Source organism: Zingiber officinale, chromosome 8A (assembly GCF_018446385.1).
Source record: "Zingiber officinale cultivar Zhangliang chromosome 8A, Zo_v1.1, whole genome shotgun sequence".
In the NCBI taxonomy this organism is placed as follows: domain Eukaryota; kingdom Viridiplantae; phylum Streptophyta; class Magnoliopsida; order Zingiberales; family Zingiberaceae; genus Zingiber; species Zingiber officinale.
Window position 1 is genome coordinate 37,714,287 of NC_056000.1, and position 144,179 is coordinate 37,858,465.

At 36.5% G+C, this 144,179-nt stretch overlaps 8 protein-coding genes across 10 annotated transcripts in view; 3 read left to right on the forward strand and 5 right to left on the reverse strand.

The window, feature by feature from the left end:
- Positions 1–9,781: 9,781 nt before the first annotated feature.
- LOC122008521 lies at positions 9,782–11,096 on the reverse strand. The gene is made up of 2 exons (XM_042564273.1): positions 10,565–11,096; positions 9,782–10,463 (listed from the first exon to the last, which is right to left on the reverse strand). Exons 1-2 carry the CDS (start codon positions 11,027–11,029, stop codon positions 10,101–10,103), a joined length of 828 nt encoding a protein of 275 aa, XP_042420207.1. The 5' UTR covers positions 11,030–11,096; the 3' UTR covers positions 9,782–10,100.
- A 28,757-nt stretch (positions 11,097–39,853) lies between these two features.
- On the forward strand, positions 39,854–48,498 carry LOC122008522 (pyruvate kinase 1, cytosolic-like). Its single transcript, XM_042564274.1, has 16 exons — positions 39,854–40,079; positions 42,523–42,619; positions 42,731–42,828; positions 44,096–44,251; positions 44,980–45,057; positions 45,148–45,279; positions 45,813–45,893; positions 46,202–46,270; positions 46,349–46,438; positions 47,144–47,288; positions 47,370–47,458; positions 47,562–47,657; positions 47,753–47,820; positions 47,899–47,998; positions 48,072–48,128; positions 48,217–48,498. Exons 1-16 carry the CDS (start codon positions 40,011–40,013, stop codon positions 48,367–48,369), a joined length of 1,578 nt encoding a protein of 525 aa, XP_042420208.1. The 5' UTR covers positions 39,854–40,010; the 3' UTR covers positions 48,370–48,498.
- Positions 48,436–49,357, reverse strand: LOC122008523 (NAD(P)H-quinone oxidoreductase subunit T, chloroplastic-like). Its single transcript, XM_042564275.1, has 2 exons — positions 49,031–49,357; positions 48,436–48,933 (listed from the first exon to the last, which is right to left on the reverse strand). Exons 1-2 carry the CDS (start codon positions 49,330–49,332, stop codon positions 48,513–48,515), a joined length of 723 nt encoding a protein of 240 aa, XP_042420209.1. The 5' UTR covers positions 49,333–49,357; the 3' UTR covers positions 48,436–48,512.
- Positions 49,358–49,980: 623 nt separating this feature from the next.
- Positions 49,981–86,518, reverse strand: LOC122008524 (ran-binding protein M homolog). Of its 2 annotated transcripts, XM_042564276.1 has the most exons (10): positions 85,895–86,518; positions 84,095–84,241; positions 83,694–83,780; positions 81,066–81,111; positions 79,102–79,178; positions 64,069–64,228; positions 63,161–63,229; positions 62,145–62,204; positions 51,023–51,109; positions 49,981–50,511 (listed from the first exon to the last, which is right to left on the reverse strand). In XM_042564276.1, exons 1-10 carry the CDS (start codon positions 86,257–86,259, stop codon positions 50,227–50,229), a joined length of 1,383 nt encoding a protein of 460 aa, XP_042420210.1. In that variant the 5' UTR covers positions 86,260–86,518; the 3' UTR covers positions 49,981–50,226. The 2 variants fall into 2 exon arrangements, with proteins under 2 accessions (XP_042420210.1, XP_042420211.1); XM_042564277.1 differs by lacking the exon at positions 64,069–64,228 and having other exon boundaries at positions 63,161–63,272.
- Positions 86,519–110,620: 24,102 nt separating this feature from the next.
- On the forward strand, positions 110,621–112,265 carry LOC122011638 (auxin-responsive protein IAA25-like). Of its 2 annotated transcripts, XM_042568016.1 has the most exons (5): positions 110,621–111,125; positions 111,364–111,653; positions 111,753–111,867; positions 111,952–112,016; positions 112,086–112,265. In XM_042568016.1, exons 1-5 carry the CDS (start codon positions 110,752–110,754, stop codon positions 112,106–112,108), a joined length of 867 nt encoding a protein of 288 aa, XP_042423950.1. In that variant the 5' UTR covers positions 110,621–110,751; the 3' UTR covers positions 112,109–112,265. The 2 variants fall into 2 exon arrangements, with proteins under 2 accessions (XP_042423950.1, XP_042423949.1); XM_042568015.1 differs by having other exon boundaries at positions 111,952–112,265.
- Positions 112,266–112,501: 236 nt separating this feature from the next.
- On the reverse strand, positions 112,502–119,713 carry LOC122008526 (far upstream element-binding protein 1-like). Its single transcript, XM_042564278.1, has 8 exons — positions 119,340–119,713; positions 119,118–119,231; positions 118,635–118,792; positions 117,354–117,539; positions 117,137–117,232; positions 116,995–117,066; positions 116,770–116,886; positions 112,502–113,867 (listed from the first exon to the last, which is right to left on the reverse strand). The coding sequence occupies exons 1-8, from the start codon at positions 119,602–119,604 to the stop codon at positions 112,776–112,778; spliced, it is 2,100 nt and encodes a 699-aa protein (XP_042420212.1). The 5' UTR covers positions 119,605–119,713; the 3' UTR covers positions 112,502–112,775.
- A 3,032-nt stretch (positions 119,714–122,745) lies between these two features.
- On the reverse strand, positions 122,746–123,804 carry LOC122010695. The gene has a single exon (XM_042567198.1). It carries the CDS (start codon positions 123,802–123,804, stop codon positions 122,746–122,748), a length of 1,059 nt encoding a protein of 352 aa, XP_042423132.1.
- A 19,112-nt stretch (positions 123,805–142,916) lies between these two features.
- LOC122008527 (zinc-finger homeodomain protein 3-like) overlaps positions 142,917–144,179 on the forward strand; it is a 1,395-nt gene continuing 132 nt past the window's right edge. The window contains exons 1-2 of the mRNA XM_042564279.1: positions 142,917–143,160; positions 143,232–144,179. The exon at positions 143,232–144,179 is cut by the window's right edge and continues 132 nt beyond it. Coding sequence (XP_042420213.1) covers positions 143,124–143,160; positions 143,232–144,079 — 885 coding nt within the window. The 5' untranslated portion in view covers positions 142,917–143,123 and the 3' untranslated portion in view covers positions 144,080–144,179. The remainder of the gene's footprint in view (positions 143,161–143,231) is intronic.

Here is a 144,179-nt window from a genome sequence, read left to right on the forward strand (position 1 = left end):
CTTCGTGTGAGCTTCCCTCGGCTGGTTTGCTGATCAGTTGCTGCTGGCATCGTGAAGTTGTTGCTTCATCGAACTCCAGTCGACAAGAAGGCAAGCAAAGTGTTGTTACATTCATATTCTTCTTGTTTTCTTGCTCTATCTTGTACTCCTTTATTGCTGTTGCAAAAGAGTTTGTGGCGAGGTTTCTCCACCCAGAAGGAGTTGTTGTTAGCCGGATTTCCGGGGTCTCATCCACCGACGGATTGATAGGCTTCGTCCACCTTACGGACACGCCGAGGAGTAGGAGTATCATCTCTGAACCTCGTTACATCATCGTGTTTGAGGTTTGATCTTCTCCACTTTCGTTTCTACATTGTATTTCCGCTGCGCTAACCTAAATTGTAGGAAGAAACGATAATTTGAGGTCGGCTATTCACACCCCCCTCTCTAGCCGCTATCCGAAGGTCCTAACAAGTGGTATCAGAGCAAGGTTGCTCTTCGTCGGATTAACACCCGGGGGAGCACAAGCTAGAGAATGGATCTACTTGGAGAAGACATCACGATTCCACCCTTCTACGATCGCGACGACTTCGCGTATTAGAAGGTAAGAATGAAGTATTTTCTTATGACTAACCTAGTGAATTGGAATTATGTACGAGTAGATTTTATTCCTCCGGTGGATAAAGAAGGAGAACCTCTCGAGAAGAAGAAGTGGACGAAGGAACAAATCCACCAATCCACAATCAACGACGAGGTAACGAAAATCCTTGAATTTTCATTACCTAATGATATCTTGTGTAAGATAGGTGGATACAACGATGCCAAGGAGTTGTGGAACAACTTGGCTAAGTTCCATGAGGAGAGCTCCAATTCAAGTCATGAAGAGGAGTCAAGTGAGCCAAGTAGCTCACATCATGGAGGTATGGAATTAGAAGTTGAGGGCTACTCAACATCTAAGGAAGAAGAGGAGGAGAGTTCTTCATCAAGATTGGTGCAAGAAGAAGCCTCGACCTCCGGAAGGGATGAAGAAGAGAGCGTATATCCATCCTCAACCCTAGGTAACTCAAGCAACTTAATTTCAAATAAATTACATATAATGTGCTTTGAGTGTAGGGAATATGGGCATTACAAGAGTAAATGTCCAAAGAGGATTAGGAAGACTCCACCGGCGCCAAAGGTCAAGGAAGCCGGAGTCCCGATAAGCAAGGGCAAGGAGCACGTGGTGTGCTTCCAATGCAAGCAAAGGGGACATTATAGGAGCCAATGTCCGAGGGGGAGGCAACCTCACAAGGACAAGAGACCAAGCACATCTATAGGGGGAGCTAAGGCAAACCCTAAGGTACCCTTTAAGACACATTATTGCAATTCTAATAAGAAACATGCTAGTAGCTTTATTGCAATTGCCAATGATGATAAGCATGATAACCATAGAAACCGATACATGTGCTTAGGTGCCAAACATGTTAGCCTAGGTAAGGACAATTCTAGAAATGCTAACCCTAGAATTAACTCATCTAAGGCTAAGAAGAACCTAGGTAGAAATCTCAAAACAACTAGACATATGCCTAGGAATACCTCAAAGATAAATGACAAATTAAAACTTGAGGTATTAGAAAAGGAAAATCAAGTCTTGAGGTCAAGACTTGACAATTTAGAAAAGGCCCTTAAGAATTTAGAGAAGTCAACTCTAGAGTCTAAGGGTCAAAAACCAAAGCCCAAGGACATGAGAGGTTTGTGTCACAAACCTAAGTCTCAAGTAGTCAAGCCCACTTATCATGATGTTTCATTCGATTATGGAACAAGACCTAGGGCTAGGAAGACCATCACCAAGGTCACAAGGGGAGTCACCCCTAGAGTTGATCTTGATGAGTCTCAAATGACCAAGGCTTTAAAGCCTAGGAGGGTCATTAGGAGGGTTGCTAGGAAAGTCATCCCTAGTGAATATTTAATGAACCCAATAAGCTCAAATAGATATTGGGTTCCTAGGAGCGTGATTCCATCACGCTAGATGAATTAGAGTGTGTCAACCTTAATTGAATAGGTAGTTAACCTAATCATGGAAAAAGGTGGCACTTTAGGAATATTCAAGGTGTAATCAAGCCTTGAAAATGAAATTTAAAATTTTACTCATTCCTAAGGTGATTAGGATGTGCCAACCACACTTGAGGAACTTTCTAGGGTCAATCTAATTGGCACATAGTGATCTAAAAATCTTTAGTATATGATTTTAGATCTATTACACTTAGGAATATAGAATTTATGGTAAAATGATCAAAATTATCAAAAATGACAACTAAAGCTAGAATTAGGTATTTTCTATATCTTTATATGTTATTTGCCATATATTGTTTGTCATATGCCATGTCATGACATCATATCTAATTTACTATCATTTGAAATGTCATGATAATGCTTAGGTTTGTTATATGTCATGCCTTATTTAAGTTTCATACTTTATGCCATGACATCATGACATTGGCACATGTTTCCACTTATGATATTATTTTATGTCATGTCATCATCTCTTGCATGTATGATTAATTAAATTGATTTAAGGATAAAAACACAATTTGATATGGAGATCAAATTGTTGTTTAGAAAATGCATGAGAACTTAGCTTAAGATGACCTAAACCCATATCTCACATCAAAATTGACTTGGATGTGTTTGATATACCTTAGATGTGTGAGAGATATTAGGATTATGAGTTAGGATCAAGGTGCATAGTTCTTGTACCTAGATGAGCCTAATTCGAAATTGAGGATCATAGGGAAAGCTTGCGTACAAGTCATGTACACTTAGCCCTAAGATTGTGATCCTAAACTAAATGGTTTAAAATCATTTCAAAATTGATTTGAAAAACCTTGATGAAGCTTTTCTAGTGATAGCATTCATCATTGAGCAAGTTGATACAAAGATGGATTAACCTTGAACTATTTCAAAGTCTTTCGAACTTTGTATCAAGATTTAAAAATGGAAGTTATTTTTATAGAAAACTATTTTTCCATGATAATATATGTTATGAGGAATGTATCCTCAAAATTTTATAATTTTTGGAATTTTCGGTGATTTTTTAGGGGTTTCTGAATTTCGGGAGAAAAATCAGAAATCCCTATCAGAGATTTGTGGACCGATCAGAGGGGATGTTGATCGGTCCAGGGAGGTCTGGATCGGTCACTGGACCGATCCAGGGAAGTGATGATCGGTCTGGTGACCGATCCAGTAAAGGGCTGAGCATGCCAAAATGCTGATTTTTGACTGATTGTCTGAAATTTCAGCTGGAAGTTGGTATTTTAGATTTCTAAAGGATTGAAACTCTCCAAGACATTGTTGGTGCAATGGTCAAAGGGGAGTTTTTACTCGATTTCTGAGGATGAGTGATATGGGATTATCATTATGTTGATTATTGTCTTTAGTATCAAGGGGGAAATTAAGGGTTTCAATGAAAGGTATGGGACTTTCATTAGGAAGAAACTCTTAACCTTGATTCACTCTTTTTGATGTGTGTCAAAAAGGGGGAGAAATGTCTAGAGAATGTTCAAGGAAGAACATTGGAGTTTGGGGAGAATGTTCAAGGAAGAACATTGATTGGAGAACTATTGGAAAACCTAAGTTAGGTTATCGGGTTAACCTAACTTGATTATGGTTTTTGTCAAACATCAAAAAGAGGGAGATTGTTGGTGCAACCTTAGGTCAAGGTTGACATGACTCGAGTTGTATTTTGATGTTTGACGAGAATAGAAAAGTTCTATTCTGATGTTTGACGAGAGTAGAAAAGTTGTATTCTGATGTTTGACAGAATACAAACTTGGGAGATTGTGGGTGCAATCTTTGGTCAAGGTTGACCTGGTTGACCCGAGGTGAGTCGACCTGATTCGAGAAATTCTGGTGAGTGAAGCCAGGTGAAAATCCTGGTGAGTGAAGCCAGGTGAAAGTCCTGGTGAGTGAAGCCAGTCAGTTGGAAAGTCCTGGTGAGTGATGCCAGACAAGGGAAATCCAGATAGGTCAAGATTGACCAGACATCTGGTGAAAAGTCCAAGCAGGGAGCTTGGCACGGGAAAAATCCAAGTATGGAGACTTGGCACGGAAAAGTCCAAGTATGGAAACTTGGCATGGGAAGTCGGAGAGGGCTTGGGAGCTCGTTCTCCGAACTGTGGTCAGAGAAGGCTCGGTAGCTCGTTCTCTGGACCGGATGGAGTCGGAGAGGACTCGGTAGCTCGTTCTCCGGACTAGGTCAGAGAGGGCTCGGTAGCTCGTTCTCTGGACCGGACGAAGTCGAAGAGGGCTCGGTAGCTTGTTCTCCGGACTAGGTCAGAGAGGGCTCGGTAGCTCGTTCTCTAAACCAGACGAAGTCGGAGAGGGCTCGGTAGCTCGTTCTCCGGACTAGGTCAGAGAGGGCTCGGTAGCTCGTTCTCTGGACCGGATGAAGTCGGAGAGGGCTCGGTAGCTCGTTCTCCAGACTAGGTCAAAGAGGGCTCGGTAGCTCGTTCTCTGGACCGGACATGGGAAGTCGGAGAGGGCTCGGTAGCTCGTTCTCCGGACTAGGTCTAAGAGGGCTCGGTAGCTCGTTCTCAGGACCAGGTAGGGTTTAGGGCTGGGAGCTCTAAACCTGGATAGGTCTGGTGACCGATCCAGTGATACGCTGGTTGACTGATCGGTCTGGTGACCGATCAGTAACCAAACAGTGTGTTTCTGTGAATTACCTGATCGGTCTGGTGACCGATCAGTAATCATACAGAAGCGAAGAAGATCGGGAGAAGAAAGAGGGGGATCGGTCTGTGGACCGATCCACCTGAGTCCTGATCGGTCCACAGACCGATCAAAGAGTTCGGCAACTCTCTGTGAAGCATGCTGATCGGTCTGGGGATCGATCAGCATAGGTCTTGATCGGTCCCCAAGACCGATCAGGGAAGGTCTGGACCGATCAGGGTGGAGCCTGATCGGTCCAGCTCTAGCCGTTGAGTCACAATGGCTAGATTTCTGTGCTGCTCTGTCTTCTTCACAGGTGCAGCAGGTGCAGGATATATATCGAGATCGAGGGCCTCTACAGTAACGCTTCTTCTTGTTCCTCACTCTTGCGATCTGAGCTTTGCTGAGCTCTGTATTTCTGAAGCTTCGTGTGAGCTTCCCTCGGCTGGTTTGCTGATCAGTTGCTGCTGGCATCGTGAAGTTGTTGCTTCATCGAACTCCAGTCGACAAGAAGGCAAGCAAAGTGTTGTTACATTCATATTCTTCTTGTTTTCTTGCTCTATCTTGTACTCCTTTATTGCTGTTGCAAAAGAGTTTGTGGCGAGGTTTCTCCACCCAGAAGGAGTTGTTGTTAGCCGGATTTCCGGGGTCTCATCCACTGACGGATTGATAGGCTTCGTCCACCTTACGGACATGCCGAGGAGTAGGAGTATCATCTCCGAACCTCGTTACATCATCGTGTTTGAGGTTTGATCTTCTCCACTTTCGTTTCTACATTGTATTTCCGCTTCGCTAACCTAAATTGTAGGAAGAAACGATAATTTGAGGTCAGCTATTCACACCCCCCCTCTCTAGCCGCTATCCGAAGGTCCTAACACAAGTAACATATAGAACAAAATATATATACTTTGTGGAACTAAAAGTTCGTTATTTCTTGATAAAGCATCTGTCAAAACATTTGAATCATGGATAGATCTCTCCCACCCATTGAGCACATATATGAATTCTAAATCAAAGTTATAAGCTGTCAAAATATTTTGAAAAATCATTCCATGACAATTACAATAGCTATTAGGACCATGTCCAAGCACCATTGCTGGAAAATGACTATCATCAATAGCTCAAATGCAATCCTACAACAATGGCCAAATAATAACAATAATAATAGTAGCAATAATATTAATAAAAATAATAGAAGATTTTCGTTACTTACTTTAAAGTAAGGAAAAAAATCTTATACTCTCTCTTATTCTCTTAGACACTACAGATCCAAGTTTGACCATCATATCTATTGCAATGGTATTTAAGGCTTGCAACACATTGTTGAAGTTTTAGCTAGTATTGTAGTGTGATCAATCAAATATTTTACGAATCAAAGAGTGTCGAGTATTGTGACCAATAACGAGTAAAAATATGACAACTATTTCTTCAATACAAATGTATCTTGTATCTTACAGTGATGTTTTTTCTCTAAGGATGTTGCACAATTTTAAAAATATACTAGGGTGCATTCTATAAATTTTTGAAAGTGTGTTGGATCCTCTTTTAATATTCTATGAATATAATCGTGTCCTTTGGAAGTTATTAGTCGTCTACTTAAGGGACGATGGACAAGTTCACTATACATATAAGCTATATGCTCAATCAACACACATAGGATCCTATAAAATTCCACCAACAACTACCCAAGTGTTTCGTTTTATTCTTCTTCTAATACCTCTTCTTCCATTTGTTCTTCTACTTCCTGCATGTTGATGTTTGACATTTAAATGAACCATCTGATATCAAACAAGAAATTAAAATAAAAAAAACTCTAATAATTTATAAAAATCATTCCACTTATAACCAAACAAGATATAAATGATAATCAACTTGAAACTTATAAATTTATAAATAATCTAAACCAAGAAATTGTTGCTAGTTCAATCACTAACATGCCCTCAAAAATCATCACTAACCATGCCCTCAAAAATTTCTTCATTCATTCAATTTATAGTCTATCTATCCTAAACGCTCTTCAATGGTCATTTTCAAGAAATCAATCTTTTTTGATTGGGTATTATTAAGCAAATCAAGTAATTTGTATCGAGTACGATTATCTAAATTTGGGATCTCCTTGATAGCATCCCAACAACCTTCACCTACATTCCCTATTGATTCTATTTTAGAAGCCACCTTCTCAAGAGTTTCAGAGATTCTATACATAACATCTGCTATTCTTAAATGTACTTGATTTTTCTTCAAGCTTGATCCTATCTCGTTTTCTAGTGGTTGGAGGAACTTCCAAACTTATGGGTTGAGATGGTAGTGGTGGAGCAGACTCCTTGAAAAATGAAGGCTCATATAAAGATTCTTGTCTATTACTTTGTACGAATTCACTAGTATTGTGATCAAACACATAATCATCTAACAAAGTAGTATATTGATTTCCTTCCATCTCTAATGTTCTTACATCAGTGTCATATCATAGTCTCATCGAGTATTTTCCTATAGCAGTTCCATTTCCAACTACAATTCTTAGATATTCATAATTCTCAGAACGTTAGGGATCCTTTCTCTGTTTAAGGATAAACACACGGTCACGAAAGGGTAAAACAGTCGACATCGCAATGGATAAAAATGGCAAGAATGATTCAAAGATTTTCATTAAAAACATACCTTTGAAATTTAACGGCGAGAACCCTCGATTGTGTAATTTTCTAGAGAGGAAGGAATGTCTCATCTTGTGAGAGAAAAAAAAGAGAGACGTGTAGGGTTAAGGAGGTGTATTCAATCTTAGAAAGCGTAAATGATCATGGTCTCGCGCGATATTTATCTTGGAACAAAACCTAAAATATCTAATTAAATTATTTATTTTTAATAAAATAATAAATAGCATACTTATTCATAAATTTTTTTTTATACTTTTGGCTTATTTTTTGGGCTAAAAAAGAGAGGATAATGCCTCACTTTGTAATTTAAAAAGAACTTTAATAAAATAATTTTAAATCTAACTATATTATAATAATTTTAAATGTTTTTATTTATAAATTTGATCCAAATTATTATAAAATGTAGGTCAACCCTTTAATTTAGTGAAACTTTTAATAAAGTGTTGAATTGAAAGAGTAAAAAAATATAGTAATTGTTAGAGATCGGTGGCAAACTAGAATGGAGGATTGAATAGACAGTGTCCCCAATCCGTGGTTCTCTCTTTCTATGCTTGTTAGTTGCGCAGCTGTATAATACAAAACAAGCTAAACACTAAAGAGAAAAAAACAAACCACTAACACATTGTTTAACGTAGTTTAGAGATAAAGCTCCTACTCCATAGCTGTCCGTAGGGTGGATTATCCTGATCCGTCGATGGATGACTCCTCGGTAAATTTCGGCGTGCTCACGTAGCTCTTTGTGGGTGGAGAAACTTCACCACAACTCTCACAAGAACTCTTGAGAAAGTAGGGCACTAGTAGACTACTAATAAGGGTTAACCGCCTCTATTTCGTTAACCTTAACTAAACTCTCAAGCCTTAGTTATATAGATCATGAGTTGGAAAACTCCACCTACCAGTCGACTGGTGAAATATCAGTCGATTGTCCTCTGTGGAATTTCGACCTTTACAACCTAATGGCTCGATACCGGTCAACTGGTAAAAGTACCAGTTGCTCCACACTGGTTGAACAAACAGAGGTATTCTGCTCGCTCCCAGTTGATTGCTCAGTCGACTGATGAAAGTATTAGTCGACTGGTACCCCGAATACAATCTCTCAACACTCGGACCCTCACCCTTATGACTCACTTGACTCTTCTTCGCAACCTTGACATATTGCCTTCAAGCCTACTTCTTTTGGCTCTAGTCCCTCGGATGTATCCAAACCCGCGGCTCGTCCCAATGCCATCCTTCACATATGTCTTGAAGTTACTTCCCTTGATCCTTGTCCATGTTGTCTTGCCCACGGTCCCTCAGATGCTCCATCTCTCACTGAACTCGAAGTCATCAAGCTGAATCATATGTGTATCCGACAAACTTGCACAACTCAAATATATATATCAAATACAATGATAAACCTAACTTAAACTGTTTACTCAAATATCAAAACACATGGTCATACAAGTCCTCAAGATTGCATCCAATAGTAATTTGAGAAAAAAAATAGAATATGTTATGATTTTTAATATATCGTGAATTGGATATAAAGACACGAGAAAATAAAAAATAACATAGGATAAAGGGTTTGCTAAAGGAGAGGATACGAGGGGAAAAGATAAAAAGAAGAAATTTAAGATGAAAGAAATAATTTAAGTCGAGGAGCGAGAAAAGAAATGATTTATTCATAAAAAATTAAGACGATTTGAAATTTATAGAAATCTCAAAGACGAAGAGAAGAATTTTTATTTTATTTTTAAAAATATACCAAGTGTTTTTATTTTATTTTTAAAATTATACCAAGTGTTTTGAAGAGCTCTTATTGGTTAAAATTTATATTCAAAAAATTTTAAAAGAATTCATGAAAATCTATTAAAACTTTGGATACTGAACATAAAATTTTAAAAAATCAAGTTTAAATATACTTTTTAAAACTTTATAAAAATCTAATTTGAACACTACTAGATTTCTATAGAGTATATAAACTTTTAAAATCCATAAAATCATTCAAAATAATTGAAAGTCTAACATTAAATACACCACTTAAATTGAAACCATGATAATATCTAAAAATAAAATTTTTATTTTATTTTATTTTCTTCCTCACAGAAAGATAAAAATGTAAGAGATAGGCTAAGATAAAAAAATGTAACAGTTAGGCTGATCCAAATTCAAATGGTATTTATGACTAAGGGTAAGGACATAAGAATGCGGGTTTATGGCTAAGGGTAAGAATCAACATAATATGCCTCATTAGAATTGAAAAAAATTTTTGTAGCTATCGTCACAAACATTCGAGGAAATTAAGAAATAGGTTTAGCTTTTCGAATCAAAGAAAAAACAGAACTTAACATATATTTAATTTTCTTTTTAATTTAGAATAAGAATAATGCATATAAATTAAAGTCGATTCTGATAGGATCTGAAGTAAATAAAATAATTTTAGAGAAAGTTTAAATTACAAAAAAATATCAAACTTAAGTAACTATTTCAATGATTAACTTAATTCCTTTGTCAAATAAACAATATATTTTACAATCTTATATACTACGATAATATCCATGAAGAACGAAACAAGGCTGTCCCCGGACACAATGCAGCGGTGAGACAATAATCTATGGGTGTCAATCGATTCGAACAAGCTGTCCATCCAGGGAAAGCCTAAAATAATAATAATAATAATAATAATAATAATAATAATAATAATAATAATAAATCAAGGATAAATCAGGGGAAGAAGAAGGGGAACGATGATTCATGGAAGAACGGAATGTTCGAGGAGATCCTTTGTGGAGCAGTGATCGATCAGATGGCGTCTGGGATCTGCAATTGCTGGATGCCGAAGGTGTGGAGCGAGCCGTTCTGGACGAAGACGAGGAGGCCGCAGTTGGCGGCGTCGAAGCCCTCCCAGAGGGCGAAACGGACGGACCCCGACACTTTCTTCTTCGGCGACATGTTCTTGACGTGGCTCAGCTTCTCCAGCCGCCGGACCACGAAATCGTTCGTGAGGACGCGGCCTCTGTTCTCACCCTGCGCGCACTCCGTCACCAGCCCGCTCTCGTATAGCGCCACCATCACGTCCGCGCCGCCGCCGTCGACCCTGGTGCCCAAGGCGCCGCTAAGGGACACTTGCAGCGCTGTCCCGTCCGCCGTCCTGTTCAATTTCATCTGCGCGGGTACAGGCCGCGCCGGTGGTGCGGCGATGGTTAGTTGTTTCTGTAATTGGGGATTTTTTTTTTTTTACCAGTTTGGGATGAGAATGTTGAAACCTGCATCGTAGGGGAAGGGAATCGGGGGGCGGATTGGATGGCGGCGCAGATGGCGTCGACGTCGGTGCCGACACACTGGGCGCGGCCGTTCACCACCACCTGCGGCGTGTACAGAGTATCCAGCCGGAGCGTCTCCACGTAGGCCTTCTGTCGCACCGTCCAGAGGCTGGAGCCGAAAGGGTCCCGCCACCCCCGGTAGTCCCAATACTCCACGTGGAACTCCAGCAGAGCCACCGGCGGCAGGTCCCCGCGCCGGAGCTCCCCGCTGCAGATCCGCGACACCACCTCCTCCGCGTCCGGAGAGGTGGCGCAGCCCTGCGACGAGAACAGCTCCACCAGCACCGGACCCATCCTGCGCTGCTCCTCCGCCGTCAGGTCCGCCGTCGCTTTTGCCTCAGGAGGCGAACTCGACGACGAAGCCACCTCCCTCCCGCCGGCGAAGCATGCGAACAGACGCGGTGCCATTGGTGGCCGTCAGATCGATCTCGCTGGAGAAGAGAATGGATTGGGGACTCGCTCGCCGCCTTGTCTCGGCCCATTAAAAAAGATCAAGTTTTCTCTTTTTATTAAAACCCCAAGATTTAGTAATATTTAAAAATACCATTTAAAAGTTCACAAACGAAATAAATATGACTAATATCAATAAAATTTTAAGACTGTTTTTCAAAATAGTAAACTTTGAGGCTCATGCTGAAGAGGTGGTGCCTGGACTTGGGAGAGACAGACAGGTGAACAACACTGCCACTTGGCGGGTAAGAAAGAGAGCAGTTGTTTGTGGGGCCCGTTAGGTAGCTAATGGGTAGCAAGTCGATCGGCTTCGAGCTGTGACACAGCTGTTCGAAGACGTGCCAACCCATCCGCCACCGACGACGGCACGACGGCGACGACGGCGGCGTTCAAGCTTCCTCATTTGAACAACTTAAAGAATAAGACAATTTATTTTCCAATTTTAGCCCTTTTTTCTATTTCCAATTTTCCAACTTTTTTACTTACTCCGACAATAGGTGATATGCACAGCAAAGAATTTATTCAGCAGAGACATATAAATTTATAGTTTATCATTTTCAATTTTTATAGGCCTATTTCTAAGTATTTCTCAGATTCTTTCTCTTTGCATATCCTTCTGATAATAATGATTATAATTTTTAGAAAAATAATATGTAGAGGTAAAAAAATTTTAAGGAAAAATTTAGGTATAAAGTGATGGGGTCCAAAAAATAAAAATGATGGATCATGAAGCTACAAACAAAAAATCTAAGATAATAAGTTTCACGCCCCGGGTCTGGTGCAAGAAGCTTAATTAATTTTTCAAGTATTCATGACTTGAATTTTAATTATGGTAGAAAATTTTTTCTATGAGATAAAAAAATTTAGGACCTGGCTATTAGTTGAGAAATCGCTCGATTTCCCGGATTTACTTGATGACTGATCTGTAGGGTTAAAGTAGTTAGATGAAGGCCCAGATAAGTAAATGATGATAATGATAACAGTGGATTATTTTCTATTTTTGTCTCCTCATTGCCTTTACCTTTTCTTTCAACTCTGTCTTTTTTTTTAGCTTCACTTTTTCTTTTCTTTTCTATTTTTTCAGCATTTTTTTTTCCTTTTTAATCTTGTTACGGTTGTTACAGTTACAGTAGAAGTAACAAATTTTTGTAGGATGACCAGGTATTTAAGCTAACCAAATGAAAAAGATAATAATCTAATCCAAAGAATGATATTTCATATAGAAAAAATTAAATTAAAATTTATATTAATTTAAAGATATTAAATTATATGATTTTGGACTTAATTTATAGACTTTGTAGAAATATTAAAATAATATATTTTAAATAAAAATATCAGCTTTTAATAGAAATTATAACCATTCCTCATTTGCTAGAAAGTTATTATCCATATATCAATTTTATTTTTTAAAAATATTTTTTATGTTTTCTACATTTTGCGTTTTTCATCGTATTATTTTTTTTTAAAAAAAATAATCTCATCAAAGGATGAAAGGTTGGCAACATTCTCTACCATTTAAAATAAAATTGGTCGCCTGTCGCATTTCCCAATTTATCTTAACAATGGGTGAAAAATTTTTATGGTCAAGTAGGTTGTTCCAAGTTAAACGTTAACTGAGTTAATCATTTTAGAAATTAAAACACTCCCGAGGAAGAGTGGAGTTGATTAGTGCAGGACATAATTACTATTATGGAGCAAGCGTTCAAATATCGATAAAGCAATAGAAAAAAGTTTTCTCCGTATTAGTCAATTATAATTTCTCAATTTATCTTTTTATAGATGATCGTGAGACAGATCATGTGAGACCACTAGGTGATGGATTTCACCTTTAGCTACCATAAAATAAATAAGTTTTGACAAAGACATGTTGTTATAGTGAAGTCCTTCCTTAATAAATTAGAGATTTAGAATTCAAGATTTAACTATGACGTATTATTAAAAAAAAATCTTCTTAATATATAACGGACTTGAGAATCATATTAGTCTCTCTAGATTGATGTTACCTATTTTTTTAAAATAAATAAAATTTTACTATCATTTGATTCTAGTAAATTCAAATACAAAATTCCAAAATGAATGTACTAAGATTGCATTGGCAAACTGATTTCTTATTCAATTAATTTGAATTAAATTAGAAATAATTTATTTTTACCTTGTATTGATGGTAAAAACAAATGATTCATTCAGCTCATAGCCTCTATCAGTCCGTTTCTAAATTAATATAAAAAAAAATGATAGATGACTATTAAATTTATCCGTCCTAGTCTTAGTCAATCTATCCCAGACTAATATGAACTTGACAACTAAATAACATATGGAAAAATAAAGAATTAAAACGTGATGGAGTGAAAGGGTCTTTCTATGCGTATAAAGAGATTATTTCCATACGTATAACTATAAGAGTAGTATTATAAAGGAGAAAAGCAGTCAAGTTCACCAATCCATCATCGAGAATAAAATCATGATTTAAAAGATTTGTTTTTAAACATAGGTTCAGATATACTGCTTATATAACAGTCCGATTAATACGTTGTTTAATCGATTTAATTAATTTTTGAATTTTAAAATTAACACCGAATTAAATAAATTGAAACAATCATTTTTTTTTAAAAAAAAAATTGAAATTCTGAATCAATTCTATTGATTTAATTGGTTTTGTCGATTTAATTAATATTTTTTCACTCTGAGTCATATTTAATTAGGATTTTTAAGTCATCGATCCAACATTTATAAAGACAGAAGATTTTTATCGGCATCTATCAGATCAAGAAATTCTTTTATTTCTACCGAGATTTGTTGAACTTTTACTTTAAGTTTTGACCCACTCGAGTAGTATACCCTTTTCAATTCGTACCTATAATTCCTGTTAAATTCTTACATTCACACACTTGCTAAGAGCACATGATGCGATGATAAACAATGGAGCGGTGTATCATACAACGAGGATATTATTTTTTGTTCTACATAAATTATTTGTGATACTGGACTGTCCGTTAGAACCATCTAAATTTTCTGAATTTATCTAGCGGTTGATGTGTAAAGGTCGGGCCATCTATCACTGGGACTAATTGGAGCTGGATAGGGTTAAAATATCAAAAAAAAAAAAACTACATTAAAATTAAAACCATCGATGTCTTGAGGATAATTATAATCATCATTGGTTTCTGGATCATTCATCATACGCGCTTCTCAATTTATTTTGATAGTTAATAAAAAATGTTAGAATACAAATAATTTATTATCGTAGATTTTTAGAGGACTTAGTTGAATTTAAAAATTATACAGAATTTAAATTCAACTTACAGTTAAGCTGACCTTGAACAGATGATCTCAGGCTGCCAGCAGGAGCTGGTATTTATCCAAATGTCAACCTCAGAGTGACTGAGTGAGTACAGCGTCCGAGCAAAAAGATCGGTCGACGAGGCAGACATGCCTAACAGAAGAGGCCGATCGGACGAGACAGACAGGTCGAACAAGAGAGGTCGGTCGGGTCGAGCAGATAGACCGACCGACTGCAGACAGGTCGGGCTGTCAGAGGGTTGGTCGGGTCGAACAGACAGACCGGTCAGCAGACAAGCCGGTCGAAGCAGACAGGTCGGGCTGTCAGAGAGGTCGTTCGGATCAAGCAGACAGATCAGGCTGTCAAAGAGATTGGTCAACCGAGCGAGCTGACAGGCCGGGCGAAGATCCCGAGTGGATAGAGAAGTCTATCGATCTGACAAAGAGACCGACCGGACGAGCTAACCGAGGCCTACGAGTAGTAGTTTTTATGAAACAGATTCACCCACATTCGGTTGTGCTTCGAGACTTACAAGAGTCGTCTGTTTCCCAAGATACAACGGTCGACCGTTAATCCAACCAAGCATTGATGGTCACGGCGAGTTGAGTGGTACCTGAATGCTACTGCCGAGCAGGAGATGCACAACAGATGAGGAGGAAGAAAAATGGAGAGCCTTTGCTTTACTTGCTTTGTGTTCTCTGTCTATGATCGGAGTCTCCTTATATAGGAGCTCGGATCAATAGCCAGAGTTAATGATCTTAATGGTCATTATTAATCGAGCAGTGAAACGACCACTATTTCACTCATTATTACTCGATCGGTTTTATTCTGCATTAATCTCAAATTTAATGCATCCGTTTCACAGCAGCAAAAGATCTACGTGGCAAAATGTTGGTTGTTCCACTTGGGTAAAATTTGCCCCGACCAGTCCGACATTCGTGTGCGCAGGTCGCGCTCGCACACGAGTAAACTTGGTTGAGTGCAATCCGAACCCTAGATTTGCACCCCCCGTTGCACACCCACGTGTGAGATAAAATCTCTTTCCATGTATTTGTTCACGTCCTCAATACATGTGAATCAATATAAACCAACAAAAATGTCTTGAAACTTTCGATGTGAATGGAACATCTTTACTCTTCTATTTCTTCTCCGTTCACTTATTCAACATAAAATTTCCATAGAACTGGGCCGATCACACCAAATTGGACATTTCCTAGTTTGGTTAATTATTTTTTTATTAACAACTTCACCATGGGACTATAATACATCATAAGGGATCCCACAGGTCATCCGAGTTGGTATGTGGTGGGATGCTTGCCACATGAGGTTGCATGGTCGAAACTCAGGGTAGTCGGGGCGTAAATCCCCGGCCCCTGTGTAACTCACCCCACCTACCACATGCTTGCTCAGGATGCTGTGATTTACCTCCCTCGTGATGGCCTTGGGTCGAGTGCGGCGGGGGCGCTGTGGGCGAGCGATTTCGCCTTTTTTACCACATATAATACATCATAAGGGAGTTAAATTGTCACTTAGATATTTGTAGTTTTATCTCCAATTACAATTTATTTGTAAGGATTTTTTTTCTCTAAACGCGATATGTAATCATGAAATGTTAAATTTTTTGGAGACGCTGAGGACGAGTGAATCATCTTTTTACCATAATAAAATGTTAAACTTTTAGACTATCTACCACGAACATTTCTCAAAACTTTTATAAAGTCAGATCCGTCATCTCAAATTCTGTATTATATAGTTCGTCAAATTTTTTTTCTTATGCTACAACTGCACCAGTCTGAATGTCGTGGGCACGAGGAGTTAGCAAGAGGCACGACAGATATACTCAACGTCAAAGATTTAATTTTCCAACAACGCACTAACAGACACCTGCAATGCTTAAAAACTTGGTGTGCTGAACCATTGAATATATATATAAACTGCACTAATCTAAATCAATAGATTTTAATTTAATATCAATGTTAAGTTCAATATGTGATTCGTCCAATTGAGTTAGTCTATATGCAATTTGATTTTCAATTTAATTTCCTTACATATTTTTTTACTTTATTAAAATGAACGATGTGGTAACCATTTGTTCATTTTTTTTAATTACAAAAAATCAAAAGTAAGAAAATTTTACAAGCCAGAACCCAAAGATTTCTATTTTGTAAAATCGATAAAGATAATTAAGGAAATCCGTCTCCAAATACTTAAGAGTGATTACGACATCCTAATGGGAACTAAATTATTAGATTTAAAAAATAAAATCTATTAAAAAAATAAATCCACTATCCTATCGATTTTTCTAGTGCTAACCTTAGGGATACAAAGAGCGATATATATAAATATAAGTATTAAACGTATGATGTGATAAATTTCAGGTTCTTAATTCTTAAGAATCAATCTTTGACGATTACCTCAAAAATATTATACACTCATCTGTCTGTGATATATCTAGAGGATGATATTTATTTTTAAACTCGTTATCATTGGATGACTTAGATTTTTAATTTAAATAAAAAATTTGATTTGAAAATGAGAAGTTTTTACCAAATATGGACCCTATTAATTTAATTTTCCTGTTTGACTCGGTATTTGAAATGTTGTTGCTTAGAGCATCTCCAATGCAAGCTTTATTAGAGGTTTGTAAAATTGAAAAATCTCACTAAAAAGAGTTTTTATAATTGTGTATATAAGGTTTGAGGTTTTTAATTTAAGAACAGATTTGAGTTTTCAAATATATTTTTTTCTCTTAAACATAGAGCTAATAATTAATGTCAATGATTGTCATAATGTTTTATAATGTTTCATTTTATAAATAATTAATAATAAGTCCACTTATGGAGAGAATTAACATGCATGAGCCATGCAATTACATGTGGAGAGAATTACAAAAAAGTTCACTTAGAGCTTTAACTATTAGGAATATTTCAATGAGTTTTTATAATGTTGATGTGGCATATTGAAACCTTCAAAAAAGCTCATTCAAAACTTTAACTATTGAAGATGCCCTTAGATGTTGAGATACCTCGATCAATTTGTTTTATTTAGTTTTTTAAAACTTCATGTTAGATTTTACTTTTAGAATTTAAAAATTGAGTTATAATACTAAATAAAAAAATTAAATCCGTGCACGAAGTGTATATATATATATATATATATATATATATAAAAGATATTTATATATTTCTATAATGATATAATATCGTTCACTTTAGGTCTAGATCCTCATGACTTTGCTCTTGGATTTTACCTAAAATATCTCATACCAATGGAGATATTATAGATCATTTTAAACCCATGATCTTTTCCAAATGTTTTCAATGAGAGACTTTGATTAAATTCAATAATCCTCATCTCAAACGAAGAACCACAATTACTCTCATGGTCTAGGCCTCCCTACTAGTGTCAAGTCACTCTTAACCTGCTCCGGGCCTTCCGCAAACATCCGGTCACCTTGACCTGCCTTCTCGTGAGCATCCTGTCAGGTCACTCTTGACCTGCTCCGGGCCTCCTCATGAGCATCCGGTCACCTTGACTTGCTCTGAGCCCCCCGCGAGTATTCTATCATTTTACCTACTCTAGGCCTCCTCGCAAGCATCCGGTCAATTTGACCTGCTCCAGACCTCCCAGTGAGTATTCGGTGACCTTCACCTGCTTTGGGTCTCCCCGCAAGTATTCGGTCAACTTGACCTGCTCCGAGCCTACTCTCAACTTCGTTTAAGTCCACCCCACATGACATCTGGTCTGGATCATAACTCTGATACTATTTGTTATGACCGAAGGATGTTTACATATCTCTACAATGTTATGATATTGTCCACTTTGAGTCTAAACCCTCATGACTTTGTTATGAAAAATCGCAACAGAATTCTATTATGAAAACTTGTAATATAATTATGTTTTATAAAATCGTAATAGAATTTTATTACGAAAAATCTTAACATATTTTTCTTCCATAATATCCATCGCATTAGCTTTCGTCCAAATATGAGCTACCTATCAACAATCTCCACCTTGGCTAATATTCATACCTTTGAAGAATACAAGTATCTGAACAAAACTCCACCTAGATCTTTGAATCTGAGCTTCCTTCCTTTAGCATCTAGAGATATGGATTAAGTTCAAACAATGCTTGAACTTTTCTGTGGTCACTGATTTTGTTAGCATGTCTGCATTGTGAACCTTCTCGAGTTGAATTTCTACGGAAGCAATCAACTCTCTAATCTTGTAAAACCTCACATCAATATGATTGGTTCTCACATGATATACCTGATTCTTTGTCAAATAGATAACACTATGACTATCACATAACAATTTGATTCCACCTTACTGAATGCCCAGTTCTCTAGCCAACCCTGAAAGCCATAAAGCTTTCTTCACTACTTCAGCTACTGTCATGTACTCCACTCTATAGTAGACAATGCAACAATAGATTATATAATAGATTTCCAACAAATATGTCCTCCTACCACAATCAACATATATCTTATAGTAGACCTCCTGTCATCTAAATCTCTTGTATAATCTGCATCTACGTACTGAGCAATTAAAAGATCTCCCAGTTGTCTACTGAATATGATGTCATAATCAGCTATATTTTTCAAGTATCTGAAAATCCACTTCACTGCATCCCAATGTGGTCAGCCAGGATTTGAGAGAAACTTACTCACTATACTAACTGCTTGGGCCAAATATAGTCTCGTGCAAACCATGACATACATCAGACAACCAACTACACTGGTATAAGGAACCTTTGACATCTCTTGGATCTCATCATTCGTCTTTGGACACTGTGTACTGGATAACTTGAAGTGATGCGCCAGGAGTTGCTTACCAACTTTGCATTCTTCATGTTGAATCTATCCAACACCTTCTCAACATAGCTATGTTGAGACAACTCTGTGAATCTCCATCCCAAGAATCTTCTTGGTCTCTCCCAAATTTTTCATGTCAAATTCTTTACTCAGTAGTCTCTTCAATTTGTTGACATATTTTATCTTATTCGTAACAATGAGCATGCCATCTACGTATAGTAGTAAGAAAATTAGTGATTCATCTTCAATACTCTTCACATATATGCAGTAATCATACTCACATCTGCTATATCCATTTGAATTATATATAAATTAAAATGTTTGTACCATTGCTTAGGAGATTGTTTCAATCCATAGAGTGATTTCTTTAACTTACAAACCACCACTCTTGTCCAGACTAACTAAATCTCTTAGGTTGTGATATAAAAATTGGCTCCTCTAAATTTTCATGAAGAAATGTCGTTTTCACATCTATTTGCTCCAGCTGCAAATTGTGATGTGCTACCAAATCCAACACCATTTTAATTGACGTATTTCTTACTACTGGAGAGAAAATTTCTTCATAGTCAATTTCCTTTCTCTGTGAATACCCCTTTGCTACCAATCGAGCTTTGAACTTCACTTCTCTCTCTAACATTGCTTCTTTATTGTTGAATATCCACTTGCACCCTATAGTTTTCTTTCCTTCAGGAAGTTCCACTAGATCCCATGTTTGATTTTTATGCAACAAGTCCATCTCCTCTGTCATAGTAGTTGTCCACTTATCCTTCTAAGAGTTGTGTATCACCTCTTAAAAAGACATAGGGTCTCTGTTATTAGTGATAAGTGCATAAAATACTAAGTCTTCGAATCTGTATATGGTGGGTGGTTTTACGACTCGTCTCGTTCGACTACTAGCTATAGTGCAATGCTCCGTGTACTTTGAGTTAGAATCATTGGAATCAATAGTCTCTAGCTCCACCTGCACAATATTTTTCTCCATGCTACTCTGTAGTGTTTCCTTTCATTCTTCCTGAGTACGTTGTAGCATAGCCTTCTTATCAAACATCACATCTCTACTGATTACCACCTTTTTTGCCTTATGATCACAAAGTTTAAAGTCTTTAACTCCTTTCTAATACCCTATAAAAATGCACTGCTTTGACTTCACATCCATCTTTGATCTTTATTCACTAGATATGCGCATATAAGCTGGACATCTAAAAACTCGAATATGAGAGTAATCTACTTGATTTCCTATCCATACTTCCTATGATACTTTACCTTCTTATGCTATCCTTGGTGATCTATTAATAAGATAACATGTCATGTTAACTGCTTCCATCCAAAAATTCTTTGCTACCTCTGCATTCAGTCTGAGACATCTTACCTTATCAATGATTGTCTTGTTCAACCTTTTTGCTACCCCATTCTGCTAAAGGTGTCCTACATGTTGTTCCCAAAAGAATGTCCAAATATCTCCATAATGGCATGATATTATCCACTTTGGGCCTATGCTCTCATGGCTTTGCTTTTGGACTCTCCCTAAAAGACATCATGTCAATGAAGATATCCTACATCCTTTTAACCCTATAATCTTTCCTAAATCTTTCTAATATGGGACTTTGATTGAACCCCAACAATCTTCCCCTCAAACAAAGTACCATATAGAGTACCCAACAGTCCTCCCCTCAAATAAAGGACCATAATTACTCTCATGGTCCAGGCCTTCCCGTGAGCATTCAGTTATCTTGACATGTTCCAGGCCTCCTCGCAAGCAGTTGGATCTGGTTAATCTTGACCTGCTTCGGGCCTCCTTGCGAGCATCCAGTAACCCTGACTTACTTGCCTCTCCGCAAGTATCTGATCACCCTGACCTGCTCCAGGCCTCCCCGCAAGCATCTGGTCACCTTGACCTACTATAGGTTCCCCGCGAACATCCGATCACCTTGACCTACTTCGAGCCTCCTCGCGAGCATTTAGTCACCCTGACCTGCTTCGGACCTCCTCGCAAGCATCTAATCACCCTGACCTACTCCGGGCCCATTCTCAACTTCGTTCAAGGTCACCCTACATTGCATCTGGTATGGGCCATGACTATGATACCATTTATTGTGCCCAAAAGGATGTCAACATATCTCCACAATGATATGATATTATCTACTTTGGGCCTAGGCCCTCATAGCTTTACTCTTGGGTTCTCCCCAAAAGGCCTCATCCCAATGGAGATATCCTACATCCTTTTAACTATTGGTGCGGTTAGCACTAACGATTTAACCTAGGTTTTTGATGAATGACAAATCAGGTTAAGTTAGTCTGTTGTTGTCTAACACTCTGGTCGAGTGTACAGGAGAAGCCCAGCTAGGTCGACGGGCTGACCGGATAGCTGGCACGAAGTCCAAGCGGGTCGATGGGCTGACCGAACGCTTAGGAAAGAAGTCCAGCTAGGTCGACGGGCTGACCGGATAGCTGGCATGAAATCCAGACGGGTCGACGGGCTGACCGGACGTCTGGCAGGTAAGTGAGGTAAGTCACTGGAGGGGAGTAACTGTGAGGACGCGTTCCCGGGAAGGGAACATTAGGCGTCGATCCGGCTTAGATCCATTTCGGATATCTAAGTCGAGATCGTGACTAGATTCCGATCTCGGAAAGACAGAATCTAAGTCATACTCTTTGCTATTACTTTGTTGAACTTTAATTGTGCTAACAATATGTTTTACAGGATATATATTTGCCTCGGACTAACTCTATTTTGCAGGAGAAGGAGTTCCTGGAAATAGGAGGTTCGGGCGCCCGGAAGGCATCCGGGCGCCCGGAGGTCCAAGTGCCCGGAAGGGATCCGGGCGCCCGGAGGGGATTCGGGCGCCCGGAGGTAAGTTTTATCCAAACTCGCGCATCGCCACGTGGAGCTTGCTGGTTGGACCTGCCACGTTCCACCAGGGCACCCGGAAGGGATCCAGGGCGCCCCGAGCCTCATATAAAAGAAGGGTCAGAGGGGAGCTTAAGTACATCATCAGAAAGAAAGTCTTCTATTGCTTGCTCTACTGCTCTGCGCTCCAACGACGCTAACAAAGATCCGACAATACGCTCCTTCCCTTTCTTTTATTCTTGTCGGTACTTGTCTTTATTTTTCTAGCATTTCTGTACTATTAAATTGTAATCATTTTCGAACTGCTAGTGATTGCCCAACGAAAGTACTCACGGAGTACGAGCCTTCGAGTATGAGTCGTCACAGGCTCCGAATGAAGTAAAAAAACACCGTGTTCAGTTTGTCTCAGTCTTTATTATTCCACTGCACTTAACTCTTATTAACGCTGGTTTTTCGAATCGATATTCACCCCCCCCCTCTATCGACGTTTCACGATCCAACAAGTGGTATCAGAGCGAGGTTACGCTCTGATTTGGTGCAACCACCAATCAGACAGGGGGTGAAAATTTTTTTTCTTTTTGTGCTTTACGCTTAATTCTAAGTTGATATTATTATTAATTTAGAATTTTTTTTTTCTCGTTGCAATTAAGTCTAAATTGGTGCAATACCAATTTAGATACAACTATTATTTTTTCCCGCACTACTAATCTAAGACCAAGTCTTGGAATATTTTTTCCTTGTTTACTTGTGTGCAGGATGTCTCAACTAGAAGACTTTAGCACAGTACGTCCTCCCTTATTCAACGGGGATGACTTCTCGTACTGGAAGAAAAGAATGGAGGTGTACCTAAAGACAGACTACGATCAATGGTTCAGCGTTATAAAGGCGTACCGAACTCCAGTCGACAACTCCGGAAATCTATTAGACCCGGAACAGTGGACTCCAGACATGAGGAAAAAAGCATCAACAGAAAACAAGGCAATCAACACGCTACATTGCGGCCTAACACGAGAAGAGCTGAATCGCGTCGGATCACATCAGAATGCTAAAGAATTATGGGACAAACTGATCGGCCTAACACGAGAAGATTATTTTTCATAATAGTAAACTTTGAGGCTCATTCTGAAAATTTTTCGAGGTGGTGCCTGGACTGAGAGAGACAGACAGGCGAACAACACTGACACTTGGCGGGTAAGAAAGAGGGCAGTTGTTTGTGGGGCCCGTTAGGTAGATAGTGGGTAGCAAGTCGATCGGCTTCGAGCTGTGACACAGCTGTTCGAAGACGTGCCAACCCATCCGCCACCGACGACGGCGGCGGATGAAAATCATACTCGGTCTGGCCCTGATTATACAGAAGTTTCCGTCAATCAATCATTAGGATAATAAATTAGAAAATAATGAATTAAAAATATTTTTAGAAGAAAAACTTCTATAATTATATCATAATAATACCTGAATCATCGGGCTACACCTGCAAACTTGGTGTGCTGAATCACGGGGCTACGGGTCGAATTGTTTACTTCAGCACAGGGCTACGAGTCGAATTGTTTCACGGGGCTACGGGTCGAATTGTTTACTTCAGCACAGGGCTACGAGTTGAATTGTTTGCCAAATTTATTTAGTGGGTGAAATATGGAACCGAGCCTAGCAAGAATTAATCAGATTGTAAGTTGGGATATTATATATAAAAAAACTGCACTAATCTAAATCAATAGATTTTAATTTAATATCAATGTTAAGTTCAATATGTGATTCGTCCAATTGAATTAGTATATATGCAATTTGATTTTCAATTTAATTTTCTTACATATATTTTTAATTTACTAAAATGAACGATGTGGTAACCATTTGTTCTTTTTTTTAATTAAAAAAAAATCAAATGTAAGAAAATTTTACAAGCCAAAACCCAAAGATTTCTATTTTGTAAAATCGATAAATATAATTAAGGAAATCCGTCGCCAAATACTTAAGAGTGATTACGACATCCTAATGGGAACTAAATTAGTAGATTTAAAAAATAAAACTCTATTAAAAAAATAAATCCACTGTCGTAATGATTTTTTTTAGTGCTAACCTTACATATATGAAAAAAGATATATACATATACACATATATTAAATGTATAGTAGGATAAATTTTAGATCTTTAGTTCTTAATAATCGATCTCTGACGATTATATCAAAAATATTATATATCCATCAACTGTGTTACTTCTCGAGGTCCATATTTATTTTTAAACCTATTGTTATTGGATGGCTTAGATTTTTAATTTAAATAACAAATTTGATTTGAAAATGACAATCAAGTTTTTACCAAATATGGACCCTATTAATATTTAATCATCCTGTTTGACTCTATATATGAAATTGAACATCTAAACCGATCATCTATCCTAGGTGATATTCTAGGCCTCAAGTATTGAATTTGAAATGTATAGATTTATCATGTACCTTTGAAAAATAAATTTTATATATATATAAAATTAATGATAGCCTCTAAATCCATCGCAGGCTTCCCTTACATGTTGAGTTGAGATATCTAGATCAATTTTTTTATTTATTTATTTTTTAACTTCTAGTAGGTTAAATTTTACTTTTTTAGGATTTAGAAATTGAATTATAATATTATATATATATATATATTTATTGTGCTTAAAGGATATTCACATATCTCCACAATGACATGATATTATCCATTTTGGACTTAGACCCTCCTGACTTTAATTTGCTCTTGGTTTTTACCCAAAATGTCTCATACCAATGGAGATATTATAGATCCTTTTAAACCCATGATCTTTTTCAAATATTTTCAATGCGGGACTTTGATTAAATTCCAACAATCTTCCTCTCAAATGAAGGATCACAATTACTCTCATGGTCAAGGTCTTCCCGCTAGTGTCCAGTCACTCTTAACCTGCTCCGGGCCTCCCCGCGAATATCCGGTAACCTTGACCTGTCTTCCAGTGAGCATCCCGTCAGGTCACTATTGACTTGCTCCGGGTCTCCCCGTGAACATCCGGTCACCTTGATATGCTCTGGGCCCCCCGCGAGTATTCTGTCATTCTAACCTGCTCTGGGCCTCCTCGCAAGCATCCAGTCAACTTTACCTGCTTCAGGCCTCCCCATGAGTATTCGGTCACCTTCACCTGTTACGAGTCTCCCCGTAAGTATCCGATCAACTTGACCTACCCCGAACTTACCCTCAACTTCGTTTAACTCCACCCTACATGACATCTGGTTTGGATCATAACTTTGATACCATTTGTTATGACCGAAAGATGTTTACATATCTCCACAATAGTATGATATTATGCGCTTTGGGCTAAGCCCTCATGACTTTGTTATGAAAAGTTGTAACAGAATTTTGTTATGAAAAATCGTAATATAATTCTGTTATATAAAATTGTAATAGAAGTTTATTATGAAAAATCTTAACATATTTTTCTTCCATAATATCCATTGCATTAGCCTTCGTCCAAATATGAGCTACCCATCAACAATCTCCATCTTGGCTAATATTCATACCTTTGAAGAACACAAGTATCTGAACAAAACTCCACCTGGATCTCTGAGTCTGAGCTTCCTTCCTCTAGCATCTAGAGATATGGATCAAGTTCAAGCAATGCTTGAACTTTTCTGTGGTCACTGACTTTGTTAGCATGTCTACATTGTGAACCTTCTCAAGTTGAATTCCCACAGAAGCAATCAACTCTCTAATCTTGTGAAACCTCACATCAATATGCTTGATTCTCACATGATACACCTGATTATTTGTCAAATAGATAACACTCTGACTATCGCATAATAACTTGACTCCACCTTATTGAACGCTCAGTTCTCTGGCCAACCCTATAAGTCATAAAGCTTCCTTCGCTGCTTCAGCTACTGCCATGTATTCTGACTCCGTAGTAGACAATGCAACAATAGATTGTATCATAGATTTTCAACAGATATGTCCTCCTGCCACAATCAATATGTATCCTATAGTTGATCTCCTGTCATCTAAATCTCCTGTATAATCTACATCTACGCACTGAGCAACTAAAGGATCTTCTGGTTATCTACTGAATATGATATCATAATCAGCTATATTTTTCAAGTATCTAAAAATCCACTTCACTGCATCCCAATGTGATCAGCCAGGATTTGAGAGAAACTTGCTCACCATACTAACTGCTTGGGCCAAATATGATCTCGTGCAAACCATGACATACATCAAACAACCAATTACACTGGCATAAGGAACCTTTGATATCTCTTGGATTTCATCATCCATCTTTGGATACTGTGTACTGGATAACTTGAAGTGATGTGCCAAGGGTTACTTACCGACTTTGCATTCTTCATGTTGAATCTATCCAACACCTTCTCAACATAACTATGTTGATACAACTATAATCTCCCTGCAGCTCTATCCCTGTGAATCTTCATTCCAAAAATCTTCTTAGTCTCTCTCAAATCTTTCATGTCAAATTCCTTACTCAGTAGCCTCTTCAATTTGTTGACTTCTTTCATCTTATTCGTAACAATGAGCATGTCATCTACGTATAGTAGTAAGAAAATCAGTGATTCATCTTAAAGACTCTTCACATATATGCAGCAATCATACTCACATCTGCTATATCCATTTTGAATTATGTATGAATTAAAATATTTGTACCATTGCTTAAGAGATTGTTTCAATCCATAGAGTGATTTCTTTAACTTACAAACCAACCGCTCTTCTTCGTGCTGACTAAATCCCTCAAGTTGTGATATAAAAATTGGCTCCTACAAATTTCCATGAAGAAATGTCATTTTCACATCCATTTGCTCCAGCTGCAAATTGTGATGTGCTACCAAAGCCAACATCGTTTTAATTGACGTATTTCTTACTACTGGAGAGAAAATTTCTTCATAATCAATCTCCTTTCTTTGTGAATACCCCTTGCTACCAATCGAGCTTTGAACTTCACTTCTCTCTCTGACATTGCTTCTTTCTTCTTGAACATCCACTTGCACTCTATAACTTTCTTTCCTTCAGGAAGTTCCACTAGATCCCATGTTTGGTTTTTATGCAACAACTCCATCTTCTCTGTCATAACAGTCATCCACTTGTCCTTCTAACAGTTGTGTATCGTCTCTTAAAAAGATGTAAGGTCTCTGCTACTAGTGATAAGTGCATAAGATACCAAGTCTTCGAATCTGTATCTGGTGGGTGGTTTTACGACTCGTCTCGTTCTGTCACTAGCTATAATACGATGCTCCGTGTACTCTAAGCTAGAATCATCGGAATCAATAGTCTCTAGCTCCACCTGCACAACATTTTTCTCCATGCTTCTCTGTAGTGTTTCCTTTCCTTCTTCCTAAGTACGTTGTAGCATAGCCTTCTTATCAAACACCACATCTCTACTGATCACCACCTTTTTTGCCTTAAGATCCCGAAGCTTGAAATCTTTAACTCCTTTCTAATACCCATAAAAATGCAATACTTTGACATTACATCCAACTTTGATCTTTCTTCACTAGATATATGCATATAAGCTAGACATCCAAAAACTCGAACATGATAGTAATCTACTTGATTTTTTGTCCATACTTCCTCTGATACTTTGCCTTCTTGTGCTGCCCTTGGTGATTTATTAATAAAATAACATGCCATGTTAATTGCTGTTGGTGCAGTTAGCACTAACGGTCTAACTCAGGTTTTGATGAATGATAAAATAGGTTAAGTTAGTTTTGTTGTTAATCTAACACTCTGACCGAGTGTGCAAGAGAAGCCCAGACAGGTCGACGGGCTGACCGGATGTCTGGCACGAAGCCCAGCTAGGTCAACGGGTCGACCGGATAGCTGGCACGAAGTCCAAACGGGTCGACGGGCTGACCGAACGTTTGGCACGAAGTCCATCTAGGTCGACGGGTTGACCGGATAGTTAGCGCGAAGTACAGACGGGTCGAAGAGCTGACCGGATGTCTGGCAGGTAAGTGAAGGTAAGTCACTGGAGGGGAGTGACTGTGAGGACGCATTCCCGGTAAGGGAACTTAGGCGCCGATCCGACTTAGAACCATTTCGGAACTCTAAGTCAAGATTGTGACTAAACTCCGGTGTCGGAAAGACGGAATCTAAGTCATACTCTTTCTATTTTGAATTATGAATTGTGCTAATAATTTGTCTTGCAGGAGATATGAGTGCCTCAGACTAACGTTTTTCTTGCAGGAAGGAATTTGTTGGAAAACAGGGTCCAGACGCACGGGAGGTACCCGGGCGCCCTAAGGCGAAATTTTATCCCTAACGTAGCTATGCCACGTGGAGTTCACTGGTTGGCTCGGCTACGTCATGGTCGAGATGCCCTGAAGGTTCTAGGTACCCCGAACCTCCTATATAAGGAGGGTTAAGGCTGAAGCTCCAACAACAACTCAGAACTCAAGATCTGCTCTTCTGTGCTCCTGCGACGCTGTGAAAGCTCTCCGACGACGCGCTTTTCCTTTCAGTTCTTGTATTTTGTCGGTATATTTTTTGTTTATTAGCACTCCTGTACTTAGTTTGTAATACTTATCGAATTGTTAGTAAATTGTCCATCGAAAGCACTCTTGTGTGCGGGCCTTGGAGTAGGAGTCGCCAAAGGCTCCGAACCAAGTAAATCGACGTGTCTTTTTTGGCTTGCTTTTTATTTTCCGCTTTGCCTACTCGCTTTCGATTTTTTTCACTATTCACCTCCCCCCTCTAGCGAAATGAACGATCCAACAAGTGGTATCAGAGCAGGTACCGCTCTGATATGGTGCAACCACCAATCAGGCAAAGGAGATGTTTTTTTAAAGAAAATTAGACATCGTTTGTCTTTAAAATAAAACGTATGCCTTTCGTTTTTCTCTCCAAAACTGTTTTTGAAAAATACATTGTCATCTTTTCACCATTGTTTAGCATTGACAAAATATTTTAAAATTTTTGAAATAATATTTTTTTAATATTTTTTTCAAAAATAGTGAAACACTATATTTTTTTTCTCCAACACTGCTAATCCAAGACCAAGTCTTTAGACTTTTTCTTATTTCCTTGTGTGCAAGACCAATGTCTCTTCAAGAAGGACGGAACCCCCACGAACCACCACCATACGATCAAGATTTCAACTACTAGAGGCGATTAATGGAATGCTTCTTAGGAAGTTTAGATTTCGATAATGTGCTAATATTGAGAAAACCTTCTCAGGACTCGGAACTGAACAAAAATGTAAGTAAAATTATTTGTGATGTTTTACCTAACAATGTTTTATGCAGACTATAAAAGTACAAGAATGCATATCAGCTTTGGACCCAATTGATCAAACTTCATGAGGAGCTGTTGGAGTTAGACGATCAAGTCGAAATCGAATCCAAACTTGAGTCAAATCCAACAGAAAAGCCTACTGAATTAGGAGTTGTGCTCAAGGTTTGTAATTACCAAAATACCCCTGTTAATAGTAGTTTAAAGAATATGCATGTTAATTTGGATATTTCTGAAAATATCTGTGCAAATAGTGTAGCTGACAATACTTGCAAAAATACTCCTAGGATATTTTCTGATAAAACAAATCTAATTAATTTAGAAAATTCAGAAAATCTGAAAATAATTAATAACCCTAAAAATTCAAATTTAAACCTAAACAAATCTGAAAATTCAAATAACAATGATGATAAAGTCAATATTGATCTGGATAAAATTAATAAATTGTTTAATAATCTAGACAATATCAATCTGAAAAATCTTATCCAAACCTAAGATAATTTAATTAATAAAAAATTAAGTTTTAAAGATAAGACTTATCTAATAAATTCAACCAATCATATCAACTTAAAAGACAAAGAAAATATAAGGATAAAATTAAACATTATGATAAAATCAAAGCTAAATTTAACAGACTTAAAACTAAATGTTAAAGATAACATATTAAACAAAGATAATCTAGAAAATTTAAAATTAACAACTAATGAAAGGATAAAAGATAAACCTTTAAGAAAATATAATTCAAATAATTTAATTAATTCAAATTTAAAAATTAATAAAAACTTAAACATTAACAATAATCTATTAAAGAAAGATAATTCAATTAACTTAATAAAATTAAAATTGAAATAAAATTTAAATATTAAATATACTCTTTAAATAAAAATAATTTGATCAATTTAATTAATTCAAAATTAAAAACTTAAATTTAAATTATAAATTAAACATTAAATCTTAACTGAAACTAACTTCAATTATACAAAAATCTTAAAAGGAAAGTCAATAATTCAGGGGGAGGCTCCAGAATAGCTGACACCTCCAAAACTAACCTACCCGACAGGGTAATCCAAACAAACCTACCCGACAGGGTAATTAGGACTAGTTAAAAAGGGACCGAGTTTAACTTGACCTACGGTACTGGTGAAGTTTTGGATGATAGTACGTTAGAGAAGCTTAATCTATCCATGTCTAGGAAGATATGGTTTCGACCTGGTGCATTTGGCTAAGTGGAACTAGCCGAAGCTATCCCTTACGGATCCTAACTAGTTAGACCAAGGTTTTGTACTAAGTTCCGTGGATAAGACTATTTGGAAAACCTCGAAGGCATGATTACTCTAATGATGTCTAGGTGACTACCATAACCCAGAAGTTGATCCGAAAATGCCTATTTGTTGAGCTCAAAGCTAAACCTGAATCTAACACAAAGTTAAACCAAAAACAATAATTGAATCTAATTCATCTCACAAAATCATAGGATTCCCTGATTGAGAATTTAGATCGGGTGAGATGATTAAAGGATGAAATTAAAAATTTAAATCAAGTTAAATTAAACTAAATTTTGAATTAAATTAGATTTAAAAATTTATTTTTTTAACTAAATTTATATCATTTTTTTATCTTAAAAAATTAACTTTAAAAATTAGTTTTAAACTTAAAAATAATGTTAAAAATTAAAGTTAAAAAAAAATTCATTTTTAACTTAAAAAAAATTAACTTTTAAAATTAATTTTAAACTTATAAATTATGTTAAAAATTAACGTTAAAAAAAATCATTTTTAACTTAAAAATTTAACTTTAAATAAATCATTTTTAACTTAAAAAAATAATTTTAAACTTAAAAATTAAAGTTAAAAAAATCATTTTTAACTTAAAAATTAACTTTAAAAATTAGTTTAAAAATTATTTTAAAATTTTTAAAAATTATTTTAAATTTTTTTTAAAAATCATTTTAAAAACATTAAAAATTATTTCAAAAATTCTTTTAAAAAATTATTTTAAAAACTTCTAAAAATCATTTTAAAAATCATTTTAAAAAATTCTTTTAAAAAATTCTTTTAAAAACTTTTAAAAATCATTTTAAAAATCCTTTTAAATATTCTTTTAAAATTATAATCATTTTGAAAATCCTTTTAAATATTCTTTTAAAATCATAATCATTTTAAAAAATCTTTTAAAAATCATTTTAAAAACTTTAAAAATTATTTTAAAAATTGGTTTAAATTCATTTTAAAAACTTTAAAAATTATTTTAAAAATTATTTTAAAAATCATTTTAAAAACTTTAAAAATTATTTTAAAAAATCTTTCAAAAATCATTTAAAAAATTCTTTTAAAAAATTATTTTAAAAAATCATTTAAAAATCATTTTAAAAATTATTTTTAAAACTTTTAAAAATCATTTTAAAAATTATTTTTTTAAAAAACTTTTAAAAATCATTTTAAAAATTCTTTTAAAAAATTATTTTTAAAAAAACTATTAAAAATCATTTTAAAAATTCTTTTAAAAACTTTTTAAAATCATTTATAAAAAAATATTTTAATTTGAAAAACATTTCAAGTAAACTTAAAGTTAAATAAAATAAAATTAAATAATTAAATTCAAATTACATTAAAATATGTTTAACTAAACCTTAATGATGTGATTAACAAATAATTAAAATTTGATTAACTTAAGATTATAAACTTATTTAAATACTTAATAAGTGAATAATTGAAGTAAGAATTTCAAAAATTAACTTTAACTTACACTAAACAGTTAATTAATTCTTAACCTTAATTTAATTCAATAAATCTTAATTTTAACGTTAATCAAAATTTTAATTTCACTACAATTAAATCATAATTTATCATTATTAACGATTGATTCAAATTGAACCTTAACTATGTTTAATAACTTTAATAAATTTAACTTCGAATTAATGTTAACTTTAAACTAAGTTAATCTTACTTTAAAGGAAGTAAATGAATAGTTAAAATTATATCTAGCACTTTCATTACTTTCATTAAATCAACTCAATCAATTAATACGAAATTTAAATTATTTTAATAAGTATTAAATTATTGAATCAAGTAAAATTTAATCGATAAATCATTGATAATGATTAATTATTATTGAATTAATAACAAGTTATCTTATTTAACCTTAAACTAAAATTTAAGGACCTGAATCTAAAATTAATTAATTTTAGAATAATTGATTAATTAAACTTAAATAAACAATTATATCAAGTATATAGAGATACTTATATAAATAAAAAGGTGTTAAGACTTTGAACATTAATATACCCAAACATTAGTGTTAACTTAAGGGAGAGTATCAAATTCAGGGGGAGAAATTAATTAAATATATATTTTTCCTTTATTAAAAATAACTTAATTTGTTTTTGAAAAATGTTGAAGAAGTGCTTCAAGTTCAAACCTAGTTTGAAAATTAAATACAAATTAATTTTGAAATTTGACTTGAAAATTTTACGTTTGCCTTTATAAAACTTATAATATTTTAAACTTGCAAAAAACTTCTTTTTGAAAATTTGATCAATTCTACAAAGCTTATATTTAAATTTTTTATACAAAACTATTTTTCAAAATTATCTTACTAAAGTTGGATTTACTTAAAAAATTATGTCAGGTTCAGGGGGAGAATTAATTGATTTCATACTTATTTTTCCTTTATTCTAAAATTAGTTTTGTGAAAATATTTTCTTAAAAATATTTTCAATGTGTTTGAAAAATCTAACTTATTTTTACAAATCTAATTTGGTAAACATATATTTGAAAACTAACTCTTATAAAAACTAGTTATTTTTAAAAGACTTAGATCTTAAAAAAAAAAAAATTTAACTTAGTTTAAAAAAAATTGAATTTGAAAATCAAATTTTACAAACTTAGTCTTGAAAATTGGATCTAACTTAGTCTTGAAAATTAGATCTAACTTAGTTTTAAAAATTGACTTTGAAAATTAGATCTTACTTAGTTTTGAAAAGTTAATTTGAAAGTTGAACTCTACCAACTCAATTTTTAAAGAGTTATCTCTAAAAAACTATCTTTTATAAAACTAAGTTTTTACAAGATTTGGATCTTAAAAACTTTTTACTTAGTTTTAAAAGTTAAACTTGAACAGTGGGTCTAACTTAGAGTTAAAAATTGATCATTAGATTCAAAACTTAATTTGATAATTAGATTTTTACTTAAACTTTGAAAAGTTAAAAGCTAAATTTTCTAAAATCAATTTTGAAAATTGGATTCAGCTTAAAGTTTTACTTAACTTTACTATCAATCTGGATTTTTGCAAAATGAGTTTTATAAATTACTATTAACCTGGTTTCGAAAATCTTACTTTTATAAAATTATCTTTGTAACACTTGTTTGAAAAGTATGTTTCAAAACTTAGCTATTTTACAAAATTAGCTATAACTCTTTCTAACTTAGTCATTTTTCAAAAACTTAGCTATTTTGGAAAAGTTAAAAATTACTATTTCTAAGTTATCTTTCTTAGCTATTTTGAAAAAGATAAGAGATACTCTTTAAAGCAAAATTTCTAACTCCCCTGAGTCGATCTGATTTGTGTTTGCATTCTTTTTGCAATGTTTTTGTATTTATGTTTATTTGATCTATGTTTACATTTGATGAATGCCAAAGGGAGAGGGTTAGGTTGTTAAGTTAGCTAAAACAAATTAAAAATAAAAACTAACTTAAAAACTTGTTAATGCTTGTTTTACTTGCATTTTACATTAACTTAACCAAATTATCATTCCATCAAAAAAGGGGCGATTGTTGGTGCGGTTAGCACTAACGGTATAACCCAGGTCTTGATGAATGACAAAATAGGTTAAGTTAGTTTTGTTGTTGATCTAACACTCTGACCGAGTGTGCAGGAGAAGTCTAGACAGGTCGACGGGCTGACCGGATGTCTGGCACGAAGCCCAGCTAGGTCAACGGGTCGACTGGATAGCTGGCACGAAGTCCAAACGGGTAGATGGACTGACCGGACGTTTGGCACGAAGTCCAGCTAGGTCGACGGGCTGATCGGATAGCTGGCGCGAAGTCCAGACGGGTCGAAGGGCTGACCGGACGTCTGGCAGGTAAGTGAAGGTAAGTCACTGGAGGGGAGTGACTGTGAGGATGCGTTCCCGGGAAGGGAACTTAGACACCGATCCAACTTAGAACCATTTCGGAACTCTAAGTCGAGATCGTGACTAGACTCCAGTCTCGGAAAGACAGAATCTAAGTCATACTCTTTCTATTTTGAATTATGAATTGTGCTAATAATCTGTCTTGCAGGAGATATGAGTGCCTCGGACTAACGTTTTTCTTGCAGGAAGGAATCTGTTCGAAAACAAGGTCCGGGCGCCCGGGAGGTACCCAGGCGCCCGGGAGGTACCCGGGCGCCCTGAGGCGGAATTTTATCCCCAACGTCGTTGTGCCACGTGGAGTTCATTGGTTAGCTCGGCTACATCATGGTCGAGGCGCCCTGAAGGTTCCAGGCGCCCCGAACCTCCTATATAAGGAGGATCAAGGCTGAAGCTCCAACAACAACTCAGAACTCAAGATCTTCTTTTCTGTGCTCCTACGATGCTGCGAAAGCTCTCCAACGACGCACTTTTCCTTTCAGTTCTTGTATTTTGTCAATATATTTTTCATTTATTAGCACTCCTGTACTTAGTTTGTAATACTTATCGAATTGTTAGTAAATTTCCCATCGAAAGCACTCTTGTGTGCGGGCCTTGGAATAGGAGTTGCCAAAGACTCCGAACTAAGTAAATCGACATGTCTTCTTTGGTTTGCTTTTTATTTTCCATTGTGTGTACTCGCTTTCGATTTTTTTTCGCTATTCCCCCCCCCCCCCCCCCCTCTAGCGAAATGAACGATCCAACAATTGCTTCCGTCCAGAAATTTTTTGCTAGCCCTGCATTCAGTCTGAGACATCTTACCTTATCAATGATTGTCCTGTTCAACCTTTTTGCTACCCCATTCTATTAAGGTGTCCTACGTGTTGTGCCCAAAAGGGTGCCCACATATCTCCACAATGACATGATATTATCCACTTTGGGCTTAGGCCCTCATGGCTTTGCTCTTGGGTTTTCTCCAAAAGGTCTAATATCAATGGAGATATCTTACATCCTTTTTACCCCATGATCTTTTCCAAATTTTTCCAATGTAGGACTTTGATTGAACCCCAACAATCCTCCACTCAAACGAAGGACCACAATTACTCTAATAGTTCGAACCTTCCTGTGAGCATTCAGTCACCTTGACCTGTTCCGAGCCTCCCCGCAAGCAGCTAGATCCAGTCAATTTTGACCTGCTTCAGGCCTATCCACGAGCATCCGGTCATCCTGACCTAATTTGGGCCTCCCTGTGAGCATCCGGTAACCCTGACCTACTTGCCTCCCCGCAAGTATTTAACCACCCTGACCTACTCCAGGCCTCCCCGCAAACATCTAGTCACCTTGACCTATTCCGGGTTCCCCGCAAACATTCGGTTACCTTGACCTACTTTGAGTCTCTTCGCGAGCATTCAGTCACCCTAACCTGCTATGGGCCTCCTCGCAAGCATCCAATCACCCTGACCTACTTCGGACCCATCCTCAACTTCATTCAAGGTCACCCCACATTGCATCTGGTCTAGACCATAACTCTGATACCATTTGTTGTGCCCAAAAGGATATCCACACATCTCCACAATGGCATGATATTATTCACTTTGGGCCTATGCCCTCATGGTTTTGCTCTTGAGTTCTCTCCAAAAGGTCTCATGCTAATGGAGATATCATACATCCTTTTAACTCCATGATCTTTCCTAAATCTTTCCAATGTGGACTTTGATTGACCCCCAACACTACGAACCAAGAAATGCCTCATTATCCCATGTTGTTTATAAAATTCCTAAAAGTTTGAATCTATGTACTTAGTCCCATTGTCTGACTTAAGGCATTTGATCTTCCTTCCGGTTTGGTTCTCCACTTTAGTTTTTCATAATTTAAGTTTTGTAAAAGTTTCTGACTTGTGACGTATAAAATATACCCAGACCATTTGTGAGTAATTATCAGTAAAAGTCACAAAATATAAGTGTCCTCCAAGTGATGCTACATTGGCTAGTCCCTAGAGATCCATATGTACGTAGTCCAGAATCTCCTCCGTCTTGTTTGTTGCCATCTTGAATTGCACTTTCCTCTGTTTCCCAAGAACATAAAATTTGCAGAATTCAAGCTTGCACGTATTGATACCCTTCAACAAATCTTTTATTTGAAGTTCTAGCATTCCATGTTTACCCATGTGCCTAGTGAGATCAATTTCTTCCTTAGCTTTGGTATATGTCTAATATCATATAGGGTTCTGATCACACCATCAAACATTTTGATTTTGACGTTCCCTATGCCGATAATTATACATGATGCATCATTTCCCATTAACACTGAACCAGAATCCACTACCCTATGGTGTCAAACCACTCCTTGTTTGTAGTTATGTTATATGAATATATAGAGTCTAAGATCCATGCATCCGTCAGCTGCTCTGAACTCAAGATAACTGATAACATATCTCTATCACCTTTCTCTAAATTTTATTTTTTAACTATATTTGCAGACTTTGTCGAACTAGCTTTGTTCTCTGTTTCTTTATCTCTGGATAATCTCTCTTCATATGACCTTTGCCTCCACATTTATAGCATGTGATCACCGTCTTCCTTCTTGACTTAGAACGAGTCTTGTTGTCGTTACCTGATTCATGTCGAGATTTGCTCCTACCACGCTCTTGGTTACTATTTACCACAAGTTCTTCTCCGTGAGAAACTTCATCGCTTGTTTTATTTCTTTAGTGAAAACCTAACAATGTGTAGGTCCCTTGGCGGCCAGCTAAAAGGGGATCAATAACCTGAAATAAAAATAAAACCTTTCTCATCTTTTCAAGCTAAATTAAGAAACACTTGAAAAAAAAGAAACTAATTAAAGAAAGAAAAAGATAGATCATTACTTGGTTACAACCTAGGAAGTTGTTAATTTAAGGCAAGTAAAGCTCACTAAATGTCTCCTTCAGATGGAAAAACCTCTTACAGCAGTTGAAGCACTCAATTACAAAGCTAAATAGAAAGAGAACTGATTATAAGTGTTGTTCAATATTTCCTAGGTCAAGTGTCTTTTTATAGCCCTTGGAAAATTTTATCCGAGGTGGAAAGTTCCTCCAGTAAGACAAATGAAGATAAGATTTTATCTTCGCTAACGGTTAATTTTGCCTAGTCTAATGTGCCTTCAATCCTTTGAAAGCGCTTTCCATGGGTGGTTGAAGGCGTCTTCCCACAGAAAGGCGTGGAGGCACCTCCAACCACATTGAGGGTGCCTCCAGCAACTCCATAGCTCCCCGTTGGCTCTTTCGCTGCGCCGATCGCCTAGGTGATTTCGTCCATCTGGAATTGGGCTCATCCGGACCATCTTTCGACCTTCTCCTCGAGCAAGCTTTCACTCCGGCTTCTCGTCCCTTGAAAATGCCACGCATTCCCTTCTCATCCGCCAGCTTACTCTTTCGCAGCACCTCGTCCGTAGGACTCACCGAGCCCATCGACTCTCCCGTGCTGTCCTTCTCGATAGCTGCGTCTTTCGCTCGACTTCCTGTGCTCCTAAGTTCCTATACACTTAGACACAGGACATCAAAATATAATAGGAGCTAACCCGACTTGGTTGATCACATTAAACTACCACTGGATACTTACACAATACACCTGTGATCTCCTCTAATTTAAGAGTTTCCTTACCTCACATCAAAGTAGCAATTAAATTTTCATATATAGGAGATGAAGGTAAAGAATTCAACAACATAACGTATTATCTTCTTCTTCGATCTTCACATCAACCCGCTTCAGATTGCTCACAATCTGGTTGAATACATTGATGTGCTCGCTCAAATCGGTTCCTTCTGTCATCTTTAACCCAAATAATCACCATGTCTTGTTACACCAACAAGTCTTTGACCCTTCTTTGCCATATTCCGAAGTTCCCGGTTCTGTCAAACTTCACTATATCAAATTTCACAGAAGTTATCCTCGACATGTTGAAGAAATATGCAAAAACTTGTAACTCTGATATTAATTATTGTACCCAAAGGATGTTCACATATCTCCACAATAGCATGATATTGTCCACTTTAAACTTAGGTCATCATGACTTTGCTCTTGGGTTCTACTTAAAAAACCTCATACTAATGAAGATATCATATATGCTTTTAAACTTATAATCTTTCCCAAATCTTTTCAATGTGAAATTTTGATTAAATCTAAACAAAAATATAGATATATATCGATAATTCTCTTGACTCACTATATGTGTTTGTTGTTTGTTATTTGTTGTTTGTTGTTTGTTGGGAAGATGTATGGAGAAATGAACCTTAAATATAAAGAGCTAGATAATTTCACTTTACTTAAATTAGTTATTACAGTTCATTATCTTTATTATTTATATAGAACTAGATAATTTTACTCTATAGGTTGACATAATTGATAACTATATGAGTAATTTTTTTATAAGTTTTTGGATTACTTTTTAATGAATGCAAAATATCTCGTTGGATATCTGACTTTTTCATATAAAAAGTCATTATATGATACTATAAAATGTCCCTCATTATGAGTGTTACTACTTTTTACTCCATTAGAACTAGATAATTTATCTAAATAAATCACCTTATTCCAATTTGATAATTCTATTTTAAGTATAATTTCACTATTTACTAAACTTTATTAACCTATATCTTAAGAAAGTTGGGCATATCTATTTTAGGTTGATTAAGTTATTATCCAAATTAATTTATATATATCGGCAAAATTAGTCTTACCTTGATCTCGATAGACCAAGATTGAGTCTAGTGCAATTTCAAAAGAAAAATTAAGATGATGTATTATTTCGATATTTTTGACATCCTTTTGAGATAATATAAATAATTTTTTTTTTAATTTTTGTCAAATTATAAATAAAAAATATTCTTATTGCAATTAATTTTTTTCTTCATTTTATACTATAAAATATTTTAAGTTTTTTACATTTGAATATCATTTTAAAATACTTAACAATTTATCATTTTAAATTTATATCGTGAAAAAGGACACTCTTTTATAAAATTTATTAAAGTTTTGTAGAATACTCTTTTGATATTTTTTAAAAGATGGGCACATTTTTTTAACAATATTTTTTTAAAAAAAATTAAAAAGTCAGCCTTTTCTTTTCTAATATCCCAAGAGTGACGCATCCCGTCAGTATAAGTATTTAACTCTCCTATAATACTTGTTTATTATTATATCACGTCTGTATTTTCCATCTAAATCTTAAATCTGTTGAAAATATCATAACAATTAAAAAATTACAACAGTTACATAGGTTAATAACTATAATTTTATAATTATTACTATAAATTTTAAATGAATAGGTCAAATTCACATTTCCGATCCATATATACTCTAAAAGATCAATTTCCGATCCATATATACTCTATAAAAACAACCCTTCCTACTCCCTAGGAAATTGGATAGTCACTGATTATGTAATTTATATAATCTGGACACCCGTGAGGAGACTTGTGATCACCTTTTTAGAAAGTGTTAACAATGCAGGTCCAAAATGAAATTTGCAGTCGTTGATAAATAAAAAGTAAACCCCGGTACTTTATTCTTCGCCATCGGGCATTTCTTCGCGTCTCTCCGATTTTCACGCCAACCGCTGCTCATCAGAGACGCAAAGTTCGACGATCGGATTCGGAACCCTAACCTGCCACAATGCACACCGGGCAGATGCTGCTTGAGGAACCTGTGCGCCTCGCCTCTGTGCTCGCGCCGCCCAAGATCGTGAGACCTCTCTTTCGATCTCCGTTTATTGGATTCCATCCGCACCTTTTCTGATCCATTTTCAGTTTCCTTGCTCGATCGTCTGATGAATTATATGGTTTTCTTGTATTTTTCTTGTGGCCTTTGTGGATCATACATCTGTCGTTGTTTTGTATGTGATTCTGTTGTTTGGTTTAGATTTTGTCTTCTTGTGGGTTTGTCAGTTTTTTTTTTTCTTCCTCATTATTTCTTTTTGCCTATGTGTTACGTGCATTTTAATGCTTGACTTTTAAGATATTGAGGTTTAATTTTCCCTCAGTGTTCGTCTCTATTTATATCCCTACTATAATTGTCGATTTTTTTGTAGTCCTTTTTTGTCCAACTATTGGTGGATTTATGGAGAAGGAAAGATGATAATTTTCGATGAGGAAAGTATATAAATTTGGTCAAGTTTATTCCGACAGGCATGGGAATTCGGATGCAATAAGATCATATGGATCATTAAAAAATTTATTATAGCATAGAGGTTCCTTTTTTCTTATAGATGTTTATAATACAAGCACTTCACATTAATCAATTAAAGAGAATAAGGGCGGCTAACTGCATCTTAATTCTTATGGATTCGTCAAATTTATCAACCAATTTCTTTCCTAATCCATCTTTGAAGTTGCATAGCTATTGTTTTTTGAAATCAGTAGTTACGATGGAGGTGGAAGCAGACCTCCCAAAAGGCGAGATTTCTTAGTGATTGGATCAGCAGTCTCTTCTTGTGAAATCTCTTGGCTCCGGATCACAGCGGGTACAATAGAAAGTTGTTCCAAATGAAACCATAGGTCTAGTGTTGGAGACATCTTATGCAGTATTTGTGCCAATAATTTATCCTGACCGTTCATTTCTATGTATCTCCCTGCTATCATTTATTTTTTGTAATAGTTTTTTGGCCAACTATTGGTGGACTTTTATGGAGAAGGAAAGATGATGATTTTTTGATGAAGATAGTCAGTGCATACATGAAAAGTTGGTCATTGATTATTCCGAGAGGCATGGGAGTTTGGATGCTCTATAATCAGATGGGTCATTAAGAAAATTATTATATGTTAGAGGTTTCTCTCTGTTTATTTAGGGGTTGGATTGGTCACCGGATTAGTCCGTCCGAAAAGCTGGATACCTGGATTACCAAAATAAAAATAAACATATCTTTTACAATAACAAATTGTAGAGAAGAAGGGAGGCTAATTGCATCATATAGACATGTCAAATCTAACAACCAGTTTCATGAAGGAGGATCAAGGTCACATGGAAAGTGGACTGACTCAGTTATAGAAGTATCTGAAGGCCAACTACAGTGTTCCAGACACTTACTTTAAGCCTATAAAAGGAGAATCAAGGTCACATGTAAAAGAGTGGCTCCGATTGATTCACTGAAGCATTTAAAGACCAACTATAGTGTTCAACCATATGACTCTTCCTTATCGGACAGACACTTTGAGGTTTATAAGCAGGCTTAATGCCTCATGGAAAGGGGATTGACTTCCTCTTGAAAAATATGAGAAGACCAACTATAGTCCTCTATGAAGCATAGGGCGACAAGTTTGTCTGCCCTATGATCATGGGGATGACAACCAATACCTTCCTTTTTAAGCAGCAAAATCACCATAAAATGTATCAAGTGCTTTATTTACAAAGAATATTTGGGAAATTAGAGTTTATCCACCAACAATAGCCAAGTTGGACTTTTCCCTCTTGTTTTTGATGTATACTTTGCCCACTCATGGTTAATAAAGTTGACACTTTACCCACCTTATTGTCACTTATCTAAATGAGATTATGTTTTCTATTTGTGGTTCTATTTATTACATTTCCCACTCTTAGTTAAGACCTTTTACTTCTATGTGTGGTATCTTCTATGTTTTTACACCAAATATAGTCATAAAAACACAGGTGGATAGTGATGCTGATAACCTCATAGATTTATCAATGGTGCTGAAGTGATACATAAAATAAACATTTCTCAAATGGGAATTGTACTATCCCTTTATGGTTTTACACCCAATATACTCCTAAAACACAGGCGGATAGCGATGCTGATGATGCCATAACTTTTAATCAAAGGAGATGGAGTGAAACATAAAATAAACAGTTCCCAAATGGAAATTGCGCTATCCCTCTACGGTTTTATGCCAAATATACTGATGAAAACATAGATGGATAGCGATGCTGTTGATGTCATAACTTTTATTCAAAAGTGCTGAAGTGATTCATAAAATAAACAGTTCTCAAATGGGAATCGGACTATCTAGAGCTAGTGGCTAAATAGTACATTTCCTAAAAGATTGTTTGGGGACAATGCTTTCTTGGAAATCTAAGTGACAACTTACATGCATGAGTTAAAATTTTGACTAGCTCTACTGCACTTTTCTTAGTTGTTTGTTGTCATTGTATTAATTTTTCAATAAAATGCCAGAAGTTCTTTCCATCATTGACTAAAATTGTTGGGACACTTGGGCCAAGATCACGATCAGTGGAAACACTTGAGGCATGCCTCAAAGCTGGAATGTCAGGTTTGTCCCCTTTTTCTTGTATATATTGATTGGAGTTATGTTATTATTATGTCTCATGATTCTCTTTCACGTGACTAAATTGTTCATGCTATACCATTTTTGTTTCTCAAGTTGCACGATTCGATTTTTCTGGGTCAAATGCGGAATACCATCAGGAGACTCTTGACAATTTGAGGATTGCTGTGAGCAATATCAAGAAGCCATGCGCTGTAAGTGAATACCCCACATCTTTTTTACATCTTTGGTAAGGCTGTCTAAAATATTGAAACATCTAATATTGAACTTATTAATCAAATCTACTTAAGAATGCTTGAGCAGTGCCTTTGTGGAAGCTTAAACATTAATGTAGAATCACTATGGAAATAAAATCATTTATTAAATTGTTACATATCATAGATTACTCACAGTGAAAAGTTACATCATTTTCTTAGGGAATTGTCTAATCTCCCTCTCTGGTTTATCTAGTTCACTTAATTGTAAAATGTGCAAGTGTAGCTATACTTTTCTAGCTTCGCCGTTTCTTTTGCTTGATTATTGATTCACATTCTAGAACACACTATAACCTAGAGGCTGGGGTATTCACTATGTATGTTAAAGCAGTTTTAACTCAAGAACCTTTCCCTTGTATTCTTCATTGATGATGGATCTGCAGCTCAAACGATTGCAGCTTATGAAGTCTTGGAGTGCATGGATGCCATGCATATCTATAAATAAACAATTTACTATTTTCTTGCATCAAAAAGTCTGTAGAAACAATCATCTTGCGTATGTTGACCTTCTTTAACTTGTTCACTTTAAGGCGAGATCTCTTATATGTTGTTGTATAGACATCAAATCATTTGAAATTATTTATATATGCCTTATTTAGTTATTTATTAAATGTTTTAGGAAACAACCTAGGTGGCCACAAAGGCATCTGTAGTAGGAAACCACATCTCATATTGCATGTGTGATATATGTGGTTGGCTAATATGTTATGATGACATTATTGATATATGCAGCCTACAAATGCAAACATCTAAAAAATATTGAAATTGTGGTTCTTTCAGATCAAATATCCCCTCTCAAATAATCAGAGCTTCTATGGTTCTTTACTCTTTCCTAGAACATTAATTTTTGTGGTCACTTAGCCACATGTGCCAGGAAACTACATCAGCTTTATGTACCTATGCTTGAACCTGCCTTATGTGGTTTTGTCCATAGGATATAACTCCCTTCTGGAATGCACTCTTAGTTTCAGAATTTTCAAAGCTTCATTTTGTCTTGAGACATGTGCCTTGTTCAATCATAGTTCTTTACCTTTTTTGAACACGACAATATAATGTTAACTTTGTCTTGCACTTTAGAGCAAGTTGTGCTTTTTTAATCTTCCACTAATGATAATTTTCTTTGTAGCTGTTCGTCCTTGCTGCTACTATGATTTTATTGAACTATTTGAAAAGCTGTAACTGATCGTCTTCTGCCCTATCACTGTAGGTTATGCTAGACACTGTGGGTCCTGAACTTCAAGTTTGCAACACATCCGGTGAACCAATTGAGTTAAAATCTGGTAACAACGTCACTTTAACTCCAGATGGTTCTAGAGTTCCATCAGCTGAAGTTTTGCCCATAAATATCTCTGATCTTGCAAAGGTAAGAATCGATTACTTTTTTGACATTTTATGCCTCGTTACTAGCATCACACATAAGTAGAAGATACTAGAATTTAGCACTTTTCTAAAGCAATTTGTTTCGTCCAACGTGACAAGAAATTGTACCAAGCCGTAAGCTTTTTTAGTAGTTTAGCAGAAAAGAAATTACAGACCTTTTTTCTCCCCCAATTTAGTCGTAGTAAACTATAACCTGGGAACATGCCATGGAAAATGGATTTTTTTTTTATATAATATTTTATAGACACATTTTGCACACTTACAAAAACGCAGTTTCGCACATAATTTAGAGTTATATACTACGACATTTAAATCTTGCACTATTTTAGAAGTATGCTTTGGAGCATTTGAATGAAAGATGCCAAAGGATCAATTTTTCTTGTGATTAATATCAATTAAATCAAATATCTTGCAAGTGTACCAATTTTTTTTTTCAACATTGATAATCGAAGTAAAATACAAATGTTAAGAAGCTAGAGTAGTCTGTGGCATGGAAAATGTTGCTGCCAGAAAATTGATTTAGCACGTGCCATCAAACACCCATTAGAGGCTTGAGGTATGAAAATGCGGAAAACAACTACAGTTAAGCAATAGTACTTTTTTAATTGCTACTATTTACATGTGTATAGTCATCATTTTTTTGTTTTCCTAGTTTGCAGTGACTTTATATTTCCTTTTTTGGTTCATTGTGACTGTTCCTTGAAACCACAGGCAGTAAAAAAGGGCGATACTGTTTTTATAGGTCAGTATCTTTTCACTGGAAGTGAGTCAACATCTGTATGGCTTGAGGTGATTCTGTTAGGCTTTGATTTTCCCAAGCATTTTCTTCTTTTACTTTTAAGAATCCTCCTGTTTAAAGAATGTGTAACTTATCGACAGGTTGTGGATACAGTCGGTGATGATGTAAATTGTCTTGTGAAGAACAGTGCTACACTTGCTGGGTCCATCTTCACCATGCACGTGTCACAAGTGTCTATCAATTTACCAACTCTTGGTAGTAGAGATAAGCAGGTTAGTGTCAGAACACAGAAGTACTGATTGTTCATATTGATAAATTTTCCAGTTTGGCCAGTTCTGCATAGCTTGTTTCTAGATAAATTTGACCGAGGTTGACAGCTAATAGTCAACTCCAAATAATTGAGATTTGAATGGTGTGATGACAAGGATAATGACGAAAATGATGATGACGACAATGCAAGAGAATTCTAATTTCTATTAAAAAGGCAACCCTAGAATAATTGCAAGTTCATGGTGGTTAGCTTAAAATATTATGAATTTAGATATTTGAAGTTTTTTTTTTTCACAAATGAAGTAACTTAATGTTTTCCAGTTTATCAAATCTGTTCAAAAGTCAATCCACTAGTTATGTTTATTCTTAAGATGGCATTGCCTCTGAAATCTTATCTAAGATGGTTGTGGTAACTGTTTTCTCTCATCGTGCAGCATCAGATAGACAAACCTCCCTGTAAACCACTTTCATTCCTTTTTGTTTCCTGTAGCAATTTTTGATTGATTATTCAACAACTGATCTGGTTCCATTTTAGGTGATTTCATCTTGGGCTTTACAAAACAATGTTGACATCATTTCCCTATCTTACACTCGTCATGCAGAGGATGTGCGTGAGGTGAGCTTCTTTAATCGCTTTGTTTACCCACGCTTTACAAGCATGGCACCAGTAATAATTGGTAATGCTGAGTCATTTCAAAAATCCTCTAAATTATGTCAGAAAATATATATATATATATATATATATATATAATGTATTTCAATCAGTGGACTATCTCAACAATTCATCCACAGATTTAAGTAGTTTTTTGTTGTTTACAGTTGATAGTTACATGGTTTTAACTGAAGATTGTAATGATTAGTGTTGCTTTGATGATTTTTTAATACCATTGTTATCTGAGCACTAGCTTTATCTGTTATTTGCAGCTTAGAGAATTTCTTAGATCTCAAAATCTCCACTACACACAGATTTATGCCAAAATTGAGAATTTTGAGGTAGGCACTGTTACCTTATAGTTTTTTTTATTCTTCTTTCATCTCTAATCTCTCTTATGTTTTTATTCCCTTCTGTAGGGTTTTGAACATTTTGATGAGATTCTCCAAGAAGCAGATGGTATAATTCTTTCGCGAGGGAACCTGGGGATAGATCTTCCTCCAGAAAAGGTTTTTCCATCACAAATGCAGCTGTTAATAGTATCTTAACTAAATAGCTTGCATAATTACTCATCATTAGCACTATTTAAAAGATGATCTATATTGCTGATTGAATATGTGCATTGAAGGACCACATAATTTTTTCTTCAGGGAAACTGGAGCTAGATCTCCCTCCCAATATTTTGCGTTGTCCACATATCTATTTAATTGTAATGCTTTACATGTAGCCAAATATTAGATATGCAAGGTCAGCCAGCATACTGTTTAGGTAGGACTAACACGAGGTTGCTGATTACAGTGAGTTCATGGACGATAATCAAAATAAGTCATGCCAGTTAATTAATTAATTAATCAAACTAGTCCTTTAAAAATAGAAAATTATATATTCCGGAAAGGAGAAGAATATGATCATAACAAATTTAATGAATATTTAGTATATATATTGATATGTTATATAATTCACTCTTAGAGGAATCGGTACTTGTGAATATTTTTTGCACACAATCTATGCTTTGGTGTTGTGAGTGCTAAACACTTGTTGATTAGTACTAAACAATTTATTGTTTATATAGACTTTCCTAATATTATGCAACACAAAATTTTAGTATATGGATTGTTAGGTTGATTAAATTTGACATGCTATGTGATAAATGTAGATCTATCCTTTTATGCTTGTACTAGATGAGTGCTCCAATTGCTTAAATATGTGTTCAGGTGTTCATTTATCAGAAGACTGCTGTTAAGAAGTGCAACATGGCTGGAAAGCCTGCGATAATCACTAGAGTAGTTGACAGTATGGTTGACAATTTGCGCCCAACTCGTGCAGAGGCGACTGACGTAGCAAACGCAGTTTTGGATGGTTTGTTGCTATTTCTGATCAAATAAAGTTTATTTGGTATCATTTTCAACTTCAATGAAATGGGAACATTTTCAAATCCAGGTACCGATGGTATACTATTAGGTGCAGAGACTCTGCGAGGTCTCTATCCTGTTGAAACCATAAGGACTGTTGGCCAGATCTGCTCAGAAGTATGTTCAGTAATACAAATCAGAATTGTGGCGACAGCAATTTCATAGCGCTATCTATTCCTTTATTTTACAAATTATAAGCAAACATCATCCTTTTTTGTAGGCTGAGAGTGTATACAACCAAGCTCATCAGTTTAAAAAGATAATACAATATGTTGGAGAGCCAATGTCTCATGAAGAATCTGTTGCATCATCAGCAGTAAGTACATCTGAAATGCTGTTATTTAAAACTTGTAACTTTCTATCTCAAAGTGCTAATGGATTCTTTTGCCTTTTGTTCTCATTATAATCAAGGTGCGTGCGGCAGTTAAAGTCAAAGCGTCTGTGATTATCGCGTTTACTACCACAGGAACTGCTCCCAGGTAATTTGATGTTAGCAAGCTGCGATGCTGCAGTGACAATCTTTCGTATACCTGAATTCAAACGTTGCGCTGTTGCAGATTGGTAGCTAAGTATAGACCTCCAATGCCTGTTTTGGCTCTCGTCTTTCCGCAAGAAAAAATCGACTCGTTGAACTCAAATGCTCTAAGCACCATAAAGGTACTAAAGTTTTTTTTTTTTCTCTTTGAGCAAACAAGTTTCAGATCGTGTTGTTTCGAATTATTGTTTCCAGGCTAGGCAGTGTCAAGCATTAAGAGGCATCTATCCGATTCTGGCCATTTCTAGCTCGGTAAGTTATCTGAGTGTTTCGATACATGGAAGGTGTAATAAGAGATCCATGAGAAAGGATCATAATGTTCTTGCTGCTACGGTTGCAGGGAGAGATCAACCTGAAGGAGGAGGTCGCTCTGAAACTTGCTCTGGACTATGGCAGATCGGTGGGCATTCTGAAGCCGTACGATCGGGCAGTTATCTTCGAGAAGATCGGCGACTCTGCCGTCGTCAAGATCGTCGAGTTTGAAGATTCTTGAACAATTTCACTCATCATCAACTACATTTTATGCTATGATTGCTCTTTAACAATAATGAGCTCACAATAAAAGTGAATGAAAAAGGACAAATTATTCACTTGGATTTACTGGATTTTACAGATTCATGTCTCTTTTTTTTGTTATTAATATGATTCCTTGAATAGAACAACAAAGATGATGCTGCAGATGGAGATGAGAATGATTACTACGTCGACGGTGAGCGCCGTCAAGGCCTGGTCGCTGAGCTTCATGTTCTTGCCGCCGAGGCGGTCGACGGTGTCGGGGATGGAGACCCAGTCGCGGACGTCTTGCTCGTAGGGGTCCTCCAGCTCCATCCTCATCTGGCGCAGGCGGCGGCTCTCCGCCTCCTGCGCCAGCGTCCAGTCGTAGAACCGCCGGCGCTCCTCGTCGCTCAGCACGTTGTAGGCCTCCCGTAGCTGGACGAACTTCTCCGACGCCGACTTCAGCGGAAGCGCCGTCGTGTCCGGGTGGTACTCTTTCGACAGCCGCCGGTACGCCGCCTTGATCTCCTCCATGTCCGCCTCCGCCGGCACCCCCAGAAACCTGACGGCACGCCGCCGTCGTGTTTTCTTAGCCACGCTATCGAGGTGTTCGACAAATCGAAAGGAATAAGAGAGGAAGCGGCGTCGCGCCGACTTACTGATAGTGGGAGGTGGTCGCTGTGTTGATGAGGTCGGCGAATCTTTCTCCGAGGCGTTCCTCTTCTTTCTTAGTTGCAGTAGCATCGTTATCGCCGTCCGGCTTCTTGGTTTTGCCGCCGACCCAGCCTTCGTCGGGGCTGGACCAGTGGATTCTGGTGTCGACGCGGCGCTTGCGTGGGGGTTCACCGGAGGAGGAGTCGGAGGAGACGGCGTAGATGGGGCGGAGAGCAGGAGGAGTTGCGCGTGTAGCTCGACGGCAGAAGAGCGGGGGAAAGGAAGGCGACGCAGTGGATGCCGCCATTGAGAAAGGCCAATGGATTGTCACTTGGGGCGGCTGGGACCGGAATAAAATGACTTATTTTATTTATTTTTTAAAAATAAGATAAATAAAGGCAGATCAAATTGGATATATTGTGTGATGGATATCAAGGCGTGGGATCCGTACTCTGCATTTAGGACCATAAATATATAATCAACCAAAATTCCTCTTTGTTTCTATTATAGCTAAAATATTACTTTAAAGTTCACAATGTAGGATAGGTTCAGAGGTGTTAATTCGCCTGCCATGAGTTGAGTGTGTGTATATATATATATAATTAATTAATTAATTTTAATAAAGTTTTAAATTAAATTATGTTAAGATATTTTTTCCACGTTAAAATAATATATTTTAGAATGGACAACACTTCGAATAGAAAATTTTCGCTTAGAAAATATATTTTTCGATATTTTAGATAAAATTAAATGTAATATTTATTTTTATAAATTTAATATCTAATATAAAGAATTAAATTAATTTTAAATGAGAGAGCCCTGTACATGCAATACATATACATGATAGACGACCTGACCTCTTATTCTGTCAATCAAGTAAATCAAAAAGTGTTATGCATCCGGAGTGATTAGCTTCCCAAGTTTGTCAAAAAAAAAAAATTGTCTTACAGTCTAGTTAAAATTCAAACCGTGGATTTAACTTAAAATAAATATAGATAACATTTTCTACGTTTTACCAAATTAGGAAGAGTTCCAACAGAAGTTTTCATCATAGCTACCAGATATTGTACTTATTTACAATGTAATGTACATTGAATGAAATACAACTATGTATTCTTTTTCCTAGAGAATTGGCCAGATCAGGCCTGTCGCTGAATGGAGTTTGTGCATTCTGGATCGAAACTGTAAGTAACAGTGTGCCCTAACCGCGCTTGGATTTTCCAGCACTTTGTAGTTCAAAGTGAAGATAAAATGCCTCCCCTTGACCCTCCATCGCCGCCCTTCTCTCTAGACTGCACAGCGTGAGTTGCTTCAGCAGCTTCTCCAGGCATGAGTACATGCACCTGTTTGGATCCTTCAAGGCAGGGTTTGTGGATAAAACTGCAGCGTTTACTGCATCAGCTACGAACTCACGCTGTGGCACATCAAGTAGATATCCAAGGCTTGATGCTGCTGGAACTTTATAGGCCAGCAATCCAACAATGTCCTGCCAGTACATGAAAAGAGACGTCGATGGCACACGCGTTAATGATATGAACTTTTGGAGTTAAAATGAAGCAGCAAATACCACAACACTGATTGTACAATCAGAAAATTTTATTGCTCAGCCTTGTTTGTGTAAATATTATATCTTTTCACTATGGTCATATCTTAGTCTACATTTTCCAGTTCATGAAACAAGTTGGATTATACATATGTGTGTGTGTGTGTGTGTGTTTTAGTTTGAGGATCATTAAGAGCATTAGATTAATAGGATATTAAATAGTGAGTTTAGTCCACATGGTTGTATCCAGATTTATATATAGTCTCTTCTATGAGACTGCAAGAGATTATTTCCTTTCATCAAACTTAATAACTTAAATATCATTCTTGGCTTTGTCAAACTCTGATTCATGATAAAGATAAATGTACAAATGGCATATATATATGACCGAAACTACGAAAAGAATTAATAGGATAAAAGGAACCATCAACCTTTTAAAATTATGAGTAGATACCTCAAGCAGATCAGCATAACTCTTTACTTTGTAGAACTTGGTTATCGCGGAGCTACCATAACTTACTGCATCTTCTGACTGCCCTATCTACAAAGCAAACAAGCATATGTTAGTATCTCTACCAGCAAGGTAACTTCACATTTTTTGTTTGTGAACTATCTTTTTTCTACATACAAAGATGCCCAATCACCCAATGCAATGGTCAAGGTAATAGTATGGAATTAGGAAAGGGTCTAATCCGGTTTGACTAAAAAACTGCACCAAACTAAACCAAAATTATCAGTTGGTTTGGTTTTCATTGAAAATATTTAATTCAGTTTGAGAAACACTATCAAAAATTTTGATTTGACTTATTTCCTTAATTCAAACAAAACAACCAAAAGTTAAAGATATAATATTTTAAATTAGAATTTTAGTATTTGTCTAAAATTCAAAATTCAGTAATATGTCAATTTAAAGTTATAATTATGATATTTGGTTCAATATGATACTGTGTCAGGTAGAATCATACTGAAGAGGTTTGATTTAGTTTGTTCCAGTTTCTAAAAGAATTTGATTCATGTACTATGTGAAAAAAAAAAACACAGTAGTACGAGTTACCCGAGTAGGGTATGATCTGGCTCGAGCGAAATGAGCATCCTTATGAGACACATTTATCAAAGAGTTTTAATTTTACCAAAAAATGCATATTCCACAGAAAATATACCAAACATAGTCCTGCACTTGCCCAAACACTCCTAAAACTTTTAAAAACACTCTAAAAGCGAGAATAAGCTCCTGAGAGTATCATGAATGTAATGAGATCTCATGTTGTCATTCTCTGACCACAAGGAAAAAAAAAACTATTTGAGGTACCATCAAAGTGTTTGTGTTTTTTATCCAAATTAAGAAGCATATAATTGAATTTTTAGAAGCACTGTGAATACAACAGTGGTCTCATATTGTCATTTTTTACCAATAGAATGTCATCAAGCTGAGCCTCTAGTGGTCAAAATCAAGAAAAATTCGCTTAGATTCCTTAAAATACCGCTAATGTAATAGTGATGTCTTATTATCATTTAAACTACCAGAAGACCATTGAAAAAAATATATTAATGGTGTTTCAGTCCTGAACATCAAAAAGTAAGGGCTTGAATAGATTCCTGGGAGCACAAGCACCGTAAATAGAATGATGTTCTTATATTGTTATTTTGATCATTTAAAGTTCATCAAAGAGTTTTTGAAAAATCACCACCATCAAGCTTGATGGCCTTCCTGTACAAGAACTTTGCACATGATACACTGGTGGCCTTTCAGTTGTCAAAATGACAATATAATGTCACTATTACGTTCTGTTGGTGCAGCGGAGACCGGCAAGAGGGGGGTAAATTGCTGAAAACAAAAATAAAAATACCCTCCTCGGATTTCAACTCAGAATAAACGCAGTAGTAAAATAATAAAGACAGAAAATTAAAAACAGAAACAGGAATTTAACCTGGTTACAACCAAGGAGGTTGTTAATCCAGGGCAGTGAAAAGCGCACTAAGAAAATTCTTCTTCTCTGAAGGCGGAGAAGCCTTTTACACTCTAATTGCTCAAAACTACTGCAAGGAATTGCTTATAGATTGATTGCTTGAGTTGTTATTGAATTCCTAGCTCCAGGGGCCTTTTTATAGCTCCTGGAAAGTCTATCCCGAGGGTCCAAGGCGCCTCCAACAAGGTTCAAGGCGCCTCTAGCTCGGTCAGCGGATAAAACTTTATCCGCACGCAAACGGTCAAAACTGACATGTTGAGGGCGCCTTCAACAAGGTTGAAGGCGCCTTCTAGGGCGCCTTCAACAGGGTTGAAGGCGCCTTCAAGGGCGCCTTCAAGGGCGCCTCTAATCCTGCTGGAGGCGCCTCCAAGCTGGCAGCACAGATTCCAGCTTCCGACGCTCCGTTCTTTTGGGTGATTGCGGCCAACCGGAATAGGGCTCACCCGAACCCAATTCCCGGCTTTCTCCTCGAGCAGCCTTCCGTCCGACTTAACGTCCCTCGAACGTCGCACACGCTCTTCACGCCCACCGGAGTACTCTTCCGCAGCTCTCTCGTCCTTCAGACGCACTGAGCCCGTCGACTCCCTTCCCGTACCGTCCTTCTCGCTACCTGCGTCTTCCGCCCGACTTCCTGTGTTCCTAAGCTCCTGCACACTCAGACACAGGGATCAAAACACAGCAGGACCTAACCAACTTGGTTGATCACATCAAAACTACCACGGGGTCCAACAATCTCCCCCTTTTTGATATGCATCAACCCAAGTTCAAGTTAGGGATAAAAATAGACATAAACAGTAATTTTAAAGAAAAAATTACTAAACTAACAAGTTAAGTATAATTTTTGCAATTAGTAAAATTGCAACACTTTTTATATAAAAAAAAATTAAGTTTTCTCTAACTCCCCCTAAACTTGTACTTTTCTCTCCCCCTTTGATCACAGCAAAAATGGGGTCTTAAGAATTTTCAAGTAAGATTTGAAGTTTTTGAAAAATTTTCTAAGTTAAAAATGAATTTTTGAAAAAATTGCTAAGTTAAAATCAATTTTCCAAAAAAAATCTAAGTAAAAAAAATCCTAAGTAAATGTTCAAATGTTCCAAAAAAAATTTTTAAGTCAAGTGAATGATTTTTTTTGGAATTTTCCAGAAGAAAATTTCTAACCCAAAAAAATTAAGTTAGAATTTTTTTTTTTTAATTTCTAAGGAATTTTTGTTTATTTTAACAAACATTTGATAAACTTTCAAAGCATTATTTAATTCTTGTTTCATGTTTTTTCAAAAAGTTAATTAAACATTTTCTTTCAATATTTTAGCTTCCAGGTTGTGGCGAGACACTAGGCCTTCTTGGTTATTGGAGCAACAACCACTTCCTTAGACAAAGCTTCCATAAAGAATTTCAATGTTTAATTTTCACTGTAAGCTTTTAATTTTTGAAAAATTAAGTACAGATTTTGGAACCCAATAGAGGTTCCTACCTATAGGGTTATTCAGATACTTAGGGGGTACATAATTTTTGGGTATTCTTCTAAGTTGACCCTGATGATTTCTAATGTACCAGTTTAATTTTCCATAAACTTTAATTTTTGAATTTGGAAATCTATTTAAACATGTATTATTTCTTAATTTCTCAATTTCTAATTTTAGATTTTTATTTTCAGGTTTTAAATTTTCATTTTCTTTTTCTAATTGATCTAATTCTTTAGACAAAGCTTTAATAAACTCAAAAGACTGTTTAGAGTTTAGGGCAAATACCTTACTTACCTCATCTTGCGATGCTCCCCCTTCATCATTGTTTTCTCCTTCTGATATTCCTCCCCCTTCATCTATGCTCATTTCTGAGCTGGACGTTTCTTCTAGCTGATGGTTGGCCATCAGTGCTAGTCCCGAGAATTCTTCGACTTCGGAGTCGGAGGACGACGAATCATCCCACGTGGCCTTTAGATTGTGTTTGGGTCGAGTGGGCTTCTTGCTCCTTTCCTTACTTTTGCTCTTCAGTTTTGGACAGTCATCTTTGATATGTCCTTCGTTGCAATTGTAGCAACGAACCACCCTTTTCTTTCGCTGGAGCTTTTTCGACTGCAATCTAAATTTGTTAGAATTTACAAATTTATTAAACCGTCTTACCAGTAGTGCCGCTTCGGATTCGTCGATCGAAGCATCGGGATCGTCCCTCCTTACTTGTAGGGCGACGTCGAGGTTTGACTTTACTACTTCTTTAGGCTCTGCAATCCGAGACTCGTGAAGTTCAAAGGTAGAAAACAAACTTTCTAAGGTACTTACCTCAAGGTCCTTAGAGATGTAGTAAGCATCTACTAAGGACGCTCATTCCGGAGTCCTTGGGAAGGCGTTGAGCGCGTATCGGATAGAGTCTCGGTTCGTTACGGTTTGCCAAGATTCGTCAATTGCGTTATCAGCTCCTTGATCCGTGCTTGGAGTTGCGCTACCTTCTCGCCGGTGTTCATTCGGAGATTCGTTAGTTGTGTTCGAAGAATGTCGCGCCTCGCTAGCTTTGCTTCCGAGGTGCCTTCGTGGAGCTCTAGGAATTTCTCCCAGAGGTCTTTTGCGGAGTCGTAGCTTCCGATCCGACTTTGGGGCGGAAGAACGCTGAGCAAGTGAAACTCAGTTTTTCCGTTCGCCACGAAATCCGCCTGCTCCTTCTTCGTCCATTGGAGCTCTTCTTTGTCTTTAGGAGCTGCAAAACCGTATTTCATTGTTAGTAAGATATCGAACTCGGTTTTGAAGAATACCTCCATTTTTCGCTTCCATGTAGCGAAATCTCCGTCGAACTTCGGGGGATGGATGTTCGCGTCGGCCATTGTCTTGATCGTAGTGCTTCAGTTGGCGGCTAGTCCTTCTGAGGCGATCAGGCTCTGATACCACTTGTTGGTGCAGCGGAGACCGGCAAGAGGGGGGTGAATTGCTGAAAACAAAAATAAAAATACCCTCCTCGGATTTCAACTCAGAATAAACGCAGTAGTAAAATAATAAAGACAGAAAATTAAAAAGTAAAAGAATTTATTGTTACAACCAAGGAGGTTGTTAATTCGAGTGGAACAAAATTCTCCTTCTCTGAAGGCGGAGAAGCCTTTTACACTCTAATTGCTCAGAACTACTGCTAGGAATTGCTTACAGATTGATTGCTTGAGTTGTTATTGAATTCCTAGCTCCAGGGGCCTTTTTATAGCTCCTGGAAAGTCTATCCCGAGGGTCCAAGGCGCCTCCAACAAGGTTCAAGGCGCCTCCAGCTCGGTCAGCGGACAAAACTTTATCCGCACGCAAACGGTCAAAATGGTCAATCCTGCTGGAGGCGCCTCCAAGCTGGCAGCACAGATTCCAGCTTGGTTTTTCCAGCTTCCGACGCTCCGTTCTTTTGGGTGATTGCGGCCAACCGGAATAGGGCTCACCCGAACCCAATTCCCGGCCTTCTCCTCGAGCAGCCTTCCGTCCGGCTTAACGTCCCTCGAACGCCGCGCATGCTCTTCACGCCCACCGGAGTACTCTTCCGCAGCTCTCTCGTCCTTCGGACTCACCGAGCCCGTCGGCTCCCTTCCCGTGCCGTCCTTCTCGCTAGCAGCGTCTTCCGTTCAACTTCCTGTGTTCCTAAGCTCCTGCACACTCAGACACAGGGATCAAAACACAGCAGGACCTAACCAACTTGGTTGATCACATCAAAACTACCACGGGGTCCAACACGTTCAAGGTGTTCCTAGAAATCCATTCATTTATTTCTTGATTTTGATTACTAAAAGGCGATGGAGTGTTTTACCAAATTCACCTTGATGGTTTTTTATGATCAAAATGACAATATGAGAATACTATGACAATCACAATGCTCCCCAAAATAAACTAATATCCCAAATTTTGAACATTAGAACTTCTAATTAACACAATAACAGACCATTATCATAATCACAGTGCTCCCACAGGAATCTATTCATTTCCTTCTTGATTTTGATGACTAGAAGTTCATCAAAGTGTTTTCCAAAAGCACCTCCAAGGATCAAAATAACAATACAAGGTTCCCATTGTATTCACATTGATCATATGAATTTATTCATGTCGGTATATCTTGATTCAAACCATTGAAATGCTTCCAAGATTTTTTTGAAAAAAAACACGTGGTGGCCTTTCAACAATTAAAGTGACAATGTGTCCACCATTATGCTCCCAAGAATCAAGTCAAATAACAAAGTATAGTGATCCTATTGACCAATACCCAACTTTAGATAAGCCTATACATAACATAATAATTTTTTAAAAAACAATTATTTTCTCCAACTTCTTTCTGTCTCTCTCTCCTCCCACAACAGGTAAGGTAGGTTTCAAAGTCACCATGCAAAAGTTTAAAAAAGTATACAACCTAGCCAAAAAAAAAACATATTCAAAATATGACATCGACTATAGATTAACATTCTCTTCGATAATATAAAAACCAATTTAGTGAATGCATGATAAAGAGGACAACCATAAAACTTTGTGGCATCTATATAACCTTATCAAAGCACTATGAATGAATATCTAAAAGTTGTAAATTCATGCTTAAGATTCTTTACCCAATGTAGAATCTTCTTTAAGTCATTTTAGATTGCTTTCATGAAGCATCTTCTGCAGTGTTAATGGAAGCTACTAAAAAAATGCTTTAATTCTACTAGTCAATGTTTTTATACATCGGTTGACTATTATTAACAGCATGTTGAAAAAAATGCTTATATTGGTATTAACATGATAAGTAAAGAACATTTTGCATAAATACATGTTTAAACCCCTTAATCCCAATGAACCCTACTACATAAGCATAAGAAAGTAAGATGGAGCCTTTCAAAAATTGACTTCTGGATAATAGTGGCAATGGAAAATATTATGAATAAATCATCATACTACAATATTTATGTTATATATAAGTATTTATAAACAGTAAGAACTGAAAGTATGTTGAATAAAAAAAATTATATGTACTAATAGTGAGAAACACGATAATCCAAATACAATTGGAAAAAACAAAAACAGACTTAATTATAGAAGATATCTTGAACCAGTGTTCTAAAACGCGGGCTAGGCGGCCGCCTAGGCGCCGCCTAGTCGTTGTGCGGCAGCAAGCCGCGCCGGAAAACCCCCAGGCGGGTGACCTCGGCGGCCCAGCCGCCTAGGCGGCTCTCGGCGGCCCTAGGCGGCCCTCGGCGGGCCTCGTCGGGCCTTCGCGACACGTTATTTAGGTTTCACTGTTTTGGTATTTTGTTCGAAATTTCCTGTTTACGCCTTCGTCGTCTCTCAGCGCCGCTTCGTCTTCTCATCGTTGCTGCGTAGCTGCATCGTTGCGTCGAAGGCTTCGTCGCTCCGGTAAGTTTTTACGTTTTTAAGTTTTTACGTTTAGACTTGATACATCAACAAAAGAACAGTGTTGAGTCATCGTCGCGGCACGTCTCCGGCGACGCCGGACGCGTCCGCAGCCGCCGGACGCGTCGTAGGACGCGTCCGACAGCATCGCGTGATGCTTCCAGCGGCGCTGGAAGCTTTCCGCGACGCTTCCGGCGCCGCTGGAAGCAACGGCGGACTTCGCCGGACGCGCCGGACACGTCCGGCGGAGCTTCCGGCGGCGCCGGAGGCCTCCCGCGAGGCGCCGGTGGCGTCCGCGCTGTCGCGCGAGTCGCGAGTCTCACGACGTTTTTTGTTTTTTTTTTTAATTTAATAAATTCAAACAATTCCTTTAAAATTTAAATATATTTAAGATTTATTTTTTTAATAAATTTTATTAATTTATATAAAAAATTTAAATATATAAAATTCCATTATTAATTTTATAATTTATTATTTATATAATCACTAATCAGATTTTAATATATAAATAATATATTTAACTTTTTTAATAAATAATATTAAATATTAATTTATATATTAACAGATTTAAAAATTATAATAAATATTATCATTTATCAGATATTCAGATTTAAAAAATAAAAAATATTTAAATTTTTAAAAAATATAATACATATTATTAATTTATATAAATCATATTTATAAATTTTATATATTATTAATTTATATTAATCGAATTTATAAATATTAAAATTATATTAAAATTCTAATAAATATTATTAATTTATATAAATCAGTTTTAAAAATATGAAAATTAAATTAAAATTTTAAAAATTCCAATAAATAATAAATATTATTAATTTATAATTATATATAACAGTATAAAACAGATTTAAAAATAAAAAAAATACATATTTAAAATTTAATTTATTTAAACACATATCTAATAAATTTTATTAATTAGATTAAGATATATAAAAAAATATTCTCAGACTGGTTAATGACTTAATGTTATTAAAATATTTTGTATTGTATGCCTGTATCTGTATAGTATAATTAAATATTTAAATTTTATTATCATGTTATGTCTTGTTAGTTATTAATATATATAATTTTTTCAGATTATATCTATTATCAATGGCAAGTAATCCATCTTCGACAGCATCTGTCACTCAACCCGAATCCGGGATTCTTAGAAGAAAGTCAAATGACATCGGATGGGAGTTTGGGATATTGATTGATCCTAAGAACCTCGACAAAATTAAATGTAAGTTATGTGGAAAAGCAATGTCAGGGGGAGTGTATAGGATAAAGGAGCACATTGGAAATATACCTGGAAATGTATCTGGTTGTCGAAAAGCATCTCAAGAAGACAAAAATAAGTGCAAACAGGCTATTTTAGAAGGGAGGAACAGAAAGAAGAACAAAATAATGGAAGAACAAAGTTGTAGAGCAGAGGTGGCTATTTCCGTAGATGAAGAAGAAGGTCTTGAAATTGAAGGGATGGATGGAGTTAAAAAACCTCTTCCACTTGGCCCCATGGATAGATATGCATCGGCAATTGCTCCAGAAAATGCAGGCTCCAGTGGAAGTAAAGTACTTCGCCAAAAAAATATAAATGAGGCTCTTTTCAAAGAGAGAACTCAACAAGTTCAACAATATGTTGGGAGATGGGTTTATGAAAATGGAATCTCATTCAATGCTGTTGATAATGATAGCTTCAAGCAACTAATGGAGGCAGTGGGTCAATTTGGACCAGGATTCAAGCCTCCAACTCAATATCAACTTAGGGAGCCACTATTGAAAGCCGAAGTTGAAAGAACAAAACAATTGTTGAAGAAACATGAAGAAGAATGGGCAAAGAATGGATGCTCGATCATGACAGATGCATGGAGTGATAGAAAAAGAAGCATCTTAAATTTGTGTGTTAATTGCAAGGAGGGTACTACATTTTTAGAGTCTAAGGAGTCTTCAGAGGAGGCGCATACAGCTGAACTTATTTTTGAGTATGTTGACAAGTGTGTTGAACAAGTAGGAGCTTAGAATATTGTTCAGATTGTTACAGACAATGCCACCAACAATATGGTTGCAGCTAAATTGATGAGAGAAAAACGACCCGGGATCTTTTGGAGTTCATGTGCAACTCACACTATTAATCTCATGCTTGAAAGTATTGGCAAACTTCCACGATATAAAAAGGTAATTGAGCAGTCCAAGGCTTTTACCATTTTCATCTATGCTCACCATAAGACTTTATCATTGATGAGAAGTTTCACGAAGAAGAGATACATAGTCCAACCAGGAGTTACCAGGTTTGCATCAAATTTCCTCACATTGCAAAGTTTGATTGAAAAAAAAAAGCTAGTTTAAGGGCCATGTTTACAAGTGATATGTGGGAGAAATGTAAATGGTCAAAAACAAACAAAGGAAAATTGGCTTACTCTACAGTGATGAGCATGAGTTTTTGGAATGATGTGACACTTTGTTTGAAAATATTTGCTCCTTAGGTAAGAGTTCTTTGATTGGTAGATGGAGATAGAAAGCCATCGATGGGGTTTCTATAGGAGGGTGAGCTAAAGAAGATATCAAGGTGGCTCAATAACGTGGAATCAAATTATCGACCTATCATAGTCATTATTGAGTCAAAATGAAGGATAGACTTGATACATCATTGTACCATTGCTTTTTGTTGAATCCTTATTTTTACTACAAAGATAGTTCTATTGCTCTTTATGAGGAGATCGTGATGGGATTTTTGAATGCATGGAAACTTTGCATGCCAATGAGTTAGATCTACAAGATACAATTATTAACAAGGAATTTCAAAATATAGAAATAAGACTGGGTTGTTTGGAAAAACATTGGCAGCAAAAGCATGTGAAAAAATGATGATACATTTGATCCATGTGCATGGTGGAGTACATACGGTGCTCACACACCTAACTTGCTAAGGGTGGCATTGAGGATACTTTCATTAACTACAAGTTCATCTGGGTGTGAAAGAAATTGGAGTACATTTGAAGGAGTAAGTTTTAAACTTTCAGTCTACTCTTTAATTAAATTAGTTATAATTTTTAATGTCTACTCTATATTCAGGTACTAACTATAATATTTACTTTCTCTTTTTTTGAGATTCATACAAAGAAAAGAAATAGGTTGGATGCCAACAGGTTGAACAATCTAGTATTTGTCCAATTTAATGCTAGATTGTTGAACAAACAAAAAAGAGAAAAAGAAAGAAATGTTGATGTCCTTCTTGCAAAAGATGCTTCAAATGCACAAGGTTGGATTGTGGACGGTGGGGAAGATGATGAAGTTGAACTAGGTTCTGGGCTCACTTGGCAAATGGTTGATGAAGCAAGTGGAGCGGATGAAAATCTACAACCCCGAAGAAGCTCTAGAGTGAGAGAACTTCATGAAGATGATTTTGAATCTGAAGAAGAAGACGAGGATCACAATAATGATATTGAGTTTGTGTCCGATGAAGAACAAGTTATTGAAAATTATGGAGAAGAGGAAGCAGAATAAATACGAGTTTATGAGATATTATTAGTTGTGTAATTTTGAACTCATTTTGTTAAGACATGATTTACGTTATTTAACAATTATATTTTGCTTAGTGGTTACTGGTTACTGATTCACAATGCATTGTAATCTTGAATTGAACTATTGCTACTATTTTCCAATGTTCTACTGTTTGCTATATGATTATGATAACTTACTGCATGTTCTATTGTTTAACTGTTTTTTTTAACTCATATTTACTAAGTCTAGTATATTTCCTTTGCACAAAACTATTAATTTTCTTTTATAGTTTTTCATTTTTTGGTATTGGAAAATATGTATTTATTTCAGCATACATAGTTAGATCTCCATTGCTATGAAATTGTTTAAGACAACATTTAGATTTGTATATGACATTATCCACAGTCCACATGAAACAAGGAATACCGAGGAATCCGCCTAGCGCCGCCTAGTCCCCGCCTAGGCGGCCTAGGCGGCCTAGGCGCTAGGCGCTGGTCCGCCGCCCGACTAGCGCCTAGCGAATTTTAGAACCTTGTCTTGAACAAAAAATAAGATCAACCTATGTTAGTAATTATACTGATTAGCTAAATACTAAATCAATAGAACATATGAAGTAAAATATAAGAATAATATTGACTAGAAAGCCAATACGATTTTTCTTAAGAATTATTTAATGGAATAACCCCGGTATCTGAAAAAACATCAATGCTGACAGATTCTACAAAAAAATCTGGAACAAAACGGAACTATGGTAGAATATCCAGAATGAACTTACCTTAATATACTCAATGAACCTTTGAGAGCAAAGTAGAAAACAGATAACGGACAACTCATCCTGCCAAAGACAAGCTGGTAAATTTCATTTGCAAACTCATACTCAACTTACACAGCTGCTAAATTCTACATCAACTAAATATGAGAAAACTCCGATAAATAAACTCAAGATGATAAATCATGAACACAAAAAGTGGTAATTTGAATGAGCACCTAAGTAGATATTCAAATATGAACTTATAGCATAACATAGTGTCTAATTATCATCACTTACTCCTTTATGAGGAATGTGGAATCCTGTAAAATAATGATTTTGCACCCTCCAAACTGTTTGTGCCAGCATACCAAGGATTAGCACAACTATTTTAACCATTACTTTTAAACACTTATCCAAACTGGCTGATCCAACAAGTACGTCTCCCAACCAGAGTAACTCTAGACTTGCAAATTGATTAAAGTGAATATTTAAACAGTAAAAAACCTGAATCCCACAACTATTTTCAGAAGCTTCATGCGTGCTTATTCCCCATCAGATTATAATTTTTTAATCTTCCTAATGAATCTCTTTACAGATGGTTTTATTGTAAGTAGTTGTCTCTCCACAGTTTTTTTTTCTCAATCTCATTCATGTGTAAATAACCTATTAGGATTGGTGTGAATGGATGACCAGTGGCTATAAGGAGGGAATAGCCTAAATCCCACAAATATAAATTTCAATTTCTCTTGACCATGCAAGGTCAAATAAAGTTGTTAGCTCATGCATCATGCTAACATGTGGATTTTGTCATGTTGACGAAAAAATAATAATAAATGAAAGTAACTCTAACACAAGTATTTTGCGTGGTTTGAACCTAGGTACTATTCCACCACCAACTGATTCGTAAGTTAAATCACTCCTGAGATTGATTGAGTAATTCCTTTTCAAGAGGTAGAAGACAAAGAATGTATCTTCTTTATAATGATAAACAATGAATCAAAGAAAGAAGATCCATGATATCAGAACTATCAATAGCATACCTGCACAACCTGAGGATACCACTCTTGAAGTTTTTGAAATGCAGAATCAATATTTCCATTCATGATTAGCTTCTCAACCAAAATTTGTTGATTAGATAAACATAGATACACACTGCTCAAAAGAAATAAGAACTTATCATTCAGTGCTCATTAGTTCTTTCTTGCAAAGAAACAAATCATTAATTCAGTGCTCCGTTTCATCCGTCATGAAAACTAAAAATAGCCAGCACATTAAAGATAAAATATGGTGCCACAGTTTCTCAGAATAAAAAAAAAAATCCAAATTAGGTCTTAATTGATGGCCTAATATATATTTGGTAGGATTACATTATTTGGAAGGTTTTGTCCATTCCCCCTTAATGAGTTTTACTCAAGACTACTTGTATAGAAAAATTCAAGGCACATATACCCTTGCTGGCTTCATCACTAAAACTTCTGTAGTATCATGTTTAAGAGATCAACATGGCAGACACTAAAAGCTTACAGTGCATAGAAGCAGAAATGACGGTGAGAACACAGTAAACATGAATTGGTAGAGTTGATTAATAATGTCAGCGACATGGGAATAGAATAAAACCGTTCATGAGAGTAGATTGATCCAAAGGATTTAAATATCGGTTATATGAAAATAACATCATAGTTCAAGCCAGCATTGTATTGAGAATACAAATCACAAAAAAAAGAAAAGAAAAAAAAATGCAATCAGACATTACCAGAATACTCAAATACGGTGCTTCACAGAAAAGGTAAATAACAATATCGTTTACCAATTTGAGCAATACCCTGAACCATGAAGTGGTAAATAATCCTAAATATCACTCTATAGCAAGGAAACTAAAAAGAAATAAAAACCATATATAATAAATAAAACCATAGAATATAATATTTTCCTATTACAATGCAACTACCTGACGTAGTATATTTCTACGATTAAGCGCATAGATATCTTGATCACTAAAGCCATTCTCTGTGCTTGAGGACACTGAAGAATAGGTACTTTCACTTGCAAGGTCAAATGACTTCAATGTATCTTGGTAACCATAGTGTAACAAATAGGAACGAACAATCCTGACAAACATCTCAATATTAGAATTGTGCTTGACGACACAGCTCAGTGTAAAAAGTAAGGGGTATAATATCCATATTGCATAAAGGAAAATTGAAGTTTTAAAATCTTTGGGGTATAAATCTACTACATATTTCAATAGCTAAATATAAGAAAATTATTTCAAAAGATGAACAATAAACCTATACAATAACAACAATCCACTAGGTGGGGTCGGCTATATGGATCTTTTTACACTATTGAACTCTATCTCCTACTATATCATATCATCTATACTTAAATAAATTTTACCTTGTTTTATTGTTACTAACCATGTCTTTTTTTGGTCTTCCTCTTCCTAACTAGAGCATTTATTGATCGTCTAAGTACATGTCCGTACCATCTTAAAGGTGTCTCTCGGAGTTTTTCCTCAATAGATGCAACTCTGATGTTCTCGCTAATGCTCTCATTTCTTATTCTGTCCATCCTCGTATGTCCACACATCTACCTTAACATCCTTATCTCTACAACTCTCATCTTCTGCTCATGTGCTTGAGTCATAGCCCAACATCTAGCTCCATATAACATAGCAGGTCTAATTGCGGTTTTGTAGAACTTTATTTTAAGTTTTAGAGGGGTACTTTATAGTCACATAAAACACCCGACGCTCTTCTCCATTTCAACCATCCTGCTTGTATTCTACGTAAGACATCTCTCTCAATCCCTTCATCGTTTTGCAAAAATGATCCTAAATATTAAAACTCTCGATTTCGGACAACTTATCATCTCATATTTTAACAATTATCTCATTACGTCTAATATTACTAAACTTAAATTCCATATATTCTATCTTTATTCTACTAAGCCTAAAACTTTTCCCTAGCGTTTCCACCCAAAATTCAAGTTTAGCATTTACTCCTAAACGTGTTTCATCTACCACAATAATATCATATGCAAACAACATGTACCACGGTATTGTGTCTTGAATGTGTGTAGTGAATTCGTCCATAATTAATATAAAAAGATAGGGACTTAGAACTGATCCTTGATCTGACCCTATCTTTATTGAAAATGCTTCAGTTACTTCACCTGAAGTCTTTACTGGTTATTACATTCTCATACATATCTTTAATTAGTTTAATATATGTTACACTAACACCTCTCTTTTCTAGAATCGTCTATATCATTTCTCTTGGACTTTATCATAAGTTTTTTCTAAGTCAATGAATACAATGTGTAGATCTTATTTTTGCTCCTGATATTTTCCAATTAGTTGTCTAAGAAGATGTATAGATTCTATTGTTTGACCTTCCAACCCAAATTGATTTTCGGTCACTTTAGTTTCCTTAATCTTTTTTCTATTACTTTTTCCCAAAGTTTCATGGTATGACTCATTAGTTTAATACTCCTATAGTTTGCACAATTTTGTACGTCTCCCTTATTCTTATATATGGGAACTAGAGTACTTACCCTCCATTAATTAAACATTTTTTTCGTTTTTCAAAATCATGTTAAATAATTTTGTAAGTTATTCAATACCTTATTTCCCTAAACACTTCCATACCTCTATCAGAATATCATCTGGTCCAACGACTTTTTCATTGTGCATCCCATTTAAAACTTGTTCTAAAAGTTTGAATTCTATGATAAAAATTTAAATTTCTATACTCATTTGGCCAACTTAAATTACCTAAATTAAGTTAGTCACTTAAACCTTCATTAAAAAGTTGATAAAAATACCTTTTCCATTGCTCTTTTATTTCTCCATTATTTACTAGTACTCTATTACATTCATCCTTAATACATTTTATTTGGATAAGATCTTTTGTCTTCCCTTCTCTCACTTTAGTTATTCTATAAATGTCTCTGTCCCCTTTTTTTATCCAATTTTGATATAATCGTTCAAAAGTGTCATTCTTTACTTCATTCACTACATTCTTAGCCTCTTTGTTGGTTATTGTATATTTTTAAAATTTTTCTCGTTCTTACAAATATATAATTCCTTATAAGCTATTTATTTTTCCTTCACTTTCTCTTGTACTTTGCCGACCCCACCTAGTGGGAAAAGGTTTAGTAGTTGTTGTTGTTTCTCTTGTACTTTCTTATTCCACCACCAAGATTCCTTATTTAGTGGTGTACGTCCTTTTGACTCACCAAGTACACTCTTAGCTGCTATTTTCAATTTTAATACATTTTATCCCATGTCGTATTAGAGTCACCATATATTTCACCTAATACTTGTACTCTTACCTTCTCCTTAAATATATTTTGCTTCCCATCCTTTAATTTCCACCACTTAATTCTAGGAGTCGTATATATTTTCTTTCTATTGATATTATGCTTGAGGCATATATTCAACACTACTAACTTATATTGGGTAGTTAAGCTTTCTCCAAGGATGCCCTTGCAATCTTTACAAATCTCTCTATCCTTCTTCCTAACCATAAGAAAGTCAATTTGCGATTTATTATTCTCACTTTTAAACGTGACTAAGTATTCTTTTCTTTTCTTAAAAAAATATATTAGATAATATAAGATCATACGCTATCACAAAATCTAATATAGTTTTCCCTTCTTCATTTCTCATTCCAAACTTATAACCCTCACGTAGCCTCTCTCTCGTATTCCTTATTTTTCACTTTCACATGCCCATTTAAATCACCTCCTATTAAAATTATTTCATTTGGTGAAATATTTTGTAATACTTCATTTAAGTTGTCCTAAAACCTTGATTTGGTAGCTTCATCTAAGCCTACTTATGGTGCATATACGCTAATTATGTTCAGAGTTTCTTTCGTCATTATTATCTTAAGGGCTATAATTCGATCCCCTTTTCTAACTATTCCTACAACTTCATTCTTTAACGAACTATCTACAATAATATCCACTCCATTTCTTGCTTTACTCTTTTCTATGTACCATAACTTAAAAGCCTGAGTTCTCTATTATTTTTACCTTCTCGCCTACCCATTTTATCTCTTGTACATAAAAAAATACTAATTCTTCTCTTAATCATTGTATCTACTACCTCCATTGATTCACCAGTGATGATTCGTATGTTCTATGTTCCAAATATTAGACTATTAGTTTTCCTATCATATTTGTTTTTATCCAACCTATGGTATGAGAACTCTTACATATTTAACACTACACCCAAGTTCTCACGGAAATATAGCAGTCCTTGCCGATACATTACAGTCGGATTCTGCAATACGAGCTTTTGCATATTTAGCACTACACCTAAGTTCTGGAGATGCAGCGATCCTTGTCGAGACGTTACAGTCGAACCCTGCAACGCGTTCCGTCCAGGGAACAACCTAGCATTAGCACAATAGTTTAATGGATTTATTCATTGAACATTTGTCATGGTTTTAACGTTGGCCAACAACCTAACGCAAATCTTCTCCTTTATCCAAGCTCGGGACCGACCATGACTAGTTCGTCATGGGCTGAGTTATGAACAATGAACCTATCAGCTATGTTAATCAAACTACACAGGAAAGGATACAGGGGTACTGCACATCACTTTCTTTAAGATTGTACGCATCGGTATCAAGTGTTTAGCACGGATACAAATAGTCAACTCTCAATTATGGAAACTATGTGTTCAGAACTTAGAGTAAATTGCCAGCAATATGATTTCACTTGGTTTTCTTGAAAGCCAGATCAGAAAACCTAAGACATTCCTAAAGGACATGTGAAACAGTGAGTTTAAACATTACTTATACATGAGTTCATCAGGTTCATGTTGCTAGAGTGGAGTATGGAGTTACATCTGATGCTATCATGGTGAATGTATCAGAAGAGGCATGGCAAAGAAACTGAAATAGTCAAATGTGTGTACCATGCCAAAGTTAAATGTTTATACAGACTTGTACTATTATCGCTAAATCAAGGTAATCACAATGAAGCCTTGGATTCGTTGGATGGCACTAACTATTTTCAGTTAAACAAGTATGAAAGCTATTGGACAAAACACCTTTTGTCAGGCTGCATCTTAGGCAGTTTAGCTCCCATCAGTGACCATTTTTTGATATACCAAAAATAGCGTGGTAGTAGAATAATTTCCAAACAACTTCAGATAATGTATCAAAAGAGAGATTAAAAGCTTACAAGACTAAAATTGCTTAGAAAGGAAGTTACAAGCTTACAAACTTACAAGCTTCTCAGAGTTGGACTTGTACCGAGATGCGGTGTGTGTCCAGCAATGAGCTAAGGAAGGGTTTATATAGAAAAGTCAGGAGAGTTGGATAGGTGAATCGGGTGCTCAAGGGGGCCCCATCGTCATTCACGGGTATCCTTATGTATTTCTTTTCGTAACCTTTACAACTAAGGCTAGTCCAATTATTAAGAGAAAGCTAAAGTCATTCTTATCTCTTAGGATAGATGGACGGCTCCCCGAGGCTCAGTTCAAAATATCTTTAAAGAGTAAGATTTAGATATCTGGGTTTTTGGATTTTTGGATCCACCATGCTTCTTTACGGTGGTGCGTCTCTTACACGTTGCAAGATGTTCTGAGCTTTAATAAAGAAGTCCAATAATTCATCTCTAGCTTTTGTCACTTCCGAGAGGGAATCTTTAAAGTAGAGGCCACCTTTGAGTTGTCCTCGATATTCAAAATCTGCTTTCTTGGCATCATTGATGAGCTTGAGTTCCCATATACTGTTGAGGGCGTGGCGTGATGCCGTCCACTCAATGTCTTCGAGATGGGCTCTAAGATCTTTTTCTTGTGGCCCAAGGATCCTTGGGCTTGGGATTCTGCCTCTGCTGAGTTCCTCATATTGGTCCAGCAGTTGATAAGGTCCTTCAGGTGTTGGGATGCCTTGGTATCGGGCTTCTTCTTCAGCTGTATTAATGCTTCCTCCACTTGAGCTAAGACTGAACAGGCTTTTTCTTGAGGCGTCCATGGTCCTGTAATAGAGCAAACAAGTCGAGATAGGGCGTCAGCAAGGGTATTATCTTTACCTTCAATATGCTGGAATTGAACATCAATCCCTAGCCCAGTAATGAAGTCAGTAAAGGCCACCCATCGGACCCTAGAAGGTTTATTCTGGGCTGATTTATTAAAGAAACTGATAATCGTCTGACAATCCTTATTAAAGCCTCCTCTTTGTCAAGATAATATATTTTGAAATTATTGAGGTTGTTCATCACTGCATGTATCTCAGCATCAACGGTTGATTTTGGAGGAGAGAATTTGCCACTGGCATAAGAACTAATAAGCTCAAATGTTTTGGGGTCAAATTTGTTAGGTTTCCATTTGAGAATTCCTCCCCATCCTTCCATGCACCCATCTGCCTCAGTAATAACATAGCATGATACTGGGGGAACGTTGAGTTCTGGAAGGTTTTGGACTACTTTCTTTATTTGTCTAACCAAGGACCAGTCCTGGGAATTCATTCGTTTTTCTCCCGTCGGTGATGTTTTTGAATATAAAGGACCAAGCATTTTCCCTAGGTTAGGGATATAGGCACGAGCATAATTTAGAAGACCCAACCATGACCTTAGTCCCTTTGTCGTCTTTAATTCTTCTTCTTTGAAATCCGCAACCTTTGAAATAATATGAGGTTGGAGCTTTACTTTAGATTGCCCAATTGTTGCTCCCAAGAATTCAACTATAGGACTTCCAATCTTCATTTTTGTAGGACTGAGTATAAGTCCGTTTTTCTTGCAAATATTCAAAAGTACCTTGAGATGATCTTGATGTTCTTCTTCATTTTATGAGAAAACTAAAATATCATCAATATATACTGCTATAAACTTTTCAGTACCTTTAAAACAGAAGTCCATTTTTCGTTGGAAGACTGCAGGGGCATTTTTTAAACCAAACGGCATAACCAACCATTCATATAGGTCATCCGGTACCCAGAAAGCTGTCCATGGGATGGACTCCGGACTCATTGCAACTTGATGAAAGCCACTTTTCAAATCAAATTTGGAATAAATTTTACTTCTTCCAACCCTCTGAATAATTGTATTTATACCAGGCAGGCTATACTGATCTTTATGGGTATTGTCGTTGAGTCTCTTGTAATTGAATACCATGCGTTCTTTACCCTTCTTTTCTTGTCCCGTCTGCGGATCAACAGTAGTGCCAGAGTATACTATAATTGCAGTTGTTCTGTGCTTGCTACTACTGGGCCTTATGACCTTCAGTTTTAATAGTGCACTTACATGCTTCTGAAAAGAGTCTTGCATTTTGGGTGTCACATGTTTGAGGGGTCTGTCTTCAACAACAAGATCAGGATTCTTTAAGTCTAATCTGCAAAGTATCTTGTTAGAAGCCCAGTATTTCATAGGATCATCCCCAATATATCCCATATCAGTTAGTTCTTTGATAAAATTCTTCAAACCTTGACTAGGATTCCACGTGCATACCTGTTCTTGAATTTGGTTATACTCTTCTTCTTCTAGCTCTAATTCTTCAATTGAAGGGGCTATAGGAACGGTCTGCTGGGTTTTGATTGTAGTCACATTCTTGTAGAATGTTACTTCATCTCCTTCAATTCTTACACCTCCGTACATTGCCCTGATAAAGTTACATCCCAAAATCATTGTTATGTTACCTCCAAGGGTAGGAGGGAATGCATATGTGTATGGTATCCGGAAGCAATGTTCCCCTATTCGCATGGCTCCATACTTCAGCTTCTTATTGGCTGTAGTCTTTGAATTAATTCCGCTGAAATTCACAATAAAAGTGTTATCTTCAATAGCTGAGGGAGGTATAGATACCTGATCGATGCAACAAGTTGTTGCCCCCGTATCTAGAATTGCATTGACTTTGAATTTGTCAACTCCCGGGATGTCTAGCTCAACTGTGAGATTAAATAATCCATTACTCTTTATCCTGGGTTGTTGTGCTTCTTCTACTGAAAATACCTTCTCTCTTCCAGAGTCAATAAAAACATTTATTTCCTCATCTTCTTCATGATCTCCAAGTACCTCTTCATTAATCTCTTGAAGTCTCCTTTCTTCATTAATCTCTTGAAGTCTTCTTTTCAAGTCCAAATTTTCCAGTTCTAAGGCATCATTTTTTAAACGGAGTTCTTCATTCTCAGTATCCATTTCCAGCTTATCAGCACTGGCCATTCTGATGATCTTCTCCTTTTCCTCATTAAATTCTTGCTGGAGGATATTTTGCTGATGTTCTGCAAGAGACTCTATTCTTGATATTTCTTGCTTCAATCTTTCTATCTCTGTTTTAGCCCATGCTATGTAGTTTTGCTGCTCCTGTATCAGATTATTTGGAATAAAGGGTATAGGAACAGACCTTTCAACAGGGATTGTCATAGCAAAGTAGTTCCTGGTGCACATCCCACAAGACGTGATATGGCATAAACTGCAGTGCATTCTGTGTTTCTTCATAGTCTCCCTTTTACAACAAGTGCACCTTAAGTATGGAGCATTTATTTCTCCATTGATTTCCCAGACATGATTGCAATCATGTTGAGCTTTCGGTATTTTTACCATTGGTTGCCATCCCCCAGATTTTCCTATCATATATGAATTAGTGTTTTCGATAAAAACACAAAGGAATTCTGAATTAAGGATAGAATTAACCTGATGGTCCTCGCCTTCTGAGATACTGTATATAGCATCTGATTGATCTTCACCTTCATTAACAGAAAGGATTTCATAGTCATCTGGTAATTCCAGTCCTTCAAATAAGGCTACTCTTTTTATATTTTTGTATTCCTTTGGACAGTCTCGCGCAAAATGTCCTTCTCAACAAAGGAAGCATTTGCATTTCTTGTTCCTTATCAGATGTTTCTTCTTTTCAATTCGAGCATGGGATTGATGAGGTTTACCTTTATACGTAGTAGATTTTCTGATTCCGTACTTCCTTTTTGAATCTTTATAGTAGCCAGGAATAGGAAGTTGACTGCAAAAGGTTAAATCTTTAAGAGATTTACTACAAGCTGCCTTTTTGCATTCTTCCTCCAAATATTTGTATGTAAATACTACTCGAGGATGAACTCCCTTGATATTTATCTTCAAATGCAGCTTTTATTCTTCTACCAAGATCTCCAGGTAGCTTTAACCAGAATTTCTCCGATAGTTCCGGTCCAGTAAATAACCGTCCTATTTTTGCAACAAGATTCATGTATTCATTCATAAATGGAATTAAATCTTTTACCTGCGAACAGGAGAGTCGCTCCAAATCTCTATATGCTCTGTCTTGCATATCAGTTGACCCTTGAAATGGATCTTCAAGAAGGAATATTCTTCTTATTTGGGAAATTATGTTTTGAGTCCCATTTCTCCCTTCACTTGCATTGATTAACTCTTGGTATTCATTTGGGTAGGTCATACGCCATTGTATCCAGGTGAGCCTTTCTGATTCCCCAAGTAAATTTTCAATAAAGTCAGCTTTATCTTGTGTATCAGTGAAACTTTGAAGAGCAACAACGTTCTTGGTTATAGCCTCCCATCTTAGGAAAATATTTTCAACTCGATTTAATTGAGTTGGTAATGTTAGGATAGCACCTGTCTGTTGATGAGCAGTTGGTAGGTTCCACCATTCTGAGGTTTCTTTTCTTCTAAAGGTTCCTCTGGGTTCTCTTGGTGGTTGTGTTAGGCTTACAGGCTCTTCCTTGGCTTGTCTATTAGGTGGATACCCGACAGGGTTCATAGTGGTATCAGCAGGGGGCTGATAGTTTGAAGCTACTTCTTGTGAATAAATAGTCTCTTGAAGCAGCTGCAACTGTGGATAGTCCGAGATCCATTCATCATTTGTAGTTGTTGTAGCAATAATATTGTCATCATCATCAGTAATTCCCCCACCACCTTTCGCAAAGGGATTGGTAAATTCCTCTGTGGGCATAATGGAGCTGGATGTGGCTGTATCCTGTAGAGCCAAATATTGCAAATAGTTGAGATAATCATCATCAGAGTCAGTTAACATACACAAGAAATTTGTTGGTGGTAACACTGGTTTAATAAACCTTATGAGTAACAGATCATAATTTATTCCCTTCAAATTAAGATAGTTGACTATCATAGAAATTTTCTATGAGGAACTGGTTTAATAAATGTCTATAACTGATCAGTTACATTAGGAGTATGTTAACTAACTCTGATGATGATTATCTCAACTATCTGCAACATTTGGCTCTACAGGATACAGCCACATCCAGCTCCATTATGCCCACAGAGGAATTTACCAATCCCTTTGCGGAAGGTGGTGGGGGAATTACTGATGATGATGACAATATTATTGCTACAACAACTACAAATGATGAATGGATCTCGGACTATCCACAGTTGCAGCAGCTTCAAGAGACTATTTATTCACAAGAAGCAGCTTCAAACTATCAGCCCCCTGCTGATACCACTATGAACCCTGTCGGGTATCCACCTAATAGACAAGCCAAGGAAGAGTCTGTAAGCCTAACACAACCACCAAGAGAACCCAGAGGAACCTTTAGAAGAAAAGAAACCTCAGAATGGTGGAACTTACCAACTGCTCATCAACAGACAGGTGCTATCCTAACATTACCAACTCAATTAAATCGAGTTGAAGATGTTTTCCTAAGATGGGAGGCTATAACCAAGAACGTTATTGCTCTTCAAAATTTCACTGATATAAAGCTGACTTTATTGAAAATTTACTTGGGGAATCAGAAAGGCTCACCTGGATACAATGGCGTATGACCTACCCAAATGAATACCAAGAGTTAATCAATGCAAGTGAAGGGAGAAATGAGACTCAAAACATAATTTCCCAAATAAGAAGGATATTCCTTCTTGAAGATCCATTTCAAGGGTCAACTGATATGCAAGACAGAGCATATAGAGATTTGGAGCAACTCTCCTGTTCGCAGGTAAAAGATTTAATTCCATTTATGAATGAATACATGAATTCCATTTATGAATGAATACATGAATCTTGCTGCAAAAACAGGACGGTTATTTACTGGACCGGAACTATCGGAGAAATTCTGGTTAAAGCTACCTGGAGATCTTGGTAGAAGAATAAAAGCTGCATTTGAAGATAAATATCAAGGGAATACCATGGGAGTTCATCCTCGAGTAGTATTTACATACAAATATTTGGAGGAAGAATGCAAAAAGGCAGCTTTCAGTAGATCTCTTAAAGATTTAACCTTTTGCAGTCAAATTCCTATTCCTGGCTACTATAAAGATTCAAAAAGGAAGTACGGAATCAGAAAATCTACTACGTATAAAGGTAAACCTCATCAATCTCATGCACGAATTGAAAAGAAGAAACATCTTATAAGGAACAAGAAATGCAAATGCTTCCTTTGTGGAGAAGGAGGACATTTTGCGCGAGACTGCCCAAAGGAATACAAAAATATAAAAAGAGTAGCCTTATTTGAAGGACTGGAATTACCAGATGACTATGAAATCCTTTCTGTTAATGAAGGTGAAGATCAATCAGATGCTATATACAGTATCTCAGAAGGCGAGGACCATCAGGTTAATTCTATCCTTAACTCAGAATTCCTTTGTGTTTTTATCGAAAACACCAATTCAAATATGATAGGAAAATCTGGGGGATGGCAACCAATGGTAAAAATACCGAAAGCTCAACATGATTGCAATCATGTCTGGGAAATCAATGGAGAAATAAATGCTCCATACTTAAGGTGCACTTGTTGTAAAAGGGAGACTATGAAGAAACACAGAATGCATTGCAGTTTATGCCATATCACGTCTTGTGGGATGTGCACTAGGAACTACTTTGATATGACAATCCCTGTTGAGAGGTCTGTTCCTATACCCTTTATTCCAAATAATCTGATACAGGAGCAGCAAAACTACATAGCATGGGCTAAAACAGAGATAGAAAGATTGAAGCAAGAAATATCAAGAATAGTCTCTTGCAGAACATCAGCAAAATATCCTCCAGCAAGAATTTAATGAAGAAAAGGAGAAGATCATCAGAATAGCCAGTGCTGATAAGCTGGAAGTTGATACTGAAAATGAAGAACTCCGTTTAAAAAATGATGCCTTAGAACTGGAAAATTTGGACTTTAAAAGAAGACTTCAAGAGATTAATGAAGAAAGAAGACTTCAAGAGATTAATGAAGAGGCACTTGGAGATCATGAAGAAGATGAGGAAATAAATGTTTTTATTTACTCTGGAAGAGAAAAGGTATTTTCAGTAGAAGAAGCACAACAACCCAGAATAAAGAGTAATGGATTATTTAATCTCACAGTTGAGCTAGACATCCCGGGAGTTGACAAATTCAAAGTCAATGCAATTTTAGATACGGGGGCAACAACTTGTTGCATCGATCAGGTATCCATACCTCCCTCAGCTATTGAAGATAACACTTTTATTGTGAATTTCAGTGGGCCAATAAGAAGCTGAAGTATGGAGCCATGCGAATAGGGGAACATTGCTTTCGGATACCATACACATATGCATTTCCTCTTACCCTCGGAGGTAACATAACAATGATTTTGGGATGTAACTTTATCAGGGCAATGTACGGAGGTGTAAGAATTGAAGGAGATGAAGTAACATTCTACAAGAATGTGACTACAATCAAAACCCAGCAGACCGTTCCTATAGCCCCTTCAATTGAAGAATTAGAGCTAGAAGAAGAAGAGTATAACCAAATTCAAGAACAGGTATGCACGTGGAATCCCGGTTTGAAGAATTTTATCAAAGAACTAACTGATATGGGATATATTGGGGATGATCCTATGAAATACTGGGCTTCTAACGAGATACTTTGCAGATTAGACTTAAAGAATCCTGATCTTGTTGTTGAAGACAGACCCCTCAAACATGTGACACCCAAAATGCAAGACTCTTTTCAGAAGCATGTAAGTGCACTATTAAAACTGAAGGTTATAAGGCCAGTAGTAGCAAGCACAGAACAACTGCAATTATAGTATACTCTGGCACTACTGTTGATCCGCAGACGGGACAAGAAAAGAAGGGTAAAGAACGCATGGTATTCAATTACAAGAGACTCAACGACAATACCCATAAAGATCAGTATAGCCTGCCTGGTATAAATACAATTATTCAGAGGGTTGGAAGAAGTAAAATTTATTCCAAATTTGATTTGAAAAGTGGCTTTCATCAAGTTGCAATGAGTCCGGAATCCATCCCATGGACAGCTTTCTGGGTACCGGATGACCTATATGAATGGTTGGTTATGCCGTTTGGTTTAAAAAATGCCCCTGCAGTCTTCCAACGAAAAATGGACTTCTGTTTTAAAGGTACTGAAAAGTTTATAGCAGTATATATTGATGATATTTTAGTTTTCTTAGAAAATGAAGAAGAACATCAAGATCATCTCAAGGTACTTTTGAATATTTGCAAGAAAAATGGACTTATACTCAGTCCTACAAAAATGAAAATTGGAAGTCCTACAGTTGAATTCTTGGGAGCAACAATTGGGCAATCTAAAGTAAAGCTCCAACCTCATATTATTTCAAAGGTTGCGGATTTCAAAGAAGAAGAATTAAAGACGACAAAGGGACTAAGGTCATGGTTGGGTCTTCTAAATTATGCTCGTGCCTATATCCCTAACCTAGGGAAAATGCTTGGTCCTTTATATTCAAAAACATCACCGACGGGAGAAAAACGAATGAATTCCCAGGACTGGTCCTTGGTTAGACAAATAAAGAAAGTAGTCCAAAACCTTCCAGAACTCAACGTTCTCCCAGTATCATGCTATGTTATTATTGAGGCAGATGGGTGCATGGAAGGATGGGAAGGAATTCTCAAATGAAACCTAACAAATTTGACCCCAAAACATCTGAGCTTATTAGTGCTTATGCCAGTGGCAAATTCTCTCCTCCAAAATCAACCATTGATGCTGAGATACATGCAGTGATGAACAGACTCAACAATTTCAAAATATATTATCTTGACAAAGAGGAGGTTTTAATAAGAACTGACTGTCAGGCGATTATCAGTTTCTTTAATAAATCAGCCCAGAATAAACCTTCTAGGGTCCGATGGGTGGCCTTTACTGACTTCATTACTGGGCTAGGGATTGATGTTCAATTCCAGCATATTGAAGGTAAAGATAATACCCTTGCTGACGCCCTATCTCGACTTGTTTGCTCTATTACAGGACCATGGACGCCTCAAGAAAAAGACTGTTCAATCTTAGCTCAAGTGGAGGAAGCATTAATACAGCTGAAGAAGAAGCCCGATACCAAGGCATCCCAACACCTGAAGGACCTTATCAACTGCTGGACCAATATGAGGAACTCAGCAGAGGCAGAAGCCCAAGCCCAAGGATCTTTGGGCCACAAGAAAAAGATCTTAGAGCCCATCTCGAAGACATTGAGTGGACGGCATCACGCCACGTCCTCAACAGTATATGGGAACTCAAGCTCATCAATGATGCCAAGAAAGCAGATTTTGAATATCAAGGACAACTCAAAGGTGGCCTCTACTTTAAAGATTCCCTCTCGGAAGTGACAAAAGCTAGAGATGAATTATTGGACCTCTTTATTAAAGCTCAGAACATCTTGCAACGTGTAAGAGACGCACCACCGTAAAGAAGCATGGTGGACCGAAAAATCCAAAAACCCAGATATCCAAATCTTACTCTTTAAAGATATTTTGGACTGAGCCTCGGGGAGCCGTCCATCTATCCTAAGAGATAAGAATGACTTTAGCTTTCCCTTAATAATTGGACTAGCCTGAGCTGTAAAAGGACTAGCCTTAGTTGTAAAGGGTACGAAAAGAAAGAGATAAGGATACCCGTGAATGACGATGGGGCCCCCTTGAGCACCCGATTCACCTATCCAACTCTCCTGACTTTTCTATATAAACCCTTCCTTAGCTCATTGCTGGACACACACCGCATCTCGGTACAAATCCAACTCTGAGAAGTTTGTAAGTTTGTAAGCTTGTAACTTCCTTTCTAAGCAATTTCAGTCTTGTAAGCTTTTAATCTCTCTTTTGATACATTATCTGAAGTTGTTTGGAAATTATTCTACTACCACGCTATTTTTGGTATCTTCCTACAACTTCAACTACAGATTAGCGATGTCAAATTTCAAAAAACAAGAACCCCATGACACTTCAGAAGCATATTGAACATTTGATGTACTAGTAGAATCATTCTTAAAAGGAACCAAAGAGGGTGAAGCTAGTTGCTCCATTGAGACTTCAAAGGGGTTTGTGCTAAGGAATGAAACTCCTTGTGCAAGGTAAGGTACTCCATTTTAACACTCAGACTCCATGCTTCCAGGAGCTGGTGAACTCAAATCCCCATTCAAAACATGTTATCAAATCTTTCCATAGTCTATGACAGGTAAGCAGATAGTGCATGTGGAAGAACCTCCAAAAAAGTTGTGCTTGTGATTGATTGTACCCAGAATGAACTTCAAATTATGAATAGAAGTTGTGATTTCATTCAGCCTTGGAACATTATCTAGCCTAATTTCCTTTTTGGTAGGTTTGCATATGTTAGCTATTGCTCTATGCTGAAATGGACATTAAATTTTACAAAATAGAATAAAATCGAGAGACAATTTGTTTACATACATCCCATTCAGAAACCACATAAAAGATTATAAAATATCTGAATGGAGCAGCGAAGAAGGTTGTTGATGATGCCACACATTTAACAAATCAGATATCAGGTTGGTGCTACAATGATAAATTTAAACAGATGAACAAATATATTCACAACCACAGAACAACGACATCTATGCAGAAATAAAAGGAAAGAAGCAAAATAAATAGTAGAATGATTATTAAATGAATTCTTAAGGAGAATCAGAATTGCAGAGACAACTCTGGGGTTCTAAGATATAGAAGATATTTCAAAGACTACAATGACTAACACAAAGTTCACCCGTAAAAGTTTTGCACAATTGAAAGTAAATGTATCTCCTAATTACCTGTGCAAGCAACTATCAGAAATGATTTCCTGTTACACTAACATACCAGTGGCTAATATTTGGTTGTAAGGAATGCTTTTCAATCACTGTCTGCTGTTTTAATCTCTCTTCCATTATATAGCCCTGTCCAGGAAAAAAAACAACCTTAAGAAGATTAAGTCATAACAAAATGAAAGAATGAAGATGATCATTGCTAAAACAAGACAGGACTCCAATATAAACTATTGCAGTCATAAGAAATTTTGGAAGACAAGTTTGCAGAATAAATTACTACATGTAACCTCACATATGCCCTAAAAGATCTCTAAACAAGCTGACTTACTCATCTTATAATTGAATTTAGAGAATGGGTAGTATCAAACACAACCCAAATTGGTGTTGGCCCTCTATTGCCCTTAGCCAAACCCGGGCCTAATCATAGGGTCCAAAATTAATAATAAAATGATATAAGATATTATAAAAATAAAAATATGAAATGTGAAAATATAAATATTTAAGTACTAGTTGAAAATGACAAAAGACTGATTTATTAGATGTTCAAATTATCTCAGGGATAGAATTATAATCTTTCTATAAAAGAATAACTTAGTGATTGCGCTCAGCCCACATGTCATGTCCGATGAGAAATTTGGTCAAGAATGGCTCATGAGCCCAGCAAGCCCAACAACTCAGGCATGGCACAAGCCCACGGCCCAATGAGCATGACCGAACTTTGTGTTGGGCTGACATATTGAGGCATGGCACCAGGTTCATGCCTGGCTTAGTTGACACACCTAACTGTATCTTCTCCATGATCGTCCCTAGAATCTTCTCCATGTGAAGGTGAATCCTAGTCGCAGGATCCTCTTCCAAGTGGCGTTCCAATAGGCAAATTCTCCAGGCAACATGATTCTTATTGTTAGCATCTCCAAGCAATGGCTTCTCCAATTGACATGATTCCACTTTCCTTTCTCAGCAGAGCACTTGCTTCTCTGTGGTCTGATTCTTGTTCTTCACAATAGAGTTTTGAACTCCTCAAAAATCTGGAGCACCACCTATTATCAAGATCGCTTCAATAGACCATGCCGATATGCTCTCCAAGCATCAGCCCAATCAATAGTGAAGCTTCATCAACTCACAAATCTGGCATCTCTGCTCTACCTGCTCAACTTTGTCATCCTAAATCGGATCTGCTAGATCTGCCCTATCTTCTTCTGCATGCAATCACCTTCTTGCTGGTTCTTCCTGGATAAATTCACAAAGAAGATTATTTCCAGCATCCTCTGGCAACTTCAGTTCTGTTTTAATATTTTCTGTGCTGACAATCTGGTGATTCATTCACTCCTGTTCTGTTCTGCAGTAGAACTCTTTTAGTTCTATTTAAGACTAGATTTAGTGTGTGTTACCTATGAAGGAAGGAAAGGTGGACAGAAATAAGGAGAAGAAGAATTGCTTTAATTGCACTTTCCCTCCATTTCCTTGCTTCCTTTGGTGGAAATAGAGGGGCGGAAGGAAATGACAAGGAAAATCTTTCCCTACTTTTCTGAAATTTGGCTTCTGTCTAATTTGGGCGGTGTGCAATGGAGCTAAAAAATCTAACTATAACAAATTCAAAATTGTTTTTTAAATATACTTTTGATTTATGTTTTTTTAATCTTTTTAACAAATAAAATTTTTAAGTTTTCCTCCCTCCTCCTTCCAACAAAACTCTTCTTCTTTCCTCTTTTCTGCAAAAGGTCATATGCTGACTCGGGTGCCCCCACACGTTTAGCCCCATAGCCATATGTAGCGAGATAAATTAGGAAACCGAGCAAACCACCACATAAGAGAGTATTTCCTCTCTAAGGATACCAAAACTAGGAAATATTTCCTAATCCAGGTTTTTACCCTATCTTCTTTCTTTAGTTGTTTCCTTCCTTGTAGGAAGCAAGACGAAACAATAGACAACTTCAACAAGTTTTTATATAATAAATGGCCTCTATGATTAAGCATTAGATTTAGCAAAAACTACAGAGAAATGTTTGCTTGTACCTCAATGTCAAAATAGAATGGTGTCCTCCCCAAGTTCACAGTTACCCTGCACCATGCAGGTAATACAATAGAAAAATTAAAAAAAAAATAAATTGGGATACATTACTCTGCAAGTTAAGAAAAAGAACCAGATATCAGACTAAAATAAGATGATGACAAGTCATACAAAATAAAGTTAGAAAGGAATATTTCCTAAAGTTAAGGATAGTTATCACCAAATATTTTTTTGGATTAATACAAAATAATCAGTTATAGAAGCATCATATGAGAAGTCAAACATTTTTTTAGGCAAAACACCTAAATAATTTTGGAAGGTTGGCCATTACATATCATTTCCTTTGTCCTTCATTATGGATCAGTAATCTCAGTTCAGCCCAAGTAAACTCCTGCAGGTGCAAGTAATCCCTCTTCTCCTGCTCATGCATGGGACTAGAAGATTTCGGAAACCAAGATCTAAAAGATCATTGCGATATAATTCCATAAAAGATGTTTCCCTAGATAAAATTTGGCCAATCTGTTCAATATGTGGCAAAAATCTTGGCTTTTAGAATTTTTGAAAAAGAGAATCCTATACACAAACCAAAAGCACTATGGATCTTTAAGTATTTCCTTTTCTTGTTCATATTCCTGAATCTTATTCACACTGTAAAAGTACAACCCATATATGTCCAATTTTTAAGTGGTCCAGACAAATGTATGCCATGTTACTATTACCCAATCTAATTCATACTGGAAAAAAGAGAAATCCCAAATACATTCATGTTCTAAACGTAGTCAGGATCACCACATATGGGGCCACCTATGCATGAGACCACATTGATACAACATTTACAAATGTTGACGTCGTCTTAAGTAGATGGGATCAGGCAATCTATGCAGAATATATGTTAACACCAAATAACCAAAATTGGGGTTGATCCAGACAAATTTTGATTGAACCAAATCAAATAAAAGCCACATTCTTACTTGCACTGGTCCCGTCTTAAACAATGACTTTTATGATGCTTTTTTACTCTGAGAAGGATTAGTTCCTGTGATTATGAAACAATTATATAAACTATTTGTCTCGGTGTGATAACTTGTAAATGTTAATATAAACACTTCTTTTGTGATTAGTGCCTGTGATTATGAAACAATTATATAAACTATTTGTCTCGGTGTGATAACTTGTAAATATTAATATAAACACTTCTTTTGTACAAGTACACATAGTTCTAATTTTTAAAAAAGAGATCCAGATGATCTTAATCGATGTTAGTATTCCCTGAATTTTATTTATAGCAGAAAAGGTGATCTCCCAATATATCAATGATCTAAAAGGTAACATATCCAACCACCTATCAATATGAAGCAGGGGACTACACCACATATAACAAATCCAAGCTGTATTTAGCTAGGTTTAAAATCATGAGCCATGCCAAAATTTCAATCTTTGACCCGACAATATAATTTTAGTACCATATCGTGCTGTGTTAGTATGATTTAAATATTAATTTAATTAAATTATTAATAATCTGATGATTAATTTTCCTTAGTATAAGTTATAACTTTTAATTCTATCTTTATTTAATTAATCGTTTGCTTAATAAATAATAAATAAATTAGATTCCTAATACACATTTGTTCTTCTATATATAATGTTGATGAATTTGATCACCTCAAGCTTCAAAGTTAAAAATGCTTGCAACTAATTAAGTTTTAACTATAATACATAATAAATATTAATTAATGGTAATAATTAAATTATATAATTTTTATCAAACCAATACCTATGTTTTTGGAATGTCCATACCAAACACCAATACCAATATTGATGGCCATGCTTCCATGAATTTTATTAGTTAATTAGGGACTTTAGATTGCTTATCTCACTATTACCAAACTAGACTCTCCTTTACCCTCTGCTTGGAGATGCGGAAAAGAAGGATGGTCTATTTACCTATTGTAAACTAATGGGCGGGAAAATTAATAAATGCATCCATGAATGATTTTTTTGGGTATTTTTTTGCCTGCCCGAATCAAGCAGAATGAAACTTTCCTTCCCGTCCTCGTCAAGCTAGATAGCGATGTAGCACAATGGACGAACAAAACACCCTCACCAAAAGGGGTAAACTCTCACACAAAGAAGAGAAGTGAAAATTCAATTAATTCAAAATGATTAAACTACACGACTCTAGACTCCTTTTATAGCTTTGACTCAACAATAAATTTGGATATAAATATGCTAAATAAGGGGGGAAAATATAATTTAGTAGGGATTATAATGAATTCCCTATTTATTGACTAAATAGAAATACTAGTTACCAAACAACAAATAAATCAAAACTCTCACTTTATTCTTCAATTTGTTTCCTTTTATTGCTGAAGTGCTAATTTGGAATTATCTTCAGTTTCTTTTCCTTCAAGTGTTGCCTATTATGATGGTTTATTTCCTTCTTTGCATAAAATAGAGGATTGAACAATATGCTACATGCATATGAAGGAAATTATAGAACATTCATTAGTCCAGGGGTTCACATGATTGTATGTGGATTAGGTATGTAGCTAGGAATACCTAGTGACAGAAAAGAAGCAATGAATATCAGCAATTTTCATGTTTTAAATTGAAAGCACGAATGTACAGCATACTCTTCATTCTTGCTGTGAACAGCTATTGTTGGATAAAGGGGTCCTTTTATAACCTTTGCAACTGTTCCAATAAGCTTTGCATTCTTCCTGCACAAGAAGCAATGTTGTCGTCATAGCCAAGCCACTAATCATCAAGAAGGCAGATGACAAATTGACGTAATAGATGAAAAATTAGTTGGATAAATTATAATAAAAAAGATTAGAGAAAAAATGGCTCTGGCATGCCAAAGTATCTCTACTGCTATTAACAAAAAATTATTAAAGGCCATATGTATTCAAACAATGCATGAAAATCAACGAAATATTAATGAAATCATAGCTGAAGAGGAATTTGCAAATTGAGAAACTATGTATTGGATAATGAAATGAATTTCCATGTTCTATACAACTTGTCGACTCACGTGAAAAAGAACTCGTGTGTTGCATAATTAATGCCAGCACCGACAATATCATTTGTCGTAAATGTTGGCCCAAAAGATTCTCCTTTTCCCTGTCCATGGTAGAGATATCCATCATCCCCATGGTAACCACAACTATTGGCTTCCCAGCTGCAGATGAAGTAATAGTTTATGAGAATCCAAAATGCACAATGGATATCACAAAAAGACTTATTTTCAGCAATACTAAACAAGCAAGAATTTCAACAAAATCACCCAAAAAGAAGTAAAAGTTCATTATGCCATAATAGGATAAAAGAATAGGAGGTCATATAAAACACAGATGAAAATCAATAAGAACATGGTTGCAACTTGATCCTGTAGCACACTGGTTATTATAAGAATATTATGGATTACATATTCGTATTTGACACCTCGACCAGAATTTTAGCTATCTTCTTTGAATTTTCTCTCACACACTGTTTCACAAATTGACTTCCTTACTGGTGACTAAGAAGTAGATTAGTAAATAAGGCAACAAATTAAGGAAAAGTTGTCAAATCTATTAAATAAATGTAGGTTTTTCATGAGATATGGCCAAAACATTTAGAAAACAAGATGAACCAAAGGGCAACGTGTAGCTGGCATAAGATTAACTTTTTAGCCTTTTATACAATAGTCATACTCGGTATCCGATCCAAATGATAATAGTGGATGTTTCATTGCTTGCATCGGCAAAAGTGTTCTCAACACCTATCAAGACATGTACCCTGCTTTTGAAAGAGGCTATTTCCAGGATTCGAATCCGTGATCTTTTGGTCACAAAGTAACAACTTTACCGTTGCACCAAGGCTCCCCTTCTTGGTGGTCCTTTATTGAATGCAATATTTATCTCATAATTTATTAAAACACTCAACATAAATCAGTTTGGTATATTTCTAGCTTTAAGATTAAAGAAGTCACTTTATATTATGTTTCGATTTGAAAGACAAAGATGCTTGTTCATAGTCAACTCAATATTAAGGCTCATATAAACACTATAAAATTGAATAAAGATTATGGCATCCTAAATTGTGATTTTTTTTTTTCTACACAAAAATTCAAGTTTATTTTGGTAACACTCTTATCAATTAGCACAAAATCATTTATAAAGAATGTACACTGAGAAAACTTATCTTGAATATGACTAGTAAATTAATCTAGTACTAACGCAAAAAAAGATTGAGACTTAGATCAGAAATTTAATGTAAACTAGCAGCCATAAGCATTCATTACACTCTCAGTAACTCAACAAAAATAACAATGTTATCTAATATGTCCTTTCTTTCATAAATATAATTATACATTGTTTTTATTCTTTACAATTTAGCAACGGTAACTGCCTAAGGATTTTATCACAAGTCTTTTTTTCAGTATCAAAAACAATCATGGACCTTGAGTCTATTGATTTTTCAGAGTTCTCTTACAAACACACTGAATGCAACTGACGGGTGATGACTCTATCAGGTCTTGACTAGACGACTACAAAAAAATCCTACGTGTTCGTTCTTTAATGTGATTCAAATCGTCATAAAATCTCTAGAATTGTTAACCATATTGCACTACCAGAAAGGTTTTCAACTGACATCTATAAGTTTATTTGAAAAGGCCAAACAAGGAAGTTGGATAAGGTTCCAAATTCTATAATTGCTTTGTCATCTCGATAATAATTTGACTAGTTATGGAATTGTCAGAGTTTGAAGCTGAGTGATCCAGAAGATCTTAAAGATAAACTATCAGTGGTCAAATTAAACATAACAGCAGTTGATAAAGTTAAGTTGATACCCAGGCTGCCGCCGCATCTTGAAGTGCTGCATAGTGAAGCCAATCGTGACCTGCCCCTTCTGCCCCGCATTCTTCACCGTCATCTCGAAATAGTATGCCAACCTCCTCGTCGGCGCCGGACAGTCAGCCTGCACGACGCCAACGTCATGCCCGTGCTGTGGGGTCTCGTTGTAGAGGACCGACATCTTGTCGGTGGATACAATGTGGAACAGGCCAGAGCTGTTGATCGTGTTCAAATGCGATGGCATCGGCTCCGCCGAATCCATCTCCTCGACCATCTTCTTCCACTCGTCGCTCGATCGCCAGCGAGACGCCAACCGGGAGAGATCAATGGGGTTGTTCATCGGTTCTTGATCGATCAACATCAGCAATTGTCCAACAAATCAATGATTTAATGCCTCCGATCAAATTTTCCGGGAAATACAGCAGCACAAACACGCGGCCACACCCGAATGCACAACCCTAGGGCCGATCGGGTGTTTGTCGATTGCTTTCCGGAGGCCTAGATGGATCGCCGGCGTTCGCCCTCTCGAAGTGGAAACCCTAATCTCGACGAGAGAGAGAGAGACGGGCGGAGAGGGACGGACCAAGGCGGAGTGTAGAGTAGTAGACGTTGACGAAGGAGCCGTTCGCCACTAATAAATCGTTTATTTGTTTAGTGACGGGAATGCCCTTATGCGTCCGGAGACCAACAAAAAAGCAATTTGTCCCTACAATTTATCGATTTTTTTTTTAAAAAATAAATTTTGCTCTTTTAATTTAAGAGATGGATTATCTATTATAAAATAATAACCGAATGAATTTAAAAAAATATCAATTAGATGAGAGATATTAAGAGGTTGTTCTAAGTGGAAATCGACTAAGTGATCTCGAACAAATTCAATCAATTGAAAAAGTATTTTCTATCAACTAGATAGTTAATCGACAAAGTAATTGATTTATGAAATTTTGCTCAAAAACTAAAAGTCAATTAAATTCCCAAAGAGCTACGAGTCAGCTGACCGGTCGTCTAATTGAAATAGAACAATTGTTGTAGAGTTTGAAAATAAGATCATCCAACGGATCCTATCCACTTGAGTCAACCAAATGGTGTTAAGTGGACTCAAACAGATTTTAGTCAATTGGATATACATTGAGTCGATTGGGTAAAAATAGTTTATGGAATTCGTATCGATTGGAATAGATTTCAATCGATTAGAGAAGTTCAAATAATATTTGTTGGAGCCTTGTTTCCATAAAATTTGATGGATGAATAATGGTGATTTCTTGAGGTACACTAAACCTTATCATAATTTTAAAAGGTATTAAAAATATATAATTGATTTTTTTTAATGATTTCTCTTGAAATTATATTTAGAATTGTTTAAACGCACTTGATGGCACCTACATTTCAATGAAGACGAATACTCTGGTCCTCCAATTAAAGGTAGTAGATTATCCATTGGTCCATAATTTATAGACTAAAGGATCTCACCGCATTCCAATTAGAGTGCTCAGAGATATTGTCTTAGGCATATGCACACCTACTGCTTAATTCGTGTGTGTGTCTTCTTTAGTCGTGAGGGTTTACTAATGGATAATAGAGTCGATCGGAGATGCCATGAATAGGTGTTATGGGATAAAAGGGTTTGTAAGTTGCACTCGTTTGATTTAAGTCATACTCTATCAGTCAAAGTAGTTTTCAATATATCTCAACGACTCAGTCAAGGCATCAAAACTAGGTTTGGGTCCGGTCAACCATCAAAACTAGGTGAACCTAATTTGACATAGTGGGTAGTATTTATTTTTGATCTAGTTCGTCAAAGCTAATAAAGGACACAAATCGTCAGTCGGCATGTCCCATATCACCCGGGCATCATTCATTTCGGAACCATAAATTAGTCATCGACGAAGGAGACCAATTCCAAGGCACCCAAACCCGACCTAGGTCACGTTATACATTTCAGGCTGGTTTAAATATGGATCGCTTGCGCCTTTATTGTCTAGTATACGTGTTATGTGACAGTTGTTGGTTGAACTTCGAACTGATCGAAAAGAATGGAGATTGCTTTTCAGCGAGCCAAGGAGCAATAGTAATAGAACAGAATAAGTGTGGACAACATCCATACATCAACTCAGAAGTTGCTAGTTGGCTGCGGGGGCACTGGGGTGAGTGCCACCAGAAGTTACTAGTTGGCTCTTTCGAGACGGTACAGTGATTGAGACATAAGATACTATTATATGAAATCTTAAAATTGAAACTCAACATATCTGAGCATGTCTTCCCTCATGTCTTGACCACTTGCACTAATAGCTAGTAGTCATCCGTGATTTATCTCCTCTGTGTTGGTCTGAGGACGGATTGACAGGGGCTCTGGAGACAAGCAAATCGCCTTTTTGCCATAGAATTTGCTAGTTTGGACCCCGAGGTTGTAGTGCACAGTAAGAGTGCTCAATTATCTCTCAGATATCTATGGATCTATTCTTAGTTACGATATATTTACAAGGATTTTTCCTCAAACTATAATAAACTGTTCGTACTTTTAGATTTATCCTAATGATTAATCGAAATTTTACGTTAATTAATTTGAACAGCTAAATGACTGGATTAAAAAAAAATTATTAGTTGGAGTGACAAATATAGTTTGATTTGGAAAAGCAATGAACTATGTGTAGGACCGTTAGATTCGATAGAGGGGGGGGTGAATATCGATTCGAAAAAACAAGAGTTTAAGTGCAGCGGAAAAAGATAAAGTAGACACAAATATTTTTACTTCGTTCGGAGCCTGTGACGACTCCTACTCGAAGGCCCGTGGTCCTTGACCACTTTCGTTGGGCAATCACTAGCAAGTCGAAATATGATTACAGAAAAAGTACAGGAGATGCTATTAATAATAAAGCAATACCGACAAAAAGAAAATTAAACAAAAACCGGAAGAACACTTTTGTCGGAGCGTTGTTGGCGTCGCACTTGAACGTCGAGCGGCAAGATCAGCAGAAGAGTTCTCAGTCAAAGTTGATTCTGAATCTCCTGTCTGGGGCTTCTTTTATATCCGGCGCTGGATCCCTTCCGGCGCTGGAGTGTGGCGAATCGCCAAATCAAGATGCTCCACGTAGCGACGAGGTGTCGGATACGCCTCCGGCGCCGGACCACCTTGTTCCAGAAAGACTCTTTTTTCCTGCAAAACAAGGTTAGTCTGAGGCAAATATATATCCTGTAAAACAAATGGTTAGCACAGTTAAAGTTCAACAGATAGATAAAGAGAGTATGACTTAGATTCCGTCTTTCCGAGACTGGAATCTAGTCACGATCTCGACTTAGACATCCGAAATGGATCTAAGCCGGATCGACGCCTAATGTCCCTTTCCCGGGAACGCGTCCTCACAGTCACTCCCCTCCAGTGACTTACCTCACTTACCTGCCAGACGTCCGGTCAGCCCGTCGACCCGTCTGGACTTCTCGCCAAGCGTCCGGTCAGCCTGTCGACCCGCTTGGACTTCTCGCCAGCTATCCGGTCAGCCCGTCGACCCGCTTGGACTTCTCGCCAGCTATCCGGTCAGCCCGTCGACCTAGCTGGACTTTTTGCCAAACATCCGGTCAGCCCGTCGACCTGTCTGGACTTTTCCTGCACACTTGATCAAAGTGTCAGACAACAACAAAACTAACTTAACCTATTTGTCATTCATCAAAACCTGGGTTAGACCGTTAGTGCTACCCGCACCAACAATCTCCCCCTTTTTGATGGAATGACAACTTGGTTTAAGTTAGTGAAAACATATGCAAGAAGCAACATGCATTTGTGTGGTTTTAAAGTTAGTTTGTGTTTTCAAATTGGTTTAGCTAACTTAACCACCTAACCCTTCTCCCCCTTTGGCATTCATCAAAAAAAAATGAACAGAGGTAAATAATCATAGTGAAGAGTTACTGTAACAAGTAAAAAAAATATCTAAGTTTGGTCAAAACTTGAAAGATAAAAGTGTAATTTTTAACACCAAGTAAAAAATAGTCAAGTTGACTTGGGGGAGACAAGTAGTTTTGAAAAGTATAAATTTAACGTTAATCAAGTTTAACTCTCAAGCGTGTGGTAATTTTCAAAATAGGTTTTTCAAATTTTTATCTACTTTTTAAAAAGGTAAGTTTTTCAACTTTGATTTTTCAAACAAAAAAAAAATTAAGTAATTTTTCAAGAAAATTTTTTTTGTCAAACATTAATTTTTAAGGCTAATTTGATAATAGCTAAATTTTGAAATAGTTAACTTTTCAAATCAGGTTTGAAAATCAGGTGGGATTAAGCTTTCACATTTTTCAAATTTTTTGGTTAAATTTAACTTTTTGTAAATCAATGTTCAAACATATGTTAGGTTTTAAAAAGCATTTTTCAAACACACAAAATTTGAGTTAATTCTCCCCCTGAACTTGATATTTAACTTTAACCAGCTGTCTAATCAATTAGGTACTAACTAGCTATCAGAAGATAGTAGCTTTCACATGGTTAGTCAGATTAAGTTGATTACAAGCAGTCAGTTTTTTGATTTGACTGATTAACTTTAATCTGATTAATATCTGAGTTGTATTTAACGTCCAGACTTATGTTGATGCACTGAAATAAGCATCTTAAGTCCAGACAGTTGGCCTATGCATCTCACCCCTTTCTATGTTTGTCAAACACAAGCAAGGTAAACCTAGGGTGTTGGTGAGATACTCAAAAACTAGTCCTATGGGTACATGCTTTCTAAAGATTCAAAACTAGTCTAAGGCCAAAACTGTTTTTGAAAATCTAAAAATGGAAAGTTTGAAAACAAACAAGTTTAGCCTATAAGTTGGTAAAATCATTTTTGAAAGTATTTTTGAAAGATCCTAGCCTATTAAGATAGAACATATTCAATGTAAGTTTGAAATGCCACTAGATAAATCCAAAATATTTTACAAGTAGTGTAGCTACAGAAGTAGGTCATCACTAAGGCTACTGAGATGATGAAGGGGGTGGTCCAGATCCCAAGGATCGAAGAAGTGCCATCAGCTCAGTGTGTCGGGTGACTCCGGCAACTCGTAACTCGGCAACCTCTCACCGCATGTCCCGATGAAAATCAGAGTTCTCCTGCTGGAGACTCGCCATAGCTCTCTTTAGTCCGGTCATACGGTCGGCTAGAGTGCGGGGAGCGTGTCGTGGTGCTCGAGCTGGGGGTGGTGGTGGAGCCGGTGCGGCTTCCTCTGGAAATAGTGCGAGCATGAACTCGTCCACCTGTGCTGGTGCTGTGCCCCCCTCCGCCAAGACATAGTCCCGTCATCTCTATCTATATGGATGCCGGCTAGGAAAAGTTTCGAGCGGCTATAACATCGAACTCGGTCATATGGGCAACGTCTCCCCTAGTGACATCAATGTGCAACGAGGACATATAGGCTGTCAGAATGTGACCAAATGGTATATGGACTCGACTGTCAGTCACAAATCCAGCTGAATAGATGATGGTGGAGAAGATGTGTAGGCTAATGTCAATGTCTAACCTATGAATCAGGGCATAAAGTAAGAACGAATGGAATGGGCGCATCACAGCGATGTCCCGAGTAGTCAGTGGTAAAATGCAAAGGACTACAACCCTATAAAGAGCGTAGTCCGGACTCAAGTTCTCTTCGACCTAAATCGTGTCACTGGGATCTCTCTCTCGAAAAATACGAATAAATCGACGAGAGTAATATGTGAGTAGGGATCTTGAACGGTAGATCCCTCGGATAGCACAAAAAGGAGCAAGTAGATGGACGCAACTCTAAAAACTCTCGGATAGTCGGGAAATGTCTGCCGCCCTAGTGGTATAGGTGAAATCGTCTACTTTTACTAGGTTATTGCAAAATTCGACTGACTTATGTTTATTGGACTGGTACATTCGACAAGGTTCGTTAAGTTATAGTAGCCTATAACCTCTAAAGCAGAGGGACATGACCTTAGAAAGAACGATCTATCTATGCAGGTAGTCCTTATGGCCTTATAAATGGTGGACTCAAACTTAATCCTAAGTTCGTCTGTGGGAAACCTAGGGTCTGTACTAGCATTGGAGGGTCCAGCACCAGTATTTGTTCGTTTCTTACTGTTTAAAAGATATTCTAAGAGAGTTTACAAAGATAATTTCAAATAAAATTTCAGATAGGGGAAGAGGTTTTACCGAGGAGCTATCGATAAATATAGATCTGACGACCTCGGTTGAATCGCGACAGCGTCTTCACCGTAAGAAAATTTTAGTTAAAAGTACTTTCGCGCTGAGGTTCGAAGTGAACCTTGGCAAAAGTGAGAGTGAGTGGTGCAAAAATTGGGGGCGCCTGCTGCCCCTTATTTATAGGGGACTCCGGGCGCCCCAGGGACGCCCGCCCCTGGTTTTTGACTGCATTTTTTTTTTTTTTTTAGGTTTTGGAGTTAAGTTTTAAAATTAAAATTTTGAAAATAATTTTTAAGTTTAAAATTAGAATTTTGAAAATAATTTTTAAGTTTAAAATTAAAATTTTGAATTTAATTTTTAAGTTTAAAATTGAAAATAATTTTTAAGTTTAGAATTAAAGTTTTGAAAATAATTTTTAAGTTTAAAATTAAAATTTGAAATTAATTTTTAAGTTTAAAATTAAAATTTTGAAATTAATTTTTAAGTTTAGAATTAAAATTTTGAAAATAATTTTTAAGTTTAAAATTAAAATTTTGAAAATAATTTTTAAGTTTATAATTTTGAAAATAATTTTTAAGTTTAAAATTAAAATTTTGAAAATAATTTTTAAGTTTTAAAATTAAAATTTTGAAAATAATTTTTAAGTTTAAAATTAAAATTTTGAACATTAATTTTTAAGTTAAAAATTAAAATTTTGAAATTAATTTTTAAGTTTAAAATTAAAATTTTGAAATTATTTTTAAGTTTAAAATTAAAATTTTGAAATTAATTTTTGAGTTAAAAATTAAAATTTTGAAATTAATTTTTAAGTTTTAAAATTAAAATTTTGAAAAAAAATTAAAATTTTGAAAATAATTTTTAAGTTTAAAATTAAAATTTTGAACATTAATTTTTAAGTTTAAAATTAAAATTTTGAAAAAAAATTAAAATTTTGAAAATAATTTTTAAGTTTAAAATTAAAATTTTGAAAAAAAATTAAAATTTTGAAAATAATTTTTAAGTTTAAAATTAAAATTTTGAAATTAATTTTTAAGTTTAAAATTAAAATTTTGAAATTAATTTTTAAGTTTAAAATTAAAATTTTGAAATTAATTTTTGAGTTTAAAATTAATATTTTGAAATTAATTTTTTAAGTTTAAAATTAATATTTTGAAATTAATTTTTTGAGTTTAAAATTAAAATTTTTGAAATTTATTTTTAAGTTTAAAATTAAAATTTTGAAATTTATTTTTAAGTTTAAAATTAATATTTTGAAATTAATTTTTTGAGTTTAAAATTAAAATTTTTGAAATTTATTTTTAAGTTTAAAATTAAAATTTTGAAATTAATTTTTAAGTTTAAAATTAAAATTTTGAAATTAATTTTTAAGTTTAAAATTAAAATTTTTGAAATTATTTTTAAGTTTAAAATTAGAATTTTGAAATTAATTTTTAAGTTTAAAATTAAAATTTTTGAAATTTATTTTTAAGTTTAAAATTAAAATTTTGAAATTTATTTTTAAGTTTAAAATTAAAATTTTGAAATTAATTTTTAAGTTTAAAATTAAAATTTTTGAAATTTATTTTTAAGTTTAAAATTGAAATTTTGAAATTAATTTAAGTTTTAAAATTAAAATTTTAAAATTAATTTAAGTTTTAAAATTGAGATTTTGAAATTAATTTTTAAGTTTAAAATTGAAAATTTGAAATTAATTTAAGTTTTAAAATTAAAATTTTGAAATTAATTTAAGTTTTAAAATTAAAATTTTGAAATTAATTTTTAAGTTTTAAAATTAATTTAAGTTTAAAATTAAAATTTTGAAATTAATTTTTAAGCCTTATTCATCTCACCCGATCTATATTATCAATCAAGGAATCCTATGATTTTGTGAGATGAAATTGGTTTGATTACAGAGTTTTGGTTTAACTTGTGTTAGATTCAGACTTAGCTTTGGTTTCCACAAGTAGGCATTCTTCGAATAAACTTCTAAGCTTGGTGAGTCACAAGGACATCATTAGAAGTAACCAACCTTTCGAGGTTTTCCGAATAGTCCTATCCACGGAACTTAGTACTACATCTTGGTCTAACTGGTTAGGATTCGTTTAAGGGTAGCTTCGGTCAGTTCCACTTGGCCAAATGCACCAGATCGAAACCATATCTTTCTAGACATGCGATGCCCAAGTTTCCCTAACGTACTATCATCCAAAAATTTCACCAGTACCATGTTTCAAGTTAAACTTGGTCTCTTTTTAACTAATCCTAATTACCCTGCCGGGTTGGTATTTTGGGTTACCCTATCGGGTAAGTTAGTTTTGGAGGTGCCAGCTATTCTGGAGCCTCCCCCAGAATTATTGGCCATTAATTTAAGTTTTGATTTTAGGCTTGTGTCGATTCTTTTTATAGTTATAGTTAACTTGGTGATAATTCTGTTTAGATTTTGAATTTGATTTAGGTTTGTATTTTGGATTTTGGTTTGGTTTATTTAATTTTATATAATGTATTTTTTCTTTAGGTATATAATATTGATTAAGTCCTACTTGCGTGGTCAGACACGCTTTCGGAACCCAAGCTAGATTGGTTGACTTGTATTGGGTTATTAATGATTTGAAGGTTTTATTTGAATTCGACTTATATCCTAGTCCGGTTTTATTATAACATGCTTTTTGATTATTTAGGATTAAATCTAAATTTTTTGATCTTGTTGTAAATTTTTCTAACATCTCTTTTAAGTTGTTTATTTCATTTTTTAATGATAAATTCTCCTCCTCAAGTGTTAGATTTTGAGTTGGATTTGAATTCTTTAATTGTTCCTTGAGGTTTTGATTTTCCTCAAGAAGTGATTTGTTTTCATTTTCTAATTTAGTTAATTTACTATTTAGACAGGAAATAATTCTAAAAAATTTTTTGTTTAAATTTAAGTATACCTCATTCGGGCCTTCGGAAACGAGTACGGACTCGTGGCTTTCATCTTCCGACTCGTTATCTGTTTCGGCTTCGCGGGCCATCAGTGCGAGGTGGCTTTGATGTTTCTGCTCTTCTTCCTCCGATTCATCCGAGGAGTCGTCCCACGTTGCTTTGAGTGCCTTCTTTTTGGTTGGCTTTGGTTTGTCGAACTTTAGTTTTGGACATTCGTTCTTGTAATGTCCCTTTTTGTTGCAGCCGTAGCAAGTCACGTTCTTTTGTTCTGAGGGAGAGCTGATCTTTTGAAGATCCTTTTTGCTGAAGCTCCTCTTTTTCCTGGTGAACATTTTTCTTACCAAGTTCACCAGGTGTTCTTCGTCTTCGGAGTCTTGGTCGGAGTCTTCTTCAAGTTCAAGCTTGCCTTTCTTTTCTTTGGAGGAACCCGCAAATAGTGCTATACCTTTCTCGGCTCCAGCATTAGTTTGTTCGTGTAATTCTAATTCACAAAACAGCTCGTCTAATTTTAAGTTAGAGAGATTCTTAGAAATTTTGTAGGCATCCACTATTGATGCCCACAAACTATTACATGGAAAAGCGTTTAGAGCGTACCTTATTAAGTCTCTGTTCTCCATTTGATGGCCTATTGCATGAAGCCCGTTGAGGATGTCCTTGATCCTCGCGTGTAGTTGATTCGCTGTTTCTCCTTCCTGCATTTTTATATTAAAAATTTTATTTAGAAGCAGGTCTCGTTTTGTTACCTTAGCGTCGCTTGTCCCTCGTGCAGTTCGATCAGCTTGTCCCATAGTTCTTTAGCGTTTTTGTGTGGACCGACTCGGTTCAGTTCTTCTCTTGTCAATCCGCACTGTAGAGTGTTGATCACTTTATTTTCTGTTGATGCTTTTTTCTTGAGATCTGCTGTCCAGTCTTCAGGATCCACTAGATTCCCGGCGTTGTCCACTGGAATTTTGTAAGATTTCGTAATGCTCATCCACTGGTCGAAGTCTGTCTTGAGGTAGACCTCTATGCGCTTCTTCCAGTAAGGGAAGTCGTCCCCGTTGAAGAGTGGAGGTCGCACTGTGCTGAATCCTTCTTGTTGGGACATTCTGTGCACAGATAAATAACCAAGAAAAAATATCCCAACACTTGGTCTTGGATTAGTAGTGCGGGAAGAAAAAGATAAAAAAAACTAGATTCGTGTTGCACTAATTTAAATTGATTAGTTAAATATTAAGTTATCGAAACACCAGTTTTAAAATTAATTAAAAAAAAATTCACCCCTGTCTGATTGGTGGTTGCACCAAATCAGAGCGGTACCTGCTCTGATACCACTTGTAGGACCGTTAGAATCGATAGAGGGGGGGTGAATATCGATTCGAAAAAACAAGAGTTTAAGCGCAGCGGAAAAAGATAAAGTAGACACAAATATTTTTACTTCGTTCGGAGCCTGTGACGACTCCTACTCGAAGGCCCGTGGTCCTTGACCACTTTCGTTGGGCAATCACTAACAAGTCGAAATATGATTACAGAAAAAGTACAGGAGATGCTAGTAATAATAAAGCAATACCGACAAAAAGAAAATTAAACAAAAACCGGAAGAGCACTTTTGTTGGAGCATTGTTGGCGTCGCACTTGAACGTCGAGCAGCAAGATCAGCAGAAGAGTTCTCAGTCAAAGTTGATTCTGAAGCTCCTGTCTGGGGCTTCTTTTATATGCTGTTCCGGGCGCCTGGATCCCTTCCGGGCGCCTGGAGTGTGACGTAACTGCTCAAATCAAGATGCTCCACGTAGCGACGAGGTGTCTGGATAAAATTCGCCTTCCGGGCGCCCGGATCCCTTCCGGGCGCCCGGACCTCCGGGCGCTCGGACCACCTTGTTCCAGAAAGACTCCTTTTTCCTGCAAAACAAGGTTAGTCCGAGGCAAATATATATCCTGTAAAATAAATGGTTAGCACAGTTAAAGTTCAACAGATAGATAAAGAGAGTATGACTTAGATTCCGTCTTTCCGAGACCGGAATCTAGTCACGATCTCGACTTAGACATCCGAAATGGATCTAAGCCGGATCGACGCCTAATGTCCCCTTCCCGGGAACGCGTCCCCACAGTCACTCCCCTCCAGTGACTTACCTCACTTACCTGCCAGACGTCCGGTCAGCCCGTCGACCCGTCTGGACTTCTCGCCAAGTGTCCGGTCAGCCCGTCGACCCGCTTGGACTTCTCGCCAGCTATCCGGTCAGCCCGTCGACCTAGCTGGACTTCTCGCCAAGCGTCCGGTCAACCCGTCGACCCGCTTGGACTTCTCGCCAGCTATCCGGTCAGCCCGTCGACCTAGCTGGACTTTTTGCCAAACATCCGGTCAGCCCGTCGACCTGTCTGGACTTTTCCTGCACACTTGATCAAAGTGTCAGACAACAACAAAACTAACTTAACCTATTTGTCATTCATCAAAACCTGGGTTAGACCGTTAGTGCTACCCGCACCAACACTATGAAAGAATCATTTGTCATTCAGCCAAAATCAGGGGATGAGCTAACTCCTCGATGTATTCGCAATCGAGTTATTTTAATAGGTCGGGTGCGCATCAAGTTGGCTCATATCGGGTTGGCTCCTCTCGGGTAGGTAGTTATCGAGTTGATTAACACAAGGACTTCGGGACACGTGGTGAGAAATTGTTGGCCTCCGGTGGAGGTTTCTAGGTATGGTGAACTGATAAGGAAAATTGAAAGGATTGAAAAAAAGATTCGGAAGAGAGATCAAGATGAATCTTGACGAGACTCCTTCAAGTTAAATTTTGAAGACGAGTTCGAATGGGATAATTGCAAAGAGGTGAAACGGTATCTTCCCGTGCCCCTCTTGACTGTCATTATAATTATCTTGTATAGGGAGCAAAAGTTGGGGAGGATTCTCAAATGACATACCTCTTTCATTTTCACCGAAGAGTGTACCCTTCCATAACTAATGTCATCATGTCCGTCCTGTTGGTAGTTTTGAGAGCATGAAAAACTAAAACGAATCAATTGAATAATGTGATAACTACTCACATGGATCTCCCGAAGAATCACAACCAAAGACGTCGGTCGATGAAGTCGTCGATGAACCGCCGGAGATGTCGCTGTTGCTGTCGCCGAGAAGATCACCACACGGAACCTTCTCGGACTCTTCCACAAACCAAATCCCGTCCCTAGACGTTCTCTCTTTGCTCACTGATCACCTCACGCCTGTACTCGCTGATTACCTTCGCATCAGCCTCCCCTCACCTCTGATTGCCTTGGACGCCTCTTATAAGAAGGTTGAGGAAGACTAAGGGGAAAGGACGCCCCTTCGTCTCCTTGGCGTTCCCAGCAAACTGTCGTTTGCGACAGCGAAAGGGACGAACCCTTTCGTCTGCCAAGTGTAACGTCCAACATCTCCCACTCATCCAAGTCAATCCATATGGTCACATAGACCATGTCAGTCACATAGACTATAAGGTGATCAAGTCACGAAGACCAGAGTGAAATTAGTCACAAAGACCAAATAAGTCACGAAGACTTTATGAGGATCAAGTCACGAAGACCAGAGCAAAATTTAGTCACAAAGACCAAATAAGTCACATAGACTTTATGAGAATCAAGTCACGAAGACCAGATCAGAACATTCATTCTATACATTAGGGAAAATGGTTCGTGCGACAGCAAGCACAGTGAGCATTCAATTGCTAAGAAGATTGTCACACCTTAGCACCATAGAACAAATCAAAGACATTAATGTCCATAGAACGAATCATAGACATAAATGGCTTGTCTTTACCCCAGATTAAATTATTTACATCATCATGGACATCTCTAATCCCTCATATTGACCATATGTCAAGAGCATGTTCAACACCTCCAATCAAACAAATTATTCACAATTACATTTTATGTACTGAACTAAAAATGTAACCGGTACCAGTGAATAAATGTCGCAGATGTAAATCAATCTTAATCTTCCTTTTTAGCTAGAATCCATTCATTCTAATCAGTCGCTTTCCTAGTTATGCTCCATAGACCGAATCATCCATAGCCAATAGGAAACATGCTAAAGTAGCAGACACTGATCAGAACTTCAAGTAGACAGCTAAATAGTTACTTAGGGTAAAATTGAGATTAACTTATAATCTCAAGGGTCTCACATAGTAGAGAAGCAGAGATCCATTCTCCTACTACCTTTCTTGTCGCCATAGCACATGTGGTATGAATCACATGCTACGATGTTATTCTCTTTACCAAAAAGAGCGCATGTTTTTCTCAAATTTAACATCGTACAGATTTCGATCTAGACATTCCCAATGTCTAATCCTGAATTCAACATATGAATTCTAATCTGGCTTCAAGCAGATTCAGTAAATGGTGGGTGCATTTACTCCAATCATTACACAAATGATCTCATCTTGACACAAATATCAAGGCGACCTTAACTTATGGGTATGTCTCTATTCACAGTTACATAAGCTGTCCCATAAGCAACGGTCTTACCTCTATTCATACTCAACAAATAGAGATAATTGTCCATGTGAGTGGACCAATCCTAATCTGCCAACATGCTTATCGAGACTTTTATTCGAATGTAACCAAGACATATACACTGAATAGATCATGGCATTTTTCATTTATCAAAATGTCTTTACAATTGTTACATTCTTCGAAGTCCTAAAGACTTCATATGCCCATGAAATGACTCTTTAGTCAATGGTTTAGTAAAAGGATCAGCAAGCATTTTTCGTGTAGGGATGTACTCAAGAATCACTTTTTTCTTGTCAACAATATCCCTTACAAAATTATACTTAATTTCTATATGCTTGCCTTTGCTGTGGTATTTGGGATCCTCGGAAAAAGCTATCGCAGCTTGACTGTCACAGTACACAGTAACAGGACTCTCACTATCCTCAGCAATCCTCAGATGCTTCAGGAACCTTCTTAGCCAAACAACCTCTTGCACAGCCGCTGCACAAGCCACATACTCAGCTTCCATTGTCGACAAGGCTACACAAGCCTGCTTCTTGCTGTTCCATGAGATGGCGCCATCATTCAGCAAGAAGACATAGCCAGATGTGGATTTTTTGTCATCAAGGTCCTCTGCCCAATCTACTTCTGAGTAGCCACTTAGGCTCATATCTGATCCTTGGAAACAGAGGCAATAATCAGCTGTTCCTTTAAGATATCTGAATATCCTCTTCACCGCTTTCCAGTGTCTCGATCCTGGGTTTGACTGGAAACGACTAACTAAGCTAACAGCATAGCTTATATCGGGACGGGTACACAACATAGTGTACATCAAACTACCAATGGCACTGGCATATGGTTTTTTCTTCATTTCGGCTATTTCCTCAGGAGTCTTGGGATACATACTTTTGCTCAAGACAGTACATTTCGCTATAGGCGTCTGTTCAATGTTGCAATCTGACATATTGAAGTGTTGCGGCATCTTAGTGATATAAGTTTCTTGAGACATACCCAAAAGCCTCTTTGATCGGTCTCTAACGATCTTTACTCCTAAGATGTACTCTGCTTCTCCCATATCTATTATGTCAAATTGTGATGAAAGCAAACTTTTGACTTCTATCACACACTTTATGTCACTTCCAGCTATTAGCATATCATCAACATATAATGATAAAATGACAAGCTTTCCTTTTTCCTTTCTTAGGTAAACACAATGATCCTCATTGATCATTTCGAAACCATAAGATAATATTACTTCATTAAATCTTATGTTGCATTGTCTTGACGCTTGCTTTAGCCCATATATAGACTTCCGAAGTCTACATACTCTTTTCTCTTGGCCTTCAGCAACATAACCTTCTAGTTGTACCATATAGATTTATTCGTCAAGATTACCATTAAGGAAAGCCGTTTTTACATCCATCTGATGTAATTCCATGTCATATTGTGCTACTATAGCTAGGATGACACGTATTGACATAAACTTTACAACTGGGAAGAATGTCTCTTCAAAGTCAATACCCTCCATTTGGGTATATCCTTTTGCAACTAATCGAGCTTTGTATCGATTAATCGATCCATCTGCTTTCTTCTTTACTTTGAGAATCCACTTATTCCCAATAGCCCTTCGGCCCGGAGGAAGATCGACTAAATCCCAAATTTGATTCTTTCTCATTGACTCCATTTCTTCATCCATTGCAATTTTCCATTCTTTTCTAACTGAGCTGCTTAAAGCTTCCTCAACTGTTCGAGGTTCCTCATCATCAACTGGGGAACCATTAATGCCTCATTCTCAATATCAAACATTCTTCGAGGAATAATCTGACGACTACTTCTTCGAAGGTTAGACTGTTGAGAAACTGACTCATTCAGTGGCAAATTACTCCCTCTCGGTTGACTAGATTCAGGCATCTCCTGATTCGTTGATAAAGGAACATTATCCTCATCCTCTATCTCATATAGAGGAATTGTCTTATCAACTTCATCTCGTGTTGGGAACTCAGTTTCTAGAAAAGTAGCATCTCTTGACTCTATCTCAGAGATGGTTCCATCTTGTCGCTCACCAATAAAAACATAACCCTTAGAGGTCTCAGAGTACCTTATAAAGATACACTTCTTACCTCTGGGTCCTAGTTTTCCATATTCGTGAGTCTTATCATGAACGTAGACAGCTGACCCTCAAGGTCTCAGATTGCTCAGATCTGGCTTTCTGCCTGTCCAACGTTCATGTGGGGTAGATGGAACTAACTTTGAAGGCATTTTGTTAAGTATATAGGTCGCTACTAGTAATGCATCTCCCCAATAGGAGATTGGCAAATTAGCTTGCGCTATCATAGACCTAACCATTTCAAGAAGAGTCCTATTTCTTCTTTCAGCAACCCCATTTTGTTGTGGAGTTTCAGGGATAGTTAGCTGTCTAATAATCCCTTTCTCATTACATATTGTCTTGAACTGATCAGACAAATATTCTCCTCCACGGTCAGTGCGCAAGGTTTTAACCTTACGTTCCAATTGATTCTCAACTTCGTTCAAGTAACGAATAAAGCAATCCAATGCTTCAGATTTGTGAGAAATCAAATACACATGACCAAAACGTGTGAAGTCATCGATAAATGTAATGAAATAAGAACTCCCATTTCTAGCCTTCATATTCATCGGACCACAAATATCCGAATGAATTAATTGCAATGGTGATTCAGCCCTAATAGCCTTACCAAATGGTTTCCTAGTCGTCTTTCCAACAAAACAATGCTCACATACAGACAAGTTAATCTTAGCATGAGTGCCTAATAGGCCCTCCTTAGCTAATCTATTCATTCGTTCTTGTCCTATATGTTCCAATCTAGCATGCCAAATTTCATCATTAACATCAGCATTACTAGTAAGAGCAATATTTGAAAAACAACTATTATTATTTGGTTCTACATCAAGAACCATAAAACCATTTGTTACATAACCATATTCAATTAACACAGAGTTAATTCGAAGTTCCACACAACGGCTATAAAAATTTACATTGTAACCTAAATCAAGAAGAAAAATAACGGAAACCAGATTCCGTCGAATCTCAGGAGCGTACAGGATATCATGTAGAAACAAGGTGCCTCCACCACGTAAGTTGAGCTTGCAAGTGTCAATTCCTTTGACTTTAATTCTTGCATTGTTTCCTACATATATCCATTTGTTGCCAGCTGGTACCCGACGGTACTCCACATATGTAGCTCGATCACGAGCTACGTGGTTCGTTGCTCCTGAATCTACAATCCACAAAGGATACGAATCAGCTAACAACATTGTACTTGCAACATATTGCTCGTGGAAAGAAGACAAAAATGGATTTACCTTTTTAGGCTCAGTACAATCCCGAGCAAAATGACCCTTCTTGCCACAGTTGAAGCAAGTCAATCTGCTCTTAGGTTTTTGTCCATATTTCTTTCCTTTCTTCTTGATTTGGTTTTTCGCAGCAACAACATTAGCCTCCTTTCCTTTCCCCTTTCCTTTCTTGAACCACTTGTTCTTAGTCTTGGAACCAGAACCTTCAGCTACAAAAGCTTGACCCGAAATCCTTGCGGATTCAATCCTCTCCGCCTCAAGTTCCACATGGCGTGAGACATCAGTGAAAGTCTTGATACTCTCACTATGGGTCAGGTTCTGTTTCATCGTTTCCCAAGAATCAGGAAGGGAATGGATAACTACCTGAACCTGTTGTTCATCGGTCAATGTATAACCAACAGTCTTAAGCTCTCGAATCATGTTACCCATCTCCCTGAGATGTTGGGTCATGGTAACATTCGAGCGCTTCTTACAACTATCAAACTTGATAGCTAGCTTACGGAGCTTACTCAGACTGACTCCACTGTACTTCTCTCTAAGGGCTACCCAGACAGTATGAGCCGATGGTAATGGCTCATACTCAAATACCAGGTCATCCACCATTGAACTAATCAATATACCCTTAGCGATGGAGTCCTTCCTTTTCCATGCCTTATAGGCATCAAGGTCACGTCTGTGCTGTGCTGTGGAACCATCAACCGGTTCCTCCATGATTTGGTTTACAGCCTCCAGAACTTCTTGTTCCTCAAGAACATATTGTATCTTGAGGTGCCAGATTTTATAGTTATCCCCATATAATTTCTCACCCTTATTGAGTTCAGCTATAATATTTTTAGTTACCATGATCTACATAAATAAACAAATTATTTATTATTTCAGTGTAATTCTTATATGTGCAACTATTTATTGACTCAGTGTAAATTAGAGTTAGTTTACAAAATCAAGTGATAACATTATTTCCACTCATCATTTGTATGTTCTAATCTAATCAACACTGATCAATTATATTATACATATCCCAACTAATGAACAAATCATTTTATATGAATGAATCATATTTATATGAACTAATCATATCATGAAATGAACTAATCATTTCCAAGTTAGTTAACATATAACATAACTTTTATTATATAATTCTGTTCGTACAAAACAACAGAAATTATTACATGACTCAAAAACTAGATGAGCTAACACTGCTCGTACATAACGACAGCAAACAAAACACTAATAAACTAGATAGGCCAGCACTGCTCCCACTAGGACAAACACTAGTATAGCAGCCAACACTATCCCTATTAACCTGGACTCATTTGGGATAATCTCAGATGGGGTAACTTCAGGATTCTCCATTAGATCCATTTCTGGATCTTCCTCGAGCATCTCCTGGTCCTCTTCAGACTCTTCAGGCTCTTCTTCACCCATATGGTGAAGTAGTTCCTCACACAGTACTGAATATGTGACACACCCTTGATGACGCCCCCATACATAGTCTTCTATTATCCTGGGATACTCTGGCAATGAATGCATCAATGCCCAGATCCTATAACTGTCCAAGACTGGAAACTCTTCTTGCTCAAGTTTCCAAAATAGTCTATCCAGTCGTCTAACATGTCCGTCAACTCCATAAGCAGACTTATACTCTATCTCCTGAATCTCCTCTCAGAGCTGATTTCGCCGCACTTCGCGACGAGTTAATGTGGTAATCGTCCGTGCCATCTGAAAAATTGAATTTAAATAAGTCAGTACAAAACCGACTAACCAGTACAAAACCAGTTTAATTCAATTTATACAGGCATACCATCAAGAAAAACAAATCTTCTCGATTTTCAGGAGTTTAAGTCGACTGACCCATTAGACCAGTCAATCAGGAGTCTGGATGTTAAACTTAGTCTATTGTCCTCATTAGAACTAATCTAATTGGACCTATGTTCTGTTCTCGTTTAAGCTCATTTGAGTCAATCTCAGACTTATTGATCAAACTTAGGTCCGTTTGATTCTTCCAGTGCCTATTGGATTAAGTCTGACCCATTAGAACAAATCCAATGTTTCTGATCAAATTTGACACAACGGAACTAATCCGGTCATATTTGATCAGCCCAACTTCTGTAATCAAGATCACCCTAATTAATTCAATAATAAACTGAACTGGTTAAACTAACAAATAATTTGAATCATCTTCTGGTATTATTGAATCAAATTGGTCTGCTTAAATTAACTAATAATTTAAACCAGACCTGGGTTCGATTGATCAAGTTGGTCTGGTTCAATTTTCAATAAATTGAACTATAAATTAATTAAATATTTATTTATTGATTAGTAATACATTTCTATATGTATTTAATTAATTAATAAATATATTTAATTAAAATTTTAAAACATCCACTGTTTATAATGTGAAGAAGAAAAACATGTGCATGCTTTAAATTTTTTGCAAGCCTACTGTTCATACGTTTTGATCGATTCGTGAATCGATTCAATGTCTTTTTTTTTTAACTTCAATCGATTCAAACTCGGCATTGAATAGATTCAAAATAAAAAAAACTGTGCTTCGAAACAAAATACTGTGCACGCCTTTAATCGATTCAGTGAATTTTTCTCACTGTGCTTCGTCAAAAAATTGTATATTCACAAATTTGAATCGATTGAATCAAAATTTCAATCGATTCAATTCAATTGAATCGATTGGTTAATCGATTCAATTGATGAACAGTGTTACTGTTCATCTTCTTCTTCGCGACAGAAGAAGAAAAAATGCGAGCTTTTTCGCGTCGATTTCCATGCTTTCAAAATTATACATGCTCTGATACCATTGTTGGTAGTTTTGAGAGCATGAAAAACTAAAACGAATCAATTGAATAATGTGATAACTACTCACATGGATCTCCCGAAGAAGCGCAACCAAAGACGCCGGTCGATGAAGTCGCCGATGAACCGCCGGAGACGTCGCTGCTGCTGTCGCCGAGAAGATCACCACACGGAACCTTCTCGGACTCTTCCACAAACCAAATTCCGTCCCTAGACGTTCTCTCTTTGCTCACTGATCACCTCACGCCTGTACTCGCTAATTACTTTCGCATCAGCCTCCCCTCACCTCTGATTGCCTTGGACGCCTCTTATAAGAAGGACGAGGAAGACGAAGGGGAAAGGACGCCCCTTCGTCTCCTTGGCGTTCCCAGCAAACTGCCGTTTGCGGCAGCGAAAGGGACGAACCCTTTCGTCTGCCAAGTGTAACGCCCAACATGTCCGTTGTGTCACATCTTGAAATCCATTATCCATGCAAGAACAGATGCAGCAAATTACAAGTAAAAAATGCATAGGGTCCTTTCTTAGTGCACAAAGTAGAACATGGGCTACTACACTGCATGAGATTAAAGCTCATATTCCTCATCCTTTTTCCCAAGTGCATGTAGTGTGTGCTTGAAATGATGGCCAACATGGTGTTTTCCTTTTTGCTTCACTTCTTTCTCTTCTTTTCGATAGGAGGTGGCACTCAGGCTTCATGATGATGATCGAAGGCCTTTGTTTGCCCCTCAATTGGCGGTGTGCGATCCCATTATGTTTGTTTAGCTTCAAAGCTAATCTTACTAGCCAGGGCGCGCGGAGAGGGAGATTTTGAGAACATGGGCTTGTGCTAGAGAGATCCAGAAGTCGAGTCACACAGGAGGTAGTCAGGAGACCGAAGTTGAATCAAATTAAACTAAACATAATTTTCTTAAAATAGATTTATGCCGTCTCTGACATCTATTCAAAAACTAAACGCATACTCCAATGCGGAGAACATAAAGGTGGAGGAATTACTTTGCTATCAAGGAAGAGCAAATTAATCCCAATTGTAACATGTGCAATTGATGCACTTAAGTACATTTACACACGAGTCAATTGAGTTTAGTACAATCTGAATTCAATGCGAGCCTATTTCATTAGTGTTTCATTCATTTTTTCCAACATGGAGCAACCCTTTTCTGAACAAACTCGTGTTCCACCGAGTAGGTAAAGTGAAACATGCAATATATTCCATTTAGCCTTTAATTATGAGTGAGTACTTTAGTTTCTCCATTCACTCTTTTACTTTGTTTTGTTTAGAGTCTTTATCCACCATCCTGCAACTTTCTTCCTCGCCGGGTGAGCAAAAAACGGGAGAAGAAAGGATAGGACCAAACACTACACGTAAAGTGTTCAGCATCTCTGACTTAGTCGAAAACTTTCTGCCATTCATGCAGTATGTTTTATTTGTATGCTTAGAGCAGTAAACAAGTCAAGATTTATATGGTTTGATAAGATAATCTTTTGAAATAGTTATTCAAAACTTTTTTTTTATATAAAAAACTTGGTTCATTTAAACATTATCGAGCTCTCATTTGAGTTCTTTTTATTATTTGAATTTTTTTATATTTTTAAACTTGTTTGGTTGACTAGTAAACTTGATATTAAAAGTTTATTTGTTCATTTGAGAGTTTGTTTATATATTTATAATTTTTACAAGAACTTTATTAATGAACATGGTTCCTAAATTTTATTAATGAATATTATTTATACATATTGTCATGAACATTAATCAATTGAACACATATATATTTAAATTTATTCATATAATTAACTTTATGTATATTGAATAAATATAAATAAATTTTTACCAAGTCAAATGCCAAATCCGCACGTGAACTTTTTCAATCCTAATTATCTAGACTCATTATGTGATTTCAAAGAGAGAAACCTTGATAAATTGGATAATTACCCGAAAAGATGAACAGTTTATGCTTGGCAAATTAAAAGGTTGAGTGTGATGATGGTTGTAGGGCAGTTTAGACGACACCCCCTATTGGTGGGTGATCATTACTCTCATCACCTTTGCACTTTGCCACTCTTTATCTCATCATCACCTTCAACCTCATCTCATCTGTGATCCACACACAACAAGGAATATCTCTTTCCATTGTGCTTGAAGTGAGTCATTCATTAGTTTTGTCATTTCAATTTACATGACAAACCAAAGCTAAAGGAGGAGAAGACAAAAGGAAAAGGTAACTTCATCTTAGACTCATGGGGTTTTGTTTAAAGAGATGTACATGCACACTATAAAAGAATATACATATGAGGAACTAAGGACAAGATGCATACAATTGTGTGATGATGATCATTTGTTGCATCTAGTTTTTTTTGTTAAGTGTATATCACATCATAGTCCTACTATTATTATTATTATTATTATTATTATTATTATTATTTTGCTTTGGAAAGAAGGTGATATATAGTAAGCACACTTGACACAATTCATTAATAGTCAACAGATAAGTCATTGTTCAAATATCAAAATTTATGGTACAAATAACTATCCCTAAGTGCTTAGGGTTATTGACCATCATCTCTCAAAATACAATGACCTTTAATTTAGTATTGGAACACCTTAAATTTCAAGCCCTAGTAAATTTTCAAAGTCCTTGAACTCTTTAGAGAGGAAAGGAGGAGAATTAAGATGAGAATTGGAAAATAGATATGGAGTGAGATGAAAGGATAGAATTGTTTATAGGGATGACGAGATGTCCGTAAGGTGTGTATAAATATTTTTGAATCTTTTTTATGTAAAATTTTCACAATTAATTGGGAATGCATAGTAGTACCTTAGGAATTATTCTTCTTTGGTTGATATGCATATGTGGTTCCAAATTGGTTGATCATGTGGATGTTGTTTAATGCTCTACTCCTTTGCTATTGGATAGTCAAATATCGTTTTCTTTGGATGATCTTGAGCATTGAGATTGTGTGTTAACATTGTATGCAATCACTTTTAATTCAAGAATGTCCTCACAAATACCTAGCCGGTTAGAAGGTGACAGATTTACTACAATAGAACATAGATCAAATTCCGACGGATGCATAAGACAAGAGTGAGACATAGTTTTGAAGAGTTAGCAATTGGTAAATGTACAAAGAAGAAATTAGCTTACAACAATTAACTCACAAAATGATCCATTTATATCTTTATAGGACCAACTAATTAGGAAAGCTAATTTCCAACAAGTGTTTACTTTACAATTTTAATCTAGAAAAAATATTGGTGACAATAATTTTGTAGATCCTTTTAAGAACACAAAGATATTTTAGTTAGTCGGTGATCCATTAAGTTGTATGAGTGACAAAACAATGACAAATCATCCATACCCAACACTTAGATTATATTCTCAAAGGATCAAATTTGACATCTAGTTCTCCCAAAAAATCTTAGGTTTGATACTTTTCAATAAATACATGAAAGTAAATGCAATTTCGTCGTATTGCATGTTCATGCTTGGTTGCTCTTTCTCCATGCTTTGTTGACATTGTTTTGTTCCTCGACTCATAGATGTAAGCAACATTCATTTACTTTGGAATGTGTCTGTGGAATTGAATGAATTACAAATCACTGTTGGAATTGGTGGAAATTAGCACTTATTGTTGATGATCTTCTCAGTTGACATAGGGTTTCCTCAATTTCCATTCTAAGCATGAGTTGACATAGGGTTTCCTTATTGTTAATCACTGTGGGAGAACCAAAGACTTTCCATAAACTACAAATCAAACATCTCAAAATGAAAAATAAACAGTCCATGGAAATAGATTACAAGATAAAACTGCATATAATACACACTTTTCCGAGATTCTCGTATTGACAAGAGATTCATGTATTGCTTTTTTTATTCTATCAAGTGATAGTTTGATCAATCACCAAAATCTATCTTCTAAGTAGGAGATTTGTAACAGTGCATGAAGGATATCCATCATAATGAAGCTGAAAAGGCTTGTCGGTAGCATTCACGTGGGTTATTTAAACAGATAAACAAAAAGGACCATACACACTAACACAATCAGACTGCTTTTGAGAATAAGAATTTAATCAAGATTTAAACCACTGCAAGTGTTGGATTCTCTGCATCATTAGCAAGCACACACACACATGCTTATCTCATGATTCTAACTTAACCACCACAATCAAAGCAGAGACACACCAGATACCATCCAAGATCTGTTCATCACTGCACAACAACATGCAGCAACAGTGTCTTCTTATAAAAAAAAGAAGAGAGAGAGAGTGAATCATTAATTGTCATCAACAAGCTTGCAGTAATCCATCCATTCATCATCATGAAACAATCTGAGAACGCTTAAAAATGGCGAGGATTCAGAGATTAGCATTTCTGAAAAAAAAGTGTTTTCAGTGCTAAGTGTGTTCTTTTTTGGTTTTGAGGAAAAGTGGCGCAGACACAAGTACCAGCACGCTTCACCCTCTTGACCGAGCAAGTTTTGGTCTGTAGCAGCAATGATTAGTGCAAAAGATGAACTCTTCTTGTGTTCTTAACCCAACTTAATTTTAGAGCTTTTTTTGGGAGGAAAGGGAAGGTGAAGGTGATGATAACCGACAAATAGCAAGTGCTTTTGCTTGCGTAGATACTATCTCAATAGGAATTTACTTTTACTGCTATATTGGGAATTACTTTACTTATTTAAAATAGATAGTGAATTTATTTCTATCTTTTGTTGATTTTTTTTCTTGGCTAGATAGAAAATTTGATAAGCAATGATTTTTTATTCCGATACAAAAATGTAGAATTATATTCTTATACTCTATACTTTTTTTTCTCTACCTTTCCACCCAAGTAAACCTAAATCTTCATATTTTTACCCAAGAAAGACAAATTTATATATATGAGGTTCAGGGGTTATTGGTTAATTTTAGTAGGTGTGGTGTCAGATGTTTTTTAGGGAAAATAATACGAATATCCGGTCAAATCAAATATTTGATCAATTTAATCAACAAAGTTTGTGCTTATGGAATGGGAATCCTATAGAGGGGCCTCCATAGAATTTATGTAGGCTTCTTTTTCGACTAGTCTAATATATGTAGGACCACTTATAGGATTCCCCCTTCATGCTTGTGTGCATCCAACAATATCCAACTTTGCCTCTCTCCCTCCTCCTATCTTTCTTAAGTCAATATATATCGTAAACCCTAGTGAAGTCCTCACATCTTATATATATCTAGATAGCCATTTCTTTAGCTCTTCCCAAAACTTGGCAATGAGATCTACCATGAAGTCTAGTATCCAATTCAAACTTGATCACCCTCCGAGGCAAGAGGAGGGAAGCTTAAAATTTGAACTTCTCCCTTCTCAAGCCGATCTCTCATTGGCAAACCATGGCCTCGAACTCAGCCTAGGCATCACTAGTTCTACTACTGCTTCAGGCACAACTACAACCAGCAGCAAAGCTACTTGCAAGACATGGGCGATCGCCCCGTTACCTGAAACACTACTCCACAATGGATTCATTCATCCATGGAGCCTCGCCGCTCGCCAACACAAGGCAGTCTTGGAGCAATTAGCCTACCAAAAGCACGACCGCACTACGACCAGTTCTCCACCCTCTTCGTCGTCGTCTTCCCTCTTACCAAGGTATACTAGTTAACTAATGTCATTAACAAGAGGAATTTAGATTGTTGATTAACAATAGGCAATTGTTAGTAGGGTTTTAAATATAATTAAGTGAAGGATTCTTTGGAGCAATCGGCCACCACATGAATATGCATGTAATCATTGTCAACTTCTTCCTAGATATATCCCAATCAATAATTCTTGAGATCATGCATGCAAATATTATGATTGTGTATTTTTCAAATTGTGTACATAATAGGGTTGATGGATCATTGTTGCTTCCGGTTGTCGGTTGGCCGCCGGTAAAAGCTCATCGAAAGAACAATGTAGACACTCTAAGCCTGTGGAAGTTTGATCATGAGATGAAAGAAAGCAAAAGTGACCCGAAAAGACTGAAGTTGAAGGAGATGAATGACAAGGCTCAATCAGTGTTTGTGAAAGTGAAGATGGAAGGATACAGTGTCGGTCGAAAGGTCAACATTAAGGCTCACGATGGCTATCGATCGCTTTTGCGTGCCCTCAGTAAATTGTTTCATAACTTCCTCTCTGGTAAATATGTGAGATTAATGAGCATTTGAAGTTCAAGTGCATACATAAACTGACTTATGTATATGCACTGTAAGTAATCAAAAACATTTTTGTTTTCAGTCAATTATTCAAAAAAGTTAGAGGAGCAAAGTGAACAGGATTTCAGTGATGACTTCATTCTTCTCTACGAGGATAATGAGGGGGATCAGATGCTTGTTGGTGATATCCCTTGGGAGTATGCATATGTTGAAATAGCTTAATCATTTACAGATAACATGAAGTAATGCATGCTTGAATTTTGTTTTTTTTGTTTTTGCAGGTTGTTTATCACTTCAGTTAAAAAACTTTTTATTGTTCAAAATTCAAACAAGGCAGTTCATGCAGGTGTATATCGAACTTTAAAGATTGCAGTTACAGTAATGTATGGATGACTGCATATGCTAATTGTTGCAGGAGAGCCAAAGGAACCCACTTGAAGCAACTGTTGATGATCGTACTGATCTATATGGAGTTTGCAAAGAGGTTTTGATGAAGACTGATGGTCGAAAATCAATTTGTATCGTTGGTTAATCAATGTTCAAAGTTATCTGCGCTCCTTGTTCAATTGCTTGATCAAATAAAATTATATAGAATGGATATACCTATGAAGTGTATCTATTGTAGGCATCATTAGTACTACTAAACATCATCTATAATAAACTTGAAAAGACGAGTAAAAAAAAAAAAGTAAACACTGCAAGGTTGACAACGAGTAGAAACGTTTGCCCTCAGTACACACCAAAGGAGATTAAGTTTACCCAGAATAGGGAGAAGAAGCAACGCTTGTCCTCAGTACACACCAAAGTAAACTACATTTGTTCACAAACAAGTGGAAAAAGGCACAAACCTGATAAGCTATATTTGGCATGTTACAAAGTCCAACTGCCATTGTAAAAAAGATAGGCTAATGTCCAAGGCAATAGTTTTCATACTGAGTATTTAGCACAGACAAAATGATCTACTCTGAGCAATAGTTAACAAGGGAATAGCCTGGAGCCGCTTGGCACAGATGCCAAAAAGCTGAAATCATTTCCCAGCACAGATGTTGAAAAGTTTAAAATCATATATATGGTAACTAAAGATTAGCAGTATTATATAACTGCATCAGTGATGAGCATATGGAGCAGTAGAATCGTACTGATACCCAGGTGGATTTGCTGGCTGCTGAGCGTAACCTGGCTGGCTGCCTGCATCTGGTGGAGCACCATAACCTGAAGCTGGGGCGTTACTGCTGTAAGCTGCTTCTGCAGAACCACCATGATACCCATAATTAGTATTACCTGCAGCAGGGTCGCTGTAACCTGGTTGGGGTGTGGGGTACTGTCCATAACCAGAAGGTTGTGAGGCTGTTGGTTGAGGGTATCCCGGTGCTTGTCCAAAAGTTGCCGATGTTGTCTGAGCATACCCATCTACAGCACCAGATACAGGTCCATAAGTCTGATTGTAAGCAGGCACTGATTGAGAAGCTGCATTGGATCCATAAGGATATTGCTGAGGAGCAGATCCATATGATGGCGCATGACCCTGATAAGTTGGATCTCCAAGTTGGTTTCCTCGTGGTGGCATGCCATAAGTAGGTCCCTCCTGAGGTGCACCATAAGCTTGCTTGTTATATGATGGTTGTTGGCTGTAACCAGACTGGGGAGCAGTTCCTTGGCCATAGATATTTGATTGAGATCCCATAGTCTGCTGGTTATAAAATTGCTGACCTGGTGCTTGAGTATCATATCGGGGGTCATTATATCCTTGACCATAGTTTTGTTGTGTAGGAGTTGGATGTCCATAGGGAGCAGAATGCCCATAATTTGGAGGTTGAGACTGCCCATAGTTCATAGGTGCAGGAGATGGCCCAGACATCTGATTGGCCATCAGTGTTTGTGTTCTTGAAGGAAAACCACTGTGGCCATGATAATCATATCCGCTACTTGGAGCATTATGAGCAGAGGCTGATGATCTCTGGTCCCAACCAGCATTATTGCTAAAGCCACCTTGTGGAGCAAACTGCTGCGAGTAGCCACCATAAGGTTGAGGGTACTGAACTGACTGTGGTGGTGGGTATGTACCTTGTTGCTGGTACTCAAAGCCTGCAGGTTGTGCTGGAGAATTTGCCCGAGCTCCCCAATGGGGCTGAGAATTTGAACCGCGATGACGATAACTTTGTTGGTTGTAACCTGATAGAGGTGATGGTCTAGGTGCCTGGTGACATCGTACTCAGTTAAGATATAAATATTAACAAAAACAAGGTGCAATCCCAATTACCACCAATTTGTATCAGCATTAAAAAAAAATTGCTACTGAAGTACCAACAATGTAGGCATTAGGACAATGAGTTTACAGACAGTATAGTGCAGATATAATAGAGTGAATCAATCTTAAACACTATCAATATAATATAGGATAATGCAATAAGGTGCAGACATAATGGTCAGAGTAAAGTTCTCCACAATTATAAATCAACTGAAAATTCATGAATAAGAAGAGATTGATTAAACAAATATTTAATCTAACAAATAAACAATTTTTGTGCACTGCATCATCCAGCATACTGAAGTTGGTAGAAAGTCTTGCAAAATGCATAGAATCAAATAAATACAAGCATCTAAGATGGTACAGCATAAGCAGCAAGCACTCTGAAATATCTATTTGTGGATACATTGGAGTTGACCACAAAAATAAAACACAGATATAGCTCGGCAAACCATACTGCAACTATAAAAAAGTATCTAAACTAATTAGTGGTGATTTCTGTTAATGCTCAGTAAAAATTGAATCAATTAGTAAGATAGAGGCATAACTCACTCATTTTGGATCAAATTACAGATCAATGCCAAAATAAATCTGATATAGAGGAAAAGTATGAATTGAGATAAATAACTCCTCTCAACCCAAGGCATGAACACATGGAAGCTGTTGCAAGCTATAAACTACTTGAATTGTCACTAGAAGGATTGCTATTGTTGACAACATAAACGGTTGTGAGAAACTATAAGCTTAAGAATAATATGAGAAACAAATTTCTTCAAGGTAAATTAGCTATCCTTTCTGCAGCGAACATCCATTATCACTTTCTTAGTAAACTATTGTTGAGTGTAGTAATCAGTTTTTTATGGTACTATACACGATATATAGGCACACATGAATTATAAATGAGCATAAGCAAACTAATACACCAAGACAATACCTTCGCCAAGTCATAATGTGGAGTAGAAAATACAGCTCCGAAAAAACTGCTAAAAATGATTCAATAAAATAGGTTAAACAATATTCCGTGTAATTTGCAGTCTACTTCTGTCAATCCAGACTAGTAAAATTTCAAGTTCTCTCTGGCCATCAGACTTGGTTCATGAAGTCAACAACTTGGAAGATTATGCAAACAATAGCTTAATTCCTTAAACAAGATTGACTTTGTATTAAATATAACACACTGTAATACAATAGCTTAATCTCTCATGGAATTTGAGAGATTGAAAAGATTATTAGATTTTGTAGAATACACAAGACACTTCGAAGGTTTAACAATTACACAAAAGCAAGTATTAAAAGTAAAAAAAAAAATGATCATAACTTTAGTTTAGAGTCTTCGGAGACAAAATGACAGAATAACACTCTGTCTAAAGGATCTCATTGTCTGTGACTTCCAATCAAAACTATATTTTCATATGAAAAGGAAAATGTACCATAGCCCTCAATAATCTCAACTGATAACAACTAAAACATATGGCAAGGCATACTATGCATAGGATTTATCATTAAAAAAGAAAACTATAAACTCTGACTTAATGCACAAAAATAGTTAAATAGAATTAGTGTACCATATTGCACATTCCAGTAAATCATCTGAATATGGTCACTGGACAATATTGATGTTCAAGGAGCAAGATGTGGGTTTCATGTGACCAGGAGAACAAGATTCTACAACTTTTTCGTGTAATGGACACACTTATATTCTGCATATTGACCACCATTCTACCACTTATGACTAATAAGTTATGAAGACTTTCATGTTTCTTTGTACATGGTAAATGTGGGAGAATCCATGGTACTAAATAACACCAACATTACGATGATGCTTCTACAATATAAACTTGATCTCAAGTCCAAGCAATCTTACCAACTATAAAGCTTCTTCAATGGAAAGATTAAAGCCACTTATCTCTCTTCAGTGGATGACAGTGAGAAATGGAAGTTTTTTCTCTACACCAAGAGAGCAATGTAGACCTCAATTGAAAAGCATAGCGAAATCTGCATTATGAAAGCCAACCAATTCCAAATTGGCATCTTCAGCACAATTAAACCATTGCAATTGGCAGCAAGCAGGCTTTACATTGATCATGCAACTGTTAAGACTTTTCGACAAAAAACTCTCATTTCTCAAATTTCTCAATTAGAGTATAGTTCCAATCTCCATGAAAAAGGGAAGTCGTTCTAAAGAGGTAGAGATGATCAAATAGAATAGCATTTACTTACAAAAGGTAACAACCAAGGGAAAGATAATACTTCTGGGCTATTATAAGAAAAAGGCTTTGCATGGATCTCATGCCTAATATTCATAACATAAAACTACAAAAAAAAACATAAGGGTAAAAGAGCTTGAGCTTCAATTCAGCAGACCTGAAGGGTACTTGCAAGATTAAGACATTTTCCTAAAGCACTCGATGGCCATTATATGTTTCATTGAACTGCAGTTCTGAATTAATTCCTTATAGTATATTCTAGCAATTCATAATTTTCTTACTGATATACAAGTCCAGACAAACAATGATTCCCAAGATAATAAAGTAAGAATTTATGTAAAATCCTCAACAATTATTCCAATTGAAGTCAAATGGATATATACTCTGGAACATAAGAAATATCTTAGAAAATAAATAACCACTATCACCAATCCCCGACTTAGAGGGGAAGCCCACCAAATATAAGTGCAATATAGCTAAATGTATAATAGTCTAGCAAATCAACTGATAGAGGAGAGAATAACGCATAGAAGATTTGATTCATTACTTGATCATTTCTTTGGCAGATTTAATACAGGTGAAATATAACTAGCGTATAATAGTCTAGTAAATCAACTAAAAGGAGAGAATACTGCATAGCAGACCTGATTCATTACTTCCTTGATCATTTGTTTGGCAGATTCAATTTGTCTTTGGTCTCCAGTTACACGAACAATTCTTTCCTTTGATGCATCACCCTCAGGTAGATGTTGTGGAATTAACTAACAGCAGAAGTAATAAGGTAGAAACAAACCAAGCAATTGATTATCAGTGTGTTAAAATTAACCACTATTAAATTCAAGGGAAATGATTTATTTTAATATCACTACCTGTATTCGAGCACCAGATCTAGTTTGTAGATTTTTAATAGTCTCACCACCCTTGCCTATGATTATACCTACCTATACAAAGGAAAACACAAACTAATCAAGAAAAGTTATCTAAAAATAAATGCATATGGATTACGCGTACCTTCTCATTTGGCACTGTAATTTCAAACTGTTCTCCACCAGATTGTAAAGTACCAAAACCTCTGGCCACAAGGGATGGTGAACCACCAGCCTCAGCCTAAGAAGAAAAAGATGTGGGATGCAATTAGGAAGCAATTCAAGAGTTAGGCATATAGCTAAATTTATCATGATAATAGAACATAAGCCAAGATGGATTTGCAAATAATCACCACACAGACCTCAGCAATGACATCCTTTACGAGTTTCTCAGCCCTGTTAACGCTGTCCAGAGACCCAATTAGTTCCACTGGCCGACAATTAGAGCTTGGATCAGCTTCAGCATCTCTTGTTATCTGAATTTTAGCACCTGAGTTGTACTGCAGGTATCTTATTGTCTCACCAGATTTCCCAATAAGAACACCAACCTGTATATGATGTTTCATCAATAAATCTCATTCTCAAATGAGCACAATTAGAAAAACTCAATGTCTTTTTCCATGCCAAATCTCCAACTTGATGAAAATGATTGTTATGTAGTATATTATTATGGAGTAAAAAAAAGAACACATGTTGCTTTGCAAACCACTAATCTGCTATAATTGGACAAGCATCCATGTTATGTAGCACATTCAACCTGTCGACTATAAAAAATTGCTAAGATAAATCAAAAGAAAATGGAAATAATGCCACTCCATATCAGATTCCAATCAATCTATGAATGCATAACATAATGTTTAACATGGGCACATGATAAAGAGAAAAAAAGCAGTTACTTTCTGTGTTTGCCACAAAATGCAATCAGCTTGGCAGTAATAATGTTATGCAAAGAAAATTTATCTTCACAAATTCATATTGAATATAAGTAAAAAAATAACCAACAGATGAATAAAGTTACTGCCAGGCATCACACAGCCCAATACAGATAGAAAACAAGAGGTTATTTTCCACTATGTCTGCCACAAATGCAATCAGCTTGACAGACAATGATGCCATATTTGAATCTAACTAAAATTAGCCAACATATGGTGATATGGATAAAGTTAATATGGCTTTCTCTTTCAGATTCATTATTGTAATGTTGGAGGTAGATAAATTAATTATTAGATTATTTAGGATAGCAACATGTTCCATTGTTCTTATGAATGCCCTTGGATTGCCTCACTGCTGTTCCATTCTAGTTTATCCTTGAATCCATTATTGTTCATTTAACTTTTCCTTTTACAAGCAACATGGTGTGATAACAACGCTGATATCAACCATCTCCACTTATCAAAGAATATTGCACACCCAAACCTAACCATCCATTCAAATTACAAATGAGATGACAAGCTAGGTCATTCCAAAACATAAGATGATGTTATCTAAATTGACATAACATGCAAATTGAAGCTCTTGCACAAATTGAAATACACAAGAATAGACTAAGAGACATGTATTGAAAACATTTGAGATTCAGGACACATTAATTGAAAAAACACAATTTATGGGAAGATATCAAAAAAATACTAGGAAGGAAGTACCTTATTGTTAGGCACTTCAATTTTACGAGTTGTTATGACTGCATCTGCTGAAGGTGCATCGACACTCTCAACATTTTCTTCAGGCAGAACCTTACCATTTTCTTCTGGTTTAGTTTCCAATTCTTGTAACTCTTTGCCAGTGTCAGAAGCAACGGCATCTGTTAACAAGTGCCACCAGTTTGATTATCTATCTTAAAACCAAACAAAGCTAAAAACAAACAAAGGAAATCCACCCTCCAATAAATGGAAGAATGTAGAAAGAGACTAAACAACCACAAGCAACCATGTCATTAACTCATCTATCAATCCACGTCACACTCCATGTTAGTAGTGTATATATCCATGATTTCATTATTTGAAAGTATACAGTTAAAAAAAAAAAATCCAGGCCAATATAGATTCATGGAACCATTTCATTAAAATATCAAACAACCAGCCATAGAAGTCACTCAAAAACTACCAAAAGAAAAGAGGCAAACGAACCATTGACTTCTGCATCTTCACGTTGCATCTGGTTATCGGTTTTCACTTCAGCGGCCTCAGACACCTCTACCTTATGGTTGTCATTTTCTGTGTCGTCCGTTTGTACGACATCCGCTGCACAATTAGTGTACCAATGAGATACAACCCGAAAAGAAGAAACGCTAAGTAATCAAATTACGAAAGATCCAAAAAAACAGAATCCAGAGCCATCCAACGACACACCTTCGGGGATATCTCCCTCGCCCGATCTAGGGTCGTCGGCGGAAGCTAGGGCGGGGAAATCGGTTGCGACTTCTTGCTTCTTGAGTGGCGTCTCTTCACCGACGTCACGGAACTCCGGATCCTCAATTTTCCGCTTGTGGCTTTCGCCGACAGTTACGGTCTCGTCGGCTGCGCCGCTGGATCCGTCGACTTTCACTCCTGGCGAAGACATGACTTCTTCTGCGGCGGCCTGATCAACAGCCAACTGCACTTCGGAATCCGCCATGGTAAGAGACGACTAATAGAGGCGGAGATCGAGCAGCGAAACGGTCAAACTGGAGAAGGTACGGAGAGGAACAGCGAATAGGGTTTTTGATCAGATTGGAAGGGGGAACTGCTCTCTGCGTTTTTATAGTACGGCGGGCTGGACCGGCTGGTTGATGGGCTTGGGAGCACACTAGTAAGATGAGCTTTTCACCATCACACAAAATTTAAAATTATTATAATTATTAAAAAGGCATCTTTTATTTAAAAAAATTAAAATTACATCTTAATATATTATTTATTCCAAAAAATATTCTTATTTCTACATTATTATAATAACTATACAGTAATTGTTATAATATTTAATACTAATGATGCTAAAATAAATTGATTCAACTTATTTAAAAATATTATAGATAGTACACTATTATATATATATAAAAGATTTACTAACTTAGTCTAATTACTTAAACTTGATTGAAATGTGACAATGATTTTATCTAAAATCGTTTTAAAATGACTATTAATATCGTGTAGTAGTCATTCAATAGATATTCATTTTGACCTTTCTAAATTGACATTGATCAATTTTATACAAGGTTAACCAAGTGAGTAAATAATTTTTATATAGAAATATTTTATGTATAATATTTGAAGATACTTGAAAAAAGAGACGTTAGTCCTGGATCTTGACTATGTCTTGGACGGGACTTGAAATGAGTATATTTGTACTCAAAGGACTATCACACGAATATAAGACTTTTCATCATAAATGAGATAGTCTAGTTTATTAGAGAAGTGACAAATTTATTATAATATTGCAAGAGGTAATAATCTATCATTTTTATCCAATTTCTTCCAAAAGGGAAATATATTGATTAGGAATTTATTTCTCCTAATGCATGTAGGTGTAGAAGCTAAACCATGTAAATTTTTTAAATATATTTTTTATATTTAGTATCTAGATATTACAATTCCACTAATCCATAAATAGTTCGGTCTCATATGTTACCTATTAAATAAATTTAAAAAGCCTAGCGATGTAAATTCTTAGAGAGAGAGTAGGGTGAAATTAAGGTTTATTGGAGGATGGTTAATTGAGTAATGAAATTAGATGGCCTCCTAGGCAACATTTGAGCTGGGACATTTTTTTTTCCTTGAGATCAAATTTTATTTTTGTTTCCTATGATAAACTTTGAGGCATGTGCACATTTAAGGACTTATTTGTTTAGAAAAATGTTTTACTTTTACTTTTTAAAAAGTATAAAGGTTAAAAAACTAAAATTTAAAATAAATATTTAGTATTAGTTTTTTTATATGTTAAAAATTTCGGTTATAGAATTTTAAAATATTGATATGATTTGAATTGAAGGCATTTTCATTAAAAAATAAATAGTTTTATTGATGGAAATTTTCGTGGTAATTTTGTTGGTATAAGAGTTTAGTAGTAGAATTATGATGAAAAATATTTTATCAGGAGATAATTCATTGAGAAATACTTACTGACGGAAAATAAACTCCGTCGGTATTTTTCGATGAAAAAATAATTTCTATAACAAATATCACCGATGAAATAATATATTCTATTGATATTTTTATAAAAGACTTACCAACGAAATTACCTATTGCGTCAGTGGTTGTCGATAACCACCAACGGAATAGGTGATTCCGTTGATAAATTATAAAAGGATTACCGACAAAATACAGTATTCCAACAATTATCATTGACGGAATACCGATTCCGTTAGTAAATATTAAAAGATTTATCGACAGACTACGATATTTTGTCAGTAAATCTTTTGATATTTATTAACGGACATAGGTATTCCGTCGGTATTTCAAAAAGAAAATCAATCCAGCAAACCTGAATTAGGCCCTATCCTAGTTATAATTTTTATATATAAATAAAATCATCACAAAACAATGACATCCATAGTCCACACAAACATATTTTACATTCATCTATACAATGCACAATCGACACATCAAACACATTTTCACAATACAAGTATATTTTATAATCCATAGCAGAAACAATCACAACTATTTACAACAAACAATATTTGAACATAATCCAACATCCATACAAACAATTTAATAGAAAAAAAACTATACTATTAATAATCCATAATCAAAATAATACATCTTAAATACAATAGATTTATATCATATTTATGTATAAATAAAAATGTTCATATGTATAACCAAATTTAATACTGGATAAAAGAAATAAGTAAATAACAATCATCAATGTTAATAGGTCTGGACTATTAAAATATATAGTAATAAAATGTTTAGAAGTCTAGACTATTAAAACATATGGTAATACAATGTTTAGAAATTTGTTCATAAAAGCATCATGATCCTCACATCCGATCCTCATCAGCTCTCGTCTGCATCCAGCAGCCATCCATTATTTCATCTTCTTATCCATTGAGGCAATTTCAATGCGCAATTCTTTATTTTTTCTGTCTTAAAGACTATATCTTAGAAGAAGAGGAAAAGGAACCATCACGATCCCTAAGAGTCTTCAAACGATCAAATGTGGCTTTGGCCTGGGAGCCAAGGCCGTAGAGGATGGAGTTTTTTTGTCCGTCCACCGACAACATCATAATGAATCTCATTTAGTGCCACGATGGATAGAGGTTGTGACTTGTGACTCCCCCCTCTGCTGGTGACTGAGATGCCTGAGTCACTCTATTTATCATTTCCTGTTTGGAAAAATATAATATGAATATTTTTCAATTTGATCACAATTACTAAAGTTAATAAGATAGAAATAATTAAATATAATAAATAAATAATCTTACGTATATGACATTCGATTTAGTATCGACAAATGTGGCATCCTTCTTCTTATGGGTCTTAAAAAAAACCTTTATACAAGTAGGTTGGCAGGCTAGTCACATTCAGAGCCGTATCGGTATTTGACGAGGCCCGAAGCGAAAATAAAAAGTGACCCTTTTATTGATAAATAATTGTAATGTTCAGTTTGCAAATAATAAATACATAAAATACACAAATAAACCAAAAATAATATATTACATCAATAAAAAAGTTAATAAATATTTTAAATAATTATATAAACAGAACTCGTCTAGTTGTTTTAGAGACAAAAATATTTATCAAATCTGCATAATCTAATTGTCGGACTATTTCTTTCTCAATCGATAACATTGCTATTTGCTAGCTCATTCAGTCTATCTTGTGACATTGTTGATCGAAGATAATTCTTGATTAACTTCAACTTCGAGAAACTTCTTTCTACCGATGCAATTGTTATTGGTATGGTTAACAAAATCTTATAGGCAATGCAAGTGTTTGGGAATAAAACATTTAGTTTTGCTAGACATTGTAGCATATCAAGTGCTCTTTTTTCATTTGTTAAATAACATCTCACGACCATCAACTCTGAACGCAACTCATCACCATTAATGTCTGAACGTCCATCGTGACTCAAAAATTGTTGAAGCTTCATACAAGACTTCATCAAGCTAGTTAAAGGCTCACTCTTTAACTTTTCCAAATTCAATAAAAACCCAAAAATCTCTTGATATTGTTTAAATTGTTCAAATAGAACTTGAAGAGAAGATCGAGCTTGATCAATTATAAATAAAAAATATTCAACTCTAAAAGACTCTTCACCTAATCGTGTCACATTATTATTGCCACTTTCATCAAATTGTTTCTTTCTTCGAATGATGTGTTTTTCTCGAAATTTAGGTTCAATCCCCATTTCACTTGCCATTTGTTTAGCTTCATTCATGGAACTAGCAAACCCTTCTTCTCTAAACTTATCAAGAAATTGATCAAGCCCTTGTAATAGATTGATCGCAATATCAATATCCATATCTTCAGATTGAATAAACTTGCTCACGGTATTTATTGCTTGTAACAAGTTATACCAGATTACTATTCCAAGCAAGAACTCAAAACTCTCAAGATCATATAGGGCTAAGGTCTCAACATCACTCTTTGTTTTAGAATCTTCAGCAACTTCTGCCAAATCAAGTAAAGCATCTCTTATATGTACAATTTGCTCTTTTATGGCTTTCACACTTTTAGCATGACTTTCCCAATGGGTATGTGACAATGGCTTAACAGTCAAACCAGACACCTTATCTTTAAAAATTTTCCATCTCTTTGTAGAGGAAGAAAACAATGTGTAGATGCGTTGCACCACTCCAAAGAATGACTTGGCTTTAGGATAGCATTCCACCATACCAACTAAGGTCAAATTAAGACTATGATAACCACATGCTGTATAAAAAATTCTAGGATTTATTTCAAACAATCTTTTTTGTACACCTTTGTGTCTTTCACTCATGTTAGATCCATTGTCATACCCCTATCCTCTTATGTCATCAATGTCAAGCCCACCTCTAGTTAACGCATTCATAAGTTCACTTGATAACCCAAGACCTGATGTGTCATCCACCTTCAAAAACTCAACCCAATATTCTTCTACTTTTGGTGTGCCTGTTGAATCATCCAAGCATCGTAGCACTAGAGACATTTGTTCTTGATGACTTGCATCTGGAGTACAATCAAGTATTACTAAAAAATATTTTGCATGTTTAACTTTTGCAATGATTGACCTTTTCACTTCATTTGCTAAAGTTTCATCAATTCATTCTGAATTTTGGGACTAAAATATGTATATTGAGATTCCCTTGCTTCACGACATCGAACATGCTCTTCCATCACTGGATCAAACTCAACAACCATTTCTCTCATTTGCAAAAATAGTCCATTATTCTCGACATAAAGTTTCTCATCATCCCCTTGAAAGGCCAAAGTATCTTTAGCAAGTGTTTTCACAATGGAGATTATTCTTGTTGACACTTGCCTCCAATGTTGTCTTTCTTTGTTGATTTGAAGTTGCATACTGTAATCAATTGTTTAATTTTTTTAAGCCTCTTTTCTGATTCAACCCAAGCAATCATGTAATCCATATGATCTCTACTAGCTTCATGTTGTTTAAGACTTCTATGTATATTACGTCGGTCTTTATATCTATCATTATCCAAATTCCCCATTCTACTCATCATTTGTTTAGTCTTCAACTTGCAACAAAAGCAAAATATTTTATCCAATGAAATAGAATATACAAGTCATCTTCTATCTATTGTTTGTCCATTTGTCATTACCTGTGTATAATGCGATGAATCAAAATGTCTATTGTTATTATCCTTAGGAAACAAAAAATCATTCACTCTTTTTGGACCCATTTCTATTAAGTAATCTCTCAATTTTTGACTGAAGTTATTCCAATTTTCAGGATCCTGCAAATTCAGAGTTGAATCTAATTTTTCATGTTGAGAGTCTTCTTCTAAGTTTTCATTCGACTCGATCAAATTGGCAGCCTCAACTAATTCCTCATTTTCATTTGACTTTGTTCTTCAATCACCAAATTATCCCCTAATTCCTCTCTTTCTATTCTGCTACTTCTAATAAAATATTTGTTAATATCACCGGCTTGACTTTGAATTAATGCCTTGTCCCTTTGTTTCATTTTTCTCTTTTGAGCTCTAGACATATATTTAGGAGGCATTTCCAATATTCTTTTATTATACCTGCAAGGTATTAAAATTGGATATTAACTCAATAATTCGTGCTTACATTCAAGAGTAACAATATATTATGTTAGATTTTTTTGGATAGTTTTCTGATAAAAAATTGATTAATCCAAACAACATTTAATCAGAAGAGGCAGCTACAATTAACCAACAATGTATATAAGAATACTGTTAGGACCAAAAGTAGCTAGAGGGGGGGGGGGGGGTGAATAGCTCGTCGCGTTCTCTCGGTGCTCGGCGTTGATTGGCGTTGCTTGTTTCTTCAAGAATATGCAGCGGAAAATACAGAAACAAATGCAACAACGCTAACACGGTTGGTTTACTTGGTATCCACCTCACAAGAGGTGACTAGTCCAAGGATCCACACCACGCACGCACCCTCCACTATGAAAACACTCCTTTTCGGTAACTACCGAGGGCGGAGAAGCCCTACAAGACTCTCAGTACAAGAAGAAAGGAAAGGGAAACAAAATACAAGCGCAAAGCTTACAATGAGTACTGAAAACCCTAACCCTAGCTTCTCTTCTTGCCTTTGATCCGCCTCTTGACTTGGAAAGCTTCCAAGATCCTTAAAGAACTGGCGACCTGATCTTTGAGAGCGCTGTGGAGGAGTAGGCGAGAGCTCTGGAGTGAATCGGTGTAGATATTCCGCAGCCATCGAACGCCTGCAGCTATAAACGACGCCAACGGTCGGATCCCGATCGATTCGAATGTTCCCAATCGATCGAGGAGGCTTTGGATCGATCCACGGATCGATCCAGAGCGCCTCTGTGCTCTGGAAACGCGCCTGGATCGATCCACGGATCGATCCAGCGCTTATCGCGCGAAGCAGCCGCGTCCCAATCGATCCACTGATCGATTGGGACATCTGGATCGATCCACGGATCGATCCAGAAGCTGGGACAGGTCTGGATCGATCCACTGATCGATCCAGAGCCTGGATCGATCCACGGATCGATCCAGCACTTGGTTTTTGTCCAAAACCAAGTCCCAAACATCCCTAACCAACATTCGGTCAACCTTGACCTGTTGGTATGTCATGCCTAGCATCTAGTCACTCCCTTGACCTGCTAGGACTCCCTTACCAAGTGTCCGGTCAATCCCTTTGACCCACTTGGACTTTTCTCTGTGCCAAGTATCCGGTCAATCCCTTTGACCTACTTGGACTTTTCTTTCATGCCAAGTATCCAGTCAATCCTTTGACCTACTTGGACTTCCCAGCACCAGATGTCCGATCATCCTTGATCCATCTGGATTTTCCCTTGCCTGGCTTCACTCACCAGGACTTTCACCTAGCTTCACTCACTAGGGTTTTCATCTGCCTAGCTTCACTCACTAGGACTTTCACCTGGCTTCACTCACCAGGGTTTTCCATCTGCCTAGCTTCACTCACTAGGACTTTCACCTGGCTTCACTCACCAGGATTTCCATCTGCCTAGCTTCACTCACTAGGACTTTCACCTGGCTTCACTCACCAGGATTTCCATCTGCCTAGCTTCACTCACTAGGACTTTCACCTGGCTTCACTCACCAGGATTTCCTTCTGCCTGGCTTCACTCTCCAGGACTTTCATTTTGCCTAACATCCCAGTTAGGACTTCCCAGTCAAGTATCCAGTCAACCTTGACCTACTTGACTCTTCTTCAATCAATATCTTATTGTCAAACATCTAAACTCAAACCAAGACTCAGCTTGGTTACCCAGGTCAACCTTGACCTGAGGGATATTGCACCAACAATCTCCCCCTTTTTGATGTTTGACAATACCACAATAACACTTACAATTCCATATGTAAGTTAGAATAATCCCATAGCCTCCTTCTTCATGCCACTAGGTAATGAAAGCATAAATTAAGCTCTTCATTCTCCCCCTAAGAGGGCAAACTCCCTCTAGGTAATGAAAGCCTAACTTACTCCCTTTCATGAGTCCTTTCATTCTCCCCCTATGACCTTCCCATAGGTAATGAAGGACTAAGCTTAACCATACATTCTCCCCTTATTGGCACACATCAACCCATCGTTGGACACACATCAACCTATGCTCCAATTCTGGGCACACTTCAACAAATCCATTTGTTGAAGACTCTCCCCTCGAAGAGTTGCTCATCGTTGTTCACAACATCACTCGTTGTGATCAACACGATAATGAAGGTCCCATACCCTTCATTTATCCTTAACTTCTCCCTCAATGTAGACAACTACCCAACCTTGAGCATTATCTACCACTTGAGTGTCCACTTGAAATAATGAGGATATCCACTCCCCATTTCTCCCCATTTCAAGTTTAAATGCTCAACCTTGAGCAAGTTCACAACAGAAGGTTAACCACCTTCCAAGGTTCATGAAAAATAATTTTCATGTCTTTAAAGAGTCCCTCCCCCTAAAGACATGGTGGTAACTTCTGTCATTGCACCAACAATGACTTGGAATTCCTAAAATATTAGGAAACCCAAATTTAGAAGTTTTGAGGTTCAAATATTCAAAATTTGAAACAACCTCAACCTAAACTTCTACTTAGTCTTCGTTAACCAATCCATCCTTGTTTTCAACATGAAAACACCCTTTGTATGTATACAAATGTATTTAAGGGGTTTGAAATGGTTACCTAGACTCAAAGAGGTTCAAAGATGCTGAAATCAGGCCTTCCCAGCCAAAATCAGCAACATGGATCGATTGGAGTTGGGTTCCAATCGATTGAACCTTTCTGAATCGATCCACGGATCGATTCAGACTCCCTGGATCGATCCAGCGAGCTTCTGCTCGCGGAAATTGCCGTTTGAATCGATCCATGGATCGATTCATGGAACTCCAATCGATCCATGGATCGATCGGAGCTCTGATAGTTGCTGAAATTCCATTTCAGTCAACTTCAGAAACCCCTAGAAAATTCTACAAAAATCCAAAAATTATGAAATTTCGTGTAGACATTATTTAGGGCATACTTAATCATGGAAAAATAGTTTTCTATGAAAATACATCATATTTTCAAAGATTGACACAAACTTGAAAGCTTGCAAAAACTTTAGTGTTTTTCTTCAAGTTTGTGTCTAACTATTCAATGGTGATTACTATCAAAAGATAGCCTTCACCAAGGTTTTCCAAAAACATTTTAAAAACATTTTCAAAACCAATATCCCATCATGTTCCTTGGGTATAATGCACATGACTTGTACATTAGCTTTCCCAATGATGGGAAAACACATAACTATGTGTTTTGATGAACTTAAAACTCAAAAGAATGCACTAAATCAACATCTTGAGTTTTGTTCATCATCCTAACATCTCACTTGTATCTAATGTGCACTGAAACACATACAAGTCATCTTATAAGTCTTTGTGAGATGTAAGATTTTGGTTTTGCCCTATTCTAGGGATCATGCATATCTATCTAGGCATTTTGAGAGGTAGACATCCACAAAGGATGTCACTTGTTTATTCCACTTGTTGTAAACAAATGCCACTTGTTTAACTAATGCCATATGTCCTTAATTTTAAAGGAAATAAACATAATGCATGATAATGTTATGACATACATCAAAATAAAATAGCTTTCAAAAGAAAGATTCCTATAACTACATGATGTATGTATGGCATGACATGGTATTTTTGTATTTTTCATGATAAGTCATGAATGCAAAATACAAATAAGATAAAATATGATGTCATGGCATATTATGAGCAAACAATCATGGCAAGGTTTAGCATAAATAAAATATACCTAGATTAACTATCTAAGTATCGTTAATCTTAGCTAATCCTAAAACTTAAACCCTAGATTGCCCAAAGTGCTTCAAGAGAGTGCCAAAACCTAAATGGGCATTTCTAATTCTCTTGATTAATTTATGCCAATTGAAATTAAGCTTATCCTCAAATGTTGGCATATTCCATTTTTCCTCAAGAGTAATCACTTTTAAATTTAGGGCCCGGATTACCTTAAATTGCCTAAGAACATACCAAAAACCCAACTTGATAGTTCTTATTAATTTTTCAATATGTGCCATTTAAAATTAAAAACAATTCTTCCACCATTAGACACATTTTACTCTTTCAAGGAGTAATCAATAATTCCATTTCATTTTCAAAGGTTAACAAAAACCTTGAAAATGCTCCTTGAGTGTCAATTTCCTCAAAGTTGGGTTAACCACCCTTCTAATCGGAGTTGACACTCTCTAACCCATCTATGGGGTAGAGAAGATGCTCCTAGGAACCCAACACCTATTGGTGCTCCTTGGATGCTCTAGGTACTCACTAGGGATAACTTCCCTAGATACCTTCCTAGTGACCTTGTTGGGCCTCTTAGAAGCCTTGGTCACATTTTCTAGGTCAACTCTAGGGATAACCTCCCTTGTGACCTTGTTTGTGACTTTCTTAGACTTCTTAGAAGTCTTAGTCACATTTATTGCAAAAATACTCTTAGGGATGACTTCCCTAGTATTCTTGGCTTGACCACTAGACCTAGGGTTTGTTCCATAACTATATGGAACTCTATGGTAAGAGGGCACATCCTTCTTAGCCTTTGGTTTGTATCCCAAACCTCTATGGCCATTGGATGGCTTTTGTACCCCTAAACCTAGGTTATGCTCATTTTGCCCTAATAGGATATTTTCCATCCTTTTTAGGGTCTTTTCCATTTTATCAAGTCTTGACCTCAAGACTTGATTTTCTCTCACTAAGTCCTTAGTATTTGACCCATGAGCATTTTTGTTTCTAGGCTTGTATCTAAAATCCTTAGAGTTTTCGCCTAGATTTTTACCTACAATCCTAGCCTTAGGTGTAGTAGTTTTAGCATGAAAAGCTATATGTTTTTCTTTAACACTATCATGCTTTCTATTTTCATGGTAAATAGCATTAAAATGATATAAATTTGAACTATCATGCTTTTTACCATAATGTAGAGGAGTAGGCTCAATAAAAGTTACCTTTCTTTTTACCTTGGAGGCTCCCCCTTGAATTGAGCTTCCTCCTTGAGCCTTGACCATCTTCTTCCCCTTGGGGCATTGACTTCGGTAATGCCCCTTTTGATTGCAAGAGAAGCATATAATATGCTCCTTGCTCTTCTTTGTATTGGGGATGGTCTCCTTGGGCTTCACCTTGCCCTTTTGTGCCACTTGGCCCTTCTTCTTGGCCAATTTAGGGCATTTATTTTTGTAATGCCCATGTTCCCTACATTCAAAGCATATGATATGATTTTTATTAATTGAAATGTTTATACCTTTGCTTGTAGGGGTGTCATCTTCTCCTTTTGATCCAGAGGTAGAAGCTTCCTCTTGATCGGACCTTGATTCTCCTCCATTTGATTTTTCTTGACTTGTGGAAGTAGAATCTACTTCCTCCTCTTCGTCTCTTGACCCGGATGTAGAAGCTTCTTCTTCTTCTTGATCCGGTGTCACCAAGGATTGCTCCCCCTCCATCCTGGAGGTGGAGGCTTCATCATCTTGAATATGAAACAAGGAGTATGCTCCCTCCTTGTTCCCTTCGTTGCATTCCCTTGAGGATGAAGCTTCTTGGATTTCCTCTTCTTCGGAGGTTGAGTATCTCTCAACCTCGGAGTCCTCCTCTTGGTCTTGCTCCAAAGAGTCACCCTCTCTGGATTCTTCATGATCTTGTACAGTGGAGGGGATCTCTTCATGAAGCTTGGCCAATTTGCTCCAAAGCTCCTTGGCATCTTCGAATTCTCCAACTCGAGCCAAGATGTGGCTAGGCAATAAGTTGACCAGAAGCTTGGTCACTTTGTCATTTGCCTCGTCCCTTTGAATTTGCTCTGAACTCCATCTGCTTTTCTTTAGAAGCTTGCCCTTGGAGTTTGTTGGAGCTTTGAAGCCTTCCATTAGAGCAAACCATTGCTCTATCTCCATCATAAGAAAATTTTCGATTCTTGATTTCCAAGAATCGAAACTCGTAGAAGTGTATGGTGGAGCCACCCTTGTATCAAATCCAAGTCCATCTTGGAATTGCATCTTGAAGTTGAGCTTCTTGACTTCTTTGACTTTGATGAATTTGCTCCAACTTCTTCACCCTCTAGCTTTTGTTGTTATGCTTGACCCTTCCGGCGATGATTCCGGTGAAGAGCGGCCTCGCTCTGATACCACTTGTTAGGACCAAAAGTAGCTAGAGGGGGGGGGGGGTGAATAGCTCGTCGCGTTCTCTCGGTGCTCGGCGTTGATTGGCGTTGCTTGTTTCTTCAAGAATATGCAGCGGAAAATACAGAAACAAATGCAACAACGCTAACACGGTTGGTTTACTTGGTATCCACCTCACAAGAGGTGACTAGTCCAAGGATCCACACCACGCACGCACCCTCCACTATGAAAACACTCCTTTTCGGTAACTACCGAGGGCGGAGAAGCCCTACAAGACTCTCAGTACAAGAAGAAAGGAAAGGGAAACAAAATACAAGCGCAAAGCTTACAATGAGTACTGAAAACCCTAACCCTAGCTTCTCTTCTTGCCTTTGATCCGCCTCTTGACTTGGAAAGCTTCCAAGATCCTTCAAGAACTGGCGACCTGATCTTTGAGAGCGTTGTGGAGGAGTAGGCGAGAGCTCTGGAGTGAATCGGTGTAGATATTCCGCAGCCATCGAACGCCTGCAGCTATAAACGACGCCAACGGTTGGATCCCGATCGATTCGAATGTTCCCAATCGATCGGGGAGGCTTTGGATCGATCCACGGATCGATCCAGAGCGCCTCTGTGCTCTGGAAACGCGCCTGGATCGATCCACGGATCGATCCAGCGCTTATCGCGCGAAGCAGCCGCGTCCCAATCGATCCACTGATCGATTGGGACATCTGGATCGATCCACGGATCGATCCAGAAGCTCTCTGTTCGCTGGGACAGGTCTGGATCGATCCACTGATCGATCCAGAGCCTGGATCGATCCACGGATCGATCCAGCACTTGGTTTTTGTCCAAAACCAAGTCCCAAACATCCCTAACCAACATTCGGTCAACCTTGACTTGTTGGTATGTCATGCCTAGCATCTAGTCACTCCCTTGACCTGCTAGGACTCCCTTACCAAGTGTCCGGTCAATCCCTTTGACCCACTTGGACTTTTCTCTGTGCCAAGTATCCGGTCAATCCCTTTGACCTACTTGGACTTTTCTTTCATGCCAAGTATCCAGTCAATCCTTTGACCTACTTGGACTTCCCAACACCAGATGTCCGATCATCCTTGATCCATCTGGATTTTCCCTTGCCTGGCTTCACTCACCAGGACTTTCACCTAGCTTCACTCACCAGGATTTCCATCTGCCTAGCTTCACTCACTAGGACTTTCACCTGGCTTCACTCACCAGGGTTTTCCATCTGCCTAGCTTCACTCACTAGGACTTTCACCTGGCTTCACTCACCAGGATTTCCATCTGCCTAGCTTCACTCACTAGGACTTTCACCTGGCTTCACTCACCAGGATTTCCATCTGCCTAGCTTCACTCACTAGGACTTCCTTCTGCCTGGCTTCACTCACCAGGACTTTTCTTCTGTCTGGCTTCACTCACCAGGACTTTCATTTTGCCTAACATCCCAGTTAGGACTTCCCAGTCAACCTTGACCTACTTGACTCTTCTTCAATCAATATCTTATTGTCAAACATCTAAACCCAAACCAAGACTCAGCTTGGTTACCCAGGTCAACCTTGACCTGAGGGATATTGCACCAACAAATACTATTAGACTAATATAAGCTAATTGCAAGTTCAAAAGATTCGATGACCAAACTGATTTTCTAATAGGTGATAGATACAAACTACAAAGTAAAAAACATAGCATGGAAAATCATCAAAAATGAAAAGGAGTTTAACCTTTTCTAGAAAATCATCAAAGTAAGCTAACTGCATGTTCAATTATGAATTAATAAGCCTGAAACTAGAACTGATAAAAGGAAGAAAAAAAAAATTATATGAAAATGATAGCACAAAAAGTAAAGCAGAGATCAAGAACTAATAAAAAAACGTTGGAGAAAAGAAATACCATCCAATGACCTAACTAACCTTTTTTGTCAACTAATAAAAGAAATATCATCCAATTATCCAATACAAAAGTAAAGCAGAGAAAGTCTAAAGAAAGATTAAAATTTAAACATTTAAACTTAATATTCAGAAAATGATGCAAAAAATAAAATCTAACCAAATCGTCTAATGTCCAAATCCCACTGCTGACGAATCAAGATTCAAGAATGTCGGAAAATTGGAGAAGAAATTGGAAAGAACACTGGACGCCACAGAAAAATCGTGTGATGTTAGCAGCGTTGGTGCGATGCAATGTTATGCCTATGTGCATAGGCTTAAAATGCCTTCTCATCTCTCTAGGGATGCCCTGTAGAAGGGATTAGCAAATGCGTTAGAGAGATCTAAAAACCAAGTCTTTACCTTAACTTTTTAGAAGATCATTAGACAAGTAAGAGCGGAGAGGGAAATTATAGGTTTTTTTTCTAAAAAAAACTTGGGTAAAAAGAATCTTTATTAGACACGATTGTATTTGAGAAATTGGGGCAAAACTCTGGTTTTTTTGATGAAATTTAGTGAGCTACAGTTAGGTTAAAAGAATCAAAAGCTTGAGAAATCTTGAGTTCTTGACCAAACAAATCAATGAATCATGAAAAGTTGATCTCGACAGCCGGCAAAATACTGATCTCAAAAAAAACAAAGAACCGAGAGGAAGAGGGATCAGGGATGGAAGTTTGAATGATACTAACTCAGAACTTGCTCGACGAAGAACCTTCTGGAGATATCCTTATAGAGCATTCGACGGATAAGATCTTTGGTCGCCCGCCGCCGGAGACGCCGAGCAGAATATCCTCGATGCGAACCTTAGATTGCCCCGGACGGGCGCCTCAAAGGTTTCTGTCGCAGTCGGGTGCGTGCGGCGTGCCTCGGAGCCAGGAGAAAAAAGAAAAGGATTTAGCGAATTAATCTTTTACCATTCGTGTTTTTTATAGAATAAAAAAATAATGGGCCCCTTCCTGGGTCGGGCCTGAGACGGTCGCCTCTCTCGCCTCGTGAAAGGTCCGACCCTGGTCACATTCCTACATACACAAATAATTTGGTATAAAATTATACAAATTTAATAATAAATACAAAAGTTGCTTATTTATTATACAAGCACTCCATCTAGAATAGTAAATAACCATTGAGGAAGGGCTTCAATGATGTATACAAGCACTTCAGCACCCATAGAAGAGCTATGATAGAACGAGTTTAAGGTATAGTTTAAATATAAAATTAAAGTAAATATATAATGAATTATTTTTCTTCCCATTTTAGCGGGCATTCAATTGGGAACTGAGTGAATAGATGGAAATAAAAAAAATGTGGTGATCACATTGCATGTACTTAATTATGCAAAGACTAGGAAAAAAATCACCTTACATCACTGATGAAAATTGAACCAGGATCTCCAATTTTTGGGCAATCAAGGAGAGCAAACAAAAGATTTAACAAAATAGAACAAATCAAGCTTATAATTTTGGAGACTCGTTTGCGACATATACAGGAGGCTCTATCAATATTGATGAGCATACACGTAATGGTAATTTTTTAACTTTTCCACTAATTTTTTAATTTATTTCAGACAATTTCATTATTTCCAACAGTATTTTTCTTACCAAGGAAATGGGGAAGGAGCTAAATGTTAGTGCAGGTTGCACTAATAATCAGGTTTTGATGTATGATAAATATGTTAAAGTTAAATGTGTTATTGTCTAACCTTTCTGCCAAGTGTGCAAGACTAAAAGATAGGGACTTGATATCAGGCTGAAGCCCAATTAGGTCTAGAGGACTTGATAACTGGTGCGAAGTCCAAATAAGTCAAGAAATAATCTGATATTTGACAAGAAGTTCAGTTGAATCTGCAACACTTGACAATTGCTGAAGTCTAGATGGCCATATGGCAGGAAGACCTGGTGGGCTGAAAAGTTCAAGTAGGTATGAAATGGTAAGTGAGGTAAGCACCGGAGGAGAGAGTTCTAGTGAGAGCGAGTCCCAGTCAGGGCTTTAGGCGCCGGTTCAGCTTAGAACCATTTTGAAAATTTAAGCTGAGACCATGACTAAATCCTTCTCTTGGGAAGACATGATCTAATTAATAATCATTCTGTTTATTTTATATTGTGCAAACTCTATGTTGTAGGGTATTTTTACTAACACTTTAATGCAGGAAAAAAGCTAGAAAACTTGGTTCCAGGTGCTCGAATTGCTTCCAGGCACCTGGAGATCCGTGCACCCAGAGTTGCTCTAGGCGCCCAGAATGGGCCGAACCCAATAAGCGTTAGGATCAAGTGGCGCACTCTGATTGGTCAGTACATGTTAGGGTCCAGGCGCCCCGATCAGAGGGGGTCCAGGCGCCCAGAGGTGGATAAAACTTCGTGTATGAAGTTTTGATGAGGTGTGGTCACGTCAGCAGTTCAAGTGCGCCGGAGATAGGGGTGTAATCGAGCCGAGCCGAACTCTTGGATATTTGAGTTTGACTCGTTTATAATCGAGCCGAGCTCGAGCTTTATTTAACAAATATATTCATGGCTCACGAGCTTATTCGAACTTTTATCGAGTCTAAACGAGCTTAATAAATATAAATTATAAATTTAAATATTCATTAAAAACTAAATTATATATTTTTTTAAAAAATATAATATTCTTGTTAAAATTTATAATTTTATTCTAATAAATAAATTTAATATATTTGTCTATGTTTTTCATAAGTAAAGTGTAAAATCTATAAATTCAATATCAAAACTATTATTTTTTTTATTTAAAAGTTGATTTATGAGCTTAACGAACATATTCACGAGCTAACGAGCTGAATATTGTGAAGCTTGAACTTGGTTTGTTTATCTTAACGAGCCTTATTAAACGAGCTCAAATGAACTTTTATCGAATCGAGCTTCGAATAGCTCACGAGCGGCTTGACTCATTTACACCCCCTACCCGGAGAGGATCTCTAGGTGCCCGGAGAGGAGCTTCAGGCGCTCGGAATAGCCTATAAAGGCAGCTTCAACCAGCAGCTTTAGATCACCAATTCCTATGACTTTCCTACTCACATGCTGCTACGAAAAGGTCTCTGGGATACCAAAAAGCTGCTCCCACAAGCTATGCTCGAGGCTTCCATTTTTGTATCATCAGTATACTTTTATTTTCTACAGTTGTACTTAATTTTTGTATCTATCATTCGTGATTATAGTGATTGCCTAACGAAAGCACTCAGCGAGTACTGACCTTGGAGTAGGAGTCGTCGAAGACTCTAAACAAAGTAAAACTACTTGTGTTAGCGCTTATTTTATTTTCTTTTCTTTTCCACTGCGTATTCTCGTGATAATTATGAAAAAGCGACGAATATTATTCACTCCCCTCTAGCGTCTACACCAGCATTCATAGACACTTTTACCCGCACATTTCAAAAAGAGACAAGACTTGAAGCGGGGATAGAGCTAAAGCAATTAAAATTGAGATTAATCTAGGATCTTAATTTATAACTTAGATTTTATTAGTTATGTACATGTATTTTTTAAATATTAATATTATAATTTTATTTTAATTTTTTTAATGATAATACATGAGAAATATGAGCTAGCACAGATGAGTTCGCAAGCTAGTGATGATATTGATGGATTTGAGCTCTCTGTTGGTAATTCTATGAGTTTATAGTTGGAGGTGAGTGCGGGATCGAAAAAGAAAGGATATTGGGAATGAGTTCTTTGAGCATAACCCATAGAGTTGCTGGTACATCTTTTTCCATCTCACCAGTAATAAGGACACAAATAAATAACTTAACTAAAGAGAATAGTAATTTGAAGGGGATAATATTGCAAAGGGATCAGAAAATGAGTGAAATACACTAACAACAGGATCTCATAATGCGACATTTTCAGTTAGGCTCCGTTCTAAGTCAGATTTCTTTAGATTTTGGTGATGATGACAATGGTGGTGGTAGTAATGGTTTTTCATGACTTTGTTATGTATGGATGTTATTTGTTTCAAAATTAGTGTTTTTGAACATTTGTTATTTGATTATGAACCATCCATTTTTTTTGTAGTTTTTATTAATAATGTTAATTTGTTTGTGACATGGTTGGTGAGTCAAAGGAAGGTGGCGGAAATTGAAAATCTATGTTAGAGGAAGTAAGTATTTACAATTAAGTTTTGTATTAGTTTATAGGATTTTTTTTTTAAATGATACATTTTAATTTATTTGTTTGTTTATAGGAAAAAAGGAATAATGGAAGAAGAAGGAAGTGTCTACAATGAAAGAACAGGAGAATGATTTGATATGTTTGTGTATGGAATATTTTCATTAGGATGCCATGACTTGTTATAACAACTTGGAGAATGTTAGATATTTTTGGGATATGATTACTTGTATGAATATGACTTATGAATTTGATATGTTTGGTTTGCCTTGTTTCTTATGGTTTCTTGTATGTTTGTTTTGACTTATATTTAGATTTGATTTGGAATGTTAAAGAGGAAGTGTTGATGTGTATGATCATGAAATTAGGATGTATTGGATGTGTAGGTTATAAACATATTTGGAAATGGGTGTGTATGTTGTGAATAAGATGTGTTGTATTGTGTTTACACGACAAAACATAGAAATGGGTAGATTTTGGGTAAAAAATGAGCCTTTTGCGATAAATTTGGCAATGAAAAATTTTCGTCCTAGATTTGTAACGAATTCGTCGCATATCTGTGATGAAACCATTTTCGTTGCAAATCTGCGACAAAAATGATATTCGTTGCAGATTGACAACATATTCATCCCAGATTTGATGATAAATTTATTTTTGTTGTAAATCTGTAATAAAAATGTGATTCGTTGCAGATTTTCAAGGAAATATATTTGTGGCATATTTGAATCCATTTTATTGTAAATTTGCAATAAAAACGAGATTCGTCACCAAATTTAGAACCAAAATTCTATTTTCGTCGCATATTTGCATGTGATGAATTGTTCGACCGATTTTGTTTTCATTGTTAAATTGTAACAAATTTTGTGATAAAAAATATTCGTCGTAGAATTGATGATGAATTTACATTTTTTTGTCGCAAAGTTTGACGATGTTTTTGATACTTTGCAGAAAAAATTTGTGATGATTTTTTTTTTAAATTTGCCATAAAATTCATCGTAAATGACTTCTTTTTTTTTTTTAGTAACTTGTACACATGTGCAGATGATCAATAGCACATTACAGAAACTATAAATCATAGGAAACATATGCATAGGTTGTTTAGTTTTCATGCATTCAGATTAGTCGAATAAGAAAGTACAGCAAGGCCAAGGCCAGTTTGTTGCTCCATTATCGAGATTTGGCAGTAGCGAGATCGAGATGAAGATGCAACCACAGATGAAAAATTGGTTCCGTCTGATTCTGGCGGATAAGAAAAGAAGTTAAACTTGATCAATGGTCCAGCAGATGAATTTAAAATCCATCTATCCATAAACAGAAGAAAGTGTGTCGATTCTCATGGACTCCGATCCGTCCTTTATATGATCCACGCTTTCAAGTAAATAGAACATTAAAGAGGGGATAAGGACGGAGGGAGTAGTAACTGCCGTTCCTTCTTCTACGAGGAATGTGCATTTGGCTAAGTAAACAGGAACCCCTTTGAGTTGTGTTCTTGTGACATCAATATCTATTAAATTTGATTTACTGCCACAACCTCCGCTTTTTCTCCTCTTGCATGAACACAAATTAATTCTTCACAACATGCTTCTCTTCTCCTTTCTAATCTCTCTCTCTCTCCACACACACAAAGGCACATCACCTTTATCAGTCACATTAATGTACAAATTAAACTCAGAAAAAGCTTGTGAGCTCCATTCAATGGGCACTGCTGTTTTGCTTTAACCAGCTGTTGCATCCTCTTCTCCCGTTACTCATTCAATGCTGCTGCTTAGGACTGTAAATGCATAAGATGTTAACAAATAAGTTGAGTTTCATTAAGCTTATTTATATGAATAAATTCATTTATTTACTTATCAATAATGGTTAAAAAAAATACAGTCCGGTGTAGGGGTGTAATTGAAAGTAACTGAGCCGAATACTAAGTGGCTTGAGCTTGGCTCGATTAGTTTTTTCTTGAGTTTGGGCTCAGTTCGAGCTCAATTCGAACTTTAATTCTTAAGTTTAAGTTTGGTCCATAATGAAATTTGATAGTTCAAGAGCCTCTTAATGAACATTTTCATAAGCCTCTAAACAAACATGTTCATATGTTCGTGAGCTAACGAACCAAATATTATAAAATTTGAACTCAGTTCGATAATGTTTTCAAGTTCGAAATCAAATTCGAACTCAGCTCATTAATTTAATTGAATGGACTTGAACAAACTTTTTTTTTAAATCGACACCCGAATAATTTACGAGCGACTTAGTTCATTTACACTCCTAGTTCAGTATATAAAACTCTCACTGATACAGAATCTCGGAGAATGATCAAATTATATTGGATTTATTATCTGTAACATTATTTTGCATTGCAAAAAAATAATTTTCTAGCTCGAAGCCATGATCATAAGGTCATTAATGACAACAAATTTATCATTATGCCAAAACTTTCATTCAATTATCAAAATATATATATATATATATGGAAAAATAATCGTAAATAATTTTATAGATATTTTATATTTTTTCTCGAGATTTAATATTCATAACGGGTTAAAAATAAAAAATAGTATAAATTTTATGACAACAAAAAATAGCTAGTATGATACATAAAGCTGTTGATGAAATTCGAATCATATATTAGATTTAATGTATATAGTATTATCCTATATTACAAAAGATTATTTTTGTAATTCAAATTGTGACTATACAATTACATAATAATTTTACCGTATGGCAAGCTCCCCTTCAAATAGTATAAATTTCATAAATAGATAAAAATATTAACATAAATGATAAAAATAGCAACGTTGTTGATAGTTGAGCTTAATTAAAATTTTGAACAATGTTTTGGTTCGAATTACATAATAAATAAGTTTGAACTAGTTCGTTAAATAAATAAATAAATAAATAAATAAGCTTTATCAGTAGGATTCATCTACTACTGTAGCATAATTAACACACTGATTATGACTTTCAGTCTTCAAGATGGCTTCAGAGCTGACAAAAGGAATTACTGAAAGCAGTGGAATCGGAGAAGAATCCAAAAAAAAACAAAAGAGGGAGAGGATGAAGGGGTTGAATAAAGGGGGATAATGAAGAATAAAGTGACATAGATGTAAAGATGAAGAAATGAGCAAAAGAAAAATGCAGTGATCTGAGGGATTGACAAGTCAAACAGTGATGAAATTCCAGCTTAAAAAGTTTCCATGTCCTCTTCTTCAGACATGGCTTCAACCTTGTCATCTTGTGATAAAGAAGAAGTGCATTGTGGTGCAGATCTTTATTTTTCAGCATTTTGGAGAATTTTCTGGGCCATAGAAAGCAGACGAAGAATAATGAATCTGAGGGACCATGCATGATGGAGCCCTTTAGTATTTTTTTCCCCCTCTTTATACTACTAACTAATACCAAAAGAAAAGAAGGATTAAATATGACCTTAATTTGTAATCTAGGTCTTTAAACTTTGCCGGATTAATTTTGAAATTTTAATAATTTAGGTGTCGCCCGACTAATCTTAAGGAAGGATTAGTGTATAAATACCATGGCTTAAATATGAACCTAATTGGTAATCTAGGTCTTTATAGTTTATCTATTAATTTTGAAGTAGATGATGGTCTTCATGCGTGCTCAGAAAAATCGACCAAAGATTCAAATTTTGATTTTTTTTTAAATTATCTGTGTTCGAATTTCACCAGACTAATTTTGAAGGTAGATAATTTTTCTCCCGAAAAAAATATTGATGTAATAGTAAAATTATTGTCATGTGACGTTGAGACCACTAGTGCGAATTGTAAAAATAGTCTATTGTAAAATGAAAGGTAAAATTCTCCAATCCTTTTATGAGATTCCATAGTAATGGAAGCTTCGTATATTGAGTTGTCATTTTTTAGAATTATCTATTTAATTTACTTATTAAATAAATTTTAAGTATAAACATATAATCAAAAAAAATAAATTTAAAAAATATTCATCCTATTTTAAAAGTTAAAATTTTCAATATTTCTCAATACCCTTATGAGAACATAACTCTAAACTACACCCCTTAAGGGCTTACATTTTTTTTCCCCGACTATTAATTCTTGTGCCCAAACTAATTTGGGAAGAATGGTCCGCCTCACATTTTACCCATCTAATAAATTTAAGAAACGAGTCAGTCCGTAGCCCGACAGCCTAATACACTAGGTTTTTGAGCACCGTAAATATCCGAAAATACGTTGCTAGATAATCAAACCTTCAACGCTAAATGTATCTACCGTGCCTCTTACCAACTCACCATGCATCAAGATCCTTCGGGCTTACATATGAATCTAAGTACTTGGGGCTTATATATTGGAGAAAAAAAATCATCACCTTAGCATTCCCTTTAAAATAATCCTACATTTTTTTTTAAAAAAAGGATAAATTATGAAAAATATTTATCCTAACATAACGTAGGTCTTTTATATGAAAAAAATTAAACATTCAATATTTTACGCCCTTTAAGCTATGACCTATACTTGGGACTTACATATCAACCTAAGTAATGAGGGGGAAAAAAGTTATTGTAATCATAGGATGTTTGAAGAAGAGGTTGAATTGAGGCAAGTCCCATCACACATCAGTCTTGTATTACTTCCAAGCGCTGTCCGTAAGGAGTGTGACTAAACAAGCATTTGAAAAATGGGAGAAGAGACTCAATTCTCCAACCAAGTTGACAATTCATGGCCCTCCTGCATTATTATAGCTCTTCCTGCCACCATCTTCTTTTCCTCACATGTGCAGCCAAAAGTCAAGCAAAGAAAAAGAACAGAAATGATCAAAACAACGTTAAGTCTGTTTATTTGTTTCAACCTCCTCCTACATAAGCAGAGAAGAGAATTAAGTTGTGGTGTGGGATTTGCAGCAGTAAGCAAAGCAAGCATAAATGCATGCTTCTGCCATTTCATTTCCTACTGAGGAAATTCGAGTACCCAGCTTTCTTCAAGTTCCTCAAATTCAGACTGTGGGGACTGTTTTCTGTTCCTCTTCCTGTTCCTGTTTCTGTTCCTTGTGTGGCTCTTCTCTGACACTACACACTCTCTATCTCTTTCTTTCTCTTTGAGCTTGATTCCTGATAGTGCAAGCAAAGCAAACACCCCACACTTTATTTTGTTCGGTGACAACTCGCTAAACTTTCTTTGTCTTACTGTCCTGTAAAAAAATAGTCTTTTTTTTATAAATAAATTATAATAGTTATAATTTATTAATAATTGTTATAATGTGAATTATAGTAGCTACCAAATTATTATTATTATAATAGAAATGTCTTTGAATTTAAATTTAAAATTGATTTATTAAAAAATCAAAATCTACCAAACACTCATCAATTTACCAGCTCAAAATTTTGCAACATTCTCTCTCTCCATCTAGTTCCTACCTCTGTGCTCCTTCACTTAGTCCTCCCAGAACAATCTAATTACTAACATACTATGTGTTCTCTCATTTAGTCTTTCGAAATTATCTAATGACTAACACATAAGGTGACATCATCATGAAGTCTAAGGTTCGAATCTCAATATAACCGAGGTAAATATTTTCCTCATGCATTAGTCACTATATCAAAAATTAGTAGTCATGTATGATTTAGTGTTGATCCTAAAACGAATTAACAGAAATATTGGGGACGAAGGTAATGTCTTTTGCCACATTATTCTCCCTCACTTGGTCCCTTATTTAGTGCCTCACGACCTCAACCCCTCAAATCGTCCTTCTCCATTCCTCCCCAATCTTTCTCCTCCTCTTCTTCTTCTTGACCACTTGCATGGCTCCAAGCATCATGGACTCTGCGTGTCGTTTGACGATGAGGTGGAGAGCTCTAGGTGCTGCTGCAGCTTCTTGTTGTTTTCGCCATGGATGGAAAGCCTAGCTAGTCTCTCTGTCTTCTCCTCAAGTAGGACCTTGATCGATTGTCCATTACTCTTTCTTTGTTTGTTTGTAATTGTGTGCCTTTGCCCTTGTCAGGAAGAGCACAAGGAATGGAGCTTTCTGGGCATGGAGGGGACATGGCGATCCCAATAAGCAGCGTCCATGACAGTCCTCCCCTGCACCACCACCACCACCATCATCAAGTACTCTCCAATGGTCCTCCTCCTCCTCCTCCGCCTCCTCCACTGCTAGTGCTGCCCGTTGCCAGTGGCGGCACAGAGGAGCAACAGCAGTGCGGCGGTAGGAAAGCGGCGGCCAAGTACAGGGAGTGCCTGAAGAACCACGCGGCGTCCATCGGCGGGAACGCGACCGACGGGTGCGGCGAGTTCATGCCCAGCGGGGAGGAGGGCAGCATGGAGGCGCTCAAGTGCTCCGCCTGCGGCTGCCACAGGAACTTCCACAGGAAGGAGGCGGAGGGCGAAGAGCAGCTGCCTTCTCCGCTGGAGTACCTCCGCCCGCTCAGCCAGCTCAGGGGGAGCGACGCCAGGAAGGCGGCGGTCGGGTCTGCCCCCCGCCTCCTCCTCCCCGGCCCCAACCACTACCACCACCTCCTCCCGCGGGTGGCCGGCCCGCACGGCATGATCATGCCTCTGCAGCAGCAGCAGCAGCAGACGTCAGAGTCGGAGGAGATGGAGGTGGCGCGGCCGGCGGCGCTGATGATGAAGAAGAGGTTCAGGACCAAGTTCACGGCGGAGCAGAAGGAGAAGATGCTGGGATTCGCGGAGAAGGCAGGGTGGAGGCTGCAGAAGCAGGAGGACAGCGTGGTTCAGCAGTTCTGCCAGGAGATCGGCGTCAAGAGGAGGGTGCTCAAGGTGTGGATGCACAACAACAAGCATAACTTGGCCAAGAAACATCCTCCGCCTCCTCATCTCTCGCCACTCTGAATTAATTAATGACCGCCATTAACGCCACTGCATTGTACCTCCATTAATCCACCTTCTTCTCCTTCTCTAATTCTCAGAGCTTGGTAGATCCATCGAGACG

Coding starts and splice junctions, on each gene's coding strand:
- LOC122008521 (XM_042564273.1), bottom strand. CDS start 11,029: ATGGCACCGCGTCTGTTCGCATGCTTCGCCGGCGGGAGGGAGGTGGCT. Junction 10,464..10,564: donor TCCCTTCCCCTACGATGCAG/GTTTCAACATTC, acceptor GTACCCGCGCAG/ATGAAATTGAACAGGACGGC.
- LOC122008522 (XM_042564274.1), top strand. CDS start 40,011: ATGCACACCGGGCAGATGCTGCTTGAGGAACCTGTGCGCCTCGCCTCT. Junction 45,280..45,812: donor TTGGTAGTAGAGATAAGCAG/GTTAGTGTCAGA, acceptor GTTCCATTTTAG/GTGATTTCATCTTGGGCTTT. Junction 45,894..46,201: donor ATGCAGAGGATGTGCGTGAG/GTGAGCTTCTTT, acceptor TGTTATTTGCAG/CTTAGAGAATTTCTTAGATC.
- LOC122008523 (XM_042564275.1), bottom strand. CDS start 49,332: ATGGCGGCATCCACTGCGTCGCCTTCCTTTCCCCCGCTCTTCTGCCGT. Junction 48,934..49,030: donor GCGACCACCTCCCACTATCA/GTAAGTCGGCGC, acceptor GCGTGCCGTCAG/GTTTCTGGGGGTGCCGGCGG.
- LOC122008524 (XM_042564276.1), bottom strand. CDS start 86,259: ATGTTGATCGATCAAGAACCGATGAACAACCCCATTGATCTCTCCCGG. Junction 79,179..81,065: donor CATTCTATTTTGACATTGAG/GTACAAGCAAAC, acceptor TTTCCTGGACAG/GGCTATATAATGGAAGAGAG. Junction 62,205..63,160: donor GGTATCCTCAGGTTGTGCAG/GTATGCTATTGA, acceptor TGTCTTTGGCAG/GATGAGTTGTCCGTTATCTG.
- LOC122011638 (XM_042568015.1), top strand. CDS start 110,752: ATGAGATCTACCATGAAGTCTAGTATCCAATTCAAACTTGATCACCCT. Junction 111,654..111,752: donor GTTTCATAACTTCCTCTCTG/GTAAATATGTGA, acceptor TTTTGTTTTCAG/TCAATTATTCAAAAAAGTTA. Junction 111,868..111,951: donor GTTGGTGATATCCCTTGGGA/GTATGCATATGT, acceptor TTGTTTTTGCAG/GTTGTTTATCACTTCAGTTA.
- LOC122008526 (XM_042564278.1), bottom strand. CDS start 119,604: ATGGCGGATTCCGAAGTGCAGTTGGCTGTTGATCAGGCCGCCGCAGAA. Junction 117,067..117,136: donor TTACAGTGCCAAATGAGAAG/GTACGCGTAATC, acceptor TCCTTTGTATAG/GTAGGTATAATCATAGGCAA. Junction 116,887..116,994: donor GATCTGGTGCTCGAATACAG/GTAGTGATATTA, acceptor TTCTGCTGTTAG/TTAATTCCACAACATCTACC.
- LOC122010695 (XM_042567198.1), bottom strand. CDS start 123,804: ATGGTGGAATGCTATCCTAAAGCCAAGTCATTCTTTGGAGTGGTGCAA.